Source organism: Diplotaxodon limnothrissa, linkage group LG8, assembly GCF_057381915.1.
Source record: "Diplotaxodon limnothrissa isolate DT_005_m linkage group LG8, D_limnothrissa_male_GT1.1, whole genome shotgun sequence".
In the NCBI taxonomy this organism is placed as follows: domain Eukaryota; kingdom Metazoa; phylum Chordata; class Actinopteri; order Cichliformes; family Cichlidae; genus Diplotaxodon; species Diplotaxodon limnothrissa.
The window spans coordinates 30,257,222-30,375,104 of NC_140603.1; the positions used below are offsets into that span (position 1 = coordinate 30,257,222).

General features: G+C 43.6%; 5 protein-coding genes across 6 annotated transcripts; 1 reads left to right on the forward strand and 4 right to left on the reverse strand.

The window, feature by feature from the left end:
• Nucleotides 1-629: 629 nt before the first annotated feature.
• Nucleotides 630-18,222, reverse strand: abca5 (ATP-binding cassette, sub-family A (ABC1), member 5). Its single transcript, XM_085361651.1, has 38 exons — nt 18,109-18,222; nt 16,864-17,033; nt 15,581-15,767; nt 15,313-15,486; nt 13,939-14,036; nt 13,585-13,811; nt 13,359-13,500; nt 13,035-13,223; nt 12,588-12,735; nt 11,749-11,926; nt 11,413-11,471; nt 10,919-11,205; nt 9,849-9,968; nt 9,624-9,762; nt 9,036-9,126; nt 8,752-8,891; nt 8,063-8,182; nt 7,757-7,958; nt 7,279-7,445; nt 6,679-6,806; nt 6,324-6,461; nt 6,128-6,241; nt 5,798-5,968; nt 5,601-5,714; nt 5,320-5,457; nt 5,117-5,185; nt 4,937-5,028; nt 4,595-4,718; nt 4,308-4,425; nt 4,123-4,214; nt 3,832-4,007; nt 3,589-3,664; nt 3,178-3,272; nt 2,893-3,012; nt 2,653-2,805; nt 1,447-1,526; nt 1,307-1,362; nt 630-1,215 (listed from the first exon to the last, which is right to left on the reverse strand). The coding sequence occupies exons 1-38, from the start codon at nt 18,119-18,121 to the stop codon at nt 1,075-1,077; spliced, it is 5,046 nt and encodes a 1,681-aa protein (XP_085217777.1). The 5' UTR covers nt 18,122-18,222; the 3' UTR covers nt 630-1,074.
• Nucleotides 18,223-19,264: 1,042 nt separating this feature from the next.
• On the reverse strand, nt 19,265-24,854 carry asb3 (ankyrin repeat and SOCS box containing 3). 2 transcript variants are annotated; one of them, XM_085361685.1, is made up of 9 exons: nt 24,653-24,854; nt 22,159-22,329; nt 21,943-22,055; nt 21,396-21,528; nt 21,069-21,246; nt 20,772-20,990; nt 20,379-20,681; nt 19,632-19,765; nt 19,265-19,542 (listed from the first exon to the last, which is right to left on the reverse strand). In XM_085361685.1, the coding sequence occupies exons 1-9, from the start codon at nt 24,852-24,854 to the stop codon at nt 19,310-19,312; spliced, it is 1,686 nt and encodes a 561-aa protein (XP_085217811.1). In that variant the 3' UTR covers nt 19,265-19,309. The 2 variants fall into 2 exon arrangements, with proteins under 2 accessions (XP_085217811.1, XP_085217810.1); XM_085361684.1 differs by having other exon boundaries at nt 24,632-24,854.
• Nucleotides 24,855-25,102: 248 nt separating this feature from the next.
• On the forward strand, nt 25,103-36,411 carry lg8h10orf88 (linkage group 8 C10orf88 homolog). Its single transcript, XM_085361703.1, has 9 exons — nt 25,103-25,246; nt 26,479-26,663; nt 26,822-27,019; nt 27,141-27,210; nt 27,292-27,483; nt 27,712-27,840; nt 28,657-28,780; nt 28,919-29,126; nt 35,380-36,411. Exons 2-9 carry the CDS (start codon nt 26,515-26,517, stop codon nt 35,600-35,602), a joined length of 1,293 nt encoding a protein of 430 aa, XP_085217829.1. The 5' UTR covers nt 25,103-25,246; nt 26,479-26,514; the 3' UTR covers nt 35,603-36,411.
• A 13,619-nt stretch (nt 36,412-50,030) lies between these two features.
• On the reverse strand, nt 50,031-79,844 carry htra1b (HtrA serine peptidase 1b). Its single transcript, XM_085361091.1, has 10 exons — nt 79,274-79,844; nt 68,920-69,019; nt 68,046-68,160; nt 67,127-67,216; nt 57,206-57,400; nt 56,296-56,328; nt 55,805-55,919; nt 54,042-54,099; nt 51,637-51,732; nt 50,031-50,632 (listed from the first exon to the last, which is right to left on the reverse strand). The coding sequence occupies exons 1-10, from the start codon at nt 79,731-79,733 to the stop codon at nt 50,464-50,466; spliced, it is 1,431 nt and encodes a 476-aa protein (XP_085217217.1). The 5' UTR covers nt 79,734-79,844; the 3' UTR covers nt 50,031-50,463.
• Nucleotides 79,845-90,680: 10,836 nt separating this feature from the next.
• LOC146627403 (pleckstrin homology domain-containing family A member 1-like) lies at nt 90,681-117,165 on the reverse strand. Its single transcript, XM_085361649.1, has 12 exons — nt 117,116-117,165; nt 109,223-109,408; nt 106,359-106,415; nt 104,875-104,920; nt 104,075-104,172; nt 102,281-102,406; nt 101,178-101,315; nt 100,662-100,730; nt 99,532-99,596; nt 99,388-99,451; nt 98,930-99,019; nt 90,681-93,707 (listed from the first exon to the last, which is right to left on the reverse strand). Exons 2-12 carry the CDS (start codon nt 109,361-109,363, stop codon nt 93,378-93,380), a joined length of 1,224 nt encoding a protein of 407 aa, XP_085217775.1. The 5' UTR covers nt 109,364-109,408; nt 117,116-117,165; the 3' UTR covers nt 90,681-93,377.
• Between the last annotated feature and the right edge of the window lie 718 nt (nt 117,166-117,883).

A 117,883-nucleotide genomic window follows, 5' to 3' on the forward strand; every position in this document is an offset into this window, starting at 1 on the left:
CCAAGCGTACATTCAACATCTGTTACGAAAAGAACGCCTAAACGAGCCCCGCCTGGATCCAACGTCTAGCGCCACCTCGGATGTCGTTCGTCTCTCTAGTGCCATGAGATGAGGGCGGAGTGCTACATGTACTGGTGTGCATATTCTACACTATATTCCTGCATCCTGCTGCCGGGCGACGCTCATCGCTCGCCCCAAAGAATCCAGCTACCACTTCTGAAAATAACCAGCCTCCTCTTTGTGAGCGTGCATGCTGAAACACTATGGAGAACCAAGGTCGGGGCGTTAAGATGAGGATGCTGCTGTAAGATGAGGGGAAGGGACTTTTTTCTTCAGCCTCAGAAGAATAAAAAGCAAACACGGTGTTAGTTTATTTTTTTGTTGGTTTTTTTAAAGGTTTAAAGAGCTGTACCATGTCTCTTTAGGCATGTTAGTAGATAGGCGTTCACTTCACAGGCTCAACGACAGAGCGATTTCTGCACGTGCTACCAACACTAATAAACCAAAGATACTCGTCAGTGCCAATACGTGAGGAGGTGTGGTTCAGAGATGTGCTGCTTTGGTACCATTACGATTATGGACGGTAGTAAACAAAAAAAAAAAACAAAACAAAAAAAACACACCCAAAGAGATGAGAAAACACATTTACAGTAACACTCCTGCTCAGGAGGACGGACGGAAAGGATCACAAAGCTTATATATATATATATAATTTTTTTTTTGTCATTTAACGGACTCCCTGTGAAGATAAAAAACATTAGAAAGAGGAGTAAGTGTGGCATCAGCGTGCTGAGAAAGACTGCAGGCCCCTCGGTCAGTGCGAATCAGAAAGCACCGATGGACGAAAGCAACACACACATGCGCTCCCACAGGAAGAGGCCACAACAGCCCAAACACACAGTCAATCCCAGTGTATGCAAGGCCCGCCCCCTCCACCCACACAGGTCTGACGATCATTTTAAAGGCGGTGGGCGTGCAGTTTGTGGGGCAGTGCTGGCGTGAGCCCTCAGGCGCTGAAGCCTGGCAGTTTCGGGTTTCTGGTCAGTTACCGGGCAGCTCCCTCTCGGGTGGAGTTCAGAGCTGGTGCACGATGCTGTCTGTGTGGTTGACCGAGACGGAGCCGTCCTGGCGCAGCCGCTGCCACTGGAAAGTTGTGCTGAGGGAGCCCACCTCGTCCTCCTCGTTCTCCTGCTCCTTGGCAAACTCCATAAACACCTGCAGGACAAAAGGAAACAAGGAAAGCTTGGAGTGAAGAATCCAGAGGTCCAGTGGAAGTACAAACTGACCGCCTGACATGTAAGCCTACCTGCTCTAAGGTGGACTGGGAGAAGTTGTACTCTTCAAAGTTGAAGGTTTGCTTGGCTGACGACACAAGGAAAGAAGATTAAGTACACGGGAGAGAGAGCAGAGCTGTGGAGGAGAAACGACGGGTCAGCACTCACTCACCGCTCTCTAACTGGGAGAAAGACTTGGCCAGCGATTGGACGTCCTCCATGGGGATCTTGTAAACCATCAGCGTAGCAAAGCTGGAAAAACAGCACACATACATACAGAATTAAACTGGGACACACAGAGCAGTAGCACGCGTCTGTGTTTCCACAGCTCTATTTTCCATAATGCTTCCTCCTCTCTTTTTTCGCTCTTAGTTGACTTTTAGTTTTGACTCTGAATCTAATCAGTGGTATAATAAGCTACAAAAATACATATAAAAGCTCATGTTTTGCCTCATTTATTGATTTCTAACATTTTTATTTAAGCTTTTTATTTACTTCTACCCCAAAAACAACCTCGAACACCCACACGTTGAGCACAGGATATCTACTCCCAACTGTTATTTTAAGGGAAAAGTTAATTTTATTTTACTTTACGAAGTGTTTAACTTCTTAAAGCTCGACTTCCACGGTTCATTCTAACGTTTGACACAGTTTTTGTGAACAGCTGAAACTGGGTCGTTCCATTAATCATATTTTAATCACAAGCACGATTCTGTCTTTCAGTCAGGACAAAATTCTTACTCTGGATTTGATTTTTGCTTTCTCAGTTTTATAAGGTTCACTGCTTTCCTTTACAGTGTGCTGTTGGCACTCATTAAGTGTCCATCACTGTGTAGCTGAAGTGGAAGAAAGACAGGTGTTAATCAACTGAAGCCATCTACAGGAAGAAAACACTGAAGGTTTCACAGCTGGACTAGCTGCTGTGGAGTTATGTGACCGCATTCCCATCTGGTGCTCTCTTCACCGCCATCGGTGCTCGCTGGCTTTATGATCAAAAATAGGAGGATATACATTTTGGACTGCCTTTTAAAGAATTTTACAGCTTGTCCTACTGATAAACACCTTTCCCACTTTCATTCATACTGCACCAAAGTCCATCCATTCAAGTAATGAAGAGTTAAATGACTGAAAAGTTGCAGCTTTTTTCTTCTCTGGAGATATTTATGCTTTTCTATTGTGGCCACACAGATGTCTTTCATTAACTACAGCAGCATTTCTTTATCATGCAGAAACACTGAGACACACTTGAAACTGCACAAGGATTAAATGTGACAGAAAAAGGATTTTTACCAATCCAACTCACTTAAGATCAAAATGGGCTGTAAAACGAGTCTGACATCCCTGAACTGCACACAGACACAGACAGGTCAGGGCTCACCTCTCCTGCCGAGCGGCGTGAGGGAATATTCGTAGGATCTCCTTATGCAACAGCGCCACCTGCTGGAGCCCCGTCAGCTCTTCTCTAAGTTTCACCTCCAAACTGTAACCGCGGCCATATTTTCCTTTTAAATGTTGGATGGAACCGATACATCTGCAGGAAAGAGACCAAGCATTAAGAGGCATTATGCCGAGACTCGGAAGTTTGAGAAATTATCGAGAAAGCAACTGTGGAGCGAACCTCAGCTGCCCAGAAACCATGATGGCGACGCGGTCGCACACAGCCTCTGCTTCCTCCATGTAGTGAGTGGTCAGGATGGCTCCGCGCTGACGGTTCTTAAAAGCGGCTCGCATGGCCCTCCTACACGAAGGAAACGCTTCTTTTAACGGTAGCATTGCTTATGAAATTAAACACATTATTTGGCAGTGAAAGAAAAGAAACATTTATTTGAGAGAACTTCAGCGCTTCACATTTGAAACAAGAAAAAGGCAGAAAAATGCTTCTGTAAGGAAAACATCGTCTCACCACATGCGCTGTTTGGACTTTGGATCCATCCCTGAGGAAGGCTCATCCAGTAAGACGATCTGAGGATTCCCGATCATGCTCAAGGCAAAGCACAACTGCAGACATACAACACAATAATATCATACAAATACTGTAAAACTATAACAGAAAAGATTCGAAGTACCTCATGTGTTTCATGACAGAACATACATTTAAGGCTTTTACATTTGAAGTGAGACGTTTAAACGTCACTGCCGCGAAAAATAAAATGAAACTTAAAAAGCTAAAATATTCTGACTCGTTAGGAGTAAAACGTCGATTTTGCTGTTAACGCCAACAGGTTTCTGATAAATACTTTATTATCAGGCAGGATAAACACAGCATTAACATTATAATCGAGCAGACTAATAGGCAAGCCGAGGGTCTCCTCACCTTCCGCTTGAGTCCTGCAGACAGAGTCTTGGCTTGTTTGTGTAAGTGGTCCTTCAGCTCCAGAGCATTCACCACACTGACAGCAACGGCAGACACACAACAACCGTTATTAGCTTTACACTCTCTCTCTCGAAAAGATTTAAAGATCTACATCATCTTTGACTGTCTGACTGTTAAAAATAGAAATCACTGTGGTCAAACGTCAGGGGGAAACCGGTACTGAGGATGAGACCGAGACTTTACCGTTTGATGATCCCCGGCACGTCCTCTCCTTTCAGGCCTTTAATGGCGGCGTAGATCTCCAGATGCTCCTGCAGAGTGACCCGAGGCCACAGAGGGTTCACCTGTGGACAGTAGCCCACGTGCTCCAGAGGATTGTCCACTGAGCGAAACTCAGTGCTGTAGTCTCCCAGCAGCACCTGGACCAAGACGAGCAAAGATTCAGAGTGTTTTCTTGGTTTAAACACATGAGTAACATGACTGAAATGATTAAATAAACAGACCGAGGAATGCTTCAGTATCATCCTACTGTACCTGGCCTGCAGTGGGGTCAGTGTCACCTGCCAACATGTGCATGATGGTGCTCTTTCCTGCTCCGTTGGGGCCCAACAGTCCAAGAACTTCACCTGAGGAAACAGCAGGGTAGGATTCAGACTGTGGGTGAAGTCGGCCGGTTGGGAACCACGCAGCATAAGAAAAAGCAGCAAGACTAAGCGTACCTTTACGGACACAGAAAGAGACGTTCTTTGTGGCCAGCTTCCTCTTCTTGCTTAGAGAAAATCCTTCTCTCCTGCCCTTGTACTGCTTCTTCAGGTTACTCACAACCACGACCGGTTTCTAAACAGACACAGAAAAGACAGAAAAAGGAGCAAAATGCCTTCAGATCACCGACGAGAAACAAAACACTAAAGATGCCTGGCTAAATTAATCTTTATTACACCTTGACTCTTCAACAGGGACCAGGGACTTCAACAGCATTCTTAATTTATGTATTGTAAACATTTACCTCTTCACAGGACTGACAGCTGAGGGCCTCTTTGACTCTGGCCCTTTCCATCTGGACATCTTCGTCTTCATTCTGGCCTTCTTCTAGGTTCCTCTCCACCTTGGCCTTGGACTGGGATGAGATCCTGTGAATATTTTAAAAGAAAATTAGGTCTGCTGCATTTAATGTAGGCATCAAAACCTATATGTTTTTACTGCAGTAAAACGGTTGCGACCACATTTTGTTCAGGGATCTGGGTAACTCCAAAAGCCTCACAAACTTTTCTACCTTTATCAAAACAATAAACCTCAGTATAAATAAACCAGAGGTTCCTGTAATCAGAGTTATGAAAGCGATCATCACCTGCAGAGCTGATCATTTTTCATCGTCCTTCCTCCAGAATGGATCTCCAGCCAGCGAAGCAGGAAAAGCAGAACGATGCACTGGAGATAAGGCTGAGCACAGACACACAGTTACAGTTAAATACAGTTCTGACATTTGTTTATCACATTTTTCCCCCACGTTATGAAATATGATACATACAGCTAAAACTGAAATGAGCAGGTTCTTCCACAGGAAGTTCTCCTCGTAGACAGTCGGGAGGAAGGTGGCCTGAGAAATGGAGAAATGCTCTCAAACATGACTCCAATAACGGCCTCAGCCCCAATGATATATGATCGTGTATTTATTTGAAAAACACAGCTGTATGCTTGACAGAGAAAGCAGCTGTTGCCCTGAGCTCCTACCTTGGTGATGCAGTTGAGACAGCCCATGAGAGGGTACAGCGGGTTGAACAAACACAAGACGTTGTGCAGGGTTCTTGTCAAAGCTGGATTGTTGTTTACGAAGGACAACTGAACCACCGAGGCTGACACGACGCACACCTGAGGTACAAGCAATTTATTTTTAATAAAGGTTTCAATCTAAAGCATTTTTGTTGTCATGTGAAGAACAAAGAAAAGAAGAAGAAAGAAGAAGAAAAAACAGCAGCAGCAGGCTTGTTCAGGATCACATGTTTGAGTCTCACCATCATGGAGATGACAGAGAAAAAATCCCTGTTGCTTTGGACTCGGGCGAAGCCGAAAGACGACACATAAGTGAAGAGAATCATGGCTGGGCTGAAGCCAACGGTGCAGAGAACCTAAGGCGGGGCAGAAGCCATGAGATGAAGTCACGTATGTGTTGTATTACAGAGGAATAAAGTCTTTAAGCAGCTGGACGCACCACCGCAGAGAGGTTGCTGGAGTTGAGCAGGTTTCCGGTGTGGAAGGAGAAAAGGATGATGGACATGAAGGACAGGATGAGGTAATAGAACGGGATGTCCACCGCTGCCTGACCGCACCAGTACGCTGACGGTACGAGACCAGAGATGCGCAGAGTTGAGCGACACTTTATCTGCAAAGGGAACAAAACCCCCAAAACAAAACACAGAAGTGACGAGAAATGTGACTGTGTGGCCCGATGTTCTCACTGTACCAGACAACGTTTCTTTTTCCCTCTAAATCTTTTGTTGAAAAGATGAATCTGTTTTTATCTCTGTGACTAACTGGTTACCTCTCGGTCTCGAGTGTGGTCCATTGCAAAATATGCCGGCATTCCAGCTGCCAGCATTCCCAGTATGATTGCCTCTATGTACACCAGCGCGTAGGATGTAGCATCAGGGATTTGCTGATGGGCATCACAAAGGGAAAGTTTAGTGTCTTGGAAACGACCTCTGTTATCTGACTCTATATTTGTCAAAGGCACTCACATATTCAAAGGGTTTGGTCCACGTTCGGATCTGCCCGGTCCCATTCAGACCTCTTAGGAGAGCATTGCTCAGTATATTGACGGTCATGGGCAGGGAGTGAACAGTCGTGCTGTTAAATGCAACGCTGTATCTGAAACCCTGTTAACAACACATGAAACAAAGTGTCAACAGCATCATGAACTCAGCACTCCATCTAAACAGAAAGCTCTCAGTTAGAGGAGCCAGCAGCCCTCAAACAAAGAGCACTTTGGCTGCAACACGAGCACCGTGACACATTAAATGTAGGTGGAGGTGCTCCAGTTTCATCTAATCTGATATCAGTAATTAAATTCAATCTATGCAATATTAAAGTGACCTTGCTGGATCTTGTTACGTTGATGGCAGCGCTGTGGGGAGCCGCCGCCATGTAGTCGCTCTGCTTCATCATTTCCACTTTGATGTCCTGAGACTCGATGTTGTGGATGAAATCGGAAATATCAGAGCCTGTAGGTACGAAAAAGGCACGGCTAAAATCATCCATACAACCATTTTCTGCTGCGTCACAGGGGCAGCGGTCCAAGCAGAGATGGGCAGACCTCCTTAGACATAATCTGAGTTTGTTGCCACTCAGCGTGAGCCCAGACACCCCTCAGAGGAAGCTTAATCAGCTTGCAACTATAAAACTGCATCATGTAGAAGCTCATACGTGTCAATAAAAACAATTTAAATCAACATCAAGGAGGTCGGTTAAATTACACCCACGGGACATATTGTAATGATTATGGTTAGTGGGATATTTCACACTCGTGCAGAAGTGCGATGCTTCATCACAGTGTTTACATCATGTTGTGCTTTGTGATAGAGCTGAGATCTCGAGTCTTATTCAGGGAAAAAAACCCACTGAAAGTGAAACAAGCCTTTTAACTCAGTTACACAGAAACCGTCAGGCTGCCGTGTTTGTATCTGTGACACTCACCAGTTGAGTTCTGAACCAGGAGGCTTGTGGCGTATCTCTGGGGCGCCTGGTTCCTCCTCAGGAGGTAAATTGGCAGAAATTGGCGGTCTGAGGAGTGAATCTGGATGTTTCCTGTGGCCAGCGACAAAACCAGGACTGCAGCCACAAACACCAGGAACAAGGCCAGACTGGAAGAGGAGGAAGGGGGAGGTTAGAGTCAGGAAAGTCTCGATAAATGGGAGGAATAAAGCCTCAAAACACATCCCTATTTCTGTGACTGGACAAAGAGGCAGAAAACTATGGATGTCATTCAGTTCTTTAACTCTAAGCTACAGGAGCAGATGGAGCATGTGTGTCCATCATATGACAGATTAACATACAAACAACAAAAACAAACAACATGTATTGTATTAAGGTAATAAATAAGAAGCCCGGTTTACCCATGATATCTTCAAAATAAAGAAATTGGCTAATAAAGTAAAATAAGGAGAACACTCACGTGTAAATGAAGGCCTTCCTCTCCCGGCGCATGTTGAGCATGTGCAGCCACGCCACGGTGCTGAACTGCTGCCGCCACAGGGCGTGACCCGTCACAACGTCCGGCTTTGTGTCGGAGAACGTGAGCAGCCTCTGGTCCGTGTCGTCCAGGGAGGCGGGGTCGCACTCGTCGTCCGCCTGCTCTCGATTAAACACGCTGTAGTCTGAAGACATGAAACGACTTTTACTCAACACCAGAGCTCCTGCAGACTTTTTCCATTCGAAAAACTGAAATCAGCAGCAATCTTCAGTTTGGCGACACACTCACCAGCCTGATCCACTTCAGCCTCTGCCTCCAAACGTAGAAAAACATCTTCCAGCGTTGTCATGGAAACACCATAGTTGACTATTCCCAGTCTGGGTTGAGAGTCGAGCTCCGAGAACAGGCCTACGAAAGATGAATTCAGGACCGCTCAGCGCGCTGCGTGGCTCACAGTCAAAGCTGAATCATGACTGAGTCATACTCTATTTTTAAAATACTGTCTGGATATTTTTAAAGGATATTAAAGAAACCATGAAGGCCAGGAGTAAGTAAACTTTCCCCTTTGAGCAGGAACAACTGCTCCAGTATCACTCTGCTCTGCCCCAGTGCAGATTCAGAGGTTCAAGAAATTGCTTTATTTGCAGTCGATTGCTTCGGAGTTATGATTTTTAAAAACATTTTTATACAATGCACAATGTCAAAGCAAGGCAGGTAAACCAAAAACTGCTGATGGGCACATTTAGGAGTACATGTGTGTGCACAGCTGCATGCGTGTTGCTACAGAAAGCAGGCAGCTATCAGAGAATCAGGTCAGGATAAATGTGCAAAAACGTGACCCGACTGTAAACTAAAAATATAATCAGTACAATTTAATGCTCAAAAAACAAACACGCACAAAGGAAACCTCTGTATGGTCGACTCGTGTCATGATTTTTTTTTTAAATGTGACCGACGGACGTTCCTGTGAATCGAACCTGGGAACGTGTCCATGCTCTCGAAGGGCAGAGTGAAGGTCAGCTCCGCCTCGTGCTGTCGGGATAACTTGGCTTTGGGAACGTGCTGCTTAACCAAAGACGTGATCTTCTCTGCGTCACATGCCTCGCTGATAGACATTCTGCAAAGGATGAAGAAAAACATCTAAATCTAGTTCGATAAAGACGCCCGTGGTTAATACACGTTCTAAACTCAGCAATAACAAAAACAATCGAATTAATTATTCCTTTTGGGTTCTTGTAAGAGTCAATGAAGGGGTCCTTGCCTTAGATGATAGCCCACACCGCACTTGATCTTGAGATACAGAGAGGAGCCAACACACTTCAGCTGACCTTGAGAGATCACAGCTTTGCGATCTGCAGAAACAAACATTCAAAAAAAATAAATCAGACATGTTTTCAACTCGCGTGGAGATAAACCTTTGTTCTCATATGGGTCGAGTATAAAACTGGAGCTGCTGCTCGGTTACATAAAGCTGTGCTGGTGTTTTCTGCTCGCCTCTGCACCTTGAATCTCACTCTTGAAATTCTCCTGCAGCAAGGAAGGCAACTCAGCGCTGACCTCATGATGAATAACATCACCAAGCTGGAGCATATGTCAGCAGCATACTTTAAAATATGCATACACAACAAACCTGAGTGAAAACTGTTCATCCGGTCAAACGGTTTTATTTTAAACATCATCAAGAAAGGCGGAAAATTTTCTGCAACACCAGCTCCTGATTAAAATATTGATCAAGCTAGAAGATCCTGAGATACCATCATCCAGGATAAGAATAAAGCACAATTTCTGGTCTATATTTCCAGTCCAAAGTGTGGGTTTGTGTATCTTACACAACAAGGAGCATTCGTACCAGCAAGGATGTCTGCCTCGTCCATGTAGTGCGTGCTGAGCACAGTGACTCTGCCGGCCCGGCGACTCTTCAGCAGAGACCACACCTGGTGCCTGGAGTAGGGGTCCATGCCGGCCGTGGGCTCGTCTAAGAGCAGGATCTGACAGAAACAACCACAAACTCACGTTATCCAAGAAGGACTGGTGTCTGGATTCGAAAAATTGAAGTAAGATTGCGCACAGGTACCTTTGGATCTCCTAGGATGGCGATGCCCACAGACAGTTTCCTCTTCTGGCCTCCGCTCAGATTCTTGGCCTGAGCCGTCATGATCTTCTCCAGGTCCAGGTCCTTCAGCACCTTTGTGACCTGTCAGAGAAGGAAACATCACACTAAGGCTCAACAAGCACAGCTTTTTAAACAACCTCAAGAATGTCACATATTCTCCTGCTGAAAGCACTAATGCACATACATGAAAACTATGACACCAACATGCTCTGGAGTTTAGCCACCTTCCACAACTTTCTATGAAATCTAAATCTTAAGGAAAATAGACGCAGACCCCATCCGTGTGTCATTTTTACTTTTTAAACAGTGGATTTAAAGACCTTCTAGAAGCAAGTCTCACAACTCTGCAGTCATCTTTACAATAAATTTGATGTTCCCATCTAATTTAAAGCATCATCACTTACTGGATATATTAAACTGTATGAATAGAATCACCAAAATGTGGCAAATTTGTTCACAAAGAGCGCTTTTTCTTATACATACTTCTAACTTATACTTCAACTACATCGGCGCTTCATTAATTAATCTCGGGGTCTTCAGTCTAACCCCCCAGAGCACTGAACAAATGTCAGTCTGATGATTAGCAAAGAACATTTCTAATCTACCTACAGCTTTGCTGTGGAAACCACAGATTAGGATGATAAGAAGACGTTTGCTACCACACACCCTGAAATTATAGGAAATGAAACTACTGTGTGTTTGTGCATATGCCAGTGCAGCAACGTGATTGGCTGATAGTTTCCTGGTTTCTGTGGGTTATTAGCTCTGTGGTGATAGGTTTCATCAGCTAAAGATGAAAAGAGATTTCTTCTCAAGATTCGCAGCCACTGTTCAAGTTTCTTCTTGCCGTCGAGTTTAAGCACATTTGGTTTATAAGAACTACAAATCACCTTTTAACGTCGATCAACCCTGGTGTCGAAGGTTGTCACCGGTAGGTTTGATGTCATGTTTCAAATGTATGTTTTAACTTTGATAAATGTCAGAATGTTTCAGACTTTGCACTGCGGGAACATTTCGATTGTCACATTTACCTCGGCGTCGATGTCTGCTCGTGGGATCCCTTTGATGGCAGCAAATATCCTCAGGTGCTCCTCCACCGTGAGCACATCAAAGATGATGTTGAACTGAGGGCAGATTCCCACCAGCTGCTTCATTTCGGACGCGTCGGCAATCTCTGCCACAGGCGAGCCGTAGATGGTGGCCGTGCCGTTCGTCGGCGGGCAGATCCCACACAGGATGTTCATGAGGGTGGACTTTCCAGCCCCGCTGTGTCCCAGCAGAGCTGTAATCTGTCCCTCATAGATGTCAAAGGTCAAACCTGAGAAGGAGAGGTAAAGAAACAGGAGGAGATACGGGATGTTATTTCAGTCCATTGTAGGAATGTGGAAAAATATCTAATCTAACCATGTAAATCAGGCTTTCTGCTTATTACTGCGGTTGGATCTTTAGCCCACATTATACAGCACCTTCACATGACTCATGCTGTAACCTTGAACAACATGTATAATCATAGAAAAGCACTCACCCCTCAGAGCCTCCACCACGTTGTCCTTTTCTTTGTACACTTTGCGGATGTTATTGATGCTGTTGGAAACAAAACGAGCGAGCAATGAAGAAACAGTGAAACTGAAAGGAGAGAAGCGTAAACACAGCAGCAGAGTCAGTTGAAGAGCAGCTCTCAGGTTACAGGCTGGACCTCCAGGCTCTCCTCAGCTGATGCTACAGCTGAGCCTAACGCTGATCTACCCGAAGCTCTCAGGGCCTCCATCTCTCAGTCCTCTGAATCCATACTTTTAGTAAAGGTACTCTGTGAGCCCTGACATAAGAATAAAATGAAATATTGGTAAGTTCAGGCTTTTACCGGATGGCTTCTTTCCCTCTGAACTCGGGAGAAACCGGCTCGATAGACTCGTCCCCACCAGGAGCGCCGTTCAGCTCAGTGTCGTACACCGAGCTCACCTCAACATAGCGCTTTCTGTGTTTGGACCAATAGGACGGCTTCAGGAAGTAAACCAAGGACCTCCGCATTCCAAACTCACCTGCGTATCAGAAAATCATCATGAAAACAAAATGAAAACACAAAACAAACAGAACTGCTAACCCAATCAGCTTCGACCAGCAGTGGGGCGATTTAATGCTGCAGTCAATTAAAGCAGCACGATCAATGTGGTGTAACGCTAATTGAAGTACAGATGGATCTGCAGAGCAGTGCTGCACACACTCAGTGGGTGAAAAGGGAAACATCTGACAGTTTATTTCCCACTCGCTGCACAGCACACCGCTGGAGGGCTTTTCAAACTTGCTGTGGGATCTCAGCTTGTTCTTTTCCTCAATGCCCAAAAGCTTCTACTGATCTGTAGCGCAAGACATGTTGAGGAGGTCATTTTAACCATTTAAATCAGCTGTGTTGGACCAAGGACACGTCCGAAACCTGCAGGACACCGGCCCTCGAGGCCTGGAGTTCCCCAATCCTGAACTAAAGAGAAAATTCAAATGGTTCCTGAAAATTTTACATTTTTGGCCTTATGACACATGGGGGAATAGAGGGTAAACACTGTGTATTTTCAGCTGTTTTGCTACTATGTAAAAGATAAAAAGGTGACTACAAAAAACACACTTTTACTAAATTAATAGCTGCTGGATTTGTTCTGGCAAAAACCAGTGTTTGACCGCACTGAGTTCAAATATTTTTGCACTTACCAGGCAGCACCTGGTCCAGGTAGGTAGCCAGCAGAAGATAAAGGATGCAGTCCACAACCAGCATCAGCAACGGCACGTACAAAGGATGAGGCCCGTTAGTCAGAGAAGAAAATACAGCACCGTCTCCCTGTGCCTCCAAGTAAACAACCTAAAATAGATATTAGACAAATACGCACTGAGATCAGCCTCGGTGGCATCTACTGCACAAAGCTTCATCTTTCTGAAAAATGAAGGCTGGAAAACTGCAGAGATTATATTGACATTTCTAGCAAGCTGCAGAAAGAACCTAATATCACTTATGATGCAATTAATAGAAAAATGATCTAAATTAATTCAATTAACAAAAACAGGATCAACACTGAGGTGAGAGAGGACTGCAACAAGCTGCTATTTAATTTATTCCAGAAGGAGAAAAGTACTCCAGAGGAGACCAGAGCGTGTTTGTACCTGTGCAATGCCGATGGAGAAGGCACTGGGCGACAGCAGGCACAGAAGCCACACCAGCGGCTGTGGGAAATCCTTCACGAGGACGGTGAAGAGCGACAAGCAGCCAAACACCACCGTCAGCATGGATCCCACCGTGCTGGCAAACTTGGGCTTCTTAAACAGCGGAGTCAGCATGAAGGAGAAGAAGATCTGTGGAACAGAGTCAGGATATGGATGAGAGGAACGAACGTTCACTACTAACAACACAAAGGCTGGAATCAAATAGCCACAGCTATATGTTATTTCTTTATTTCTTTGCTTTCCCTCCATCCCAGCTCTACTCACTGATGATATTCCATACAGGAATATGAGGAAAAAGATGACAAGGAAGTTGCTGTTAGGAAACAACGCTGTGTACGTCGCGATGATGGCCATCAGGATGGACATGGTGGTCACCAGAGCAGCGTACAGGAGGCCCCATGATAACCTGTCAAACCACACGTACACATGAACGTGAGTTTCTTTGGTCCGAGTGTCCGAATGTGCAGCGGCCGAAGCCGTTTCTCCTCACCAGAAGGCTGTGTCGTAAAGCCCCATCATGGTCATGGTGTCTTTGAGACGATGCTCTTTCTCAGCCGCCACGTTGACGATGAGGAAGGTGACGAAAGGCGTGAAAGCCAGGACCAGGTAGATGGAGATGAGGGCGTGGGGGAACTTCTCAACCTCCACAGAGCCGGGCTGACCCATCATCACCGCCTTCAGTTCGAGCTCGCTCAACACCGAACGTTTTGTCTGCATCTGAGCACAAAAGATGATAAAAGAGTTTAAAACTTTTTTCAGTAACGTAGTCAAAGAAAATCCATGTGTGAAAAATGCAGTTCAAATGTCCGAAATTCAACAGCAGCTGAGCTTCAGCCTGTCTCACCTGAATAATGGCTGCGTCGATCAGAGACTGGAGGTGAATGAAGCCGGAGTACCAGTAATTTGCAGCCCTGCAGTTTACAGAGCTCGACAAGCAGCTGGCTGCAGGAGACGAAGCAACGACAGCAATCAATCAAAATGTATTTGTAAAGGACCTTTGTTAAAGGTGATTCAATATAAATCATAACAAATAATATACAATGACCATCAATATAGAGTAGATTAGAAAGATGAAACATCACAGCAATAAAATAACATTTAAACTAGTTTTTCAATAAAATAATACAAGGAAAGATTAAACAAAAGTAAATGATCTAAAAATCTAATATAGTAAAAATAGAATAAATATACTTTAAGTCCAAAAAACTAAAGTAAATGTGTAAGAATCAATATAAGTCCAGGCTAAAAGTTTGAAGATTTCAACACTTCTGTTTTAAATTTGATCATTTCTGTATGAAATATAAAACAACACCACAGCACGTCACACATCAGCTCTAAGAGGGAATCATCTCTTTTACAGTTCTGTTCATCTCTTCCTCCACTCCATGCGTTCTTCCATCTTTTTATATTCCTTCATACCAAAAGAGCTACAAGTCAGGATCCAGAAAGCTGAAGCATGTTTATGGTTTAAATCGACTTTTTCTCTCCCTTCAATGTCTGATTAATGGAGAGGAAACGCTTTCAGATGTTCTGGGTGACAGCCAGATCCAGTGTTGATAGTTCCCGCTTATTTTCCCTTCAACATCTTCATAATAACAAATTATTAGTCCATGTTACGTTCCCCTAAGTGTCCAGGTGAAGCAGGGAGATTAACAAAAAGTGGGTTTAAAAAAAAAAAGGAGCTAAAGGAGGCAAAACTAAAGGAAAACCCAGAAGTTGGCCACTAAACAAAATAATAAGTCACCAACGCCCAGGAGTAAGCAGCCTTTAACCCTTAAAAAAACAAAAAAGAAAACTCCAGCAGTAGAAGGGCGGCACCTACAGATGGAGAAAGAGCAAGACGCACTCACCAGGGCAAAAAAGAATAAGTACCAATCACAGCAGAGCATTGCTGCGCCCTGCCAGGGCTACAATGATAACTCATTTAAGGATTTTACCACCAAGATCATGTGCAATGCCCCCACTGACTGCTGTTTCTTTTAAACCAGCACGAGTACTTTAAACGATTCATTATGGAGGTTTTTTTTACACCAAAGGACTCTTTCAAAGGCAGTTAGCAGCACATCTGAAGATGTATGCAAGTCTACAACACAAATGAGCTTCTGATCTGTCACTGTGAGGGAAGTGTAGAAACTTTGTACCCATTTAAAATAAAGTTGAGCCAATCCATAAAAATAAAGCGGGAGAAAGTATAATAGTTTCAATAATTAGGCTTTACCAATAGACTCTGTGTAGTCACTGGGTAAAGGCAGCTGGTTGTGCGGGAAACGGAGTTTGTAAGATGTGGCCGAGCTGTCCATGAACACGACGCCAACGTAGCTGGAGGGCTCGTAGAGGCTGGCGTTCTCCAGATCCTCCTCACTGGAGAACATCTCCAGACGATCCTGCATAACTGAAGGAGGGGAAAAAATGCTCAGTTTGCTCTTTTCGAACCCTCTGCACAAACCTAACGGACACAGAACCCCGCAGATGGTTTTCAGACTTACGCATATTCTGAGCCACCTCTTCCATGATGTAAGTGGTGATGTTACTGATTGGTGTGTAGCCGAGGCCTTTGAAGAAGTGGCTGTCACTCTCCAGCTCTGTCGTGCTGATGCCGCCATAGTAAACATGAGGATTCAGGGTGCTGATGAGTATCAGGAGCCCCAACAGGAGCAGAGGGAGGATCAATTCCTGCACAGACAGGGACACAGAAGGAATGTGAATAGTTTGCTCAGTAAACCCTGATATCCCCCAGGTCAGATCAGATATAGCATCGTCTCTTAAATATGTTTTCTTGTGTATGTCCAAAGCATTACAACCCAAAGTTGGTGAAAATTCATGCTCTGTGGGACAGGAAATGAATTTACAGGTACATTTTAGTGAGAAAAGACATTACTTTCACTGATGACTGCATGCACGCAGCGGCTCTAACTGCAAAACCAAACCGCGAGATAAAAAAAGAAAAAAATTATATTCCTATTGATAAACAACCTGTAAGGCTGAACTCAGAGGGGGGCATGTCAAGAGTTTGAGGCTTGTGGTAGACAGTACCAGAGAAGAGAGATGATTATGTAGTGTGAAGCATGTTCTAGGTAATTTGGCATCATCTGTGTACAAAACTCAAACTAAATATGGTGTCAACATTTTCTTCTCCCAACTAAAGCTCAAGTTTCCTGTTGAACAACTACACTTCTCACAAAAACACTGCAACAGATTACTAGATTCTAAAAATGTAGAACAAATCCAGTCTTTGGGGTAACGGCGGGTCTGTGAGTGAAATAAACAGGCTGTATTATTCACAGCGGAGCTTAGGGCGGCCCTGACTGCTGTTGAAGATGGAGGCGGTCCCAGAGAGCTCCAAGTCAAAAGAAAAGCTGATACACAGGCACATAAAAAATGCATAGACGCAACTTAAAGCCGAATAAAAAATGCATGGTCTAACAAAGCAGAAATAGAAAGCAGAAAGAAGCAATGGAGTGGCTTCAACTTTTAGCGACTTTTAGCACACAGGCGTAAAAACACGACCTTTTCAATGACTTAGTGACACAAGCCGAGACTTCCCCAGAAACCAGAACACACCTCGACATCAGGCTGCTAGATTATGGTAAAAATCGCATGTTTCAGAAACTCTGGAAACATTAGTTATTTATTGGATTTATGGTAAATGGCCTGTATTTATATAGCGCTTTACTAGTCCCTAAGGACCCCAAAGCGCTTTACATATCCAGTCACACACACATTCACACCCTGGTGATGGCAGCCACATTTAAATAAAATGTTTCTGCACCTGCAGGCTCTGCTGCTTGGTCCTCCATTTGATGAGCAGATTCTTGTAGAGAAGACTTCTCGTTTGGTTCCAGACTCCAGCGTCTCTTCTGTACATGGGCTGCATGCTCCCAGCATTCCTCATGTGGATAACGTACGGACGAGAGGTCCTCTCACTAATCCTGGCCTCAGCTGCAAGGGACATAGATGGCAGAGAAGAAATTAAAAGCCCCGGACATTATGCACTCGAGCAGGAGGACTTAAGACAGTGAATCAATACAGCAGGTCTGCAGTTATCCCGCAGACTAACTGATGCTTTATTTCCCTCTAGCATCTTAAAGGCTGCTTTGCTTTGTGATGATGAAAGGATTAATATTAAACTTTCAGCTCGTTCTGACTCCAAACTGCTGCAAAAAATATTAACAAATTCTCAGGGGGAGGATTCATGTATGTGACCTGGAGGCAGTTACTTTAAGGATGTCTGTTCAAACTGCAACATATTCTGATGATTTAGGTTTCCCAAACTTTGTTTACATTTTGGATGTTTTACCATCTAACTCTTGATTTTCTTTATGAATGTAAAATCCAGTGACGTGGTGTTTATGTGTTCGTTACGTTACTGGTCTGCACAAATACTGCTGACTGAAGTGCTGCCTATCTGGGTCTTTTACAAAAGATTTCTGACAACAAGAGCATCATGTTGGTGGTTACAAATATATAGTTATAGGAAATTATTTATTTATTTTTTCCCTGACTGATTCATACAATAAACTTTCATTTGAAGGACTTTCCGCTCTGCTTAGAGTTTGCTGCAGTAATATATAGTATTATATATTAGTTAACTAACCGAGACCCAGTATCGGTGTATACAGGTGTACTATGACACCTGTCAGAAGTTTCTAATAAAGCAAATTAAACCCGCTTTCCTTGTTTTCGCCAACAGCGCTCCGATGTTAGCTACAACTGGCGCTAACCTGCTACCTGCTGATATTTCCATATGCTAAAGAAGAAGAAAAAAATCAACAGACATTAGCGTCGCCGCTTCGTCCTCACCCGGACCGGAAAACAGGACAGGTGTAGGCAGCTGAGTGAGCTAGCCTCTTCTCAGAATTAACCGCGGCTGATTGAGTGTATTTTTCTAATCTGACGCGCTGAATGGCAACACAGGCACACGGAGCAGCATCGAGCTAACAGGCTACAGCTGCCAGCGTGTGTACGCCGGGCTAAAAACACGTCCGCTCCAGAAAAACAAGCACAGCATACTCACGTATGAAATACATTAAGACATATCCTTCCTCAGCTCGCGATTTAACGGCATTACATTACAGATTTTATTTTGTAAGTATCAGGTAAACACACCCTTAAACGAGCTGGTTTCTTGCGTCTCTACTTCCTTCTGTCAGATGCAACGCCCCGAAATGTGATGTCGGCCAATCAGATTTGGTCTCGGTGATGCTGACGCAAGTCTGCGCCAATCAGAATGCAGCAGCAGGCATTTATTTTCATTTCACAAACAGAGCATGTCGTTTGATAAATGAGGCGAACAAATATCTCTTGTTTGGGGAAATTTTCACTTTAATTAGAAAAATAATTTTATTAAATCATAGCATTAATGCCAAAGGCTTAGCCATAAAATTTATTACAAATCACTTAAGTACAATACAATTTCTAGAAAGTAACAGGTGAAGTAAGCTACGGATAGATGACAAATTAAAGGAAAAAAACACCCCGTAATCCTTCACGCCTGCAGTGCGTAGACTCGTACGAGCCATCTAATCGTCCCCGTACAGCTTTTGATGATCTGGTGCCAATAAAACGGAGGAAGAATATGAATGAGTTTGGATAATTACATCTATTTGTATGATATATATTTCTTGGCTGCTTTGTTATTTTAACCACTAGTGAGCTGTTTATTGACACTAGCTGTACTTCCTGCACAAAAAGGGGAGGGATCACTGCAAATCAATACAACGTTTGTCTATGTGATTGGCTTTTATCCTAATGTATGCTCTCTTCCAGAGTGAGAATTCCCCTCATCCATAGGGCACAAGGGTCACTGAAGAATATGAAAATGGTGTGAATCACACGTGTGCAGTCTCAACATTTCAATCCAAATGAACGCCTGTGGGAGATGTTTGACCATTAGACGGTCCTCTCCAACATCATCAAAACATATGAGGGAATATCTTTTGGAAGAATAGTGTCCAGCGCTCCAGTGACTTTCCAGACATTTCAAGAATAAACATAAAGGAGCAGTAGTGCTGTTCTGGTGGTCCAACACCTTAGTAAGAGGCTTTTTGGTTTTTCTATTAATTTGTCCCTCTTCTGTACCTGACATTCTTCTGTTTAAACCTCCAATCCATCCATACTCCAAATAGGAATGTGCATAAAATGATGAACCAGACTTGAATATTTGCATTTAATGGAATAATATGGATTCTTGGGTTGAACATAAGACACCGATGTGGTCATAGAACATGTCTGTGCTGGTGTGTATTGCGATGTTCCTCGATTCGCTGTAAAATTGGCAATAGTGGCGCGTGTGGGTATGAAGCTTCTGGGATGTCCCTGAATTTAAGGAAATCATGAAGCAGGTTGGGGACAGGAAGCTGTTGGACGACATTGGTCCTCATCAGGATATCTGGTCCCAGCAGTGCTCTGACCTGCAGCCGGCAGATGTGGGAAAGACAGGGGACGGAGTCTGAAAGAAGGTGGAGAGAAAAGATCAATCGCTGCAGTGTTTCCACGTGCAGGTTATTTAAACTCTGCAGTGCATATTTACTGCTGTACCGAAACATGGATGTGGATCCCAGGACTTTTCTGCCACCCTTCGATCCAGAATATGTTTCAAATGGGGAGATAAAGTCGACCAGTTTACAAACTCAAGGAGGTAATTTAACACCTGGCTGTCTGCCTCTTCCAACCTACAAAGGACAGATGACACAAAGGAACAGATAATGATGATGGGTGATCAACCAGCTTTGGATCCTGACTTAAATTTAGCCGATCTCCTGTTTAAAATAATTTTCTCAGGCATATCCAAACAGCTTTAAATATGGAAGCTTTTTTTTTTTTTTTAAGATTATTCCCCCGAAGTCCTCTTCTGGTGGGGGAAACGGCCACTGCTGGTGAGTGAAGGTAGGAAAATAAAATGAGCGCAATTAAGATGAGTGAATTTGATTTTGGCAGGCAAAAACAGGCTGATGCAAATGCTACTGTGCTAATCTTAATGTCACTAAAATTTAATTGGGATCCTCGTTTAACATCACTGACTAATAAAACCTGTTAACTGTGGGGTTTGACCTTATTTTGGCTTCTGAAGTGGGCGAGTCAGAAAGTTAGAGAACTGTTTACTTAGAACATCCTCTGTGATTTCTCCAAACAGCAGCTGTGCATGAGAGGGTGACCCTGAAACTGTGCCTGGCCAAATTAAACAAAGTCAAGCTTTTGATTTTTAGAGGCCCAAACAGGGAACAGGGAACAAACCTATTACAGCTTGTTGATAACTAAGGAGACAGAGGTGGAGTGGCGCCTTACATGTGGGGCTGAAGCAGTAAAGATGGTTCCAGTCCTGCCTTCAGGAGAGGAGGAAGCCAGCAGCCAGCAAAATGTACTTGGTTTAGAGCCACACAGAGCATCTCGTTCAGTTCTCTCAGCTTCAGCTCAGTTTTCCCATCATGCTGCAGTACAGATTCGTCGCTGGTCACAGCCTCTGGGCGAGGTATCCACCGGTGCTCAAATATCAGCTGCAGCAGGTCTGCTTCGTCAGTGGCCAAAGCATAAATCCAATCTTCCTCATTCAACCTTGCTCCTGCAGCTATCAGCAGTTTCACCGACTCACTGAAAGAGATTTTAATATCAAACTAAAATAAACCATCTGGTTTATCTTGCAAATATGTGCAAGGTGGTAAAATCGGCATTCTTACACACCTGTAAGGTTTCTGGGGTGTGCGATACAAGGCCAGGGAGAGCGGTGAGAGGAGGCCATGGGTGTGTGAGCAGTCCTGGGCGTCTGGGCTGTAACCTTCCCTCAACAGCAATTCCACACTCTTGGTCTGATCGCTGTTAATAGCTACATACACCGGACTCACCATGCTCTCGCCACGGTCGCACGCATGATCCGTAACAGCTATGAGGCTCCTGAGGATGCTGGAGTGACAGAATATCAAAATGTCAAAAATACACAATCAGCCTTATTTTAAAAGAGGTTAATTTATGTGTCAGTACCCGATGTGACCAAACTGGGCTGCGGCGTGAATGGCAAACTGAGGCCAGTCGTGACTGCAGACCATGTTAGGGTCAGCCCCGTGGTCCAACAGGAAGTCCACACAGGCCTGGTGTCCCTCCTGAGAGGCGATGAACAGAGGTGTACTCAGATCAACTGCCTGCGTGTTCACGTTGGCACCTGAAGTGAAAGCAGGTTAAAAATTAACTGTGTAATCTATTTTACTTAATTACTTCCTAAAGAAGAGGCCAAGAGGACATGGAGCATGAGATCCTTTAACAAGGAGGAAAACAAATGTACAGCTACCATTAAAAGTAAATCATATTTACCGGCGTTAACGAGTATTTCCAGGCACCCCCTCTGTCCGTACTGTGCAGCCACAAATAACGGGGAAATCCTGTAATCATCTACTTCCTCCAGGTTGCATTTGTTAACAAGAATGCGCACGATCTCAGTGTGGCCCTTTGGGAGAAACATGATCTTAAATACAATCAGCAAACACACAAGGACCCCACAGCTAATGCTGGCAGCAGAGAGCAGGAACGTTTAAGCCCTACATTCTTCACAGTGAGCATCACAAGAAATCACTGCATCCCTGCATTCTGCTGAACTTTTATGTGCCAGTTTGCACATTTTCTGCAGGTGTTCAAAGGTAAAAAATGAGTTCATTTATAAGTGAAATGTAATAAAAAGGTTAATACATGCACAAAGTCTCTCTCTCTCTGTGCCTTGCAGCCAGTCAGAAAACTTAAGGGCAATAAGGGAAAATCCCCAACAGATGTGACCATGCTTTCCTGACCGAAACCAAAAAGTCATGATCTACTGTTAAATGAAAACTGTTCGTTTAAGAGCGTGAGTGCTAATGCTAATGCCTACCTTATATGCAGCTTGGTGCAGGCAGGTCCAGCCGGACTCTGTGTGCATTCTGTTGACCTCAGCACCTTTGCTTACCAGCAGTGCTACAACATCTGTGTGCCCGTGGCTAACAGCTGGAAGCACATTTTGGGACATTCATTTGGTTAGAGGAGCTTAAAGGGTTAGACAAGCAAAAACAGAAAAAAATTAAACATCAGTGAAGCGCAGTTGTAATACCTTCATAAAGAGGACAGGACAAGTCGTTAGTGAGCTGGTTGATATCAGCGTGTGCTTTGAGGAGCAGTCGGACCACTGACAGGTGTCCACACTGCGCTGCCAGGTAACAGGCAGACTCACCCTCATGCGTCAGATGGTTCACATAAACACGACTACAGCTGGAGGAGCGTGCTGCACACAGACGGAAACCAAAGAGGAAGAACAAAACGCAAATAAGAGAAACGCACATATAACTTTAAAACAGCTGCTGAAGTGACTGATTTATCCATTAATCATTCACATCCATCTGGAGTCCAGCAGAGAAGTAGAAGGAGTAGAAATACCCTCAGAGGTGGGAAGTAATGAAGTACAGATACTGTGCTTCTGTACTTTACTTTACTTTGTGTGTGAATGTGTGTGTGAAAGGGTGGATGACTGGATATGTAAAGCGCTTTGGGGTCCTTAGGGACTAGTAAAGCGCTATATAAATACAGGCCATTTACTTTGAATTTTACTCTCTTCATTTTAACACAAACATCTCTACTTCTTACATTTTCTAACCAGGCTGATTTTGTTTAGGTTTAACATATGTGAGCTACTATTTCCTGTCTTTGGGTACTTTCCAGACATCGAACTAATCAGACCCCAAGCAGAAGGAACAATATCCATCACCGGTGCTCGCACATGAAGAGATCAGAGAGGAAAAAAAATACAGTTTGCATCATTTATTTATTCAGTATACTCTGGGATTCAATCAGGCTTAAATCAGGTTTGGGGAACTCCAGGCCTCGAGGGCCGGTGTCCTGCAGGTTTTAGATATCACGCTGGATCAACACACCTGAATCACATGATTAGTTCATTACCAGGGCTCTGGAGAACTTCAAGACATGTCGAGGAGGTCATTTAGCTATTTAAATCAGCTGTGTTGGATCAAGGACACATCTAAAACTTGCAGGACACCGACCCTTGAGGCCTGGACTTCCTCACTCCTGGCTTAAATGATATGGAACGGTATTTCTTTGGTGCAGATGCCCATAAGCTGCGGCTTGTGCTACAGAAGAGGAGGAGAGACTAACATTTTCTAATGGACATTTTAAATGCAATGTTTCTAAGAAATATCATCAAAGCCACAAACTGATTCATACACTGGATTCCACCTTTGCACTAGCCTTATGCTGTCAATGGGAACGCCATGTAATGGAAAATATTAGGATTCTGCTCTTTTCAGTGTCAAGCTGACCTGGCTCAATGAAAGGCTCCACAGTATCAGATTCTGCCTGTCAATACAAGTACAAGTACATCTTTTTCACAAAGAAGCATCCATGTAAATCAATAAAACGACAGCTCATGTAACATCAGCTCATATCCTGCTGGATAAATCCATAAAGAGGAGCAGGACGGACCGGCTGATGACAGGCTGTGCACAAAATCTGTAAAATCCCACTTTAACCTTTCACTATAGTCATCTTACTGTTTGGGTTTCACGACAAAGTCACACATCTAAAGTGCAGTCAGCAGCAAAGAGAGCTTTTTAAATTCCCTTTCTTTTTTTATTCAGCATATCAGGAGTTCAAGCTGAGTTAATTTATTAGAATTTGAATTTAAGTTGAAATAAAGTTTGTATAAATAATATTTTATTATAATATTAATATGGAAGGTGGAAGTTTGAGCACATATCAGAGTGTGTACTTTTGTGTACTTTTTCACCGTTACTTGAGTAAAGAAGTACTTGTGTAATGTACTTGAGTAGTCCCGACCTGTCGTCCATCTGAAATACCACATCGGGCAACAATGTGAAAGCACTTTGCTTTTCAAAAGTTTGGCAGTTGTTGTTAAATGTTTTTTGAACTAAACATGCTGCTGTCCTAAAAATGCAAAATGAGCATGTATTTATGAAAAAGCAATAAATAATCTCAGTTTTCACTTTCTATCAAGTGAAAGCTCCCTGATTCGATCCCGGGAGTAGACACGCATCCCTTTGAAGCTGCTCCAGGTACATCTGCCAGTCAAACATAGTATGACTGTAATGGGCCCAAACATATTGTGTTACTGTATGAGAACATCAGGAGTGGCAGAGAAGTATGTGAGGCTGGTGCAAGACATATTAGAGGGCAGTGAGACAGTGGTGGAGGAGGGTAGGAGTGACAGATGGGTTGAAGGTGAGGGTGGGATAAGATCCGGGATTGGCTCTGAGCCCCTTCTTGTTTGGAGCAATGGGGACTGTTGGACACTAGGGTCTCTTCTAACTTTGCATCCAACGTTAGACAGGCAAGGCTGAGACCTTTCGGACATGTGCAGAAGACGGACAGTGGCCAAAGGATGCAGAAGATGGAGGTGCCAGGCAGGAAGAAAAGAGGAAGACCTCAGAGGAGGTTCGTGTGAAGGAGGACATGAAGAGGGTTGGTGTGACAGAGGAGGATGCTGGGATAGGGTGAGAAGAAGGAAGGCAGATGATCCGCCTTTGGAGACACCTAAAGGAAGTAGTACTGGATACCTGTGCAGCAGCCTCTCTTACCTCTGACAGCTGACAGGATTTCCTGGACGCACACTTTGCTGCCAGCTGCCGCCGCCTCGTGCAGGGGGGTCCAGCCTCGGTTGTCCCGACAGTCCACACTGCAGCCTCTCTGAATCAGCGTCCTCAGCCGCCTAGTGCAGCCTGAGCGAGCAGCAGCGGCCACACTGGACACCGTGTCTCGGTAGCACTCAGTGAAGTCCATGCCCAGGTTCACAGAGACATTCGTTATTTTAACTTCAACAAGGATTAACAGTCAAAACACAACCTCAGAGTTACTCTGGATGATTTTGCACAACCCGACGTACACGTTTCTGTTGGGTCCGGAAAAGTTTTTAATTTAAATCAAGAAATAAACATGTCTTTAGTTACCAAACAGACGTTAGGAACGGAACAACGGCATTCCGAGCGGCGCCTGTTGATGACGTCACACCACAACAATCCTACGATCCAGCGTCGCGTGTCAGCTGTAGCTTCAGCTAATCGTTTAGCCGTTAATTGTTGCTAAAATTAGCAGATTTTCAGACATGTTTGGAGAAACGTGAAGAAGAAGAGCCTGGAAGCTTCTTCTCAGCGGGTTCAGGAGGCACTCTGAAGGTAAACGCGCTTTATTTCCCGTCACGGCGAGACGTTCACAGAGTTACTGCAGCTGTAGCAAAGAATCGGATGTGACAACATACACCCGATCAGTACTGTGTGTACTCCTGCACTACACGTCATTCAGAGTAACATTTGTGCCTGTAATTTAAAACAAACTGTCAGAAATCAAACATATCACATATTCATCATCATATTCATTTAAATCTGAAATCTGGCCCACCTGACTAACTGTGGACCAGGGAGACCAGCGGTCCCGCTTTGTGTGGGACTGCACAGCATTTCTATTACTTAAAGTAGAAAAAGAATGATCATAAAAGCAAACTTTAGTTGAAATAAAAGTTTACAGAGAGTAAAAACAAAATGACGAGTCATATCTTAAGATTTGGGACAGAGTTGTTAAAGCTAGGTTAGGCAGCGACGTGATGATCGGTGAGCAGCAGTATGGTTTCATGCTGAGAAAGAACTCCAGAGATGTGATGTTTGAGAGTACTGATGGAGAAATATAGAGAAGGTCATAAGGAGCTTCACTCTTTATTTATGGATCAGCGAAAGCGGAAAATAGTGTGTCAAAAGAGGAACTTTGGCACTCTGGCAGAGAACAGTGGTGAGGTGTGCGGTAAGAGAGACAGGTGGGCTGAGGGTGGGATTACACCAGTGATCTGCTCTGAGCTCCTTTGCAGTAGTGATGGACAGGCTGACAGATGAGGTCAGACAGCAGTGTTTGTCGATTATGATGTTTGCAGACGACACTGTGATCCGCAGTTAGACGAGGGAGCTGGAAGAAGCGAGAAAGAATACATGCATGAATGAGAGGGAGACAGGTGGAAGAGGCTGAGTGAGTGGATGAGTTTAAATACCTAGGGTCAACCATACAAGCAACGGACAGTGCACAAGAAGAAGATGGAGACAAAAAGACAACACGAGCAAAACATGTTAAGATTTTCACTGGAAGTGACAAAGATGGACAAGATTAGAAATGAGTACATCAGAGGGACAGCTGAGGCTGAGCGGTCTGGAGACAGAGAGAGTGAGGCTGGGATGGTTTGGATGTGTGCAGAGGAAGGATCGTGGATATATTGGACCTGCAGCTCCAGTATATCCACTATCTTTGCCAAAGACAAAAGCACATGACTCTTATTGTTTCTGTCTTACAGTGGCTTTATTCAGTCTTTAATCTTGTCTTGAATCTGTAACCCGTTCTCCTAATTGTTTCCAATTTTGTATCCTAGGTCGTTGGCTCAAAGGTTACAGCAAGCCGCAGCATTATGGTGGACATCTCTGTGAAAAGTGAAGCTGCTTGGGTCTGTCACACTCAGGGGCGTCAACTGGCTGACGTCGTTCTTCCTGTTCACATCAATAACACAGCCAAAGAAGAAGATGAAGTCAGTGAGTTGGACAGAGAAGAAACTCACTGGTAAGAAGCTTCTAGCTGATATTAAGAAGCAGTTAGTGCTATAATCAATAGGCAGTTGCAATTAATCTTTGTCTAGTCGCACAGAAGGCAAAGATGAGAAGTGGATTTTCCTTTTATTTAAGTGAATGGTACATTTCCCACTTATCTGCCACACACAGTGGTGATCCAGTGCTGCTAGAGCAGATGGAGGAAGGGTCTCCTTGTGTCCTGAAGTTCCACTGCAACCCCAGCTTACCTGCCACCATCAGCCGCCTGCTCGTTATAAGTGAGGCTCGAACCATGGAGGTTTACAGCCAGACCGGAGAGTACTGTGGGACTGTACGGGGATCGAAGGACGACAGCATCCAGCTAGACAGGTACACAGGCTGCACAGGTCAGAAGAGCCAATGAGCAAAGGGTCTTCGGTCTTCTGATAAAGACGCTGCTGATTGTCTGATGTTAAGAAGTGATGCTTCTTCTTTTGTTTGTGAATCACAGTGCTGACAGAGGGCCTTTCTATAAGAAGCAGCTGATCATTGAGGAGCCATCCTCTGCCTGTGAAGTGAAGGTAAAACAGAACATTTTAGTTTATGCAGTTTGTTACACAGTCGTGTTTGTATGAGAATCTAACGAGCTGCTTCTCTCCCAGTTACTCTCCCTGGCAGGTAGGAGCAGTGTTATGGTGGCTAAAGTCATCGTGAGTCTTCAGCTGCTGCAGTCCTGCCCAGCCCCAAACCCGGGCATAGACATGCAGCGAGTGCAGTGTCTGATGGAGGAGATGGGAACAAGCCTGTCGCCAGGAGCTCAGAATCTCATGGAAATGGTGCAGTTCCAGCAGAAGGTAAATTAGCTCAGAGATGCTCTCTCTGACATTTATAATGTGGGTGTTTCCTGCTGATGAGAGTATGACTTATGGATTTGAGTTTCTGTGTACCTCGTCAGGCCTCTGTCTCAGATCTTACTGTTACTGGAACTGGAACGGCTTCTCTGAGTGTCCAAAGCATAAGAACTAACCAGACATAAAGAATGAAACAGGGACTGAAGCATGTGTTGGTGTTTGTCTCTCCAGAATCAGACCGGCTCTCTGGCTGGTTTCCTGCCTCTCCTGATGGGCAGTGGAGCTTTCTCTGGTTTGGGGAGAGAAGTCAGCATGTGTCCAGGAGCTGGCAATATTCTGCCTCGACCTGCAGAATTTAAGGTACAAAAACCCATTTGTGCTGTTCTTTGTTCTTAGATTAGACCATTTAAAAACTCGGCCCACACCAGTTTGGTGCAGAAGAAAACAGTGAAGTGATTTTGTGAGTGTGAACAGAGCCTGAAGCAGAAAGCCTGGATTAACAAAGAAAGTTCAGAAAAACTAAACTGGCTGGAGTCTGAGGTTTGGTCTGGAGTGTCTGCCAGAACTTTAATCCATTAATGCTGCCTGTTTGATGAACTCAAAGAAAAACCTTGGACCACTTCATTGATTGTGATGATCGTGTTTTTCTATTATGTGAAATGTTTGAGTGATTCTAATTGTCCGCATATAATTGTACAGAAAGAAGAAAGCTGATTGACGTTTAGAGGTTTTTATGTTTTCTTGGAACCTTTAGATGCCACAGCTATAAATTCTAATGTGATTTAAAGGTAGATAAAAAAAGAAGCCACTGTGATCAGAGGCTCTTTAGCTAAGCTCAGCTAGTCCGACTAGTTTTGTGCTACAGTATTATTTCAGATTTGTCTTGTTTACATGTATGATAAGAGAGACATCTGAAAGTCAGATTCTGGCTTTAGCTTGTTTTGTCCACATGTGCAGTGAGTGTATTTCAGCTTAAAGCAGTGAAGGAATCAGGTAATCTTCCACCAGCTGCTCAGATTCACAACTAAAGTTAAGTAAAGTCAGATATCCTTTTAGAGACTATGCACACAAATCCACCTGCATCTCTGTATGCTTCTGTCAGCTTGACGCAGATATAATGTGTGTTCAGAAGATGTTTAAACACTCTGTAAGTCAGATGTTTTTCAATGTCGCTAGCCTCCAGACAGCTTCCTGAGGCCTGCAGATGAAGATTCACAGACCCAGAACGGAGTGATGTCGGAGGGCTCCACCCCCTCCTCCGTAGACCTGCCAATGTCCAGTGTCAGCACTGATAACACTAGTAAGGATGATCATGTCTGTTATGGTCACATACATGAACATGGTAGTCACTAAGGAGTGGATTTGGGCTTCTACTTGTAGAAAAACTTATTTGTGGTAATTCTCTAACACCTCGATAAAACCTTTTATCCGTCTCCAGCGAGTCCCAGTGAGAACGGCGGCCCGATGAGCTACACTCAGCTGACAGAGATGCTGTCGCACTTCCTGAAGGAACAGGGGGTCAACCAGGGGTTCGGCTCCGGTCCCGAGCTTCTGCCCATGCTCCAGAACGTCTGCGGTCAGGTGACCCAGCTGAGACTGGATGATGCTGCAGCAGAGAAGGAGAAGATGATGAGAAACGGCACGTGGTGAGTCGAGTGTAGCGAGCACTTTTCCTACAGCAGCTCCATGTTGGAATCAGATGATTTGGCTCCACCTTGTGTTAGAAAAGAATCAGAATCAGAAAGGGTTTTATTGCCAAATGTTGAGCGGGTTTACAACATTAGGAAATTGCTGCGGTGCTTCAGTGCAAACATACTGTTATAAATACTGTTATAAATTAAGCTTAAATAGACATGAAAATAAAAATGAGAATAAGAATTAAAAGTGCTAAGTAGATAGATAGATACATGATATATACATGAGTGCAGGTGGTGATCAGTGCCAAACATGGAATGATGCAGTGAACACAGCGTAGGGTCATGTGTTAGTGGTGGGAACAGTCATATGGTTATTGTTCATGTGTTCAACAGCAGAGGGGAAGAAACTGTTCTTATGGCGAGAGGTTCTGGTGCGAATGGACCGGAGCCTCCTGCCTGAGGGGAGCAGGTCAAACAGACTGTGTCCAGGGTGAGAAGGGTCAGCTGAGATCCGAGCTGCACGCCGCAGTGTCCTGGAGGTGTACAGGTCCTGCAGAGATGGGAGTCTGCAGCCAATCACCTTCTCAGCAGAGCGCACAACACGCTGCAGTCTCTGTTTGTCCCTGACAGTGGCTCCAGCGTACCACACGGTGATGGAGGAGGTGAGGATGGACTCGATGATTGCAGTGTAGAATTGCAGCATCGTCCGTGTTGGCAGGTTGAATTTCTTCAGCTGCCTCAGGAAGTACATCCTCTGCTGGGCTTTCTTAATGACGGAGGTGATGGTGGGCTCCCACTTCAGGTCCTGGGTGATGGTGGTACCCAGGAAGCGGAATGAGTCCACAGAGGTGATGGGGGTGTCAGTCAGGATGATGGGGGGGAGTGGGGCTGTGTGCTTCCTGAAGTCCACAATAATCTCCACTGTCTTCTGGGCATTCAGCACCAGGTTGTTGTGGCTGCACCAGGACACCAAACGTTCAACCTCCCTCCTGTAGGCAGACTCGTCCCCGTCCGAGATGAGCCCAATAACGGTGGTGTCATCTGCAAACTTGATTAGCTTGACAGACTGGTGGGTGGAGGTGCAGCAGTTGGTGTACAGGGAGAAGAGCAGAGGAGAAAGAACACAGCCCTGAGGGGAGCCGGTGCTGATGGTCCGGGAGTCCGAGACATTCTTTCCCAGCCTCACATGCTGCTTCCTGTCCGTCAGGAAGTCAGTGATCCACCGGCAGATGGGATCAGGCACATTCATCTGGGAAAGCTTGTCTCGGAGATGGTCTGGAAGGATGGTGTTGAAGGCAGAGCTGAAGTCCACAAACAGGATCCTGGCGTAGGTTCCTGGGGAGTCCAGATGCTGCAGGATGAAGTGTAGGGCCATGTTGATGGCGTCATCTACAGACCTGTTGGCTCTGTATGCAAACTGCAGGGGGTCCAGGAGGGGGGCCGTGAGGGTCTTGCGATAGGAGAGAACCAGGCGCTCAAAAGACTTCATGACCACAGATGTCAGAGCCACGGGTCTGTAGTCATTTAGTCCAGTGATCCTAGGTTTCTTGGGGACAGGGATTATGGTGGAGGACCTGAAGCAGGCAGGCACATGACATGCCTGCAGTGAGGAGTTGAAAATGCCAGAAAACACTGGGGCCAGCTCGTTTGCACAGTGTCTGAGGGTGGCAGGAGACACACCGTCTGGGCCGGGAGCTTTTCGAGCATTCAGACTCTTAAACTGCTTCCTCACATCTGCTTCATGAATATGAAGAGTTGTGGTGGGAGGAGGTGGTGTGAAATCCTTTTTTGTGTGGGGTGAGGAGGGGGGTGTTGTAGGTGAAGTATCATGAAGAATCATTACAGGAATCCTGCAGCAGCTTTTTGCATAATGGTTCTTAGTGGCTCAAGGATTTCTGCTTTTAACTGGAGCTGTGTCTTAAAATTGGACGAGTCCAATGCACGTTCCTTGGTAGGTGTTCAGTTTTCAGTTTTTGTGTGTACATGCTGCAGAAGTCTTCACAGACGGAATATTAGGGACACTCTTTTTTTAATGCAGAAATGCATCATAATTGTACTTTTTCCTACATTAAACCAGCTGTTTCAACACTTCAACCATACATTCATTTATACAGCACTTTATCTTACGCACTTCTGTCTACCTCACCCAGCTCATTTAGAATAAACACCTAACCTAACATGTGTGTTTCTGGACAGCTTTATCAGCTGTGGCCTTTCACATGCACAGATCTGTCAGTCGTTCCCGTTTCTGCTGTTGTGTTTGGGACCTTTTCTTCTGATTTAATTGTTTTCTTCCCAGAAGCTCCTCCTGCATCTGGCGTCATTAAACATACTCACACTTGTGTTTGCTCACCACATGCCTGTCACATTTTCCTCACACTGTGGAGCCACTTGGTGAAATTTTCTTCTTGTTAATGATGTCAGTGCAGCATTTGACACAGTTGACCACAACATATTACTCAAACAACTGGAGAACTGGGCAGGTCTTTCAGGAACTGTACTAAACTGGTTCAAAGCATACTTAGAAAACAGGAAATACTTTGTATCAACAGGTAACTTCACATCTGAGCAGACAAGTATCACATGTGGAGTTCCCCAAGGTTCCATCTTGGGACCCCTTCTGTTTAACATTTACATGCTCCCACTGGCACAGATTATAAAGAACAACAAAATAAACTACCACAGCTATGCAGATGACACACAAATATATATCACAATGTCACCAGGAGACCGAGGCCCTGTACAGGCTCTTGGTAAATGCATTGAGGAAATTAATGACTGGTTGTGCCACAATTTTCTCCAGCTAAACAAAAACAAACTGAGGTAATAGTCTTTGGAGCCAAAGAAAAACGATTACAGGTCACCAGAGAACTTCAATCTATACATCTAAAAACCACAAACCAGGCGAGAAATTTGGGTGTAGTGATGGATGCAGACCTAAACTTAGAAAAACACATTAAGACAATAACAAAGTCAGCTTACTATCACCTCAAGAATATTTCAAGGATAAAAGATCTGATGTCTCAACAGGACCTGGAAAAACTAGTCCATGCATTCATCTTTAGTAGGCTTGATTACTGTAACAGCATCTTTACAGGTCTACCTAAAAAATCAGTCAGACAACTACAGCTCATTCAGAACTCTGCTGCTCGAGTCCTCACTAAGACCAAAAAAGTGGACCACATCAGTCCAGCTCTGAGGTCTTTACACTGGCTGCCTGTCCGTCAGAGGATAGACTTTAAAGTTCTGATGCTGGCCTATAAAGCTCTGAATGGTTTAGGACCAAAATACATCAGTGACCTCCTGACCCAGTATGAACCTTCCAGATCCCTCAGGTCATCTGGATCCGGTCTTTTATCAGTTCCCAGAGTCAGAACCAGACACGGAGAAGCTGCATTCAGCTTTTATGCTCCTTATATCTGGAACAAACTCCCAGAAAGCCTCAGATCAGCTGAAACACTCAGTTTATTTAAATCCAGGTTGAAGACTCACCTGTTCTCAGCTGCATTTGAATAAAGCACCAAATCCACACTTTTAAGCTTAAATTTCAAAACGTACATTTAACTACTGATCTTATCTACTGTTCTGATTTTATCTGTTTTGATTTTATCTGTTTTGTTTGTTTGTTTGTTTGTTAATTAGTTTGTTTGTTTGTTTGTTTGTTTGCTTGTTTTAATCAATTTTAAATCATGCTTTTTATTTGTTTTTGTTTCTAATGTCTCTGTAAAGCACTTTGAATCACTTGCTGTTGAATTGTGCTATACAAATAAACTTGCCTTGCCTTGATGTAAATGATATAAAACTGCGAGGTATGGCTGTTGTTATCGGAACAGTAAGCATTTGTGTTTGCTGTGTTTCGGTTACCACAGCTGTGTGATTGTTGCACAGTCACGTTGTTGAGGCTCTGAGCGTGTGGATTAAACAGAGACTCGTTTGTCCAACAGAATAATGCTTTTGATTGTCTGAGGTCACATTTCTAGCTGATAGTGTTAGTGAAGAATGAGCAGACGCCCAAACATTTCCTACATGCTGGAATATTCATGGATATCATGACATCTGCTGGGAGGATCTCTCCTGTGGTGATTCCCAAAAATCATTCTGGCTGTTAAACAGCTGACAGGCACAGGTAGGCAGAAGGCGCTGCCGTTGGTTAGAGGCTGGCTGATACTGAAACAATAGAGGTCATTTATCAGGACCGCTGTTTGTGTGACTCATTAAAATATCTGAAAAGCTGCATCAGAACAAACAGAATCCTTTATGTATTTATTTATTTGTGGCTGGAGTAACTTTCCAGCTGACCCTAGTGTCACTCTTCAAATAAAAATGTCTCTGTGAGTTAAACTGCACAATAAATCAGGCTCTCTGTCAGATCTGTGCAGCACATGTGGGCTGACAGAGCGTGACTCCACATCGAGGACAGCGACACGACGGTACGTCTTTCCCACGAGTCGTCGGACTAAAATATTTAAAGAGTTTAAGACTTCAGGCGTGACGCCAGAAAACCGAGGACAAGTAATAAATGGTGTAGATTACTTAAAGGCTTTGCTTGCTTTGAACAGTAGATGTTAATTGTTTCGGTTTTTATAATCGTCTTTGGCTGTTGTTAGTTTTTCTGCTCCTTTGTGTTTTTGTAGTTTTTCCTCTGTTCTCATGTGTTTGTGTTTATTTGTGTTTATGTGAGATTATTCCTGGTCTCCATTTCTGTTTGCTTCCTGTTTTATTTTGAAGTTTAGCTCCTTGTGTTTTCTCTCTGTGTGTTCACTTCCTTTGTTTATTCTTTCCCCCTGATGCTGTTTGTCTGGAGTTCACGTGCACATTTACTTTTTATTGCCTTTTTATCACAGCGTGAAGGTTAATAACATTTTTTATAACAGCTTGTTTGTAGATTATCTGACTTTACGTCTGCTGTAATCTGAGATGGGTTCATTTATTTGCTCCAAACTAAGACTCGTCTTAGTCTGAGTTTCACAGAGACATTTTTAACTAGTCTTCATTATGCATAATTAGATTGCCAGCTTTAAAATTGAAGGTGGATTGTCTCCATTTCCAGTTTGTGTTAAAGATTCACTGCTGTGTGTTGAGTCGTTTTTGAGTTTTTGCAGATAAGTTGGTGTTTTCCATGCAAACGTCTGGTTACTGCAGCCCTCTGCTAGCGACCAAAGAAATGTAAGGAGGTTTTCTGCATATCTCTTTACAATGGATGTCACTCTAGAGACTGCCTGAAGCTTCCAGTAACTATTTGCTGATCACTCACAGAATACACACTTTTCTCTAGTGGTGAGTAGTTGTTCGGCGGCGACTGACTGGTCTCCAAGCCTGTGTGAAGGGGCTTTAGCTTAACAGCAATCGCCAGCAACCACTTGCCAGCTTGTTGTGGAATACTCATTTTTCCCAGCACCTGGTTGCTAAATTGTCAGCAACTGACCTCTAGGCCTGTATGACTGAGGCCTTCATTACCGATATGGAAGCGCAGTACATCAAGCCTGTCATACTTTTACCTTCTGATATTTCATAAAGCAGGAGAGTGCCCTGTGAGGATGTCGTACAGTAACCATCAGTGTGCAGACAAGGATCAGAGACAGCGCTCACTGACTGAACAGGAGTTTCCTTGGTTTAGTTACTGGAGCTGCCAGACTGGTGTGACTGAATCAAGGAAAGAAAAAAATGGAGGATTTTGTGGATTTTTCAGGATCATTGAGGGCAAAATAGTAATGCTGTTGGACTCTGCATGTAAACCACCAAAACAGAAATGTTGCAAAAAGACTGAAAATATTTAAGGTGGAAAAAAATTATTTATTTATCTTTTTAGTGTTTTCAGTTTAGAAAGTTTCCTCCTGGTGGTTTGGCTGAATCAGTGTGGATGCAGCAGGATTGTGAGGTCTGAGGAAGATGATGGTCAGCACCGACTGTGTGGGTGGTTTAGCTTATGTTTAGGCTTTTGTCTCTTGATGTGGCTTCATTTTCAAGAATCGCCCACAGTCACTCCGCTCTGTCAGAATCACACAGTAGAAATACACATACAGACCAGCGACCTGGTCAAAAAACTTCATCTCTGATTAGTGATGATCAGGCAAAGGTTTGACTGACCTTAAATAGTCCCCTTTATTTTAATTCAGTGTCAGCTTGCACACTTCAACTTGTCTGACAGTGGCTTCAGCTGTATACCTCCTCATAAATCGGCAACACCAGCGGCTGATGCACACAGATTTTATTAAGTCCAACTTTCCCAAAAAGTGTTACTGTTTCTTTTATGTCCCTTCAGGGAGTTGGACTCAGCTATGGAGCGCCGTCTGGAGGAGATGGAGAAGAGGCTGAAGGAGCACATGGACCGCCGCTTGGATGCTTTGGAGCAGAAGCTGGAGAAGGCCCTGCTGAGCGCTTTGCCGCTGGTCACCCTTAACCACGGAGCCATGAGCAGCTCAGCACGGGGAGCAGCAGATACCGGACCGGCGGAGCAGATCGCCCCGACGCCAGCCATGCATTGAGTCCAGAAGCACTAAAAAGACTAACATTGAACCCCGGAAGCCTTAATTCTCTTCTTCATCGTCCTCAAACCAGACCCGAGCGTGGGATGGAAGCAGGCCGGGACAGAAACGCCAACAAAGACGGAGCAATAAAACTAGAAGCCTGAAATATGAGGTTAACATGTAAAACCAGCAGTGTTGCTGTAAGTTCATATTCTGTAGAAATGTTATCTCCTGTAAAAAGTGACTGTCTCGTCAGCGCGACTACAATGGCTGCACTGCATTTTGAACAACATGAGAAGTGTACAGGAAGAGGACGAGACTCTTTCAAAAAAGTGTTGATGTGCAGCAGAGCTGACTTACATGAAGTGTTCAGCTGAAATGCAACCCACTTATCTCTCCCTGCTCTTCTTTTCTCCTCTGTATATGCACTGAAACTCATCATTGTACCAGTTATTTAAACAGTTAATGGTTTGGTCTTTGAACAGCACTAAAACAAAGTCATCTTCAAAAGTCTCGGTTTGTCTAATCAGCTGTCTCAAACAAGTAAAACAGAAAAGCAGCAGATGTTCACGTGTCAGAGAAGATTACATGGTTTACATTAGAAACGACTAAACGACACTGATGTGATGTGAAGGCTGTTCGGGCCTGACCTGCTCGGCTCAGTTTGTTTTAAAACTTGCTCCTGTTAAGGAGACTAAATCGAACGTGTAACTGTACTTTAATACGGCACTGTAATGTTTTAAGTACTGTACATGTCTGTAAACTATTAAAACGGCTGTGCTGACCTGTGATGTTTACCTGTACTGATGTGAGTCTAGTAAATGTATTTATACAGCTTAATAAAGTTTTTAAAACGTTGTGCAGGTTCTCTTATTTCTGGAGAATTTGGTAAAGCAAACAAGTTCTCATGAAATCCTGAGAAGGCTGCGTGCAAGACACCGAGCGAGGCCTGTGAGCTGCTTCAGGCCCACAGCTCCAGATGTGTTAGTGTGCATCCCTCTGATCACATCTCTCATTCTGGTGCCACCACCAGAGATATATGTGAATAAATCATTTCAGACTGTCGGTGACATGAGACAGTAACACACCTAGTTTCAGATATAAAAATGAGGGGAAACTGAAGAATACAGGGGTAGCTATTACAGTCAGTACAGTTTGGTGGTTGATTTGGTTTCTTTGGGCTCCAGCGGTGCATTTTCCAACTGTTAACACACGCCCAAAATTACTGACAACAATAGCTGAAGGAAAATGTTGCACAAGATGTTCCCAAAAGACAAAATCAAATTAGCCGATGTTTCCCGTCAGCGATTCCAGTAGCTGAGTCATAAATGGCTAAGAAACTAACCATGAAGGTCACTGAAAGGGCTCCACGCTAACCAAAGCTGCCGGTCCAGTCCAGGACAGATATAAAGGTCTGGTTCCCAAAGAGAAGGAAAAGAAATGGCGGGCGGACGCTGCCAAGGTATGCAGCAAACCACTGGCAGCTGCGAGCTGAGTCAGCAGAAGGGAAATGGGTCACAGATTACATAAGGAGGATGCCAAAGTAAAGAATGATGTGTGGATGTTGTCTTGGAAATGTGGAGGACAGACACTGAGTCAGCAGTGGAGAATGATGGGAAAAAATGTCTGCTAGTCGGTGCAAACCAGGTCTCTGGGTTTCACTGTGCTCTGGAGTTTAGACATTTTTGGTTATATGTTTGAATTTGAGCTTCTTTGGGGTTTTTCCTGCGTCTCCAGTGTTCAAGGTTTACACTTTTCTGTTTATTGTATTTTTAGGCTCATGTTTATTTGTTCCCATTTAAATTCCAGTATGCTGTGGATCCCTGGGAATACTGAGTTTTGCTTTGTGTTTAATCGCTCAGTTTTGTAAGTTATCCTCTCTTTATTCTTCCTGCATTGTCAGTGTTTCGTGGTCAGCGGTAGTTTCTGGGCTCTGTGCTTTCTTGCTATCTTTTGGGTTATTTCCTCTTTTGCTTTGATAGTCGTCTCTTGTGGCTTTGACTTTTGCTACCCCTCTATTATTTTCCTGACTGACTTCACCTGTGTCCTATTTCCCTGAGCTGTTTCCCTTGTAGCCTTGTTCAGATTGTCTGGAGACATGGCCTGCAGATATAAAATGCTGGGATTCATTTGTGTCAAAGTTGGCTGATTGCTTGAGCTACTGGAGGTTTCTTCCTGTAAAAGGGAGTTTTTCCTTGCCCCCTATGTGCGCTTGCTAATAGGGGTCATATGATAGTTGGGGTTTCCTTTGTATTGTTTTAAGGTCTTTCCCTCACAATATAAAGGACCTTGAGGCAACAGTTGTTGTGATTTGGTACCACATGAAGAAAATCTCTGCATATGATTGTTCACATATGGGTATTTTCTGCCATGAGACCAGGTTACATGATACATTTGCTTATTTTTAAATGATTTTTCACACAGTTTAGAGGATTTAGTATCATCTTGCAAATAATATATAAAAGCTATTTTTATTTGTGTACAAAAAACAGAAAAGAAGTACTGACAGTAATTTAGGCTCTCATGTTAGAGCGGTGGTAAACAGCACTGCCTCGCAGTCACAGGGTCCGGGGTTTGTGTGGGCTCTGGGCATCCCACAGTCAAAAGACATGCTTGGATTAGAATACCTGGCAGTTCCAATATGAGTGTGAGAATGAATGGTTGTCTTTCTGTGTTGGTCCATCATGTTTCAGTTACGGTATGTTTTTTACTTTAGTCCAGTTTGGAGAGTTTTTTCCTCATTATGTGGAAGAAGAGTGTGAGGGGAGCAGGCACTTTCTTGCAAAATCTACCCTCTATTATATTCTATTACGTTCCCAGTGCCCAGCAAACTACAAACTAAAACTATGCTGTGTAAAATAAAGACTGAATGCAGTGACTTCCAAATCTCACAAATCCATATTTTTATTCACAAAAGAACCCAACAAAATACATCAAATGTTTGACCTGAGATGAAAAACATTCGCTCAGTTTGGCTTTTATGGCAGCAGCACATCTCAAAAAGGCTGCGAGAGGGACTCAAAATAAACAGCTGGAGGAAGTTTTTCATGACTAATTACAGCAACAGGTCAACAACATGACTGGAATAAAAAAACATTTCTCAAGTAAAGGTTCACCAGTCTGCAAAAAACAACAAGAAACATCTAAAAGTTGTGGAACAGTTTCAGAATAACTATCAATGTAAAACTGAAGACTTTGCCAATCTAAACATCAACACCACCTATCATCAAAAGATTCAGAGGATCTGGAGAATTAATATTGGATCGCTCTGATCATGACAATAAGACCCATCCTTCTCTTTTTTGTTGTTGCTCTGTTGTTATTTACATTTTATAAAGTGATCCAATTGTAAATATGCACATGCTGACATATTTACAACGGCAATGTACCACCTACCATTTTCACTCTACTTAAACAATAAAAAAAGTTATATGTAACAAGATCAAACATCAGTAAAAATGCATGCTAATGCAAAAAAAATAAAAATAGAAAAAATATGAAACAAATATACAAAAATATGTATTCAATTCAAATCTGGCCACCATCAGCTGCAAAGCGGTTGCCTTGCACAGCAGCACACCACACCCAGCGCTGCTGCCACGCTCTGAAAGCTCTGCGGAAGTCCTCTTCTCCCAGTGAATCCAGTACTATCAGTGACGCATGCTGGAGCTCTTCCACTGTGTCAAAAAAATGTCCCCTCAACTTGGCGTTGATTTTGGGGAAGAGGAAGAAGTCGCAGAGGGCCAAATCTGGTGAGTGCTGTGGGTGAAGAATGAGATTTGTGTCGGTGTAGCAGAAATAATGGCACTCTTTCAGTGCGTCGTGGGCGGGTGTGTCGTCGTGATGGAGCAGCCAGTCGCCTTTCTGCCACAGTTCAGGTCGTTTGGCCTCGATGTTCTTCCTGAGACGCGTCATAACGCTGAGGTAGAACGGAGCATCAACCGCCTGACCGTCGGGAACAACTTCCCGATGCACCACCCCGTGAATGTCAAAGAAGACGATGAGCTTGACCTTGAACTGGCTCCTTGTCGGATTCACCCTCCTTGCTTTTCCAGGCTTGCAGCCGTACACCCAGCTTTCATCGCCAGTTATGATCCGGGACATGAACGTTGGGTCATCTCGCGTCTGTTGACGGAGATCCTCGCAGGCTCGTAAACGATACTGCTTCAGCTCGGGAGTGAGTAGCCTGGGCACAAGCTTGTTAGCCACTTGGTGCAGGTTCAAAGTGGACGTCAGGATCGCCTGGACCGTTCCGAATGACACGTTGAGAATGGCAGAAATCTCCCTCAGAGAGATCCGGAAATCCTGGCGCACAAGTTGATCGATTTCTCGGATGTGCTTGGGAGTTGTGCTCGTGCTGGGTCGCCCTGACCTGATTTCATCATCGACGGATGTTCTGCCATTTTTGAAACGCAAATACCAATCCTTGCATCTTGATCGGCTCATTGCTTTGCTGCCGTAAACTTCCTGAAGCATTTTGAAGGTTTTCTTCACAGATATCTTGGTTTTCACGCAGAATTTGATTTTTTCTCTCTGTTCAAATTTGAGGCGTTGCAATGCATTGCGGGACGCAACACTGAATATTGGCATCGGAAAGGTTCTGGGAGCTGTTGCACGTGTGTCATCCTCCTGCAGTCCATCCTGGCCAATGCAGCGTTCCTGGAAGAAGTCCGAGTCTTCAATCGGGCTCCGTTCATGGGAAACCTCTTCTTTAATATCAAACAGATGATGGACACCTGCAAGGTACACACAGATGGATGAGCATATTTTAAAAAAGCCAAAATGCTGGGTGTATGGGGACACTGGTTTCCAGTATCCTGCAGAATGGACTCTAACCTAAAGCCCATCTCACAGAGTTACATCATCCAATCGAATCACAGCCAACTAAGTTAAAACGAAGAGAAACTAAAATAAAACAAATCAAATTAGTGAGGTGACTGTATTCAATGGATTTCATCACTTGTTCTTAAATCTCGCCCTAAAAATACCCTCCATATTTTAATAACATTACTGAAGTGAAACTAACAAAGCCACAACAGAAGCAGACAAAATATAAAACCTGATTCCTCACAGAGAAAAAATGTTGGTGCAGTTTCATAGTTCAATTTAATTTGTTTGTTACCTGAGCTGCAGGTCTGAGTCTCCTCCTCGTCCTTGTATTCATTTTTAACATGATGAAACAGTGAGTGCACTTTCTCTTCATTTTCACTCTTCACCGCAGCAGCAGCGAGCGGGAAATCAGTGATGTCAGCTTCCTCCTCCTCTTCCTTCTTTATGCTGAGGAGCTGTGAGACTTGCTGCTCCATATCAGGGCTCCAGTCATCTGGTTCTTCTTTGATTGGTAACAGCTGCTGAATATCTGAAAGGTACAAGCATCACAAATGTATGAGCAACAATGCAATGAGAAACAAAATTAAATTCTTCCGTGTGGCCCTGAAACACAATCAAAGTTTCTTTACTCATTAGGAAAATGAGTTCTCGCCGTTAGTTATCGTTTCGTACACTGACTGGAGCTTCAAACTGGACGTTTCTGTCATTAGCAAAGCCGCCTGCATGATGTTTCTTTGGTAAACACCAAGATACAGGACAAGATCACGTGTATGCTGATGGTTTGCATCACTTCATCTCAGCAACTATTAAAAATAAAATGTTTCTACTTTGTTTTAAAAAGAAGCCTTCAGAACAATATAAATGTTAAGTTAATTTCTGAACTTGGTAAGTTTTTTGGAAGAAAGGTTAGGTTAGGTCAGGAATAGATGATGATGAAAGCAGTGATAGAATTAAAAGAATCACTTTGTACATTTGTAATAAGAATGACTTAGTTTAGCGAACATCTAAGTGCTAAAAAGCAGACAGCCAGGACTTACCCATGGTTGAAGACATCTTTCCTCTCGTCCTGCGGTTCAGACTGACTTCTGGTGACTTCTCAGGTTTTTAACCTCTCCTGATGCCTCAGAGTCGTTGACCCACCCATTCACCCTTTTGGGTTTGTTGGGTCAAGGTGTGAAATGCTCCGAGTCGTCTGGGATGCCCTGCAGGTATCTGATAAGAGGGGCAGGGTCCAGCTTCCTGGAACAATAACAGTTACTCCAGCATAACTGTCGTTACTTCTTTCACTCGTCTTTCACACCACAGCCGTGAACTGAAGGTGAACACTTAAATGTTAATGTAATCACTGGAACAAAGGTTCTTCTGCTAAAGATGCTGTTGAATCCATTTGTATCAGTGTCCTAGTTTCCAAATCTGCAGGGGGTTGAACGTAACTGGACATTACATTGAATGTAAATATTTCCTGTCCACTATAACTAGTCCAAGTACTAATGTGATTAAATCATTTACACAAAAGCAATATTTCATTTCCTCAGCTACGTGTTAATGTGAGCAGGAAGTTGTTTTAGACAACAGAATGAATGAAAACTCACCATCGTCTGTTGATCGACAGGTCAACCTTAAAAACCACCAACCTCTTGTGGTGCCTGATGTCACATGTGCTGATTAGAGCTTCTAAAAACATAATTGAATTAATCTGTTAAATAATTTTGAGAATTTGGGTCTACACTGTGCTGAAATGAGGCAACTGGACTTGAGTTTCTGAAGCCTTTCAACTCAGATCTCAAAGGCTCTACAGCTGGTGCAGGGCGGCAGTTAATCATCTGATTGGATCGTTGAGAGTCGTTGATTCTCTCATTTTGCCTTTGTGTTAAATTCTGACGCACCCAACAGCAGTGGGAGACATTAAAGGCACATGAGTGAAAGTTTATCAGGCCATAATGGTCCAGTTGTTGTGCTCTGATGTGTTTCTACATTCAGGTGCAGATGGGGTTTTGGGTCCTGACCTCAGCTGCTGGTTTTCCTTTGTTGCCAAGTCAAGTTTACTTTCAAGCACATTAAAAGAAACAGCACCCGTTAACCAAACCGTCCACAGTTAGACGAGTAAAAGACATTTAGGAAGATTTTAAAAGTGTCCAATGTTGTCCTGATGTGAAAGGCAGTTTGTTTCACACACTCAACAAATGATCCTTCACCCTCAGTCAACAGGAAGCAACAAATCTGAGTAGCTGAAATGGGTTTATTTAATCATTAAGGAAAATGTGGTATCATTTTAATGTATATCAATCAAGTACATTTTACGCACCACTGTTTACAATCTTTACACACCACAAATACACAGAAGATTTGCAGTATTTTAATGCACAGCATCTGCAGACCTTCTGGTGACTTCTCAGGTTTTTAACCTCTCCTTATTGAGAGTTTTTAATTTGCTTTTAACTGTAGACTCTGGTTGTGCTGCTGTCCTAGTAACCTTAGACCTGACAGCAGCCTTCGACACTGTCGATCACAACATACTGTTATCCATACTGTTATCCATTCTAGGCCCCCTGCTGTTTACTCTGTATTTGCTCCCTCTGGGCGATGTGCTGCGCAAATTTAATGTGTCCTTCTACACCTTTGCTGATGACATTCAGATCCACCTCCCTCTGAGGTTAGACTGTAAGGACTCTTTGCAGCCGTTATTCTCCTGTTTGTCTGACATTAAGACTTGGATGGCTCTTAACTTCCTACATCTAAATGAAAGTAAAACTGAAGTCATTGTGTTTGGGCTTCCTAAAGACCCCAACCTTTCCTTTGATTTTATGGGACCCCTAACTTCCAAAGTTAGGGGTTCCTCCATTAAGAGCCTCGGTGTTACTTTTGACATTACTTTTAAATTTGATAAACAAATCAGCTCCGTAGTCAAGGGATCTTTTTTATCATCTACGGATTTTAGCTAAAGTCAATTCCTACCTGTGCAGGAACGATCTAGAAAGGGTGGTCCATGCTTTTATTACATCACGGCTGGACTACTGTAACTCCCTTTATGCTGGTTTAGATCGTTCCTGTCTGCATCGCCTCCAACTGGTGCAGAACGCTGCTGCTCGCATGCTGACCGGTTCCAAAAAGAGAGACCACATCACTCCGGTCCTCTGCTCTCTCCACTGGCTTCCAGTTGCTTTTAGGATTGATTTTAAAATTTTACTGCTGGTTTTTAAGGTTCTTAACGGTACTGCACCTCCTTACCTGGCAGAGCTTCTTAGCATTTACCGCCCCAGGTGATCTTTGAGGTCAGCAGACCTTAAGCTTTTAGATGTTCCCAGGTACAGATTAAAGACTAGGGGAGAGAGGGCTTTTGCTGTGGCTGCACCCAGACTGTGGAACAGTTTACCTCCTCACATCAGATTCTCCACAAGCCTAGGAACTTTTAAAACTGCTCTTAAAACTCACCTCTTCTCATTGGCTTTTAGCAAGGTTTAACTTACTGTTTTAACTTATTGTTTTATCAGTGAGGTGTTTTATGTACTTGTGTTTTATTGTATTTTATATTTGTATTTTATTGTACAACACTTTGGTCAGCCTTGGTTGTTTTTAAATGTGCTTTATAAATAAACTTGACTTGACTTGACATGTGCTGATTAGAGCTTCTAAAAACATAATTGAATTAATCTGTTAAATAATTTTGAGAATTTGGGTCTACACTGTGCTGAAATGAGGCAACTGGACTTGAGTTTCTGAAGCCTTTCAACTCAGATCTCAAAGGCTCTACAGCTGGTGCAGGGCGGCAGTTAATCATCTGATTGGATCGTTGAGAGTCGTTGATTCCCTCATTTTGCCTTTGTGTTAAATTCTGACGCACCCAACAGCAGTGGGAGACATTAAAGGCACATGAGTGAAAGTTTATCAGGCCATAATGGTCCAGTTGTTGTGCTCTGATGTGTTTCTACATTCAGGTGCAGATGGGGTTTTGGGTCCTGACCTCAGCTGCTGGTTTTCCTTTGTTGCCAAGTCAAGTTTACTTTCAAGCACATTAAAAGAAACAGCACCCGTTAACCAAACCGTCCACAGTTAGACGAGTAAAAGACATTTAGGAAGATTTTAAAAGTGTCCAATGTTGTCCTGATGTGAAAGGCAGTTTGTTTCACACACTCAACAATGATCCTTCACCCTCAGTCAACAGGAAGCAACAAATCTGAGTAGCTGAAATGGGTTTATTTAATCATTAAGGAAAATGTGGTATCATTTTAATGTATATCAATCAAGTACATTTTACGCACCACTGTTTACAATCTTTACACACCACAAATACACAGAAGATTTGCAGTATTTTAATGCACAGCATCTGCAGACCTTCTGGTGACTTCTCAGGTTTTTAACCTCTCCTTATTGAGAGTTTTTAATTTGCTTTTAACTGTAGACTCTGGTTGTGCTGCTGTCCTAGTAACCTTAGACCTGACAGCAGCCTTCGACACTGTCGATCACAACATACTGTTATCCATACTGTTATCCATTCTAGGCCCCCTGCTGTTTACTCTGTATTTGCTCCCTCTGGGCGATGTGCTGCGCAAATTTAATGTGTCCTTCTACACCTTTGCTGATGACATTCAGATCCACCTCCCTCTGAGGTTAGACTGTAAGGACTCTTTGCAGCCGTTATTCTCCTGTTTGTCTGACATTAAGACTTGGATGGCTCTTAACTTCCTACATCTAAATGAAAGTAAAACTGAAGTCATTGTGTTTGGGCTTCCTAAAGACCCCAACCTTTCCTTTGATTTTATGGGACCCCTAACTTCCAAAGTTAGGGGTTCCTCCATTAAGAGCCTCGGTGTTACTTTTGACATTACTTTTAAATTTGATAAACAAATCAGCTCCGTAGTCAAGGGATCTTTTTTATCATCTACGGATTTTAGCTAAAGTCAATTCCTACCTGTGCAGGAACGATCTAGAAAGGGTGGTCCATGCTTTTATTACATCACGGCTGGACTACTGTAACTCCCTTTATGCTGGTTTAGATCGTTCCTGTCTGCATCGCCTCCAACTGGTGCAGAACGCTGCTGCTCGCATGCTGACCGGTTCCAAAAAGAGAGACCACATCACTCCGGTCCTCTGCTCTCTCCACTGGCTTCCAGTTGCTTTTAGGATTGATTTTAAAATTTTACTGCTGGTTTTTAAGGTTCTTAACGGTACTGCACCTCCTTACCTGGCAGAGCTTCTTAGCATTTACCGCCCCAGGTGATCTTTGAGGTCAGCAGACCTTAAGCTTTTAGATGTTCCCAGGTACAGATTAAAGACTAGGGGAGAGAGGGCTTTTGCTGTGGCTGCACCCAGACTGTGGAACAGTTTACCTCCTCACATCAGATTCTCCACAAGCCTAGGAACTTTTAAAACTGCTCTTAAAACTCACCTCTTCTCATTGGCTTTTAGCAAGGTTTAACTTACTGTTTTAACTTATTGTTTTATCAGTGAGGTGTTTTATGTACTTGTGTTTTATTGTATTTTATATTTGTATTTTATTGTACAACACTTTGGTCAGCCTTGGTTGTTTTTAAATGTGCTTTATAAATAAACTTGACTTGACTTGACATGTGCTGATTAGAGCTTCTAAAAACATAATTGAATTAATCTGTTAAATAATTTTGAGAATTTGGGTCTACACTGTGCTGAAATGAGGCAACTGGACTTGAGTTTCTGAAGCCTTTCAACTCAGATCTCAAAGGCTCTACAGCTGGTGCAGGGCGGCAGTTAATCATCTGATTGGATCGTTGAGAGTCGTTGATTCCCTCATTTTGCCTTTGTGTTAAATTCTGACGCACCCAACAGCAGTGGGAGACATTAAAGGCACATGAGTGAAAGTTTATCAGGCCATAATGGTCCAGTTGTTGTGCTCTGATGTGTTTCTACATTCAGGTGCAGATGGGGTTTTGGGTCCTGACCTCAGCTGCTGGTTTTCCTTTGTTGCCAAGTCAAGTTTACTTTCAAGCACATTAAAAGAAACAGCACCCGTTAACCAAACCGTCCACAGTTAGACGAGTAAAAGACATTTAGGAAGATTTTAAAAGTGTCCAATGTTGTCCTGATGTGAAAGGCAGTTTGTTTCACACACTCAACAATGATCCTTCACCCTCAGTCAACAGGAAGCAACAAATCTGAGTAGCTGAAATGGGTTTATTTAATCATTAAGGAAAATGTGGTATCATTTTAATGTATATCAATCAAGTACATTTTACGCACCACTGTTTACAATCTTTACACACCACAAATACACAGAAGATTTACATGTACATACATTAAATTAGTTAAAGTCAGCAGTCACAGTATTTTAATGCACAGCATCTGCAGACCTTCTGGTGACTTCTCAGGTTTTTAACCTCTCCTGATGCCTCAGAGTCGTTGACCCACCCTTTCACCCTTTTGGGTTTGTTGGGTCAAGGTGTGAAATGCTCTGAGTCATCTGGGACGCCCTGCAGGTATCTGATAAGAGGGGCAGGGTCCAGCTTCCTGGAACAATAACAGTTCTGATTGTCTCCTTATTTACAATAAATTCTGCTGCTGTCCAGCATCAACAATATTTCTGTGCAGTAATGTTAACACTACGATTAATCTGCTCATGATTACCGTTGGAAATTCTTTATATCTTAACAGATTCAATCATATATGTAACATTTGCAAACAGTAAACAAACATATGCCATGATTGCCCAAAAAACAGTATACATGAGACTATTTAGTTTTAACAACACAAAGAGTAAGACCTGTTGAAATCATCTCAATCAAACCTTCCAGTAACGTCAGGATAGCAGAGGTGTGTCTCGGAGCGACTTTATTCACAAAATAAATAATAATACCAGCTACCTCTTTACAATACAGGTGGACTCACGGCTTCCACCAAGTGACAGCGCCATCAAAGGAATTGTTACTATTTGTCTTTTGCATTGTGAAGATTTTTATCTTCAGTCAGTTTTGCAGGAATAAATCTGAGCAGAAACTGTAGACCTGTACACTTCACGCTATACTCTGTGCCATCAGTAAACACTGTCCTTATGAGTTTATGAGCTCAAATAACAGCTACAATTCTTATTAAATATACAAAGAAGTTGACTTTGTAAATTGGCCTCCTCATTAGACCCAAAAAGCAGGATCCAGTGGTTTTGGGTGGTCACTTGTCATGTGTGGTTTCAAAGCACCAAAATGGAGATGGCTTTATTTTGGGACGTCACAGATCACTATGTGGCATCCCTTTAGCTTTCTGCAAGTATAATATACAGCCTATGCTCAAATATTGACCTTTGTCCTCAGAGGCCAGAGAGAGGGAGGCAGAGTTGCCGATGGGCTCCTAGACTGTTGTAACATAAAAAGCCTCATTCACGAACCTCTTTTTCCAAATCAGTCTTTTGTTTGTAACTCGAGCCACAGTCCGGCGTCAGTTGGATTTTTAAGCCATCTGCACTCTGGAGGAAGAGCTCGGGAAAGGTTGGCCTTTTAGGCTGTCCTTCTCAGACACTTGTTGGAGTTTCTTCCAGCTGTTGTTGTTTAGTTGTGCGGGCTTCTCTCTCAGAGAAACTCCACCACTTTCTCCCAGATGCACCGTGAGATATTTGTTCTTCCTTATAAATATAGAACTGGGTGCATGACATTATGCAAGAGTGGACACAAGTGTGGGGATTTTGAATAAAACTGATTCAATAACACAAACGCAGTGTTAAGAATAAATATTCTGGTCATACATACCTGCCCATATTAGTGAACGAGATCCTCTGTCTTCTTTTCTGCTTCTTGTTCTAACTAAATCTGTATGTTTTTGAAAGTCTCCTCAGGCAACGAAACTCTTGTTATAATTTGTCATGTTAGGAAAAGTCTGTTTAAATAAGCTCCTATTGGTTTGTAAAGATAACAAAGTAAAGCTTGAAAAGTTTCCTGTTATGACAAGGAAGTGATGAAAATTCATCATGATGACGTAGCCTACGTAAGAGAAACTAAGGCTACGTTCACTCTGCAGGTCTTGATGCTCAATTCCGATTTTTTGATCAAATCCGATTTTTTTGTCTGCTCGTTCACACTACAAATAAAATGCGACAGCAAACGCGCTCTAGTGTGAACGCTCAAAGCGGCCCGCATGCGCAAAAGAAGACGTCACACACAGCGCGCTCTGTTTAGACCCAGAGCAAACTATATTGTTTGACTGATGGGCCTTAATATAAAGACTTCGGACTTTACGTTTCCCAATTTTTGCTTTAAGTTATTTTGTTATTGTTAGGTATTTTAGTACCATGGTAGCATTTACTGGATATTGTTTTATAGTGACATTATACAGGAAAACTCTGTCATTCAATAAGGCCCCTTTGTTTTAGTTATTTTTCTCTTTGACCCAAGAATTGATGTGTGAGAATCACAGGCTGGTACAAGGTTGAAATACCACAGAGATCACTCCCTCAGCTACATTAGTTTCTTAATCTTTTAGGAGACGCCTGTTGAGGCCAAATGGTTTGTTTCAGATTTCACTAATGTAAGAACTCTTCGTTTTGTGCCTTGAAAATATGTCGCTGAGATAATCACAATTATAGCTGAACTGATAAACTACACAAAGGATGCTTCTTCACCCAAGGGCAGGAAGACGCTGCCTTATCTTGGTCTGTACTGGTTTAAACTGATAAATCTGCTGTCTCATGAATTTTATATAAACTGTTGTACTTGTGAATAAAGTTGAGTCGATTTGGGAAGACAATCTGAAGCAGTCTCTGTTTTCTTGTTCTCCCAAGCTGCTCCCGAGCTCGTACTAACACGCTGAATGGCATGCTTGAATATTACTTGAGAATATATTTGACTGTGTTACAGACTAAGGTACATTCTCTGCTGATAGACGTCCACGCCTCGGAGGAAGCCGATCCACGGATTAGGCCTTGGAAACCGTTTCCTTCAGTTATTTACATAATAATGTAGATAACCTAATAATTATCCTTATTGCTGTTTTAGAGGAGCGCTGCTTCAAAGGATAGTTGCAGATTATACAGTACATAAAATATACGTGAAAATAAAATGTTCACGTTTCCCCAACGTTGTCTTCCCAACAGTTTCAGTGACCTCTACACTGGATGGCCAGGAAGCGTTTGCGATGTCTTCTCCGGAGCTGATAATTGGTGTCTGTCTTGTGTCAGTGACGTAAAAGACGGATTTAATGCGACATGACCGTTCAAACAGCAGTCGCTTTCTAAAACATCTGATATGTATCGGATTCAGGACCACATACGAAAGTGACCCAGATCGGATTTGAAAATATCGGATTTGTGCTGTTCACACTGTCATACCATGATCGGATATGGGTCGCATAGGGTCCAAAAAATCGGATTTGATGCACTTTCGCCTGCAGTGTGAACGTAGCCTAAGAGGAAGAGGAATACTCGGGGACTCCTTGGAGTTCAGGAACAGTTAAAATGTGAGAAAAAGCAAAAATGTTACACAAATTTCAAAGCCTGGCGTTCTTATTGAGATTGGCTGTGACTAATGTCAGCGGTTTCCCTCGATGCACCATTTGTAGTGAATATTTGTACAAATGTTGGGTAAATATAGGAAAATATAAATATAGAAAATCATGATTATTAATAAAGAGACTTTTTTAAAAATAATTTTATTCCCTTTTTTGAAAACATTGTCATCAAACACATACTGAAAAAAAACACTATTAAAAATATCCCATGGAGAACATACAGTACACAGTGATACTACGGAAACCTGCAGTAACCTCTTTGTAGTGACAGATGGTGTTAGTAGGATATAAAAGGTCTGTGAGGATGGAAAAGAGGAAAGATGAGAGCTAATATGAGCCGTACAATGACAGGGGTGAAGCATCAGATCCCAGAGTGACGAACCTCCGAAGGTGTGTCAGCATTATAAAAATGAAAGACGAGTAGCAGTACTAATAATTACAAATTCTAGGTGTGGCCCCAGACACACCCTAACATATTTGTTCTTTTTTTAAGTGTTCATGATTGGCTGAAAAACACTGAGAGCCAGCTCGAGATCGCGTGAGCGGTTAAGGTGTTGTGTTGAATGGTAGCTCAGTCAGCTGAGAGGTCAAGGGTCGACCTCCTCGGGGATGATGGTGAGGATGGCATCCTCGTTGCCTCGCCTCACCACCATTCGAAGCGTGTCGTCCCGCTTTATGGCAGCGCTGACGTCGCTGGCAGAGGTGATTCGTTCGCCGTTGATGCTGATGATGACATCACTCTCCTTCAGGCCGGCTCTGTTACAAAGAATGAAAAGAAAAGACGAGTTATTCTGGACTACCAAGAATAAAAAGGCATTCCTGACACACACCTCCATATTCCAGGGAAAGGATGAACTGAAGGGCTGCACAAGATCCAGTGTAATACAAAGAAGGATTATTTTGTACTGCAAATCATACAAAGCTGCTGTAGTAGAGTCCAAGAATAAAAATGTACAGATGGAAATGACACTGAAACCGTGTTTCTGCTCTCATAGAGATTATTAGCTGTGGTAGTGACTGAAAATATGAGACTGACAGTAGTGGAAATGAGCTTCCTCTACATCCTCTAAAGGGGTCTGAAGTCAGCCTAGAGAAAAGGTGGGGAGCTCACTTATTTGCGAGGAGCTGAAAGTAGAGCACCTAGTCCTCCACACCAAAAGGAGGCTAGTTGAGGTGGTTCGGATGCCTGCAAAGTGACAGTTAAACACAGAGGCTCTACTTTCAGAGCTGAAGCGATGCCAAAGAGAAACCCAGATCTGCGCAGCTATGACTGAAGCAGTTTGTCCTCCCTGCCAGAGCAAGCTGGACGCTCTGGGTGGGAAACACTCGTTTTTCTGTTTTGCTGCTGGCTTCCAGGATGTTTCCAAAAAGGAAAACAGCAGCTTTAAAATCAGAGGTGAACTCTCCATACCCCGCAGTCAGCACGATCAGAGGCTCCTCCTGAGTGCCGTCTATGTTCTGCATGAACCAAGCAGACAACAAGAAAACAAACTCTGCCTGCTGTTTCCTCAGGTGGGCCGCTGCGGTTTGCTTTCAGCATGCTTGAGTAGCAAAAACCGTCTGCAGAAGCATGTTTGTAACCACCCAGCGTGCACTCTTGTACCTGCTTTAACATACCAGAACCCCTCCGATGCCAAATGTGCCACTTGTGCCTTGGAAATAAAACTCTCTGGACAGAGAGCTATCCTGTCCATATCCTGAACTTTTATGCCCCGATGTGAACTTAGTAGACAGTGAACTGGGTGAAATGAAACACTCACGCCTCAGCTGGAGTTCTGCTGATGACTTCAATGACGTACGCCCCAGAAGTGACATCTGGGAAGTCTGACTGCCGCTCCTTCAGCTCCTTGGCCAGCCTGAGAAAAGAGGAGAAAACCAGTGAGAACATGAGCTTCTGCACCGAATGTTTTCAGCACGTCATTCTGATGCATTTGATTTATTCTGGGCTCTAAAACTTCACTCAGATTAGAAGTGACATCCTGAGGACAGGGCAAACTCTGAGAAGCTGCATCTTCAACAAAGCCGACGGTGATGAACTATGACCTGCATCATGCAGTCACTGTGTTCACCACCTTTCTGGAGCAAAATGTCTGAAATGACAGGCCCAGATTTAAATGTGTGTGGTGCCTGAACCACGCTGACTGTCAGCATAATTAAGGCCTGTCAGAAAGAGTATTTTATTCTGAAGTGCCCAAGGCTCCGTCAAGTATTCTGTGGTTTGTAAGCAAAAATAAAAGAGATTAACTGCCCCAAATATGATGAAGATGTTGCAAAATATGACACATGCAGCATTTTTCTCATTATGCTGATCAGCGAATGGACATTTGGCGTCTCCAGCCGGTTAAATGGTGCTCCAAACCAGCAGAAGTGTTGTGTAGCGTTTTATCTTCTCAGTCATAATAACATTTGTGTTGCAAGTCCTGATTCACAGCAGTCAGAATGGCATCTGTGCTTCACACTGCATTATCACTAAAACAGCATATTCCACCCTGGAGCCATGTTGAGAGCATTAATCCCTCTGAAAATGTCTTTCACAAGAAATGGTCTCAAACCTGGGAGGTGTTTTCTAATTGTTGTGTGTTCAGAGCCGTTACTTCACACCAAGTTCTTTTAATACTTAAAATCAGTATGGTTGTATTTGAGTTTATGGGTAATTATGAGTTTTGATTCTTCTTTTCATTCTTTTTGAGTGATTCTGTGGAGGTTTGGGGCCTTGTTCTGATTGGATTATATCCCAGTGAGTCACTGATTGATTGTTTTCCCCTGATGTTACTGACCTCCTGCTCTTGCCTGGATCCCGTTTATTAGCTGCACTTTGCTAGCACTCTTTTTTGCCTTCAGAACTGCTCTTTGTGCCGAAGCTTCATCAAGGTGCTGAAAGATTTTGGTCCCTATTGACACGACAGCATCATTTAGCTGCTGCAGATGCACATCCATGATGTGAAGCTTCCTTTCCACCAAATCATGAGGATCTGCTACAGGATTAAGTTTAGGTGGCTGTGGTGGCCATTTGAGTCTTTGTGACAAGGTGCTTTCTCCTGCTGGAAGCAACCATCAGAAGATGGTCCACTGTGGTTACACTGGGATGGACATCGTCCGTTTTCAGACCATTCTCTGTAAACATGGAGATGGTTGTGACAATCTGAATTATTCAGACCAGCATCCACGCCATGATCAAGGTCTCTGAAATCACCTTTCTTCCCCATTGTGATGCTCAGTTTGAGCTTCAGCAGGTCATACTGACCATGTGCAAACACCTAAATGCACGGAGCTGCTGTTACGACTGGCTGACTGTATATTTGCATTAAGAAGGAGTTAAGCAGGTGTCCCCAACAAAGTGACAGGTGAGTGTATATCCCTTCCCTTTCTCAAACCTTCTTTTACACTCTCAAGTGTGCTCGTTGGAGTTTTGCACTCAGCCTTTTATGAATATTGATAAATTTCAGCTTTTGTGTTTTTTCTGGCTGTTTTATTTAAGGAAGCTCCAACATGTAAGGACTGACATACATCAGCCAACCGTGTCCCAATGTGCAGCAGCAGCATGTTTTCACTTGCAGCAGGCTTGACAGTGCATCACCACACGATAGGTTTGACATGAATAAAGCTGACTGATGATCACTCGAGGAGGTTACCTATTATCTTGGCTTCTTGCGCAGTGTTGTGAAATGTAGAAAAGTTGGTACTTGGATGGAGGGTGAAACTTGAAAAGCGTAAATGTGATGGCAGATCATTTTAAAAGTACCTGAGGGCATGTTTAAAATTAACAAGCTGTCATAAAGTGAGGGTTGTTTTGGTGATTTGGGGAGTTTCCTGCTGTGACTCTGGGCCAGCTTAGGCGGGTACTCTGACCCGAAGGCTGTGAACGCGGCCTGGCCCGGCTTACATTCCTGCTTAAAGCGATCATTTGGCAGCGGGTATCGAAAGCTAACGTCACCCTGTCGATATGATCACCGCCCTGATTATGTATGAAAGTCAGGATTGAGAAACATCCATTTTAGGGATCCAGGGAGCGTCAACAACACACTGAGTCGGGATTTAGATTTTCCAGGCTGCTCTCACAGAAATCAACACATTAAATAATCTTACAATTTAATCCTGTTTAAATGCAGTTTAGATGATTTTTCTGTGGATGTCAGAAGTAGAGGTGAGGGAAGCTGGGACTTACGATGAAGTGAGACTCATCATTCTGACGCCGATGTATTTCTTCTTCTGTGGTGTTTTACCTGCAGAACATAACAACAAAAATACCCTTTATGTCCATGTTATGGTCAACATCATCATCCTCTTCTATCACGTTTATCTAGTTTTAAAATCAACAAGTCTAAAGTGAAGTGTGAAATGTTTAACAGGCAGCTTTGAAATCTATCTTTGCGTTTTAGCTACAGTACCGTAACGTAACGTAGCCATGCAAACGTCTCAGAGTTTCAGGTACAGGTACGAGTACTGGAGGTGGATGTGGCACAAGCCTGGAGCTTGTTTACTCTGGTCAGAGTCAGTTCATGAGTCTGTAAATGTGTGGCTTTTTCTCTTGATTTGGTTTCATTTCAAACAGAAAAACTGGAAGCAACCAAAAAACCAAAAAATGCATCACTGAAAACCACCATCAGTCTTCTTATTGGCTAAATCAGTCTGGGGTGAGAGAAATAAAGGTGCTGTGGTTTGGGTTCAAATCTCAAATCTGCTGACAGTTTGGTCACATCATGTTCTGGCCATGAGCGAACCACTCTGGAGTTACGTTTAGCTGAAAGGGTCTCAGTGCAGTTGTTTTGGTCTGCACCCGAGCATGATTACCGAAACAAACAAACTTCATCAAGGAGGAAAATAAACCGAGATTTATTTAACCGGGCGAAGCAGCTAAAATCCACAGAGCTCCACATGAAACTTTCTGGACTGGAAAAACAGATTTTAAGCTTTATTTAAAAACTGTATTTAAGTCAATTTTAGATCCAGTTTAGGTATTTCAATCTAAAGAGACAAAATCTGGGTTTTGTTTGTAATTTCAAAGCTAAATTGTAAAAAAAATTGTCTCTTAGAGCGATAACAATAAGTGTTGATGCTCTCTGGGCATTTACTGGAGAAAACTTTCAGGGCTCTCATCTCCACCTGGGATAGGTGGGCGTCAAAATAAGTTATAACACATGGTCTCCTTTTACCCACATTTAATCCTAGGCTCATCCTCTAGCTGTGGTTCCCGATACTCTCCTGTTTATTGTCTATTTCCTCTCGCCTCTTAAATACTGAGCCTGGTTCTACTTTCTTCCTGTTAAAAGGCAGTTTGTCCTTCCCACTGTCAGCTAATGCTTGCTCGTGGGGGCGTGTTGTGCGTGCTTGTGCATTGTAATGAAAATTCTTCACGGACAAGCTTGAGCAGCCACAAAAAACACGCAGGCACATGGACGTCCACACGCTCTCACCAAATGATGACAGAACTGCTGTGATTTGATGCCATTTAAATAAACTTGGATTCAATTTAGAAGTAATGAGTGATTACTGCAGCGGAAAAACTGAGAGAAACCTTAACCCTTATATCACATGACAAAACTTTAGTTCATGAAGAAGTGTTTCCTTGTAAATCTGAGCTGAAAATGTAGTTTTAAAAAATCTGATTTGAGGTGTGAACGTTTATTTTGATAAGGAATGACCTCAATATTCCTAATATAACTTAATGTTACTGCATGCTCACAGCAGTTAGGAATTTCTGTTCATCTGTGTTGAGCTTTTATTGCCTTTTAAACTGCACGGGTCTTTCTCTATAACTTAAAGAGACATTTGTCTACTTTTTGTAAATTATGTCTGGATCCATTTTTTAAACGCACAGCTTTGTGTGAGTGTTCGAGCATGTGAGACTTGTGCCACGTTGTCTTGCTCTCTTTGGCCTCGTCTGCTCCGTCTCTCTGACATCAGCTCCGTGATAACACTGCTACAAACCTTTAGCTTGTCTGTCGTGTGACTCTGCCAGGAACTGTCTGATCTTGTCCGAGGGGATGGCAAAGGAGATTCCTGCTGTGACCTTCAGAGTGTTGATGCCGATCACCTCCCCATCCTGCAGCACACACACAGGAACAAACTTTAATTTGCCAGCGTTTCTCAGTAAAAGCCAGAGTCCCACATGAAGCTTGTGAAACAGCCAATCTGACGCCTCTTTTTTTTCTGTGGCTGACTGAAAACAAGCTTCTAATCAGAGTCAGCTGTGGACCGGGACCCTGCGCCAAGCGTTACCTAAACTCTTTATTTACCTTTCCTAATAAGGACTTTATGCTTCTTGGTCTTTATTTATATGAGGTTATGTATTTCTCCGTTTTGCAACACGTGGATGTGGTCCAAGTAAAGGCAGAGCTCAGTTTCTGCTTCACAGATATCATTCTTAATGATACGGATACAGCTCAAACAGGTCATCTCACTTTTTCTCCTTCACTTACCAGATTGACTAGTGGTCCTCCAGAGTTGCCGTACTGCAAGAAAACAAACAAGCAAACAGTTAACGTGAATTCAGTGAATATTATTAAAACAATTATTTAATGCTTTACCCATTGAAAGCTTACTAGGAGAAACTTTTGCAGCTCTTTTTCTGAGCTGAGCGGTTTCTGTCATATTTCAGACCTGCTCATAGAACAAAACGACCGGGTGTGCATCGGAGGATGCTGAGGGTGGCCTCTTCCTATCCAGCAACCCTCCTATTGCAATGGTTATCAAAATGCATCCTTGTTGACACATATTGAGGTGTCAAAATTCATCATTAAGGGCGCAGGGGAGGTCTTCATATATCGTCTTTATGGGGGAAAGAGTTAAGAGCGACCTCCATGGCTGAAAAAATGACGAAAACATAGAAGCTTTGGAAAGTGCACTTCCACTAGTGGCCACTTGAGGCAACATTATCCGCCGTTTCTGAAGAGCTGTGAAGCCTCAGGACTAGTGTTTCTTTTACTGTGGCCATCATGTGACGAGAGGGGCGGGTCAAAATGTGAAACCATATCACAGATGATCCCTCACTCTGAAACATGGTATGACCAAGACTGTATGACAGCATGACCCAATGAATGACCGAGCTCATAAAGTTAGCAGTAACTGTATACAGAGGTTAGGCTAACGTGCCATTTTCCCATAGACTTCTATAGGACCAGAGATCCTTTGCAACTATCGCCATCTGGTGGCCCTCAGGTGGAATGCATGATTTTAGGCACTTCGGCACTGGTAACAGTTAATTTCTTCCTTACATGTATAGTATATAAATATGTCTCCCTTTTTGAAATTATTCTAACACTTAAATTTGAATTATTAGAGGTGTTTTTCAGACTTGATAAGACCCACACACTTTGTCCCTTCCCTTACATTGATGATGGCATCAGTCTGGATGTAATCCATGTCTGAGTTGCGCAGGCCAAGTTCTTTGCCTCCCCTTTGGGTGGTGCTGACGATGCCGGTGGTGACGGTGTTCTGCAGGGAGAACGGGCTGCCTATCGCGACCACAAACTCACCGGGACGAAGGTCTGCCGAGCGACCGAGCAGCAGCACCGGCAGCTTCATCTGTTGCAACAAAGAGAAGAGACGGACAGGACACAGAGTGAGACACCACACATGTGAATCAGCTGATCGAACAGAAGGAAGAGGTTATTTCTGTGCTGGTCTTGGTGCACAAAGCTACATTAGATTTGTTTAAAGTCTTCTTTTACATGTCTTTCTTCTAAATTGGGCAAAGAAAACAGAAAGTGAAACAAATGATCCGAGGTTTTCCTGGCTCAGAAGGGTGACAGCTCTGATCCTCTTACTGTAAAAATCACTGAGTGTCTTTCTTTGTTTGACAGAAACCTGCATTTTCCATTTTCTTTCTCTAGTCGTTGGATTATCAGAAATGACTACGACTGACCCCATTTAACAAGAAGTAAACAGTTTCACTTCAACGCTGCTGAACATGACAAACGCCTCCATGTGGGAAAAACCTTGATGGTGCACCATGATTGAAGGAACAGCAGCCCAGTTACCACACACACACACACACACACACACACACACACACACGTAAACAGCAGTTTATTCTCTTTAGGCCTGTGGAGACAGACGTGCGTTTCCTGTGGACAGCTGACTCAGCTCTCTCACTCCGACGAAGCCTCCTCTTAACCCCAAAACCCAAACTCTTAAATACAAATCACCATTTCAGTCGTGCAGCCTCATTGCCCCTGAGGATCACCGCTCTCTTCCAGTTAAACCTCAAACTGTAACAAGTATTTAGTTATTCAGCCCTACAGTTGAGGACTGAGGTTCATTCAGTAGTTCTCTGTAGCTGTCATTCTGGTACATCATGCCTGCAAAGTTCACCTTATTCACCTTAATACATCTGACATGTGTAAAAACGTTAGATGATTCTCTTATTCTCTAATATATCTTCTAAGGAGGTTTGCCAGTTAACAGTTATAATCCTTAAAGGCAGTTATTGTATATTCCTGTGTTGCAAATTGATGTAAACCTTACAAAACCAAACCGAGCATCAGACTATGACAAAACAACAGTTATGACCTAATGTTCAACAGTATTGCGTTAATGAGGTTACTGCAGTTTAGCAAAAGAAAAGCTGAGTGCACCTTTCTCCTACTGGAAATGCAAAGTTTATTTTGCCAGTGAAAGTGAACTGTTTGGACTTTTATGAGTAATAATTTGTTTAAATGCACTTTAATAGATTCTTATTACTCCCCGACTTACTCAGTGTCGCTCTCTCCTCCTCCTCTGTTGGTCTTTTCATTAAATCCAGGAAACATTCAGACTGAGCGCACGCACACACACACACACACACACACACACACACACACACACACACACACACACACACACACACACACACACTAAGGCTAAATATTCAATTCACTTTTATGTCCATTGTGCCAAATCACAACATCTCAGGGAAGCTTAAAGTTCAGGACCTTAAAGTTTCATTGAGGAAAACACAATGAAACAAGGAAAATGACACTTAGATGTTTGACCTTAATGTTACAAGACGAGTTTGCATGTTCTCCCCGTGTTTGTGTGGGTTCCCTCCGGGTACTCCGGCTTCCTCCCACCGTCCAAAGACATGCAGTTTGTGGGGATAGGTTAATTGGATAATCCAAATTGTCACTAGGTGTGAATGTGAGTGTGAATGGTTGTCTGTCCCTGTGTGTTGGCCCTGCGACAGACTGGCGACCTGTCCAGGGTGTACCCCGCCTCTCGCCCTACGACAGCTGGGATAGGCTCCAGCGCCCCCCGCGACCCTGAAAAGGATAAGCAGAAGCGAATGGATGGATGGATGGATGGATGGATGGTTACAAGACTAATACGTGAGACACCGCCTCCTTACACTGTGAATTTCTTCATATTCATAAAAGGCAAAAAAGGGTGGTCTCCTTCCATCTTTGGTATACTCGCTGTTCAAAAACTGCAACACAATGTTGGCATCTCATGCACAGAGTCGCACTGCTGCAAACACTGCTCACACTCCCCCAGAGGAGATGCTGGGCTGATCTCGACAGGCGATGACTTAATGTCCAAAAGAACGACTGATTTGAACCCAGTTCCAACTGCTTGACTCACACTGACCACCCAGAGCATTTTCCCCCCTGAACTTCTCACCTTCTCCATCCTTAAAGTTTATTTTTTACATGAAGGTCATCATTAGAGACTACATCCCTCTTATATACAGTTTATCTGATATGGAGAGCCATACAGCCTTGCAGACTGACGCCACAAGCTTCATTCCTGGGCGAACTCCTCTTCCTTCCATGCACATAATTCTTATCTAGAGGCATGCAGTTGGTTTTCAGATATGCTGATATCACCTAAAGCTCAACACGGGTTTTACCGAGAATTTGTCTTCTGAGGCGAAGGCATGTCAGCACTGTGGTGATGCCAAGTGGAATCTGGGTTTAACCTTATCTGACAAACTGCTGTCCTCTGCAAATATCACAGCAGAGACCTCTTGTGCTTGTGTGGTGCTCCTGTAGCACATCCGAGCCGAAATCTAACCGTAAAACAACCCAAACCTCACCATCAAACTGCAAGGCCGATATTCTGCTGGAGAAGAGGGACATCACTGGGTCACAAGGTACCTGAAAACATAATTTTTCTGCCTATAAAAATATTTATAGATTTATAACGAATAAAAAATCCAAACTTTAAAATTGGCTATTAAAGACAGTGTAGCTTCATGTTGTTCATTGACTCGGTGTTCAATTCCCACCTTCTTCGATGCATTTAAAATCCTAAGAACCTTTGGCTCCAGCCCGCAGCAGTCTGGAGGCCAACCCTCCGTGAACTGCCCGCTGGCCCACTTCACGCCGTCCTACTAACCTACTTCAGCCCCACATGGATGACGTGGAACAGAAAAACTGAGACATAAAGCAGTCATGATGTTCGGACCCAACTTTTATCAACACCACACTCCACCAAGCATGACAAATGTCTGTTTCTCTGTAAGTGTGTGTGTGTGGTTTGTTTTGCTGCTGACAGACACATGTGTTGCCAATTTCCTCCGTTAAGTAACAAGCCTGAAGGCTCTGACCCACTTTTGCTTAAGGTTTTGTAAGCGAGAGAGTGACACAGAAAAACTCTGAAGGGAGAGAGTGAAGGAGGGACAAGGTGAGAAGGAGGGCAGAAAGGAATGAAGGGTAGATGAAAAACAGAAAGGATGGAAGCAGATGTGACAGATGTGGAGGCATCTCAGCTCGAGCAGAAACCGGGCGTGCAGTGAAAGCTTGCCCGAAAGCACAGGTATGATCGACACATTTGTACATGACTGCTGCCCGGGCCCGTGGATGCTGGCAGGTGAGGAAACAAAAAAAAAAGTGAAACCTGAAACAGAAGCCAAGTGTGAGATCGAAATCTGTTCTTTATGTCAGTCTCCCTGCTCACCCAGATCAGTGAAGGCACACAGTGCTTGAAATGAGCTTGAAAAGTGTATAAATTCTATAAAATACCAAATTTTGCACAAATCAAATTATTTAAATCATTAAAAAATTCTTAGTAGCACATGTAAAAATATCATTCACTGTTACAGATGTTGTTTTACTCTATTATTTGTTAATGTTCACAGTATTTGTATTGTAAAACTGTTATTGTGCTTTTGTATGAATGCATTTCATATGAATGCAAGAGCACACCCTTTTCACATTCTTTTTAGTTGAATCTATGAAAAATGCCAGACATAACACCGTTAAGTTGTATTTGGGTGCCAAGAAGGTGATTCACAAAGTGCTATTAGCCAAAAATGTAGCATTTCTTGGCACAGGGTGCAGCGTGCTCTTAAAAAAAGTTGACTAAACTGGACGAGTGAGGACAAAAGAAGAATTGTCAGGCCTGGAAGAAAAATGTACAGCAGATGAACAGTATCTGAATGTCACGACGTTAAGAAATAAGAAAAAAACAGCAAAGACCTGACACATCTGGAGCTCCCGCTGATCGATCTGCTGTTCACTGAAGTCTGATCAGAGTGACCTCAGGGAGGGGCGTCTGTCAGGAAGCTATTCACAAGGAAGGCAAACAGGGAGAAATGGGGAACGGGTCTGATGCAGTTATGAATCCAAATGTGATGTTTTTGGTTCAAATCATCACAGAGGCCACGAGAGAGGTACAACAGTGTCTACAGCCAACTGTAAAACAGGAAGCTCTGCCATTGTTTGCATCTCAGCCAGTGGAGCTGATCTTGCAAAAATTAATGGAAAAGTTGGAAAAGTGTGGTCAAAGGATCTGATTGACAGCAGACGTCAGTGTGGGATCATCTCGACAGCTGACGTGACTGAAATAGGAATAAACAAAGTGACGACTGGATTTCTCAACACAACCTGATATTTAAACTTCTCAGTATTTATGCTTTAAAGGTACATTTTGTAAAAGCTCTCTGCAAAATGCAGTGAACACCACAAGGTGGCAGCAGAAAAATTCAGTGTAGTTGTTCACTTATTTCCTTTTCTTTGTTGCTTGAAACTAACGTGCATTTAAACCGGCGACCCAAATACCTGAAAACGTAAACAACAGAATGCTAAAATAATGAATCCCAACAGGAATCTGTGGGCATTATTCCAATGAGGTCCCCATAAACAAACACACACGCTAACGCACTCGCTGTCAAACATATACAGACATAAACAATGTGAGTCAGGTTATGAAAGGATTCGTTCAGCTGTTCTAATCAGACCTTTAAACCACAAACAGCTCGAAACATCTGAAGCCACCATCCAACGCACCGCCCACCGAGCTCCGCCCACCAGGAAAATGACCGTGTTCACCCCTCTGTGGTTTTTAGGATGACGGCGCGCTGTCCGGGCTGAGATTACAAAGTCAACGGGCCGGGGTCGGTATTAATTTAAGAGACAGCGACACAGCGGAGAGCGAGACGAACCACAACAAGCAAGACAGCAGCGGTTCGGTTCATCCCTTTAATCCTCTGCTGTCATCATCAGCCCTCTCCTTTTCATTATCCGTCACTGCTTCCTCTGCTTTTCGTGTGTTGCTCAGTCTTTGAGGAGGATCTGCTCTGTTTTTCCTCATTTTCTGTCAGAAATGACGGAAATCTTCTGCAACAGTGGTGGATGGACAAAGTTTCCAAAAGTAATTCCTGTAACCCAGAAGTTCAAACTCCTCAAAACACTAAACTTCACATATGTCTGTGAAGGTTCTCAGACCCCCTGGACCCCCCATCAGGGGGTCCTTTTGTCCCTCTGTGGGGGGGAAACTCCCACTAGGTTTAAATCTGGGACTCCCCACCATTTGACCTTAGAACTGAAGAAGCTTCTCGGATGAGAGGTGAAACGTCTTCAAGCAACTTAAAGAAGTCCAGACGCTTTTCTTTGCAAGCTCCTTTGACTAAACTTCACAGTTTTTCTACTGTTGGCAAACATGGTCATCTCAGGCACATCAGTCCCACCCACCAGCTGTTCAAACTTTCTGCTTATGAGGGGCAACCAATCAGAGGAAAGTGGACTGAAGTCAAAGACATCTAAAATAAGCAGAATACGAATGAGCGGCTGCTAGATAAAGAAGGATTATTTCAAACTGTGAATCATGCAAAGCTACTGTAGTGGAGTCATGAGCAAAAGTAAGCTGGACATGAGCAGAATCAGTCCCTGTTAAGAAAACTATTGTTGTTGTGTATGAAGAAATGGACCAGAGAATTTAAATAAGTAAAGACCTTCCAACATTAGAGAAGCCCAACAATTAGACGAGCCCCGATCAGCAGCGCATGGTGATGGTGGGCAGGAAGAAGTCCTTTGTAAGACCGCTCCTGACTGAGACCACCCTGCCTCTTACTCTGATAAAGGTTAATACAACATGTCACAGTATGAAAAGTGTAGCTGAAGTATAAATATGGAGCAGTTTGACCCAGTTTGTCTCAGCGCCCTGACATCTCACGAACATGTAAAACAAATAAAACATCATCTTTTCCTTGTGTTCTCCTTTTGTCTCTCGCTCCTCTCATCTCTCACTCTCTCTTGTCTTTCATGCAGGGCACAGACAGACCTTTCAACTGTTGAATTAAACAAACAGAGCAGAGATTTGCCAACTTTTTGAGGAATTCACCGAGGGGATAAAGCCTGTGAAGGAAAAATAACACCAGAGAATTCAAACCTCGTAATTAATGACATGAAGCAATGGTGTCAGCAGAATTCCGGCAGATCTCTGTAACCCTAAAATGATCTCTCTCCCTCTCTCACATTAACTCCTTATTATCACCACTTCATCTGATGTATCTTATATGCTAAGCTTGGAGTGTTTACAGTGGCGCTGTTGGTGCCGTGTTATTAACAGAACAGATCAAATCTGCCTTCGGCCTTCAGACGTCCTGGACTGTTAAAGCTGATCATTTCCCGTAAGCTGCTTGTGGGCACGTGTCAGGGAAAATGATCAGTGTTGGACTGAGGTGGAATATCACCACGAGGCTTCATTAAAAACAACACCCAGTAGCTCCTGTCTGCACATGCTTCCATGATGCATACCTGAGAGGCAACACAGATTCTTATAAAACTATATAAACTTAAGATTCAAATGCAAATCTGTCTCCACTGAGCTGAAACCTGAACGTTTCTGGATTCTTCTGCACGCTACTCGATATTTTTCTGATCAGATTTATCAGTAAAAACAAGCTGATAAAGCCTCTGATGTTCATTTCCAGCTCACTGCTTCACTGGACACGAACCCCGCTCGCTCAAAGACACGACCACTCACTGCCCGAATCACACACACACAGGGAACATCTGATTCACATAATGCTTTCCCTAGCCCATTACCCTAAACCTCACCATAACTTAATTGTAACCCTGTCACTAAAACCACATCTCAAAAATGCCTTCAAACTTGTTGGGACCAGGATTTTGGTCCCCACAAAGACATGAATACACACACGTGCTTCTAGTCACCTTTGCTGAAACAGTGCTGCAAATTATGTGATGTTCCTAAACCCCGTGAGTTTGTGCATCTTCACACAGAGTGCGCACACAGAGACACACACCCCGCCGACGGCCAAACACGCCACTTGAAACCACCACCGTCTCCTTCTGACGGGCAAAACGTGACGTCACATCCTACGGCGATGGTGTCTCTGTGCGGAGCTTTATCACGTAAGTGTGAAGAACTGGAACACGTAACTGGATTCAGGCTTTTTTCTGGGAATAAAGTCCAATCATGTCTCACTCTGAAAGCTGCAAAGCTGAAACGCCAGAATAAACTGGTGAAACCTCTGAGTACTCATAAGGCTTTACACTACCCTGCTTAATTTCACGAAATTTCGTGGTTAAGCTCTAAATCGTGTCACATTCAGCAGCCCTCAAATCTGGAAATGAGTTTGCAGTTTCTGCACTTCCTGTTCGCTCATCGTAAAGTCAGCTGCACCATCAGTTTCAGGGTCCCAGTCGTACTCGTGTTTAAAGCTTCCTGAAACTTCCTGCACGCACCTGACCTTTGGAGGTCTAAACGTCTAACAGACCACAGAGCAGAGACCGTGTGCCAGAGTTTGTTTTGGACTTTACATGCAGATTGATTTGCTTTTACTACAAGAAAGAAGTCGATGGAATGGTTCACATTGTTTCAGCTCTACAAGTGATTTCAAACCCACGGCCTGAGGATGTAAAGTCCCATTCCAGGGTTTTGCAACAATCTTGTCGTCTTTGGCTTCCTCTTGATTGTCTTCACCTGTGTCTAATTGTCAGTTAGACCTCAGTGTGTATATACTGTATACCAGGGGTCCCCAATCCCAGTCCACGAGGGCCGGTGTCCCTGCAGGTTTTAGGTGTGTCCTTGATCCATCACAGCTGATTTAAATGGATAAATTACCTTCTCAACATGTCTTGAAGTTCTCCAGAGGCCTGTTAAAGAACTAATCATGTGATTCAGGTGTGTTGACCCAGGGTGAGATCTAAAACCTGCAGGGACACCGGCCCTGCAGGTTTTAGATCTCCCGCGGACCGGGAGAGTATACCCTGCTGTATACTCTCAATCACAGTGTCTGTTTAGTGCTGTTTATCTCCTTTATCAGGCTGTCGGGCATTAAGCTTTAATGTTTAAAGTTTCTGAGCTCCCAGTGTGTTAGAAATAAACAGCACCACACAGCACACATGTGATAAAATGAATTAACTCCAGCTCAAAATGTTTAAGAACCTCGTCTTATTTGCAAAAGCGTTGTGGTTTTTTTTGTTCTTTGGAAAAAAATTTCACCATGTTACCATCCTCACCTGATAAGGCAGGGGTCGGCAACTCCAGGCTTGGGGACGGTGTCCTGCACGTTTTAGATGTATCCTTAATCCAACACAGCTGATTCATATAGTTAAATGACCTCCTCAGAGGCCTGGGAATGAACTAATCATTTGATTCAGGTGTGTTGACCCGGGCGAGATCTAAAACCTGCAGGACACTGGCCCTCGAGGCCTGGAGTTGGACACACTGTGATCAGGTCTCTGGTTAGAGCAGGCAGCAGGTGTCATGTGAGTGTGCTCAGCGGCTTAGCAGAGACTTTAATAAGTGATGTTGTGATACTGTTATCACAAACTGGGGGTTTTGGTTTAAAGCCTGAATATGAACTTCCTTATGTTGGTGTGTGCTTCTTATGTTACTGTGGACTTTTCTTCTTTGGTATTGGTGATTAGTAGTGCAATAATAATTTAATCTCCAAATGCATAAACACGTGGAGTCTGTGTTTTTGATATTGTGAAAACGGCGTGTGGCTCAGAGCTTGTATAACGCGCCCTGTTTGCTTTCATAAGTACAGCTGGACTTCATTTCCTTCAATTCATTTCCTGTTTTCTCACATTTTCGGAGCTCCTAGAACTGCTACAGAAATTCTTTTATAACTCCTGTGTGCGCGGACTCAGAGTCTTGTGGTATCTGCATTTTATGGCTTTTTTTTCTTCTGGTTTCCAGTCTTATGAAAGCAGTCCAGATCACAGTTGCATAAAACACTCTGTTTGCTTTATGCAACTCAGTACAGCTGGACATCATTTGCTTTAATGATGAATGACTTTAACTACCTGTCTTTAAACACAGACTGCACACAGATGCATCTGTCCTGTTTTCACTTTAGTATTAAATCTGAAACTTCACATAAAAGGTTTTAATACATGAATTTGACGTGTGAGGACAGACTTCTGCACAGGATGTAGCAGCTCTGACTGTCTGGACAAAATGGGACGCACCCACCCTTTCATTCTAAAAATGTCGTCCCATTACATAAATGTCGGTAAAAACCTCTCTTCCTGGCTTGAATCTGGCTGCCCGGTCATCCCAGAGAAAAAAACAAAGAGTGTGAGGAAGCAAAAACTCAAAGTCGCCCCAAACCAAATCGCTCCATTTGTCTCCACTTGCCCCACTCACACCCACTCTCATGACTCATCACTTTATTTTGCCCCAGAATGATCTTTCGGAGCCAAAATCAAAGGCAGAAGTTCAGATAAATGTTCACAAAAAGCATGCTTCACAACAGGGTATAAATGCACAAATTCAACAGCTTGCTTTGCAAAATAAAAGCGAGTGAGACGAAAGAAAGCAAAGAGGTGAGAAGAAACGAGGGATTATGAGAAACTCTATCTTAAATTTTAAAACAGAAAATACAGAAATACACAAAAGAAAAAAAAGGTGGAAAAATGAAGATGCAAAAGTAAATTTTCCAGCTAACTCGCTCGGATCGCTTTCTCTGCTCCAACAACTGCGAACTTTTGAGATGGAGCTGACGTGAAGATGAAAAAAGAACAAAAAGAAAATGAAATAGGGGCGTCCTCACTCTCCAAGCGTCTGCCTGCTTACCGGTGTATCGATCTTGATCAGAGCGATGTCTGCCTTCTCGTCGATGTCTTTGATCTTGGCATCATATGTGGCTCCGCTCTTCAGCTCCACCTGGAGGAAATTAAAAGATCTGATCAGAACTCAATGTCCTGATCCAAAATGGTCATAAACTGTAAATAAAAGATGGACGAGGCCACCAGGATGTTGCCAGTTTGTTAACAAAGTCCTGTTTTTAAAGCGGTGAGTATTTTCGGCCATCAGCGTCGTTGCTTGTTGTAACCAGATGATGACCGAGGAGCTGACTCTGACACCGGGGGATCCTGCATGCCCATGTGGCACCACATTAAACAGGATTAACTTACAGAAATGTATTAGGTTGTGTTCAATAGGACGAGAAAATAATGGCCAGAGACTATAAATCGTTTACAGCCAAAGAAATTGCCCATAAGAAGAATACAGCTTTACGACAGTTTCACACTGGCTTCACTTAGTACAGTAGAATCAAAAGCTACTTCCATCTTTTATTTACAGTCCATGCATCCACAGCATCCACCTTGTCTCATGATGATGATGTTTAAACCAGCACAGACGGATTTCAGGCCATTATCCACAAACCTACATATCCAACCGAAATGAAGCTACACAATTCTGCCTGCAGGTCTGCAAGCTTATTTGCAACCCACCCAACCCCAGCTTGTTCTTTCCATGCTGTTTTTGACTTTTTTAGTCTCATATGTTGTCACTGATGCTACTCTCTATTGGTCCTGACTATATGGCAGGTTGTGCAGCCACTGCATCTTACAAGATAAGGATTGTAGCTTAAGTGAGTCCAGTTAGTTTTCATCAAAAGCTATTTTGATGTGAACACATTGCTATACATTTTTAACATAATGGCTAGTGAAATAGGATGTTGTGAAGACGTTTCCAACAGTTTGCGTACCTTCACTCTGTGCTTGTTGGCCACCACATGGGCATTGGTAACGATGAGTCCGTCCTCTGATACAACGAACCCGGAGCCGCTGGCTACGGGAACCTCCCGCTTGGAAAACATCATCCTGAGAAGAGAGAGGGAGAGACGAAAGGCTTGGCTCTGACTTCTGATCTCAAACAACATCAAGTGGACATGATCAATTGATGGATCGATCACTAAAGAGCAGGCTTTGATGTAAGGGTGTAAAGAGGTATTTTAAACTGTATTTAAGAAAAACCAAGTCTAAAGTTCTGCTTGTAGCTTTAACATTTACTCTTCAGCATGGAAAGAAACAAACACGTGTCATTAGTTTTAAGATATTTGGCTGTAAAATAAAATGATCTTTGACTCAGTGAGAGGACCCAACAATGTCTCAATTTATTGTTTCTGGAACATAAACATCAGCGAACAATGTACTCCAATCCATTCAACTGTGCTTATTGGATGATCTGAGAAAGGTCCAAGGATCATTAAAATCATTAAGACAGCATCCACGAACCTCACATCACATTTCACTGTGACTAAAAGTGGCGAATCTACCAAAACCAAACAAATGCTGATCATTCTAGAAAAGAACTGGTAGTTAAAAACCTGAAGAACTCAACAGATTATGATTGTTTTGATTGATTTAACCAGAAAAAGAAAATTCTGCTCTCTGAGATTGTCCCGGTAACAACAGGCCGGGTTAACCCAGCGTTTTTTCGTTGGCCAAAGAAACTAACTCCTGGAAAAAATCCAGGCAAGCAACCACTGAGGCAATGCGTTGCTTAAACCGACAATTAAGAACTTTATAAAGGCTCCCATCCATATTTTAAAGGTTTACAGATGTCTGGATCACTCTTACTTGCGATACAGTTCAATATGAACGACAGCAGGCGCGATCTTCTCCACCACATCAGCGATGAAGTTGTACTTGTAGCGAAGACTGTCGGGGTTCTGCTGACCTGAAGGGAGTAAAACACCATGTCACTGTATCGTAACACACACACACACACACACACACACACACACACACACACACACACACACACACACACACACACACACACACACACAGTAATCCACTGTGAGCATTCTGAAAGGGACTGCAATCAGCAGCTGCAGGGGAGGAAAGATCTGGTGGATTTTGGCCGACCGCAGTCACAGAGGAGATAAGAGGCTGGATAAGAAAATTGAAATGTTGCAAACAATCATCATCTAGTATTAGTCAGACTTTCAGCTTCAGTGTGGTGACTGCATGAGGTTCAGGAGACCCAAACCATAGCCGCTGTGTTAAACCACATCCAGATGTGGAGTGCAGTGTATATGAAGCGCACGTATGCGAGCAGCTGCAGCCTGTCTGCTGCTCCCACTGATGCTTAGAAAACAAAGGAAATGACTCAGCGCCTCAGAAGATGCGGAGGTATCAGGGGGGGGAGGCGGGGCTATTCCTGCATAACTGTCACTGTCGCCTTACATAACCCCCTCCTGGTTCAACCCAGAGGTGCTGCAACATCTGGAAACTCAGATCTGCCGGGGCCAGTTAGCAGACAGCCTCTGCCATCTGTGTGTGTCGTAAACATGATTCCTCAGAGCGGTGTGACATAAAAGCAGTTGTTAAACAACAGTGCTTACAGTCCAGTCACCATTCAAACTTCACTTGTGTGACCATTAAACAAACTAGAGAGAGCTTTCTTTGTTTAAGTGAGGAGACATGGAGCTACTGCATAGACATATACAGGTGAACTCAGTAATGCCAAAGATGGTGACCAAAAATATTAGCCAGTGACATGGTTGCACTGACAGGTTCAGCTCTGTGGCATGCAGTCTCGTTATCGTACCGCTGTTAAAGAAGCTGTGAAGTGAAATCGTGGTCATGCACTAAAGAATTACAACTTATGAGAAAAAAAGATTTTTTTGGATGGATGGATGGAAGGTAGGACGGCGGGCGGAAGGGTTAATGGATGGATGGCTTAATGGGTGGATGGATGGATGGATGGATGGATGGATGGATTGATCGACAGATGGATGGGTGGATGGAGGGCTTAATGGGTGGATGGATGGATGGATGGATGGATGGATGGAGGGCTTAATGGGTGGATGGATGGATGGGTGGATGGAGGTCTTAATGGGTGGATGGATTAATGAGTGGATGGATGGATGGATGGATGGATGGATGGAGGGCTTAATGGGTGGATGGATGGATGGATGGATGGATGGATGGATGGATTGATTGATCGACAGATGGATGGGTGGATGGATGGATGGAGGGCTTAATGGGTGGATGGATGGCTTAATGGGTGGATGGATGGATGGATGGATGGATGGATGGAGGGCTTAATGGGTGGATGGATGGATTAATGAGTGGATGGATGGATGGATGGATGGATCGACAGATGGATGGGTGGATGGAGGTCTTAATGGGTGGATGGATTAATGAGTGGATGGATGGATGGAAGGATGGATGGATGGATGGATGAACAGACGGACGGGTGGATGGATGGATGGATTAATGAGTGGATGGATGTATGGATGGGTGGGTGGATGGATGGATCGACAGACGGACGGGTGGATGGATGGAGGGTTTAATGGGTGGGTGGATGGATGGATGGATGGATGGATGGATGGATGGATGGGTGGATGGATGGATGGATGGATGGGTGGTTTTTGTAAAGCTGTTTTGATCCACTTTGGTAAATCCATACGTGTAGTTTTTGACCACTGAAGTTAAAAAAAGGATCTTCTTGTTGTCTCCGGCTCTTTTTAAGTGCTCCAGGTTTCTCTCAGAAGAGATGTTTGATTTCAAGTGCTTTCTTTAACTTGTGGCACCATCTTTGTAATAGGCCACTTCCCCCCACCATGTGGTGGGCTGCGGGCTGTGTGATCAAGTTAAATGAGACTTTCACAATACTTTTTTCTTTTTTTAGGTGGTGATTCATCTTTATTGGTGTTTAGTTGTGGTTTGCTCCAATAAGTGATCAATTTCTCCACCATTAACCTCCTTGATGTTAATCGGGGCCTTTGAAGCGTCACATTACCACCATCTAGCAGCTGTGTGAACAGACCCGAGTTCCTTTTGAGCAAACCGTTGGAAAGATCTACACGAGACAGAGCAGAGCGACAGTGAAGGCATATCTCTGTTTGTCCTCAGGGTCACTGATCTCAGGATCATACTGTATCATATCTCAGCTGACTCCCTCCACATATTTCAGATGTCTGCAGATTTTATCTCCATGAATCATGAAGAATCCCGACCTCATTCTTCATAGCGATCACCTCGCTGCAGTTCATACCAGCTCTGCTGATAACGCTGCTTTCACTTGGAAAAAAGACAAGAAACAACTTGTCCTTTGACCTCAAAATAGATAGAAAATAGACTGTATTTGTAAATGAGCCTCTACACTGGTAGTCGGCCATAATGAAACAGTTTATTGTGCATTTAAATGGCATTACTTTAAAATGAGACTCTAAGTGTGGCTTTTATATTGTTAGTCTGCTGCTGCCTCCACTGCTCTGCCCTCATGTTTCTCCTCTCGAGTTTTTGTTGGGAGGTACTAAAACTTGTGGAGCCATTTTGATGAAATGCAAACACCAAGAGAAGGGCAATGAGGGACAGGTGAACTCAATCAGACACTAACGAAAGAAGGAAAGAGAACAAAGGAGGGAAGGAAACACTGACAGCCACATGAAGATGTAACTTTTTTCAGGCAAACAATTTTTACTGCAGCTGTGCAAAAAGCAATGAATGGACACATTAAAGATGTTGACTCATGGCAAAGAAAACAGAGTGGAAACAGATCACTTTCTTGTGTGAACCAGTCCCCAAAAAATCCACACAAATCCCAATTTTTTTAAGAAAAGAAGAAATGCTGTCAGCACAAACTATGGTGAAAGCCACCCCTAAGCTTTAGGCTTTAGCTGGATTGAGGATGTCGACAGCCCTCAGCCCGACTGCATCATCTATCAGAGGTTGGCTAATGCTAACATGGTGGGCACTTAAAAAACAAAGATCCCTTTTAAAAGGAACTTGGCTGATCAAAAAAACACTTAATCTCAACCAGAGGCAACAAGACTGTTTGATGGAATGTGGTCTTAAAACGTGATAAAGGTACAATGTGTGCTTAAAACAATGAAGGTGCGATGCTAGGTCCAGATTGCTGCAGATGTGCCATAAAAAGTGTTAAAGAAGAAGAAAGACTATTGTGAAGCTGTTTATGGATACACGCACTTGGACACAACTCAGGTCTGAGGCTGTCACATTCTCACATCAGTCCAGTCCAGGCTTGAGTCAGTCTGAGTCTGTGATGACTTTTCCTGAGCCTCTGCTGCAGCTGACCGTCAGTATGTGCTGATGTGGGTTTGGCTGGTCGGCTGGTCGGCTGCAGATTAGCGGTTTGCCAGCTGCTGCAGCTTTGAAGTGAACTGAATGGAGTCAGTCAGATGTGCAAAGAAACGCACTGCAGGTGTCGGTAACAGCACTGCACACCGTGAGGTCAACAGAGGTCATGTCCACAGTGGCGCAGTGAGCGACGCTGAAGCCGGCACACTGTAAACAACCAATGCTCACATGTCAGCGACCCCGATTGGTCCGACAAGGAGAGCTTTCACTTCAGTTTCTGCTCACAAATGATGACAGAGTTTAAATGGATATGGCTGTTGTTGTTCATTTAAGCCAACCCAGCCTCTGCAGTGATACCACTGCTCGCGGCAGTGTGCCGACAGCTGGGTCTCCAGCCACGACCAGCAGTGTGCACCATGAATTTATTCCCCGGGGTCAGATGATCAGAGTGGACTTCTGCTGTATAGTCCTGAGCTGTCCTTTGGAGAACACTCAGGGGAAATGTAGTGGGCGATCCATAGAAGTGCCACTGAAAACAATCCAGAAGTGCACATGAAGATGACCTTGAGTGTCTTTAAAGCAGATATGCATGGACCTGTTCTTAGGAACCAGCCTTAAACATGTGATGCCCACAACTAGGGCTGGGCGATATATCGAGTTTTTTAAAAATATCGATATATTTTCATACGAGATATAAGATGTGACAATATCGTTTATATCGATATAGTCTATGTTACGTTATAATTATACTTGTGGAGCCGCAGGTTTGCCTCTCTTTCGTCCACTTTTGTCTCTACGCAACGTTACTCCGCCTCGCCTCTCCTGCACTGAACACAACTCCCCCATAGCTTCACCTGCAGGCAATGACAAGATGAAAGCGGAAAATCTCCGTTAGCGAGTTACCGTGCGTGGGGCTGGATGGCGTCAACGTGTTAGCGAGCTAACCGCGCTAACGACATGCAGCCCAGAGGGGCTGCACGGCCTAAAATCCTTTCCTTTTCTCAAAAATCGACAGTGCGCCTTATGTATGAATTCTGGTTGTGCTTACTGACCGCGAACCGATTTTATGTGGTACACAGCGCTCAGCAATCTGTCAAAAAATGTTTTAATATGACTTTGCTAAGCTACGGAGCTGCACCGCTTGATGGATTGTCGGAGAATTACGGCTACAGAGGAGGAGCCTCGCGGAGTGATACGTACTGTGTGTGTATAAGGACCACAAACGGCACCTGTTCAGAGACGTGGTGCAGCTGTGAAATCTGTCTCTTTGTTATTATGCTCAGCGTCTGTTAGTTTACATTTTGACTGCACAATTGTGAGCTTTTTGTTATGCACAAAAACAACATTGTTTTCTTTTATTTATGGACCATGATTATTTAATATATGCTGATAATTTATTTTTGAGTAATATCTACGCTGTATGTAAATAAAAGTGCCCGTGTGACATCTGGGACACAGTGTGACTAAGAACTCTCTTTTTGTTCTTAACTTATGGCTTAAAAAAAAAAAAATCGAGATATATATCTTATATCGCCATCCAGCTAAAAAATATCGAGATATGAATTTTGGGTCATATCGCCCAGCCCTACCCACAACCATCTATGTTTAGCAGCTACTAACAATTATTTTAGTCATTTCTTATCTATTGTGGTTTTTCTTAACTCATTCTATCTTTTGGTCAAAGCGAGTTGTCTTTAAATGTGTTTTGTAAGTAAATTTGAGTCGAGCTGAGGAAAAACCAGAGCAGCTGGAAAGATCCCAGCAGGTGCAGAGAGAACAAAGATGGTCTATGAGGAGACAGTGTTTGCCGCTGACCCACTGCGCTGCTGATATTGAAGACAAGTGCAGAATGAAACTTGCCAGAACTTAAAAATTATTTGGCTGAGCAAAGATATCTACTGACACTGCTCCTTAAAAGTGCAGATATGTGATGTTTTTCCCCTCAGAAAGGTACAGATGATTACCTTGAGGTACAGTAATGAGCTTTAGAGGTTCATTTTTGCATACTGTACTTGTAGAGATAGAAATGTTCTTCTTCTGCACCTCTAATTCTGAGTGTGACAAAGTCAGGACATATTTAAAGAGAGACTGTTTGCTATTCTCACATAGTTTGTAAAGCATGATGTCCATGTAACTTAATTAAAAACTGTAATTAATGCTTATTTATTGGCTATTGATTTTATATAAGAGCAAGATTTGTCTCTGACACTATGAAAATGAAACATATGGATGCTTTTAATAGCTGTACCAAACTATTTTTAACCTGTTCCAGTAACACGCTTTTAGTATTTTTGTGGGTTTATTTTTTACGGAGCTACATGTGCTGTTCTCAAACATCAAACAGTAGCCTGGTTTTCAGGCAGTGAGCCCTCCAGCTCCTGAAAGAAGGAGCTGAATCACCAAGCGACTGTGTTTTGTTGACTCTGTATCCAAGCCTGTCAATCTTGCAAACAGCCCGCAAGTCTGCACATGGAAGCAGTCAAAGACAAAAAAGGGAGAAATACATTTTGATCCCCTCAAATCTGGGTTAAATATCTGTGTGACCTAGATCTGTGTCTGTTTAGGAAGTTATACAATTGGCCAATCAGCTCCAAGAGATGAATCACCACAGACTCATTGTGGCATCGTCCAGATTTTTTCCCTAAACTCAAGTTCAAATCAAATCAAATGCAAAGAGGCGTTTTAGAGGTTTGGACATCCCTCTCAGTGAAATAGGTCAGAGAAGTGATTGGGAAGGGAAGAGGTGAAGGGAACGGGAGAAAGACATTAGATGGATAAAAGGAAAAAAGGAAAAGAAGACGCAGGAGGAGGAGGAGGCTGACACTGACCTTGCTTGAGAAAGTCCACCCCACACAATCTGAATCAAACTGCATCAGCAAACTGCTGTATTTACAGCTGTAGCTTTGAAGGTTGTGTGGCTTCACTTCTTAAAATCCTTTCATGACTCTTTGAGTCTCACAGGACAACCTATTTGTTTTCATAGCACAGGGCAGTCACTCAGGACTTCCTGGCCTAATTTCAAGAAATTATGGCCTCGTTAAGATAACATTAGCCTGCGAGAGAAGGAGGGAGGCAGGTTTATGGGTGGAAACTAGGGGTGCAACGATACACAAAATTCACGGTTCGGTTCGGTTCGATACTTTGGTGTCACGGTTCGATATTTTTTCGATACAAAAAAATGTTCATGCCTTTTTAATTTGTCATTTATTAAAATTATAAATATATATTTTAACTCAAAAGTACAGTTTTTAAATTTAACCCTAACCCTTGTGCGTGTTTTTTATTTTGACAGCGAATGCGCACCTGCGGACCACTTATGTGCAGCCCTGGTTATTTAGCTCGTCATATTGCAGCCACAGAAATTCTTTTGTCCATGAAACCATGAAGCTGCACTTTCTTTTTGCCTTATAGTCTGATTTGTCATAACTTCTCCGTTTTGTGGTGAGCTTTTCTTTGGCTGTCACTTCTTCACCCCGACCTGTCTTATTTGGCTCAGCAGAACTAAAATATACATCCTGCTGCTTTTACACGCTCACTCACATAAGCTCAGCGATTCTCTGCGCGATCAACCTCTCACATGTTTAAGCTTGCTGCGGGAGATTTCACTTGTCATGTTTGCATAGTGAGCTAACAATTAATAAGACGATGTCAGAGGAATTGGTGCACAAATTATCATCACTCACAGATCAGTGCTGTCGCTCTCTATACACAGTTCGCACGATTGCAAAGTGAAAGCAAAAAAACAAGCGCAAATTCAAACGCGATTTCAATATGTCACATATTGACAGTGGCTCACCGATGCCAATGACATAATTACCCAGCTACATTTCTGAAAGAATGCAAAAGCATTGACATATATTTTTCCTTCCTACAATAGCCCGACGGGCAGGGTAGCCCGTCTGAAAAAAATCGCTAGCCCCGGGACGTAGGGCTAGCGATTTTGCGAGCCCTGTATCTGATTGAGGAATCACTCATCTTTGGAAAAGAGAGTTTATTACAGAGAAATGTCTCTTTCCAAAATAAAAGCTATACTATCCGCTTTCTTTGGGCTATATTCTCAGCAGCATAAGGAGAATCATGTGCTAGCAGCTGTCTAAATGACTCGGCTAAAGTTAGTAGCATGCTTGTTGTTTTTGTCTTTGCACTAGGATGATGTCGGCGTAAATGTGCAGTCATATTCGTTGTGTTCCCACTAGTGATTTCAGGTTAATCTCGTTGAAATGACCTTAACGCCACAACACGGCAAATCTCCGTTAACGAGCTACCGCCGATCGCCCCGTAAATGGCCTGTATTTGTATAGCGCTTCACTAGTCCCCAAGGACCCCAAAGCGCTTTACACATCCAGTCATTTACCCATTCACACACTGGTGATGGCAAGCTACATTGTAGCCACAGCCACCCTGGGGCGCACTGACAGAGGCGAGGCTGCCGGACACTGGCGCCACCGGGCCCTCTGACCACCACCAGTAGGCAACGGGTGAAGTGTCTTGCCCAAGGACCCAACGACTGAGACTGTCCGAGCCGGGGCTCGAACCGGCAACCTTCTGATTACAAGGCGAACTCCCAACTCTTGAGCCACGATCGCCCCACGATCGCTGTCTAGCCCCGTGCATGGGGCTAGACAGCCAACACGTTAACGAGCTAACTGCGCTAACACACTAGCTCCCACCCATGTAATTAAGCATTGCATGGCACATCCAACATACTGTTTTACTTTAGTCCATGACTCGCTTACCTTCAGGGTCATACGTCACATGAAAACTAAAATAATTCCAAACGCCAGATCTGAGAGTGGGGGGGGTCCATGTTGCAAGGAGAGCTTAACTTCTGTCTCGCTAGCTTGCCCTGCTCTCTTCCTTCAGACTATGCTGTCTGTGTTGAGCGCTCAGTGGATCTGCGCTCGACAGTGCAGCCTAGGCGGAGTAGTCGAACACAGATTCACTGAGCGCTCAACACAGACAGCATCGTCAGAAGGAAAGTTGATAAAATAAATTACAAATGTTGTATTGTTCGATACAACCGAACCGAAAGCACTGTATCGAACGGTTCAATATCGATATGAATATCGTTGCACCCCTAGTGGAAACATGTTCCATGTCAGCGTTTTGGGCCAATCAGCAGATGTAAAGAGAAAGAGAGAAGGGTGCAGATGTAATGAGAGAGCAGTTTGCTATGACAGATGTCAGATAAATGCTTTAACTTACTATAATGCAGTTAAACTGTCTGTTGTTGTTACATGCAGCTACAAAAACTCAGAGCCTCATTCGTCACTAAGAGGTTTTCATTGGTGTCAAAGCACCACAGCCTGTAAGTAAAAGATGGCCAGCTTCACATCACCCATTGGTTTTGGACCTGACTTTGAAGGCGCACTTTTAAATGTTTTGGCTTCCTGCAAGAAAGAATTGGCTGAATATGAACAAGAGGGCAGAAGTTATCAGCTACCAGTTAGATTAGCTTGTTTTCATAAACTGTACAGGTGCAACAGGGTGACACAAACTCGGATGGGCTGTAGCACACAGCAAGACTCAAACACGGTGGAGCGGTCCAGCTCAGTGACTCCAATCAGGATAGGTCAGGCCTAGCAGATAGGAAGAGGCTACGATATGGCAGCGCGCCTTTCTCTTCACTACAAACAAGTTTGCCTTGTGACTTCTGCTTCTCAGGCGTAGGGGCTAAGCTTAAGGACTAAGGATACTGAGAGTTAAATGAAAGCATTTTATCTCTTACTCAAATGTTCAAAAAGAATCTCAAGCAGCCAGAACAATGTGGGTGACATTGTAGTGGCCACATCCATCTTTCCATCTTTTATATACTGACTGTGATTTTATCTATAGACGTCTAACAAAAGTGCTTTTTTTCCCATAAACCTCCAAAACACTTCCTGTTGTACCACCGCAGACATTTAGGTTTAGTTAACACGATTGTCTTCTGGGAGAAATCACTAATTACCTTGTTATCTCTAAGCTGTATAAACAGCGAAATGTAGTGAAGCATGTGTATGTGTGTATGTGTGTGTGTGTGTGTGTGTTTGTGGGGGGGGGGGGTCACGCTGGAAATATGCTGAAAGGTGACGTCAAATTATTTATCGGGAGATCATTAATGGTACAGTTTGTGTGACTGCAGCTTTTAAACGTGACAGTCTTCTGCTGCTTTACTTCTACTTTCTATGTGAAAAACTACAACGAGGTATCTGGAGACCAAACCTGATGTTTACTAGACCACAGGCCACCAGATTAATCAGACACTATATGTTGGAGGTTATGGTTGTGTGCTGCTATATGCTGGGAGAAGACGCAGATTCAGGGTTAACTCCAGTCTGTCTGAGATCTAAGGATGCATTCTTCACGCGATTTGGGTTCATTCTGGATGCTCGTCTGATGATTTTCTGCTGGGCGAGAGTTCAGTCTCAGACTCCTGCTGAGGTCATACAAGTTCAGAGCCAACACACACACACACACACACACACACACACACACACACACACACACACACACACACACACACACACGTCGGGTATTCGTTTCTTGTGGGGACATTTCATTGACATATTGCTTTCCCTAGCCCCTTACCCTAACCATTAATAATGACTGCTTAACCCTCACCATGACCCAATTGTAACCCTGACACTAAAACCACATTTTGAGTCTCAAAACCGTCTTGAAACTTGTGGGGACCAGGATTTTGGTCCTCACAAGTACAGTAAACTTCCAATTTTTGGTCCCCACAAAGAAATGAATGCACGCACGCACACACACACACATTGCTGCCGTATTTCAGGCTTTGTGTGTGCGCACTTAAACTTCCACAGTCCTGCTTCACCTTTTCTTTCTTCTTAAGCTATAATCTCTCTCGTGCACGCGCGCACGCACTCACACGTACCTTTCCCGCAGGTTCCCCTCTGGATGAAGATCACCGGCGGCTGCTGCAGCTTCATGGCCCGGTTGCTGACGCGCTTCAGCTCGCAGATGTTCCGGTACGAGACGCCGTCGCTGCCGCACACGGGTTCGGAGCTTTTGCACACGCACACGCCGGCGCTTCCTCTCCGCCGGACAGTGGCCGACACCTCCACGCCGTCACTCACCACGCACTCCATCCCCTCGGCGCAATCGCGGTCTCCGGTGCCGCCGCACTGCTCGCCCTCGCCGGACGCGCACACCGGGCAGCAGTCGCAGCGGTCCAGCACGTCGCCGGCCAGGCAGTCCGCGTGGATGGGAGCGCACTGAGACTTGTCGCACTTCTCCGGGCAGCCGATGGCGAGGCGTTTGGCTCTCAGCGCCTCGGCCACCAGGCTAGAGGAGGCGAACAGGGCCATTACGCACAGGACAAACCGGAGACTCATGATGGGACAGTCCGACAGAAACTCAGACCTGCAGTTAACTTTTACACGGAGTTCTGCTGTAAGAGTCTTAAAGTGTGCTCTGGGGCAGCGTGGAGCTCAGGGAACCTTCACCGGAGGACTGGCTTACGCAGTGTGGCGCTTCGCTCCCCGCGCCGGTTTATAAAAGCTGCAGGATAAACACAGGAGGCTATTGGTGGGCCTGAGTGACGTCTGTTAGGGAGGAGGAGGTGGAGGTGTATGTGACTGAAGCTGTGCACACACATATTTAGAAAAATGACATTGAATTGTGTTTCAAATGCTGCACATTTAACTCCACGGATCTGATTTCAGAGCTGTGCAGCTATGATGTGACCAGCCTATGAAACATGCTGCCACTGATTTAAGGGTTCATAAAAGGTTTATGAAGTATTTTAAACAATATAAAAACAGATTGCATCACATACTCGGCCTGCACACTGCCGACTTTTGGTGCTTTAAATAAATTTTGCTGTCAAATCTTCTTCTCTCTTTACATTCAAATCATTGGCTCGAAGGCTGCCCCTGCCTGAGCCTGGGTCCTGCTGGAAGTCTTTTCCCTTTAGAAGGGAGTTCTTCCTCTCCACCATCGCCAAGAGCTGTTGGAAGGGGATCATGCAAATGTTGGGCTCTTCTGTCTGATAATCAAGTGTTTTACACAATATTACACAACTGTTGTGAACTGGAGTTTATAAATAAAGTGAGGTGAACGGTTCGATTTTTTTTTAGTTCAACTTAGAAGTACTTAACGAATCTAAAAGTTTATTCAAAAATCTCCAGAAAATAATTTCATTTATTTATTTATTTGTTTGTTTGTTTTTAAAAGAAAAATACATGTATGAAGTAGTACTAATATAAGTGTGGATGACAACTGTTTTTATGGGCAAAAGAATACAGATAGTTGTTATAAACTCCAGCGCTAAAACAAAGTGTACGGATGCTTTATAATTCCTCTTCTCATTCCTCTGTGTGCGTTTTTGTTTTGTAGTTTTATACTGCATTAGGCGCTGCTGCTGGGAGCCCTTTATCATTGACCTGCAGTCAGTTAATGCAACAGTGATTGATTTTTCCAGCAAAACAGAGAGAGATCAGCACTGTGATTGAAATGTTTGCCTGCTCGAATTGTCCAAATGAACCAGCAGCATTTGTTTTGCAGACATGTGCAAGAAAACTGTTGTTTTGCTGCTCTTTTTAAGAACAGATCCATTATGAGAGAGAGAATCAAGAAAACCATGAACTGAAATCTGTGGATTTGCAGAGATTGTGGCAGAAGTGATCCTTGCAAGGGAACAAATAAGCTTTCTTAAAACTCAGAGCAAATTCAGCACTTTTTTGTAAGCAGGGTTTCAGATTTTGCTGCTGAGTCTATAAATACCTCTTTGTGTCCTGTGACCGCTGAAATTTAAGTGAATGTAAAATTAGCTGCCCAGTTAAGCTCCTGGCAGGATTTCAAGGTATCTGCTAAGTGGCAAGACTTTGGTGTGGAAGGACTTTGGTTAAACGCAGAGGCTGTTTGTATGTTGTTTGGTTCTTTTAAACATTTCCTGTAATCTCTCTTCAACCAGCTATAAATCTTATAAATTACACTGTGCAACCAGCAGAAATGAACAGATACAGTTACAGATGTTTGCTCTCTGAGTTCTCGTATCACATAAGCTCCATCAAAAAACACATTTCTCAGCTCTCTACGAGATTTGTCAGGAACTTTGCTTCCTTCTCAGAAACTGCAGCAGTAACATCTGTGCAGAGGACAGCTGCTACGTCACAGCTGGGTTGAAGCTTCGTTACGGAAACAATCAATTGTCCCGAATCTCTGAACGCTCAATGAAAAGCATTTCTCTGACATCATACGTGACATAATCTGATTAATGCATGCCAGTGTTTGATACTCTGCGAGACAAACAGATCTTTGGGTTCTCTGCAGGCGACAGCGCTGGAGGTGCTGAAACGCAGGCTGTGTTTCAGTTCATGTTTATGAAACACATTTATGATAATGAAACCCCAGTTTCATCAGACTCGACTCACTGCTGAGTCAGACCTCTCCAGCAGCTGCAGACTTATCGATGCAGGAGGAAGCCAAGGAAACCCACTCAGAGTCCGATCAGCGATGGGTGTGTGTGTATGTGTGTGTGCACTGAGTGTGTGTGTTGGAATGAAGGTGGTGACACATAAATCTGAGAGAGAGGGTGAAAGTGAGAGCTGTGACTTTTGCCCACAATTGTGATAAAGTGAGTGATTTTAATGTTTCCACACCAGGCTTCACACAGTGTGTGTATGTGTGTGTACTCTGCAGTGAGTTATGTACTTATTTGACCACAAGAGTGAATATGTGTGTGTGTGTGTGTGTGTGTGTGTGTGTGTGTGTGTGTGTGTGTGTGTGTGTGTGTGTGTGTGTCTGTGTCGTAACTAAACATGCAGCTGAAACTTGCTGAGGTCCAGGTTTTAATGCGTTAAATAGTTTCTGCATTTTAGTGACCAAACAGTTCAGACACACACGGCACGATCGAGACTCATATTTCAGTTTTTAACTAATTTTCTGTTTCCAGACTATAAACTGTCCCCATGAAATATTCAAAATGTGTGAGAAACACAGTTTGAAAGGACAAGCTGGCATGAAGCATCTCGGGACGGTGTTGTTCTCCACATATAAGCTATACAGTTCTCTGGAGAGATGAAGTTTGATGATGGTGGAGAGCATCGTCAGGTGTTCAGCTGGGTTTATAATCAAAGCTCATGATTGGTTTGATTTTATCTGGGTAAACAGGATAAAAAGCAGCTTTCTCTCCTCTCAGCATGATGGGAAATCCACCCGTGTAAAGTGATGTTCGCTTGGCTGAAGTTTGGGTTGTTTCCAGTGTCTTCTTCCTGCCGTGTGCTGGCGTTTGTCTCCACCCACCAGAGTCCATCAACAAAGTTCATCCTCCATCTTTCCTGTGCTAAAGTAGAGAAAAACTAGCAAACACTACCTACATCTTTTTTTGTTATGCTTTTCCATATTTTTTGTCACCTTTTTTTTTAAATTAAACATGATCAAAGTTTTTTTTAATATGAGAAGGACGATTTGTTTTATATAGACGAGCACAGATCAATATAATCTGGCTCCCTTTTCACAAATTCACATCAAATGAACCTGTAATCGTGACTCTAAGGACGTCACAATGGATGAGTTCTTAAAAACTCAAAGGGTTTGAATGCAAGGTCTGTGTGGTGATGTTGTAATGAGCGGTTCCGCCTCTGGAGGCCAGTAGAGAGGCTTTTAGGCTTTCGGCGTGACTTCGTAAACACCCTGTCAAATGATTCAAGACGTCAGCCCTCAGGGCAGTTCAGCAGCTCCTGCTGCAGCCCCTCACCTCCAGAAAAACATGATGCAGAGGGGATTTTCATCCATCTTTCTGTCTCTGTGTTTGTGTGTTCCTGTTGCCACCCTCATCGCCATAGAGACGCACTTGAGAGGGTCTGCATGGATGAAGTCAGGGCTCAGCGACTTAACAAGACGAAGATGTGGGTGTACGTGTTTTTAAGTATTTCAAGACCTCGAGAGGCTTTAATGTTCTTTAAAGGGAGTTTAAGGGTGTTTGAGGGGGAATCTGGACCACTGGGAGACTGCAGTGGTCACTGAAGGAGATGGAGACGTTAAAGTTGTTACAGTGATGCTGTGGTGGGGGGCTGGTCATTGCTTAAGGAGCTTAGGGTTCATGTGGGTTTTGAAGGTGAAACTTAAGTTTCACGTGTTCTTGAATGAGTTTCATGGATTCTTGGAGGGCTTGGTGCCTGAAGGGCCTGCATGATTTTCTGCTACAGTTTCCAGGCTCAGTGATAGACTTTGAACGCTCCCATTTGCTCAGGTGTGAATATAAACCTGCTATTTCTATCAATCAAAGAACTTCTGACACATTTTGTCAGGCCTCAATGTGCCTGGTCTTACCCAGTGCTCACTGAGTGATTGAAAGCCATCATCTAAGTGATTCAGATGGTCCTTAGAGCACTCACTGGACTTTAACGCAGGTCCACTCCTAACTGAAGGAGGAGGATCATTTAATGGGTTTCTGTGATCACTGAAGGGCTCCCATGGGACAGTTAAGGGCTGCTACTGGTGACTGGAGAGGTTTAAGAAGCGTTGACCAGCTCATATAGATGGGGGGGTTGTGATCCTATAAGGGATTTGGTTGGCTTTGATCCCCAAAACACAATTCACTCAGTGGTCACTCAAGAGTTACCAGACAACTACGAGGAGGTGTTACTGACCAGTAGAGTTACGTCTTCAGTTGTGGATGTGGAATTATTGTGAGTGAAAAACTTGTCATCTTGATGGACTTTTCAAAGAGTTCATGGATCCTCAGCAGCATGAGGAATAATTTACCACCTGTCTGTCCTGCCAAGAGTTTACGTGTTTTTAAATCTTGGATGCACAGAGTAAGCGAACATAATGTGATTCTTCTGCTCGCACACCAACTGCTGGATCTGTAATTTGCTGTCACACGATCCTGTGCTGTAGCTGTAAAGAACATTTAGAAGTTTGGCTGAATTCATCAGAACCTTTCCACTGTTTAATGAAATTATGTCCACTTTGGAGCAATAAACTCCTCTTCCTCTCTGTTCAGGATCAAACATGGCAAATATCCCATGCTTTTAAATAGCTTTTTTGCAGTATTTAATTTCTCTGCAGCTTTTAAGTGAATATGAAACAGAACAAGATGTTTTCAAACGTTTTCAAACCATATTCCAGCTTTCCCGACCAATGTCTGTGGTTGGGGTTGGAAGTTCATGACTGACTTTAGAGGCACGATTTTGAAGCGTGACTCATGTGTACAATGAGTCAGAATTAACATTAAACAGATAAAATATAACAAAAGTACAAGAAGCTCCAGTCCCGGTGGAATTGTCCTCGGCCTTCCTGCCTCTTCCCGGCTCCAGCTTCACTTGGACAGCTCATCATTTGTGTTTATGATGTGAAGACCGTTGGAGGGAATTCAAACATTTTTGCTTTTCCCAGAAACACAGAGCGTGCACGTGAGCGTGTGAAAAGCAGTCTAATTCCACTCAAGTTGAGTCAGTCAGCAATAACGATTTGAATTATGCATGTGCATGTTCGAGTTTCAGAGAGAGAGCGAGAGAGTGTGAAAAAGACAAGAGAGAGAACAACAAAGTCCGAGCTGGCGCAGGTTAACGTGCAGCTGTCGCGCCTGCACAGAGTGTGCTGTGTATATGTGTGGCTGTGTTTGTATATGTGTGTTTGTCCGTAAGATGATGCAGACCTCCTCCTCTTCCTCCCATCTGCCCAAACAGTCCGATTGAAGTCTTCACATTGGAGCCGCTCTGCAGCATTTTGCTTCCCGGCTGCATCGTCTTTGAGGTTTACTCACTTACTCACACTGACTGCAGGTGATTGGCCACAAAAAGACATCACAACTCTGAAATCAAGAAAACCAGAGAAGAAGCTGCAGTTTCCTCACCGTGCTGGTCAAATCAGGACAAGAGTTTGACAAAACAGCCAGAAATGATGCTCATCGGGATTTCAGTTTGAATAAATCGGCATGGATCGGTTATTAAATGTCCTCTGGTCATTTTGTATATATGTGCTGACGGCAGCCACCATCACAACCACTGGATTTGGAATTCTGGAGCCGCCTGGTCATTCCATGGAGTCGGAACAAAACAACAGTGTGGTCATTATTTGGAGAGCTTATGACTGTGCGGTCATTTCAGAGGCTGTAGTTACTGCACTGTTCTCGCCATCTGCATCACCTTACCTCCACACCCACCTGCACGCCAGCTGCTCACTCCCTCATCACCGCCTCTGTTTACACACTAAATCATCTCTGAGGTGGAGATACATGGATTCACGGGTCTTAAAGTGAAGTGGGACTTTCCTCTTCTTGGTGGTGTCACAGTTTTTTCTTAAATCATCAGCTGGCAGCACCGGTTGGTTTCTGTCTCGCTCTCTCTTTCAGTAAAGGAACACGAGGTCCTTTCCCCTAAATTATATTAGCAGGGGACCACTGAAATATAAATCCAGGGCCAGCCCATCCTTCACTCCCATTTGTTTTGTTAAGTTTGTCTTCATTAAACAGATGAGAGGTGGCTGCAGTCCAGCTCTAACAAAACATCAGCATAGACTGAATCTAATCCAGCGTGGGGAGGACGGCAGGTTGTGCAACAAGGAGAAACAAGTTTCCTCGTGTGTCAGATTAAGACTGTGAGACGAGCTCTGATCAGGTCAGCCTGACCAGAAGACTGAGCTTAAGGTGAGATTAGAAGAACATGGGAGGACCGACAGGCGGACAGACAAACGTCCTTTGTTGCCTTAAAAGAAAAATAATTTATCTCTTTAATTTCTCTTTAAGCTGGGAGTGTCAAACATAAGGTCCGGGGGCCAGAATTGGGCTGGCAAAGACTCCAATCGGGTCCCTTTTTTTTAATCTTATCATAAAATATCTCAGCAGTTAAACATCTTTACACTGACAGAGAGAAGAGCTCCACTCATGTGGCCCACTCACGATCAAAGTGGCATGTACAGCATGTGGTGTTCTTTAACATAGATGAAGTCTGAAAAAAAAGCAAGTACTAAAACCAGAGGTGGAGCATTTATGCACCAAGAACTGCTGTGGTTTTACTGGGAAAGCACTCCAGGCAGTAACACCGCCCAACTAAGAAAAAGTCTGCTGAACCACAAGCAAGAAATAAGCATTAACTGGTGAGCATCAAAGATGGCGGCAGTAGGACGCTGAATTCTGTTGTACCTTGGGGAGGTAGGGTCATGCTGAGCTGAGAGATCTACCACACACACACTTGAATCAAAGGTCAGGCCGGATCTCCACATCGTGTAGCATCACATCCTCTTATTTTCATTGACAAACTAACAACTTCATCTGGAGGAGATTTCAGGTCTTTTTTTGATCAGGAGAAACAAACAGTCCACACGAGCGAAGCATCTGTAACGGAGGCTGCTCGCTCCAAAAGGTCCATTACCCGCACTTGCTGAGCTGGTCTTTGGCTGAGCTGAGGGGCTGACCTGAAGTGAACTTCAGCCACATCAACCTTTGAACAGCTTTGGGTTTAAATGGATCGATGAGTCACTAGAGAAAGAAGCACAAAAATAATACAGAAGACGACACTGTATTCAGTTTTAGAGCTCATGTTGGGAGTAGTTGGCAGATAAATGGGGAAATAAAAAGTCCCTTTTGGGGATTTGTTGACAGACCTCCAATCAAACCCTGCACTTCATCTGATTTACTTCCATCTGTATTTACAGAGTGAAACACGGAGCTCGAGTTTTTCAAAAGCAGTGAATCTATTTTTATTGTTTTGTGTCTTGCTAGCTAATAATAACACAGATTAGATGCTTTAAAAGACCTCAGAGACTCGCCGGGTGTCTGATTTATCCCCAGAAATGAATAACGGAGGTTTAGGGAAGCTTAGATAAACTCGATGTGAAGCCAGAGTTCCTCTAGCTGAGCTGCCTGTAACAGCTGGAGAAGAGCAGCTGCTCCATAATGAGGTGAGGACAGTGTTTAGACACCAGCAGCTCCATTAACTCCTGGCGCCTTTACGTATCAGACTAAACGAGCTTCCCTTTATCCTCATGAATGTACGTTTAAACTGCTGTATGTTTCCATTTCTGTGCAGCTTCTGATGTATGCAGAGGGGCTGCTGAGATTATTAATATTATTATTATTTTCACTCCCACATCTATGTGAAGACGTTTCCCTTATTGGTCTTTATTTTAAAATAATGTTAAACCGATTTTATTATTTTCAGTCTTGAAGTTTATTTTTTCCAAAGGTACCTGCATTCATTTTATACTTGGTTGTATGTATTAAGCTCTGTCTTTGGGCTGCGTTACACGCCGCTCCTCTGAGACAGCAACACCCAATCTGAGGCAGAAGCTTTTTGGATGGAACTTTAGATCTTACTAGCATCCAAAGGAATGCATTATGAATAAAGTCATGCCTCTCCACAGTTATCATGAAAGGAAATTATCCGTAGAAATCAAAACCATTACTTATAGCAGGAGCTAAACATGTTTATTTCTGCTCTAAACTTGTACATTTTAACATGAGAGTCTATGGGGACCGATGGAGACTGAGGCATTTTTGGAGCCCCCAGTGGCCAATAGAGGAACTGCACTTTTGGCATTTACCCTTCATTTCTGAGCCCAGGGGGCCACACTACAACTACTTGGATGGTGGTGTGCGTTTAAAGCTGAGTGTGGAGCAGCATACACTCTGAATGGTCACTGTCTATTACACTGGTGACTGTCCCACGTGGCAGCGGCAGGTTTATGGCCATGAAACGTGGCATAAAAAGAAACCGAGAAACTCGCCAGCCCTACAAACAGATTAAAGTCTGCTAGAACTTGAACATCCTCAGCATGCACGGGAACACAGACACTCCCTGATGGCTCATAGCTGAGCTGGTGAAACAAGGTCAACACACTATTAGGCAATGAGTTTTTATGTGATACAGATTTGTATGGAGCTGCTTTATCCTTCCCCACAGTTATGCAGTCAGCCCCCCCCAGAGAGCAGTCCAACTTAGATTCATTACTGCAGTCTGAGTGAGCCAATGGGGGACGTGCTCTCTGCATTGAGCGTCCACTCAGATTAATCACACATCTTATGTAACTCTTCACGGTGCTAAAGGACTGATGCTCAGGAAATCATGACCTAATGACCAGCGAGCACCTCACAAGAGTTCGTTTGGAGAGCCTCCACCCGATGAAACCACTGCATGAAGAATGGAGGCTTCTTCCAACTGTAAGTCAGGACAAAGTGCCTAAAGGGAGGCACCTACGTGTGTGAGGAGGCTTACAGCATACAGCTCAGTGACACCTAGTGGACACACTTGCACATGCACTGCTATTTCTCTGTCTACTCTGGCATGTGTTGTATTCACTGTTATCTGCGCTTCACCACTCGGAATGATTACAAAGTGTCTCTGAGCTTACCTCAGCATGAGACTGTATATAAAAGACAGAAGCCTTACACTGGAGCCAGAGGTCAGAGTTGGTCTGCAGGACACAGGAAGTCACATGATTTATCAGAAATGTTAAAAATGCACTAACAGCACAAAGAGGTCCATTTCAGTGAGTCCAGTTCTCACAGCAGCATCACACATACACCGATCAGTCACTCGAGGAGCAGAAGTGCAAACTTTGAACCCTCAGGATCTGCCGTCATTTCCCAGTCTCAGCCAGCACCGCACATCCCTGTGGTTTCACCTCCATGCACAGGCACAAGCAGGTCCCGCACAAACATTAGGCAGGTGTTTTATTTTTTTGTAGTCCTGTAGAAAATGATACTTCCTGTTTGAATACTTCTTTAAATGACTGGTTCTCGTATGTCTCCAATAGGTGCAGAGATGTCATAAAATATTGAATTCATGATAAAATTCAGAAGCTAAAGTCTAAAATCAAAAGCAGCTTTTACTTTTTAAGGTCTTGTGAAATCAGCCTGCACGTCGGTGTAAACCTCAGTGGCTCCAGCAGGACTAAACTTTGCCCTGTTATTTGTCCTACAGTAACTTCCTGTTTTACTTTGAAGTTTAGTTTTCGCATTATATACTGCGCAAAAAATGAAAGCAACAAATTGGATTATAGAATCACATCAGTGAAACTCCTGGGATATTGATGGTCGGTTGCACAGGTAGTCCAACAGCCAGAAGGTTCGCTGTGTCTCTCAGCACAGTCTTAAAGTCAGTGACTTCAGGAGAGCTGCACGGTGACCATAGAAGGCCATTAACCCATCATCAGGACTGGTATCTTCTCCTTTGTTCCAGAGCTACAAAATGACCTCCAGCAGGCCACTGTTGTGTATATGTCTCTGACCAAACCATCAGAAAGAAAATTCGTGGCCTGAGGGCTCGACACCCTCTAGTGGTCTCCGTGCTCACTGCCCGGCACCGTGAGGCCGGTAGAACATCAGCTGTTGCCCTGAGCTTTTCACAGATGAGAGCAGGTTCACCCCGAGCACACGTGACAGACATGAAAGGGTCTGGAGAAGCCGTGGAGAACATTACGCTGGCTGTAACATCGTTCAGCTAACGTACAGACCTCTACAGGCAACGGCACCCTGACTACCATTAGGTGTCAGGATGAAATCCAGACCCCACGCTGGTGCAGTGAGTGCTGGGTTCCTCCTCTCTGGCCAAGTCACGTGCTGAGAGTATGCAGGTAGATTCTAGAGGATGAAGCAATCACTGCCACTGACTGATCCCCACACAGTAGGAGTACGCCCCGATGTTCTCACAAATGCATGCTTCCAGCACATCGGGGCTGTCCAAACTACTCAGGACCATTTTCTGTTGCTGCAATGACATTTCAGAAAAACTGACCTCCTGCATCACTTTTTCAGGGTTTCTTTGAATTCAGCCCTCTGAAGCTTGATCATGTTCATGTGTTTTATTTTGTTCCTTCTGTCTTCATTGGATGGTCTCTTCAGCCTCCCGCTTCCTGTTTGTTTTGTTCAATTTCCTTCTCAACTTTGGCAAAAGTGCCAGAAATGTCGTCTGTGTAATAATTAGTGTGCAGTCCATAAAAGTAAATGGCCTGTATTTATATAGCGCTTTACTAGTCCCTAAGGACCCCAAAGCGCTTTACATATCCATTCACACACACATTCACACACACATTCACACACTGGTGATGGCAAGCACAGCCACCCTGGGGCGCACTGACAGAGGCGAGACTGCCGGACACTGGCGCCACCGGGCCCTCTGACCACCACCAGTAGGCAACGGGTGAAGTGTCTTGCCCAAGGACACAACGACCGAGACTATCCAAGCCGGGGCTCGAACCGGCAACCTTCCGATTAAAAGGCGAACTCCCAACTCTTGAGCCACGATCGCCCCATAAAAGTAAAGTAAAGTAAAGCAGACACATGAACCAGTTCAAATTATTCCAAATTTCTTTTAATAAATAGAGTACATGTTTTTAGAATCATGTTCACACTAAAAAGGGTCAAAAGAGCTCATCGTTATATCATTTTTCTTAGTAAGAACAAGGCAGGCACTTTAACCAGCTTATGGTGAACGGGGAACAACAGGAAGGAGGGCCGTGTGCGTGCACTCGCGCACACGTGTTTAAAAAAACTCAGTAAACAACATATATGTTTCATCACTGTAAATAATATCATCATAGAAACTAAAAGCACATCGAAACCGAAGAAAAAGAAACACCCACAACCAGAGCTCGCAGCCGGACGCCGAGAGGAACGAAAACCTGCCGCCGAGCGTTAGAGTCTCATTTACACGTCCAGTTTGGTTTCACGTCCCCACATCTTACAGCCAAAGACTGAAACAAATACGGCATCAGTTAGAAAGCAGTACAGCGGCGCGGATGTGCAGTGAGGGAGAGGACAGAAGCAACAGTCACACTTGGAGTCTGAACACAGCTTCAGCCAGACTCATTTTCTCTTTTGGATTTTAAAAAAATATGATAAATCTGGAAATGTGGCAAAGCAGCAACTGGACCGCAGATGGAAGGTTTCGGCTTTATTAATAAGAAATTAAATTCACTGCTGAAACTGGACAGAGCTGAGATAAAGAGCGCTGTGCGATCTCACTAATTACAGCCGCTGCAGTTTCAACAGCCGAGCACGTTTTCAGTCCTGACGCCAGAGCAAAGATTCCCAACCGCAGGATTCAGAGGCGTAAACGTCTGAAGACTTAAACTCTGTGGACGCACAAAAGTCGACAAAGCCTCGGGTGCTTCAGGGTTATTTAGTAATCATGGTTGAATTTTAGGCTTATGTGCAAGTCTGAGGATCAGATAACATGAACAGGAATCAAAGTAAGAGGCACCGATTCACATCAAGCCATCTCAAGGCGCTTTAAGATAAAACCCAGACGATCAAACAATCCCCTACAAGCAAATAAACGGAGAGAAACTCGTTTTTGAACAGCTGGAGGCCTCCAACAGAGCCAGGAGAAGGACTTGACCTTGGATAAAAACAAAGGACAGCAGAAGCTTTCTGTTAAAGCCCATCTTAGATTTTTCACCTCCTTGATCAGGCTTCACTCGCTTAAAACAGGCCAGAGCGACGCGTTTTACCACCAGAGGCGCTTTTCTTTCTTTCAAAGCTGCGCTGGAGTCTTGCTGATGTTTGGAGCACCTTGGCGGCTACTTAGCAAGCTAACTGGTAACGTGCTGGTGCTGAGAGACAAATAAAAAAGCTTGCTGGTTTGGAGATACCAGTTAGCATGCTGGAAAGAAGAAGTAACCTCACAGACGTTAGCAGCGTTCTCGAAGGACGGTGATGAGAAACTGAAATAAACCTTCACTGACTGCAGCTTTCAAATAAACTTCTTTGGTTAAATAAGCGCTTAAAAAAGGAGGTGGAAACGCTGCAAACAGAGGTCACGACACACTTGACAAACGGAAGTTCCATCATAGCCTAAATTTACCGGTTATTTGAATTCTTATTACAGTCATTCCGAAAGTGTGCGCCCCCTGGTGGACTCCAGAGGTGCTACAGTATGTACAGTCACATATTAATATAAATGTATTTCTTTATATAACAAGTGATTTAAAATTGCTAATATGACATGGCCAGTTAGTGATATCACTCATTACTCTGACCTGAATTTACTGCTCGGTGCTGAAGTTTCACACATTGGAGCCAATTTGATTTTTGTATTTTTTTTTTAAATATAATTTTTAAGCAAATACATCACTTGTATTTTGATTTTTGGTGAAGATTTAAGATTGGGCGTGCTCCATGTGAGTTTCCCGTCTTTAAACGGGCTGCAGCACACTTCACTTTGGGAATGCCTGCTTCATTAAAGAGCTTTAAATCTTCCATAGCAAACATGAAGCAGATGATTGTCTTTCATCGCAGAGGCTCTAAAGCACTGTAGTCGCGGTGACCAAATATGAAGTAAATGAACTAAAGCTGGAAGCTTAATCAAATCTATCGGAGGAGGCTTCTGCAGAGGCGTATTTCCTCTATTTTCCTTCAGACAAACAGCTATTATTTTATTCTCAAGGCTAGGCCGTCCTTCTGCATTTCAGGGATCAGAAGCCACCCAAAGTTTCTCAATGCGGGACTTTCCCTGCAGCAGGATCACCCGTGGCGGACACAGATGCCTGCATGACCCTGCTGCGTGACTTGTGTTCAGTGCTGTCTTATGAAAGAGACAGACCAGCATCTTTTCTAATCTAAGAAAATGACACATTTTTCCATCACTGACGACGGGAAATATTCAGTAAGCGTGACCTCTGGAAACCTGCTCATGAAAGCTGGCCGCTCAGCGACCTCTGCTCAGTGAATCTGGACCTCGAGCTTCTCTGCGCGAGTTTAAAATGAAAAACACCGAGATGTGGGATTAGTCAGTCTCTCAGTCAGTCTTCCATGCTGCTGGAAGCAAACACACAAACTTTGGTGCATCACAGGAAGTGAGAGTCGCGGCGCCGCTGAAACGTGTAACAGCAAGCCGTGTTTGTCGTTTGCCTGGAGTGACAGACTGTAGGATACAAGGGAAGACAAGGAGAAGGGAAAACAGCGGAGGAAGGTCCCATCCCAAAAAAACAAAACAAAGAACTGGTCCCAGGAGGTTCAGCAGGACATGCAGAGTCTGACAGTGTGCACAAGTGTGTGTGTGTGTGTGTGTGTGTGTGTCCATTAGAGTTTGTCAGAACAGGGTTATGTGCACATCTTGATCCTCAGCCAGGAGGAGCTGGGACCCGGAGACGCCGCTGGGGCTTCCCCACGCCAGCTTGTCCTCCTCTTTCACTTTGAAGGCTGCAGCGTCTCCTGCAGGGACAGGCGGGAGCGCGCCGGGGGAAGGGGCACCATCACGGACTGGACCCCGCTCAGCCTCCAGGGGAGGAGGCCCAGGAAGTTGTCCCGATGGCGCGTGTCCAGAGCGAGGCTGAGCACTCTCTGGGGACTGCGAGTCTTGGGGTTCCTCATCGACTGGGAGGTAGAAGGTGGAGGTGGAAGGGGAGTGGTCACTGTGCTCCTGAGGAGACGGAGGGAAGAGAAGGAGGAGGTGAGGCAGAAGCGGTGACTATGAATGACAGATGGAGAGATGGATGGATGGAGGGCTCGGTGGGTGGATGGATGAGTGTGTGATGGAGATGGAAAAGAGGAAACGCTGTCAGAGTCATTCAGGCCCGAGCTTCCCATCAAGCTGCAGCTCAGCCACATTATTTTTCTTCCTCTACAGAAAACTGAAAGTCTAAACTAAAACTTTGCTGCTAAAAACTTGACGTTTCCTACATTTTCTTCAAAACAGCATTAAAACTAAAACTCCGTGTCTTTGTGTGACCACATGTCCTCGTCAGCTCCCTGGATTAAAGTAGACTAAACTCCTGAAACTGCTCTGGAAAGTATTGACATTAGACTCCTTGTGTTGGCTCAGGAAAATGTAAAGCTCGAGTCACAGAATCAGTGAAAACGTGGAGCTTACAGCCAATTTAATCGGAAACATCCGGATCAGGCTCTGTGAAACGAAAGCTGCTCGCTTGATATTAAAGATGCTCATCAGTCATCACCATCTTCTAATCCTTATTTTAGATTAGAATCAGACCTGATTGATCAGCCTGCATATTTAGGGTTCCCATTAAATGCACAATAATCCCTATTGCTAGGCAAAAGTAGCAGACAGACAAGTGGCAGCAAAAGCAAAGAAGCTTCCTCAGTGTTATAATAATAATATTAGTTGTTATTAGGCAGTGCTTGGACAGTAAGCTTTCAGGGAGGGTGCAATGAACACTGTAAAAGATGATGATTAGTTACTCTAGCAAGGACAGCTTACAGAGGTGAAGCCAAGGACGTTCTCTTTGATGATTTAACAGCACGGGCAGCCACATTAAAGCACCGTGACCTTCTTTTGCCACTTTAATGGAGAGAGGGGGTTCTAAACACTACAGTACCCACAATCCTCCAGCTGGCTAACCTGCTCTCAATGGACAAACAGTTACACACGAGTGAAATGCTGTGAGTTTAAACAAGGCTTCATGCAGATACAAGCAACACGTACGAATGGGTGGCGCCGCAGCCGCCAGGGAGCAGGGCGGGATCAAGCAGCAGGTGCAAAGAAGCTGAGGCATCGGGGCTTGGTGATTGGACGATGAGCAGCAGCAGGCGGAGGAGGAGGGACAGGAAGAAGGCGGCGGTGGGGCTCATTTGGGGAAGGTTAGTACGTCACTGTCACACCTTACTCTCTGTAAGGCAAACGCGCGCACACACACACACACACACACACACACACGGAGGAAAAACAGAAAGACAAAGTGTTAGCGGGATAAAAAAGAGAGACTCGGGATGAGTTAGGCTCTTGTGGAGTCCTGCTGGGAGTCGGGAACGCTGTAAATCTGAATCAGGAGTGAAGAATGAAACAACGTGAAACCCTCAGAGATGATGGTGCAGGTGGTGCAGGATGATGTTCATGAGCGGGTGGAGCTGAAGTTTCTGCCTACACGAGAGCGTGTTGGATCAATAAAAGAAAGACAGAGAGACGAGCTGTGATGTGAGAGGATGGACGTGTTAATCCAAGGCAGTCGATGGAGGACCAGAGAGAAAAGTCAACGTGTTACGAGGAGGACGCTGCCAAAACAACAGTGTACGAAGAAATCGTCAGTGTCGATGTGGAGGAAGCATCTCAGCCTGTGAGCTACAGTTAAAGGTCAAAGGTCAGCTGATCAACTCAATTTCAGAGTTTTTTCCAGCTGCATCAAGCTGAGGGCAGCACGACTGTGACTGGACAACACTGTGGCACAAACCCATCCACAGGATATAAATATGTAAGGAAGACTGGAAATAATCTGATCATCTAGGTTGTTAATTTTTTTATCATGAGTTTAAGTTCAGTCTAATCTGGATGTGAATCATTCAGAAGGTCTGAAATGAAGCGTCAAACCCAAAAACCCTGAATTATTCCATAAAGTGTCTTCTTCATGAACAAAATGCATTTCGATGAAGGCAGAAAGAAAATCTGAACTTTCACTATTTAGAGCCATGAGTCACAAAGTGCAGGCTGTCACCCCCTGGTGGGCTTTAAGGGTACTGCACAAGGGTCTACATGGGTCATTTCCAATAAACTCAATTAAGTATTTAATTAGATTCAGATACCATAATCCTGTAGAATAAATCTTAAACATTTAGATTTGAACAAATGAAACAAGGCTATGGATTTAAAATCCCTTTTTTATTACTATTCTTACTTTTTCTAACCTGTTTTTGATACTGAACTAGTCTTATATCTTTTCATTAGCTGAAAAGAACTTAAATCAACAGAAGATCTGAATAAATCACATAAACAGGAAGGAAATACTTGATTTTTATGCTTCTGTGATAATCAGAGTTCTGACTAAAGGTTTGGGTGAGATCCAGGCATGAACTGTAAACTCTCAAACTCTGAATGTTTCTGAGATTCATCCAAACGCACAAACTATCCAGCTGCACGTGCTGCAGGCTCCAGATGTGGCTACAAAGACCTGCTGCTTGAGCAACAGCTGGAGTGACTGTTCAGCCTGGCTGTAGCTTTAGGATGGATGAACACTACAGCGTCGACGCACAGAGAGCTCAGAGTGAGGAAGGACCACAACGCGTCTGTTGTGGTGCGCAGGGTGAAGGCTCGGTGAGGGGGAAGCTGTGGTGAATGGGTCGGGGTGCAGGGGTTGGGGGTAAAGGGCACGGGGGTCACATACGTGCTGCATTCACCGCTGCAGAATGGCGTATACCTCTGTATACAAGGACTGGACAGCCTTCTGGCCTGACGGATCTGAAAACAACAGTTTACAGCACAACTCAGTTACAGCGCGGAAGAGAGCTCCTATTCAAGCGAAGCCACACATCCACCCATCCATCCATCCATCCATCCACCCATCTATCCGTCCATCTATCCACCCACATATCCATCCAGCCATCCACCCACACATCCGTCCATCCATCCACCCATCTATCCGTCCATCCATCCACCCACATATCCGTCCAGCCATCCACCCACATATCCGTCCAGCCATCCACCCACACATCCGTCCATCCATCCACCCATCTATCCGTCCATCCATCCACCCACATATCCATCCAGCCATCCACCCACATATCCATCCAGCCATCCACCCACACATCCGTCCATCCATCCACCCATCTATCCGTCCATCCATCCACCCACATATCCATCCAGCCATCCACCCACATATCCATCCAGCCATCCATCCATCCAGCCATCCATCCATCCATCCACCCACCCACACATCCATCCATCCATCCACCCACCCACACATCCGTCCATCCATCCACCCATCTATCCGTCCATCCATCCACCCACATATCCGTCCAGCCATCCACCCACATATCCGTCCATCCATCCACCCATCTATCCGTCCATCCATCCACCCACATATCCATCCAGCCATCCACCCACACATCCATCCATCCATCCACCCACACATCCATCCATCCATCCATCCATCCATCCATCCATCCACCCACCCACACATCCATCCATCCATCCACCCACACATCCATCCATCCATCCATCCACCCATCTATCCATCCATCCATCCATCCACCCACATATTTATCCAGCCATCCACCCACATATCCATCCAGCCATCCACCCACACATCCATCTATCCATCCATCCATCCACCCACCCATCTATCCATCCATCCATCCACCCACATATCCATCCATCCATCCATCCATCCACCCACACATCCATCCATCCAGCTATCCACCCACACATCCATCCATCCATCCATCCATCCACCCACCCATCTATCCATCCATCCATCCATCCATCCATCCATCCACACATCCACCCATCTATCCCTCCATCCATCCATCATCCACACCTTACACAGACAGAAACCAGCCAACCTGCTTTTATTTCTTGTGACAAACATCTGTGTGAGGTGTGATCCAGACATTCTGAGGACAGCTCAATTAAAAGTTGCTAATCCCCCTTCAGGGTCATGGTTACTGGAAGTTTAGGGCCAGTGAAAAGAGTGAGGAGTCTTTTGGAATTTTTTCCCAGAATTCTGAGAAAGAAATCCCCAAATTCCCCCATTTTTTTCAGCGGCTGTAATCCTCTTCCGGGCAGGTTCACACAGCTTCCAGCTCTGCTGCTGTTTGTGAAATCTGTGCTCGGACGTCCCGTTCTGAACACTTGCACTGTGCAATCGGTGATTTCACCATCAGTCATGGACTTCTGCTTTGGTCGGCCTGAATTTCCTCTGATGGGGGGACCTCTGACTACAGCTGAGCAGTTTTCACTTGGAGTTAATAGTTTCCAAACTTAGTTATAGCTTCAGGCGAGGAGCGTTACCGGGAGAATGGCGGGTTTTTATAAGGTCTGATACACTGGAGCAGCAATCACAGATGCACAAGTACAAGAGGACATGACGGGACTTTCACAGAGAGATCTAAGATAACAGCTGTCCAGAGGTGCTTGTTGTCTAAGCTGTCTGTGGTCTGCTTCTTCCACCAGTTACAAGGGTAAAGATAACAATGTTGTTTTGCATCAGAAACCTTTAAAATGTCTGAAATCGACGTCTTTTAGAGCTTTTCCATAAACTGGTTTGTTTTTCTCTTACAAACCAGTTTATGTGTGTGTGTGTGTGTGTGTGTGTGTGTGTGTGTGTGTGTGTGTGTGTGTGTGTGTGTGTGAGAGCGAGAAAGATTTAACAGAAATGCACAAAAACACATGCATCAGTCACGGTCATCATCATCTGTGAAAGTGTCACAAAATCACGAGCAGGGTATTAAAATCACACACACAAATGACTTCACACTCAGTCTCATCCCGAATGACAGATTTACAATTAAAATATTCCCACACTGGGTTAAGCACCCAAATCATCTGAAGATTGTTTTGTTAATAAAAATCTTTGAATTAATTAAAGAAATCTAATAAAGGTTTACAGAGTTATAGACCTCATTAAGCTGCTGCAGTGCTGTGTTTCTGCCACATGGTGGCACTGCTGCACTCGCTCATGCAGCCACATGTTGCTGCAGCGTGAAGTGAGCAGGAAGAAACACTTCATATCATTTTAAAGACCAATGAGAAGAAGGAATGCATCTTCAATTATGGCAGCATCTTTGTACCATCTTAGTTAAACTGAATTATTCATGTTCTAAAACTGCTACATCTGTCCTGCTAAATCAAACTCATCCTTTTCCATGTCACCTAAACCTCTTTTACCAAGTAGCTTCACCTGAGATGATACGTACAGTGTTAGCGGAGCGCCCGGGACCGCGCTGGGCCACGATGGCGCCTGAGATGGCCTTAATCCAGCTGTGCATGTCCTCTGGACTGTCAGCCTGACAGAGAGAAACACAGGAATGTAAATGAATGCACGCTATGATTCTAAACACGTACATATGACATAATACAGTGACTTTAACTCGATTAAACAAAGTCTTCCTGTCAGTAAATCACTCCTTCTCAGTAGTTGAGTTAGAAGAGTTGGAAAGAACAAAGACGACCAAATGTCCCATCAGTACATCCTCATCAGTATCTCATGTGGAGACAGCGGAGAGAGTAAATCCTTCAGAAGATGGAGGCGTGGAGCAATCATCCAAATGTTGAATCTAATTTACACTCATTTGGCTCAAAGCAGAACAGATGAGACAACGGTGCAGAAAGAGCTTCTCCTGACTGATGACCGCGTCCTCCTCATGCGTGTTACCTGTATGTAGAAGGTTCTTGAGCTGGTGACCATCTCGAACAGGTTGTCCCTCATCATGTGCTCGCTGGAGGACACAGAGGAGACGTTTTAGTGAACTTCCCCTGAATCAACCCAAACACAGAGCTGACAGGGAGGCTGACTGACCTCTGCTTGCACTCCTGCACTTTGTGGATCTCCTTCAGCGGGATGGCTCTCAGCGGCTCCCTCTCCTGAGACGACGGAGGAGAGGAAGTACATATCAAAAGCAAACCGAAACACGTGACCTCGTCACGATGGGTCGGGCTGTATTTTTGAATCAATAAAGATCTCGCCATGGACACTCATGGTGCACCAAGTAGTAAAATAATCGTTAAACAATTAAATGACAGAAAAGTTCCTCTTTTTCTACTATCCACTCTGCTACAGACGTTTTTGATTTTTTTACAGTGGCTCCAGGGTTAAAAAGAGGCCATGTGAGCAATGAGCTGCCAGAACATTGACTGTAATTTTACACATTTATCAGGTAGAAAACTGAGATGTATTGTTGAACCTGCACTTATATTTCATGTATTAAGACATTTCAGGGATTAAATGTTTGATGAAATGTCTTTACGCTGTCAGAAACACCACCTTCCCTGGTTTGGCCCAGTTAAGATCAAACTGGGGCGCACGTGACCACGATGGAAGATTAGTCTGACATCCCTGATGTGCAGCATCACCTGGCTTAACGAGCTGCCTATAATCAGCACTTGGCGACGCTAACTAAGTAAATCACCTATAAACGGTGCTCAGTGTGTGCTATTGCTGAAGGCTGGGGTTATTTGACTGTCAGATAGTTCGCCCGTGTGTCATTTGGATCAGCATCCATGAAGACACGCGTGTGCTGATGATATGCATGATCTAAATGCTTGATCGTGTCGGTCTGTATGACTCGCAGTCAGCGGCGATAGCATGCAAACAAATGTCCTCTGCAGCAGCTGCACTCACTCAGGACATGATTACACATAAAAAGGTGTGAACACTCAGCCAGACACACATATATGTACGCACACACACACACGGGGTGTGCCCATATATGTGCACAGACAGGCCGTAGTTAGGGCTAATCTGTCCACACGTAGATGACATGAGGAGGTATTCAGGACGCATGCCTCTGCATGTGGAGACACGCAGCAAGTTTTGCAACAAGCACAGATTTTTTTCACTCTCTTCTTCTTCAGTGTCTGTTTGGGAGCAACGTGATGCGTCTTTGAGCACTGATGTCACCGTGTTTGAGCTCTTCACCGTTTCCTCACCATGTCAGTTTTGTAGTAGTTGAGAGAATTTTCATCCAGGACGAAGTACCGCCTCTTCCAGTTCTTCATCTGAGAGGAAGAAGCAAAGCACGTTTCAAAGTTTCTGTTTAGCTGCTTTCTGTTTTATTTTGAAATACAGTTAGGTTAGTTCTACGCCTGCCACTTCCTTCTGTTTTCTAACATTTTTGTGCCGCACCTGTACATACGGTGTATTTATAAGGCACCAGACTGTATTCTTACTGTGGTTATTGTTCACTTTTGGAAAGAAATATTTTCTGTTAAAAAACATTATTTTAATATGGCAGGTAACTGCAGCGAAAGGTTTACTTTGTTTTTCTAAGATTGAAACCAGTGACCGAGTTATTTTCAAAGATTTTTCTCTTCTGAACATCGACTGTTGCTCATTAATAACACAAAAGTATTTTTATCTGATTACTGTGTGAGATTTTATCCAACCAAACGTGATGGTTCATTATGACGACACTGAATAACCCTGAGTGTGTGTGTGTGTCTCACCACAGCTCCTTGTTTCACACAGTATCCCGCTTTGATGATGGCCTGATCCTGCGCTCCTCTGGACAGGAAGTAGGGCATTTGATTCTGAGCCCGCTTTACGCCTCCACGATCAGCTCCATTGTGCCCCTCTCCCTGCTCCTTAAACACACACACACACACACGAACATTAGACTTCATCTGGATTCATTTTAACTGCTTATAATCAGAATGATGAAATAAACTTTAATGCAGGACGGGATTTTCTCACATATATAAAACACTGAAGTCTTAAAGTTTCAACTGATTTCTAAAGTCGTCCTCTGCTGAAGAGTTTGTGGACTTTTTACTTCCACACTGAGCCGTGTCCAGTCAGCACGTCCACACTTCATTTCTCCAATTCAAACTGCTCTGAACACTCGGTTTCACACAGTTTTTTTTTTTTACTTCTGACACCCGGTGATGTCATCGAGAGGGGATACCCCTACCACGACACACCGGCCACCTGCCAGCCCATTGATCCAATCTTGCGTTTTGAGGGGCAGCCAATCAGAAGAAAGCTGAAAGACTTTAAGAGGGAGGAGCTAAACGTGTTGTTTTCACACAGAGGATGAACTGAGGGGCAGCATGAAAGCCCGGTGTAAAACAAATAAGGATTATTATGAACTCTGAATCATCCAAAGCTACTCTAAGAGAGTCCAAGAATAAAAATAAGACGACAGTCAGCGATGATATTTTTAATCCATGCATTCTTCCTGTTCTTGTCATTGTTTTCAATGATATATTACCCATAATGCAACTCCTCTGACTGGGGTCGCTAGTCTCAATCATAAACAAACGATGGATTACAAAGATTTTGCAGTTTTACTTCCTAAAACCGGCGTAACAATCACAGATGTGCAAAACTGTCAGAGGTCCCCTTTAACAAATAAAAACAAACCTCAGCTATCAGCAGCTAAATGTCGATGCGCGTTCCCCTCGATATTTTTAAAACCTCCGACTCATAATTAAACCAGCCTTAACTCGCCTGTGTTCCTGCGAGCTGACTCATATTTGCAGCTGCATACCAGCACAGGCAGGACCGGACCTGCCGAGCTGCTCCTGCCGCTCGCAGCTGTGAGCGTTACCTGAGTGGCCGTGATGATGGGGACTCCTCCGATGATCTCAGTTTTGTAGGAGACCTGTTTCACGGTTCCAAGCAGCTCCTGGGGAGTCTCTGCGTGGGTGTTGTGGCCCTCGCCAGGCTTTGGCACCTGAAAACAGAGCAAAAAGGCTCCACATCTCACTATTTTTAAGAGCTTGGGCTTTATTTCACCTTTTTTCTTAACTCTCTGAATGTTATTTATCATAGGAATTCACATTACATTAGCAATGCTAATTAAATAGAGATAAAAGCTATTAGGATCAGTTATTGGCTTTGGTCTTAAAGAGTGACGATGGTTATTTTCACACCTTGAACTGGAGCAGAGGTCTGAGTCTGACAGGAAGCTCATTCTGCAACCAGCATGTTACATATGTACCATTCCTTTAAAGGAGAGGTGCTCACAGCTTAAAATAACAAGCAGACACCAGAAATTAACTTTAAAATCAGTGCTGTTTTAGACTCCTTCCTGGACTCTGATAGATGGAAAAGGAATAAACGATAAAAGGATGGGTGGTGTGAATCTGCCACTCCCAGCTAATCATTTTTCAGTAAGCAGTGTTACTGCTGTGATGGGTATTACTTTTCCCACTATGCTCCCTCCACCCCTGTGATTTAATAACCTCGACTTTGTAGTTTAGCAGCCAATACTGTAACACCCTGCGTGTTAAGGCACTAAAGCCTCACAGGAAACATGACATTACACGTACAGGTGGTCTAAACTGTATGAGGACTGACCTGGTGACTAGTTATAGAGCTGTTGTTAGCCTAGTATAAGCACATCAGCACAGGGAAGACATGACGAGGATCGCTCTCAGTAGAAGCAGAGGTAAACACTGAAAACAGACTTCAGACTTCAGCCAGAGCGTCTGAGGTTATCCATCCACAGCATGGCGTCGGTCAGCCTATTCTAGCTGCTACTGAGACTGCACATAGTGGCATGACATCTGCTGGTGAAAACCACACTGTGGTGTAGTTTTGGCAGCAAGTGCGCCTTTCTGCTTAGCAGCCGGCTAATGCAGTAATCTAATGCAGGTGGCCTGCTGGGTTTTAGCGTGTACGACTGTCAGTTTTTACCACCAAAACTCGAAAGTCAAAATCAGGAGCAAAGTGATTTCAGTGGTTTTTAACATCTCCTGTGCTGACGTGGATGTACTCCGGAGAATAGCCCAAGGACCTTAGCGCTGGTATAAATGGTACAGAGCTGTGGCGACGTCACTGTTTGCACATAACCCGACCAATGCTGCGAGTCCTTTAGTGAGGCTAATGCACTTGCTGTTGTCGCCCTTGCAAAGGATGGTGCACACAAAAAGGAAAATGGCATCTGCTGACACAAGCGACGTCTCGGTGTCATTTCAGCTGGCCGTGCATCTCTACAGGACCCTCCATTTGCAACCCAACAGATTTTTTGCCCGCCTGCTCAACTCAGCAGCGGCCAGCGCAGCACGTGCGTCGATATCGGCGCACGAGTTCGGAGATTCCTTGATTATAGAGAGGCAGGGAGTTTGAAAAGGTGAAAGTGTGCACAGAAAACTTGTCAGCTGACTGCAGACCACAGCAGCTGCAGGTGGCTTTAATGCTGCTGTGTCTTTACACGCTGCTACGCCTGCACTGATCTTTATCACAGTGGCCTGATGTGTAACTTTCCATTTGCTGCAGCCCGAGGCTGAAGACAGAGCGACACACAACAAGAGGACAAACAGGGTCAACGATGGATCTGTGTGTGTGTGTGTGTGTGTGTGTGTGTGTGTGTGTGTGTGTGTGTGTGTGTGTTGCTCACAGTAATCTTGATGGCATTGTTGAGAACACTGATCCATTCTACCAAATCCTGCTGGTCGTTGGCCTGTAGGTAAAACTTCCTCATTCCTGCATTTATAACTGTGAACGAATGAGAGGGAGAGAGAGGAATGTGTAAGGCTCGAAAGCACAAGAGGAAGAAGAGAAACGAGCTCCATGGGTATCTAAAAATATCGTCTTATTTCTGTTTCAGAGCCAGAGGATGTGTGTGTGCCATTATCCCATCCAGATGCAAATACACACACAGAGGTCAGGTCTTTGTCATTGTACAGTTTCCTCCTATTGAGTGACAAAGGCCTACTGTTTGACAGCAGAGGAACAACAAGTAGCAAGGGACAAAAGAGAGGAAATAAACCGCACAGATGAGGAAAAGAGGGAGGAAGGGAGTGAGAAAGAAAAGAGGTAGGGCAGAACGACGAGGAAGGAAGGAAACAAGGAAGGATTGAGGACAAAGGAGACTGGGAAGGAAGTGAGGAAGGAGTGGGGTCTGAGGGCTCTGTGCAGGCCGGTTGTGTTCTCGTACACAGCTGTTTGCACACAGGTACATTGTGATGTTGAAACAGGAAAGGGACAATCTGCTGCCACAAAGTTACAAGCATGCTATTGTTTAAAACGTCAGCGTGTTGGAGCACCGATAGTTCCTCTCACTGGAAACAAAGCCACACACAAACAGGTCAAAAGCAAAGCAAAGAGAAATGTATGTGGCCAGAGTCACTACGCAGGTAAAGAGGAAGGAGGCAGAGAGACGCAGTGCAGGGTGAGAGGGAATAAAGATGAACTTACCAAAGCAGAACTCTGCCTTTGGTCTTTGTTTGGTGGCATCATTGACCTTAGCGAGAGAGAAGAGTAAAGGGTGAATGTGTCAGCACAACCCACCAAAAACATGAACCCACTCATCTGTGATAATTCTATGCTGCTAATGGCAGAGTACGGGACGGATAAATCCTGGCACCGCTGTCATTTAGCCGATGTAAGGTGGACTTGTGGCTGGGACAAGACGAATGTGGCCTACAGAAAACCACACATTTGGGAAAAACTCAGGAAAACGACATCCATCCATCCATTCGCTTCCGCCTATCCTTTTCAGGGTCGCGGGGGGCGCTGGAGCCTATCCCAGCTGTCATAGGGCGAAAGGCGGGGTGCACCCTGGACAGGTCGCCAGTCTGTCGCAGGGCCAACACATAGGGACAGACAACCATTCACACTCACATTCACAGCTAGTGGCAATTTGGATTATCCAATTAACCTATCCCCACAAACTGCATGTCTTTGGACGGTGGGAGGAAGCCAGAGGGAACCCACGCAAACACGGGGAGAACATGCAAACTCCACACAGAAAGACCCCGGCCTGATGGTGGAATTGAACTCAGGACCTTCTTGCTGTGAGGCAACAGTGCTAACCACCGTGCCACCGTGCTGCAAACGACATATCATACTATAAAGATGCTACACTCACAGCAGTGGTCTGAATCTTAGCTGTCAGACTCCAGTTTGTTCATGTAAATGGAGAGTTCACACGCTGAGGTTAATTATGGAGTTCCACAGGGTTCAGTGCTGGGACCAGTTCTGTTTACATTATACATGCTTCCCTTCAGCAGTATTATTACAAGGCACAGAAAACATTTTCACTTCTATGCCCATCTTAGAATAAGGTTTAACTTCCTGCTTCAAAATTCATATAAAAATGTGGTATCTAAACAGATGCTAACTCTGGATGGCATTACCTCGGCCTCCAGTAACACTTTGAGGAATCTCGGCGTTGTCCTTCAATGCACATATTGAAAAAACTGTAGGCTTGCTTTCTTGTATTTGTGCAACATCTCTAAAATTAAAAAAGTCCAATTTATTATTAATCGCTGGCTCTCTTCCACAGTGTATCGTCTGTCCTGTCTCCCTCACCTCACCCCCAACTGGTCGTGGCAGATGGCTGCCTCTCCCTGAGCCCTGTTCCTCTGGAGGTTTCTTCCTGTTCTGAAGCATCTATTTACTGTGTGACTTTCAAATGAATTTCTGAATTTATTCGGTTGTTGTGATATAACATTTCATTTTTTTGAGTTTAAAATCCGGCTGACGCCACAGGAATTCGACAGGCTTTAGGATAGAGTCATGAAAAGGAAGAGGCGATAATCCAGCAGATGTTCTGTTCAGTCTACAGCTGGTAACAAGAGAAATCACACGGCAAAATAACAACGGATTTTACAGATTTAAGCACGTTTGTACGCACAGAGTGCAGGTGAAACGGTGTGTGTGGAAGAGTGAGGACTAACCTTGGAGATGTAGGAAAGATTGAGAGAGCCCACATTTCCTGCATCTTTGGGCAGATTCTGAAGAGAAAAAGCACAAATGTACACAAATGTATAAGCATCAGCCATTCGTGATTGCATCGAGAAGACGTAGAACTAACAGAAGTGAACAAGGTCGTAGTGCTAGCATCACTGCTGCCTGCTATGATGGAAATCAACAACAGTATTTCCTGCGTTTATTTACAGATTTCACAACATGATATTTAAAAACATTAATTATTCTTTTTCTTAAATTTATGATCTTAAGAAGAGTTTGCTTTTTTCCCCTTTCAGTAATGTTCAGTAAAAATGACAAAATAATGTAAAAGACGATGATGTGGAGTCATAAGAGAGCTTAACTTCATCCAAAGAGTCAGATATGAATAAAAAAAATGGTCAGAACCGGTTTCAGTCTTCTCTGATCTCACAATACTTGTTATAAACATCTATGTGGGAAGATCATCTGGAAAATACCAAAGCTCTGTGCGCTGGCAGTCCGACCAGCTTTCTGCATGAGGATGCGACGAGTTTTAGAAATTCCCCAACAGTAGGAAATCTCAGTGCTATCGCTAACCTGTTTCTGTTCTGGTTCCCGTTTGTCTGCTTGGTTTCATGCAGAGGTGAGACTACTCAATCAGATTTCAGATTTGAACAGTGAAGCCAAGGAGGAAGTGCCCTAATCCTGCATTCTTTCTAAAGTAACCGTTGCTTAACAAAACCCTTTAATGAAGTATAAGGTGCAGAAAAGCCAAAGTGTAACGTCCTCATATGAGGGGGGAGGGTCTCAGGGGGCTGTACGGCTCCAGCGCCTCTGAAAAACACATCAGTGGTGTGATTCACGTGTCTGACATGTCCCTTCATCACAATGAGCTCGCACACAGAGGAGTTCATTTTGACTCACTCCCACACACACCATCCTGCTGCACAGCAGAGTGTGAAAGTGAATTAAAATGTATTCCCCGGTGCAACAGCGTCTACTTCCTCCTGTTGCAAAAAAGCAGTGGGCTTCAGAGTCACGGGCAGAGACGTCTGCAGCACCTTTTCAGGTAGTAGAAAAATGCAGAACAATACGAGAGCCGAGCTTCACGGTGTCAGCGCACGATAGGGCTGAACGATATATCGCATTTGCGATAATATCGCGACATGATCAAGTGCAATTTTCTAACCGCAAAGGCTGCGATTATACTGCGATTATAAGGCTGTCCAAATTACTACCATATCCCAGAATTCATAGCGCGGCCCAGCCAAACTCCAGTTTCCAGCAATGGCGGCCGCTACTAAGTTTTAAAATTACTCATACTAATCTTTCTGGGTCACAAAATAAACTTTTAACATATTTTCAGGCGAGAAAGTAGTTGTGTAAACATCAAATATCTGCTCGGTTTATCAAGATATCCCATATTTGCAAAAGTGCTTCGACGTTTTCAGAGGCGTCTGCTACCCACCAGCTCGACAGCTAGCCGGGAGCTCGAGGGTTACTGATGCGGCCGAGAACGGCACAACTCCCGGCACATCATTTTCAGATCACCGCGGAGTTTCGCTGCTCGGGTTAAACGTAATATATAAGTCACTTAGACAACCTAAAAATGTTATTGTTGGGCTTTTTTCAGTGTTTTGTTTGTTCGTGAGTAAATCGGTTTGGCTGAGATTAAAGTTATTAGATTAGATAAAATAAAACTTTATTAATCCCCCGGGTGGGTTCCTCCTTGGTTTTCACACAGCTGACTAAACGTCAAACAGAAAACTTATTAAACAGAAGTATGAGACAGTCGAGAATTTACGCCAGTGTCTGGTTATATTTTAGATAGCAAGAAGCAGACGGCCGAGTTTATTAAACTCCACCGAGACAGCGGTGACGCTAATCAGAAGGCTAGACCGTCCAATTTCACGCCTTTAAACTTTAAAGGCGTGTTTGTGTGTGTGTTTATACAATTGCTATTATGTTTGCACTTTATGTGTAATGTTACTGACTGCAGAGATCAGTAAGATGTGTGTATTTTTTATTTATTAGTTTTATTTATTTAATATTATTTTTTAATTGAATGACTGTCTAGTAGTTCACAGATGTCGAAAAACTGAGTGTGGTAAAGCCACTGATTTTTTTTTATGTATATTTCTGCAATCTGCACATTGTACTGACTTTCATTTTAATGTTTACACCAGGGTTCCTTGTCAGCACTTTATGCTCAGATGTTTGTAAGCTAAAAATAAACTATTGTGTATGTTCAAATATACTGTTGTGATTGAAGAAGTTAAATAAAAATGTCAGTCATCAATTCATGCATCACCTCATGTCATCATAACAGAGGTCTGTCTTCCAGGAAAGAACAGTTTAAAAGTAATGTAATATAGTATTGGCCATACTATATGATGTATTGCTTGTCTTTGTTTAATAATACAGAAGACAAAGACCTTAAAAAATAATCGCATATCGCATCGCAATCGCAATATTGGGGCAAAAAATCGCAATTAGATTATTTTCCATAATCGTTCAGCCCTAGCGCACGACAACAGAAAAATGCTGCTGTAGCATAAAGACTTTGATACTTCATGCAGCTGATTCTTAAGGTGCATCTAAAATATGAGCTGTGCAACAATGTGATGGATTACATCCCTGAAGCGATTCAAGTCCCTGCATGATGATTTTCACGAGCTGTTTATTGCCACTTGGAGGTAAGAAAACCAAAGTCAATACCTGTAATGGCTTCTGAACTTCAAAATAAAAGGCCTACATTTATGTTCTTACTACACACCCCAAGACATCATGACCCAGACCTCAGATGAAAACACCTATAAAAACAGTTTCTTTTCAGATGATAAAGATGTTTTCAGCTCATAAACAGCCTTACCTGGGGGTTATCCATGTACCACAGCAGGCTGCCCTGCTCAGTGTCCAGGATGAAGTAACGGCGCAAGAACCTGCCGCTGTTCTCATTCTCCTCGATGTCCAGGAAGCCGCAGAAGCGATTCTGTCGGTCCACGTAAGGCATCGCAACCCCGACCAGCTCAGCCCGCTCTGGGGCATCACAGGAACTCTGCACACACATTTAGACACAAGTGTCAAGGCAGGTTAAAGGTGCTAGGTTTGGAATTTATGACTGATCTATGGCTGATCTATGACTGATCTATGACTAGTGAACAATGCACATTTCTTTACACTGCTGACTCAGTACAGACATACGGGTCTAATTAACAGTGGTTGGCAGCTTGGGTGTTTTTCTGTTTTTACAAAGTCTGTTGCTTTTCTGTTTTATCTTATTGCTAAACTTGTATCCCAAAAACATGTAGAGAAAGTGAAACAAGTGAAAGTTTGTGTTCCATTTTTCCAGTAAGGATGGGAAGACTGGTTTGCCTGCCAGATCTGGTTTTTCGTGACGTCCAGCTTCCAGTTTGCAGCTGAGTAGGTAAAAACTGACAGGAATGAGAATTAGCAAGTCTGACGTCACTCTGTAGTGGGAAGGAGTTGCTGCTTTAGGTGGAGGAGTTCAAGTATCTTGGGTTCCTGTTTGTGAGTGGGTGCTGCAGAGCTCAGTCCTTCAGCAGGAACTCATGGAGAGCTGCAACTCCTCCACAATAAAAGGAGCCAATTAAGTTGGTTTGGCCTGGTTCTGGAGGAGGTCTCTTCCTTCTAAAGGGGAGTTTTTTCCTTCTACTTTTGCCAAGTGCTTGCACATTTGGGGCGTTCTCATTTTTTCTTCTTCTTTGTATTACTGCATCGTCTTTACCTTTCCACATAAACTGCTCTCTCTGTGCACTCTCTGTCCCCAAAGTTTTTTTAATGTTTCTGAAGGGTCACTCTTCCAGTGGGAGTGGACTTTACTGGACTGCATGTTTCACCTGCTTTTAACTGTAACCTCAAAGTTTAATTTTAAATAAAAAACAATTACAGCAATTTACTGCCGGCTGCTAAGATTCATGTCTTTCAAAAGCCTCAGTCCCCTCCGAGTTTCTACTGGCAGGTAAGTCGCTGAAACGCCTGCAGCCTTTTCATAGCTAATGAAGCCCAGCATGAAGTTTTCCAGATAAGGAAGATAATACTAATCCAACCTTCACTTTCAGAATCTACTTTTTCTTCACCAGTTTCCTTCATGCATAGTGCATACCACTGTCTTTAAGTAGGGGAAACATGAACGCTCATTCCTGTGCAGAATCCTTTGTGCATCGGATTCCTTTCATACATAAATGACAGTTTTCTTCACATCAAATACACAACGTGTCATTGAAACATGCAGATGTAAGGTGTGGTTTGTCACACTAAAAACTTTCAGGCACGCACGCACGCACGCACGCACACACACACACACACACACACACACTAAGAGGTAAAAGACTATTGTTTTCCATTTCCAGCTCTGTGATTTACTCTCACACTGCAATGCCAGAATCAACATGTCTGCTGAAATCAATCATACAGACATTTATTTTGTGTCTTCACCCCAGAGCGGCTTCAAACCTCACCATGTATCAACATTTTCAATGACTGGTTTAATTGCCTTGAATGTCTGGTCCAAACTGAACTTCAACTTTGCTCCAGCCATCAGGAGTAACGAGATTTTTGCATTTCACGTTTCTTATGTCATGTCCAGCTTTGCTCAATTTTCCTTTAAAGCAGGAGGAAAAGCCAAACGTGTTCCCTTTCTTTCCAATTGCTGCCTGAGCATTTTGGCCAACAAAGAGTTTTAACACCCAGATTCAAGTTCAGATACCTGCAAAATTCTAGTTTAGCTACTCCCACGGGTGTTACAATAAATACATATTATAAACATATTCTCACATTCCCAAGAAAAGGGAATATACAACATTAAGCCAAGTTACAATTACAATTAAATTATCTAATTGGTTTCCATCTGAAGATGATATATCTGACTTAAGTATTTCTAAAAAAAACACTAAACACGCAGTTCTGCTTTAACTTTGGACGTAAACAAAGATGAAAACTAACCTGCAGCACTTGAAAGGTTAGTGATGCCTGGTGACCTACAGAGCTATGGTTAGGCTAATATTCACATGTTAGCATCTAAAAAGCAGATAACAAAGATGGACGTTGAGAAAAAAAGATGTTAACGACCCACAAAAAACTCTCTAAACATAGTCCAACTGCTAACTTAATTTAGTACTTGAGTAAACATTTTCCTGAAGAGTTTAAGGCTTCAATCGCTACAACAATGATGTTCGTTTTGTCATTTCTGCAGACTTAAACAGGCAATAAGGCCGGGCATGCTTCAGGGGACCGACCCCCAGATGGTGTCCAAGGAACAATGGTGTGACTTCAGACAAGAGTAGGTGAGCCTTGAATTTTTTGACAGCCATATATCACATGCTGTATTCTGCATAATGTACTGTACTGTATCAGTACTTTATACACAGTCACTTCCCCTAAAATACTGCTTTAAAAAATGTGTGTCAAAGGAAAACCACAGCCCATTCCCATTATTGCACAATGGTGGGAATTATTAGAACATAACACATCAAAGGCCCTGATTGACAATAAAAGGGAAATAGATCATTTTCTTAAATGGAAAACTGCAATTTGCCAGTGCAGCTAACAAAGCGACTGACTAAGAAGTGGGGGGAAAGCTAAAGCTACTGGAAGCTGGAGTGGGGATGTCAGTCATTTTCAGAGTGTGTTATCTGGGTAATGCTAACATAGCGCCGAACAAACTAAACAGCCAGTCTGAAAACAAGCATTCCCTCTGAGACAAACTTGGTCTAGTCAAGTCTGAAGCAGACGCTGCAGGACTGGTCCACTGAGCTGTGTCTGATAAGACGTCGGAGGCAACCTTTATGCTAATGCGTTGGCATAAAAGAGTCGTGCACGGTCAAGAAACCACAAAAGACAATCAAAAGAACAACTGATGGCACGCTAGATGACTCTGATGTTATTTTGAGCAGAAAACAGGTGTGGCTTCAAATTAGGGCAGACAGTTTGCTGTGGCTTGTGCACAAAAAGCCTGAAAACCACTGCTTCAGGGTGTGACTACCCTGTCGCTGACGAGTCACCGCTGTAAGAGTGTGCAATTTCCTCAGTGTCTCAGGCACACCCACCCATCATGGGATGAGTAAAATTTGGTCCGTAAAAGCAGACTTTAAGCCAAAAAAACAGCAGAAGCAGGTTAGAAGTTTCACAGGGAGGCGGCTCGCTGTCACAGAGCTCAACTTTGTGGTTTTCATTTTCAATTTCAAAGTGAAAAAATCCTGTTGGAACAGTTCAGAGCACCGCCGAAGGATGAATATATCTTACACCTGATTTCATGCCTTTAGATTTCTTCAACTTTCTTTAAATTTGGTGAAAATGCCTAAACAATGACAAACTTGTATGAATATTAGTTTAATGTACACGGTTGACAGTGAGGTGATGCTACAGTTTTAAGGGGGAATGAATCTTGAATGATCTTACAGTTTTAAGATCTCTAATGACTTAGAGATCAATAGAAAACATGAAGCCATGAGAGTTTTAGAATAGCACAAAAATCAGAAAAACAACTAAAAATTAGCTTTTTTTCCACTTTAACCTTTTGTTTGATTAAAGGAAAATAACATAACGCAGGAGTTGCTGAAAGACAGAAAGCTAGCAAAGGTACGGGAATGCAAATTTAGAACACAATAAGTGTGAATGAATGTTAGCAATGCAAGTCCATCCATTCATTTTCTTCCACCTACCCTGGTCTGAGTTGTACAGCAGATAAGTGGCAGACACTCATAAGGTTCTCTTTCTAAAAAGTCTCTAAGAGCTTCATACTGTTGCCTTTCCTTCCTCAGCTAACAGGGGAAGTATTGGTGTCACCAGTTAGGACTGTTTGGATGAGTGTTAAAAAACACAAACGCAGTTCCTCGAATTTTCACTTTGAATTACTTGAGCAAAAAAAGATTTGGGTTATTTTTGGAAATGTGCAAATATTCAGCACACGAGTAGAGAAGGAGTAAAACAAACTGGGATCAGGTAAAAGAAACGGCTCAGTGCAAAAGTCTCGAGACACCCCTCATGCTTCTTACAATGTCTTCAGCCATCTGTGAAACACAGTGAAGGCTCTGTAACAGTTTGACGGCAGCTTTGTCAAAACTGATGGAATTATGTAATCCCATTACTGGAACTGAAGAGCTCTGAATGTTCTTGGAGAAGCCTGGGGAGATATTCCCGAAGACTACTTAAAGAAGGGACAAGAAAGCCGCCTCAGAGAGTTCAGACTAGAGCTGGGCGATATATCGAGTTTTTAAAACATATCGATATATTTTTATACGAGATATAAGATGTGACAATATCCTTTATATCGATATAGTCTATGTTACGTTATAATTATAGTTGTGGAGCCGCAAGTTTGCCTCTCTTTCGTCCACTTTTGTCTCTACGCAACGTTACTCCGCCTCGCCTTCACTGAAGACAACTCCCCCTCCTACCCCATCGCTTCACGTGCAGGCAGCGACAAGACGGACACGGCAAATCTCCGTTAACGAGTTACTGCGCATCGCCCCATGCGTGGGGCTGGACGGCGTCAACGTGCTAACGAGCTAAACATGCTAACGAGCTAACCGCGCTAACGAGCTAACAGCGCTAACCCTAAAATCCTTTCATTCTCTCAAAAGTTGATAGCGCGCCTTATGTATGAATTCTGGTTGTGCTTGGTGGCCGCGAACCGATTTTATGTGGTACACGGCGCTCAGCAATCTGTCAAAAATGTTTGAGTACGACTTTGGTAAGCTACGGAGCTGCACCGCTTGATAGATTGTCGGCGCATTACGGCTACCGAGGAGCTTCGCGGAGTGATACGTACTGTGCATCAACGTAATATTACCTTGTGTGTGTATAAGGACCATAAATGGCACCTGTAAGAGACGTGGTTATGAAGCGGATTTCAAACTCCAGGCTGTCAGTCACACAGTAAAACTTGGGAACAGAGCAGCTGTGAAATCTGTCTGTCTTTGTTATTACGCTCAGCGTCTTTTAGTTTACATTTTGACTGCACAATTGTGAGCTCTTTGTTTAGCACAAAAACAACCTTGTTTTCTTTTATTTATGGAGCATTATTATTTAATGAATGCTCATAATTTAATTTTGAGTAATTTTTCATGTACATCTGTGCTGTATGTTAATAAAAGTGCCTGTGTGACATCTGGGACACAGCTTTGACTAAGAACTCTTTTTGTTCTTACTTTATGGCTTAAAAAAAATATCGAGATATGAATTTTGGGTCATATCGCCCAGCCCTAGTTCAGACTGTGTTAAATAATAAAAGAGGTCATACCACATGTTGACTTTCACTTGTCATTCATTCATGCAAGCTCTCAAATTCAACAATGGCAGATGCAAAGCTTCAAAACCATAATCCACAGACCAGTAAGTGATGTCACGGTGGCTATTTTAAGTCCACGGTTTTTCCGGCTCAGCAGCTCCTCAGTGATTGAAATCTTAAACAGCAAAAAACCCAGTGACACTCAGGTAACTCCCCCTTCGTTCGTTAAACTAGCACAAATTACAGAGAATTAATTGTTCTGTGTTAAATCTGTGTTGTACTCTGAAACCCTACACTGTAAATAGAAATATAAGCAGATGATGCATCTCCATCGAATTATTCCACTGTCCAAACTACTAGAAGAGAATGGATCGACTTGAAGGCAGCAATTCTACCACCAACTAGTGTTTTGGTGCCAACACAGCTTTTCCTTTCTTATTATTTTGCATATTTATAACTACATAGTAAGTATTGGGCGATCGTGGCTCAGGAGTTGTCAGTTCATCTTGTGATCGGAAGGTTGCCGGTTCGAGCCCCGGCTCGGACAGTCTCGGTCGTTGTGTCCTTGGGCAAGACACTTCACCTACCGCCTACTGGTGTTGGCAGAGGGGCCGATGGCGCGATATGGCAGCCTCGCCTCTGTCAGTCTGCCCCAGGGCAGCTGTGGCTACACCTGTAGCCTCCACCAGTGTGTGAATGTGAGAGAAAAGGGCTATATAAATGCAATCCATTATGATTATTATTATTATTATTATTATTATTATTATTGGAGCTATTTGCTTAACAGTATTCACATTTATAAGGTCTACAACTGAAAATTATTAAGCCCCTAATGATGATTGTCGTAAAAAAAGAGTGTGCAACACCCTCGGCCTCAGCTAGCTGTCTATGGTTACCCTTGTGACAAAGTAATTAGCTCGCTCTGAATTAGCAGGTAGATTTGTTAGCTAAGCGTTTCTTATTAATTAATAAAATACTGATATTTGGTGTCCCTGTATTGATACTATAGCTGTGTTCTATATGACAGGAAGAGCAAACAGTACATGGAAATTACTGATGGAGGTTAAACAGCAGCTTTAAAATCCTGACCCAAGATTCTTTTTTAAATCCTCCACAACGATATTTTTCACTTTCAGTTTTACGACGTGCAGAAGGCTTTCTGTTGAGATCACAAGGTTGATGTACTGTTACTGTAAACTTGTTAAGAAGTTACATTCAACTGCTACTTCAAGTTCTCAGGGGAAAACACGGCTATTCTTTTGTTCTCACATCTGACTGATGATGTCACAGTACATACTGCTGACCTGATGACCCCTAACTTTGACTTTAAAACTTCTGTGCTTATATAGGACTATAATTTTTGATTAAGCAACAGAATAGACTAGAATGAATGTTTTTGTCATCGTACAGGTGTACAATGAACATCTGCCCGAGTGATGCATTCAAATACGGCACATCAAATAAAAACTTTATACAGACCCTACAAAGACTTCCTTTATGAAACAAATAAAATACATGTATAAATAAAAGAATGTAATAATTTAAAGTAAAGGGAAAATAAAAAGTATAAATTAAAATACACACAAAGGAAGGACAAGAAGTGCACTCGATTGGACACTCTTATCGATATTCCACAGAAAGCTCTGAGTCTAAATACTCGTTTCACGACCTGAACAATTATTCAGAACAAAAAATTATTCACTTCTTCTCGTGTAAGAACATTTGCATGAAGCCACAGGGCAGCACGTAAGCCTAAAAATACCTCCTAATCTTTTTAATACTAATTTTCTACATTGTATTTATTTCAGATCAGGTATTCTGATTTCCTCTGGACCTTCAATATATAATAACTTGTTTATCAAAAAAGATGGAAAAACTAAAACAAACAAAACAGCCAAAATGAGCTGAAATCAAACAAATAGTAAAACAAGAAACTAAAGTAAATTAAACATTAATAAAGTTAAAGACAGAAAAAGGAAAAATAAAACATAAAGGACAAAATAAATCTGAAAACACGATGTAAGAGCTGAATAACATAAGTAGCACAAATATTAAAAATCAAGTACACTAATATATAAGTAGTGTTCTTGGTCCCTGTGCCACCCTATGAGAATCCTACAGTCGCTCCTGGTAATATGAACCTTTTACAGACAAAGCTGAATAAACCCTGATTTTACAGCTCTTTCACCTCATGAATCAGATCAACCTGGATCAGTTAAGGTGTTTCTGCTGTGAATCCGCTGCTTTTCATTTCCCGTGTTTGGTACAGATATAATACTCACGGTGGTAAATATACCTATTAAACTGTCACCAGTGCTCAATTCCTCCCCGTGGAGCTCAAACTGTAGTCACAGGCCTAAAAACATCGACCCATTTCCTCTCCCGCCTACATTAACCGTCTCTCCGACAGCCTGTGGCCCTGAACCAGGCCGCTGCTGCCCGGGTAAACCATCCCTACAAACACGGTCTGACCGTCTGGAGGCAGGAAAAGCGACGGATTTCAGGTTTACTTACACAGTCCGGCTCAGTCCGAGTCCAGTGTGGCAGCTGTCCGGCACCAGCGTCAAGTTAAACCACAATAAACCCACACTGCTTCCGCTTACAGCCTTTAGAAATAAAAGCTTCTGCTGACGACCGCGTTACGTCCGTCTGGACTTCAAAATAAAGTAAATAAAGTAAATAAAGTAAACGTTTGCTTTAATTTTCTTTCTTTTGTCTGAGAATAATTTTGCTCTCTTTTTAAATTGAGCCTTTCCTACTCGATTGTATGGGATTACATTCAGTTTTATTATCTAAACTTAAATTCTTAAATTATTATTATTATTATTTTTTAATACTGATGAGATATTTTATTTTGTAATTGTGTTTTATTGCCTTTTTATTAATTTTTTGTTACTGTTTTCTTCACTGTTTTAGTTCCTGTAACACAGACAGCTGATGTCATCTTACCTCATTGAAAACCTTGATGATGAGTTTAATGCACAAAGTTTAAATGAAACAATTTTTCTAATTTATGGGGGAAATGTATTTTATGTAAAGGGTGCTAATGGGGAGGCTAATTCATGTTTTCCTAGTTTACAGTGATTATGGGGGAAAATCTGCTCAAACACTGTTTTGCCAAATGTCAAATTTCTGCTGTAAAGAAGAAAAACCTTAAACTATGTCATATTTTATTCACATTTATTTTTGAAATAGCAATACAGTCCAAGACAGACAAGTGAATGAATCAACATAGGTCTACATTCCTTTCTTTATTAAAATTTTCACATATTGTTTCCAGTG

Excerpts from the sequence above, each read along its gene's own strand:
- htra1b (XM_085361091.1), bottom strand. The coding sequence starts at position 79,733 with ATGAGTCTCCGGTTTGTCCTGTGCGTAATGGCCCTGTTCGCCTCCTCT. Across the intron at positions 57,401-67,126 it reads TGATCAAGATCGATACACCG|ATGAAGCTGCCGGTGCTGCT; the intron begins GTAAGCAGGCAG and ends TTGTTGCAACAG. Across the intron at positions 54,100-55,804 it reads ACACGACAGACAAGCTAAAG|GTAAAACACCACAGAAGAAG; the intron begins GTTTGTAGCAGT and ends TATGTTCTGCAG.
- asb3 (XM_085361684.1), bottom strand. The coding sequence starts at position 24,854 with ATGGACTTCACTGAGTGCTACCGAGACACGGTGTCCAGTGTGGCCGCT. Across the intron at positions 22,056-22,158 it reads GTCCTGTCCTCTTTATGAAG|CTGTTAGCCACGGGCACACA; the intron begins GTATTACAACTG and ends ATGTGCTTCCAG. Across the intron at positions 19,766-20,378 it reads TTACTGCTTCAGCCCCACAT|GTTGGAAGAGGCAGACAGCC; the intron begins GTAAGGCGCCAC and ends TGTCCTTTGTAG.
- LOC146627403 (XM_085361649.1), bottom strand. The coding sequence starts at position 109,363 with ATGCCTTACGTGGACCGACAGAATCGCTTCTGCGGCTTCCTGGACATC. Across the intron at positions 102,407-104,074 it reads ACAATGCCATCAAGATTACT|GTGCCAAAGCCTGGCGAGGG; the intron begins GTGAGCAACACA and ends CTCTGTTTTCAG. Across the intron at positions 93,708-98,929 it reads CCGGGCGCTCCGCTAACACT|GAGCACAGTGACCACTCCCC; the intron begins GTACGTATCATC and ends CCGTCTCCTCAG.
- abca5 (XM_085361651.1), bottom strand. Across the intron at positions 13,224-13,358 it reads TCCTGTATGGAATATCATCA|ATCTTCTTCTCCTTCATGCT; the intron begins GTGAGTAGAGCT and ends TCTGTTCCACAG. Across the intron at positions 2,806-2,892 it reads ATGGTTTCTGGGCAGCTGAG|ATGTATCGGTTCCATCCAAC; the intron begins GTTCGCTCCACA and ends TCTTTCCTGCAG.
- lg8h10orf88 (XM_085361703.1), top strand. The coding sequence starts at position 26,515 with ATGGTGGACATCTCTGTGAAAAGTGAAGCTGCTTGGGTCTGTCACACT. Across the intron at positions 28,781-28,918 it reads TGTCAGCACTGATAACACTA|CGAGTCCCAGTGAGAACGGC; the intron begins GTAAGGATGATC and ends ATCCGTCTCCAG. Across the intron at positions 29,127-35,379 it reads ATGATGAGAAACGGCACGTG|GGAGTTGGACTCAGCTATGG; the intron begins GTGAGTCGAGTG and ends ATGTCCCTTCAG.